We start from the raw sequence: 144,179 nt of genomic DNA on the forward strand, positions 1-144,179 counted from the left end.
TTCTCCTCTATTTAGCTCCAACTTTATGCATCAGTAACCTTAAGAGCTACTAAGTATAAGCTGTATAACATACCCCCAAGTGTGTAGTCTCTTAGTCGACCCCTGGTGAGATGCCAGAGCAGTTAGGGATAAACCATACAGGGATCTGTGCACAAAAACCCATCCATCCACCAAGGAAACAACCCATCCCCTGATTTCTTACTCATCAAAATATTAAAAGGTGACCAAAGGCCTCTGCAATTATGCTTAGCACTGCACCTGCCTCGGGCAAAGTGACCACCCCTCTCAAAGCCTTAAATGGTAGTTTACTTTGAATAAACTGAAAAACAAGACCTGTCTTCTGATGACAACACACAGCTTACCCTTAAGGAGAATGTACACCGGTTCCCACACGGAAGCAGCACGGCCGGGGCATGGGATCGTTATGGCTCCGGATCACGCACCTCTTCCATACAGTATCTGGCCTCGATTGGCCTTTACATTGACCAGGCTAAGGTCAACCAAACACAAGAGAGCTCTGTTCAACCACCGTTGTTGTCACACACACACACACACACACACACACACACACACACACACACACACACACACACACACACACACACACACACACACACACACACACACACACACACACACACACACACACACACACACCAAGAGTGCCCTCTGCTGGGGACAGACAAGTCCACCACCCAATCCACTCAGGTTTAGCAGGAATAGCCTGAGGGCTTTACATCAGAAAACAAGAACCTAACCTTCATTAACAGAATAACTAATTTAAAGTTGAACTGTCCTCTTACCTGGAACTTCTTTGCATCAAACTCAGAGAGAGCAAACTCTTTGAAGTAGGCCATGGCATTCATCAAGACATCTAGAAGCGATTGGAATTATACAAAAAGATACAAATATAAGAAATTCGGTTTTTCATTTTGAGGTGCGGTCACATGGATAAGTGAAGAACATAAACAGCTAGGGCCCCATAGCAGGAATAGTGGCACCGTCATCCCCAATTGATCTGTCTCTCAAATATATGAATCAGTCTCGGTTCGGTCATGAACCGAGCTTACAGGAAGGAAGACTTTGATTTGTTAGTTGGACATAACTATAGTTTGATGAGCCATCATAAGTTATGTTATGAAGGAATCATGAGGAAGCATTTCGACAGTTGGTGCCAGCTAAGCAAAAACATCCACACATCCTTTCCCACACACACCCACAACCACCCACACACACACACCTTTAATCTTAATCGGGGGGCAACCTGAGGGGCTTGGAAGTGATGCAAATATTCACGCCGCTACCCCCCATGAATTTGAGATAGTCTTGCATTATGCAATGGCATGGCTACTGCTTCATCTAGTCACCTCCCTGGCAGCGACAGTACTGAGTGATTGTGTGCGTGGCTAATAAATATTGTAGAAGGCTACATTTTTGACCATCTACCCTATTGCATAAATCACGAATCTTTCCCGACCCACATGATCAAGGTTTCAATTGCTACTGACTGCATGGCTGCCTGCCGGATGTATAATAAGAACTGTCCCCTCTTGACTCCTGCAACTTTTAATGTGGTCTGAAGGACAAATGTCTGTTTTTCCTGCCTTGCTCTCAAGAGACCAAAGAGGGAGGAATGTGTTTCAAATGTGTCACTTCAACCTTGATAGTCGATATGACGCATTTTAAGGAAGTAATGGTCTAGGACTAGGTTAATGTGAGGCAGGTTAAAGTTTGTCATCTTCAAATAAAAGGAATGACGCATAGCCTACTTTAGGAAAAAAGCAGACAACCAAAATGTCTTATTTTTTTAACAAAGTACTGACCAGAGTACAAAAGTTGAAGTTATATCATACAAGGTAGGCTATGGTTTGTTAAATACTGAAACATGGATTTCGGACGTTAGGACTACCTTTTAACGGCCCCTTCACGGTGGGCATGTTTCCATCCTTTTTCACTATGCATATTTTTGCACTTTTTTTCAAGTTGTGATCGCCGACTATCTCGTTCAAGTGTGCACCTCATCCTTAACAGATGCCTGTACATCTTGGCATGTGGGCGAGATTTATACAAGAAAATATGAGTCTTCCACCCCCGCAAAACGATGACCGCGACGCCGCGAAGCAACATGTCACAGTTTATACCGTTTTAGCTTTCTACGGTCTTCCCGCCCTTTTAATCACACTGATCATTACCCATCCGTGTAAACCGATCCGTCGACGGTACGGTGAGGAACAGGTCTTGTTTGCTCCAAGGTTTATTTCCACGTAAGGGATAAATCACCCAAGGGAAATGTGGACGTAGGCTCTTCGAAACGTAATCATCCATGCTGAGGGTAGAACTTTTCTGCCATCAGCGATGGGGGAATCTCGGGTCATTGTGGGAGAACTTCTGGCCTTGTGCCTCGAGAGGTTTACTATGGATAATGCATTGGTCACAGAGCTCGGTAAGACACGATCTGAGGGGGAGGACATGGGGGTTAGCTTAGTTCCTCCGTGGCATAAATTATCGGTAAAAGGGCCAAGTGCCTTAGGATTAATAAAGGCATAAAGGTCCCAGTGCACATTCGTGAATTTTGAAAGTCTCGTGGTTGATGAGTTCTCGTTAAATCAACCCATTGATTATAATCGTGTGCGTAGTACAGAGGGAATGGTTTTAGAAACCCTAGTCGGATGAAGGGCCTGCAATATCATGAAGCGTATTCCTGTCGCCTTTTTTTAATTTCAGGGATTTCCTTCTTCCGTTAGGTCTGTGTTTCCTCATGGGTGACCGTAGCGTGTATATTGGCGTCAATGCATTGATGATTGAATCGTGTCGACGATTGATAAACATGTTTCATGATCGACACCAGAGTGAACATCACACACCTATGGTTTTCTCTACCCTCACCCCTGTCCAGAGTTTGTTGAAGTTGTCAAAAACTTCGAGTCAACCAGAAAGAAATGGCTTCACACGGAGCTAGAGATGAAGAAGTATAAGGAACTCCTCGTCAAATCAGATGTCGCCAAGGCGGCTCTGGAGGTCAAATTGAAACACGCGAGAAACCAGGTGGACGTGGAGATAAAGAAGCGGTATAAGATTGAGGCAGACTACCAGTATTTGGTGAGTTGGTTGCAGAGATCAATGGATTTCAGCCTCCAAACGTTCAGCTCTGTTGCAATAATAGTGATAAAAGATCAATAATGCTTAGCAAAACCACATCTCAGAACCGTAGGCCTGTTTAACCATCTTGGGATTTATGTTTGGGTTTTGGTTTTGCTATTGCGGTTAATGAAAACAAAATAACTATTGCATTCAAAAAGGGTCAGGATTTCCTTCTTATGAGATGTCAACTAAAGTAGGGTGTTTGGTGCTCAGGGCCGCAGCTGTTGTGGAGTAGGCCCTGCAGCAATGCACAAGGACACTTCTGCCTTTTTGTATTCATTGTCATTGCAGCGTTAAATTATTAGCTTTGTTATTTTTACATGCATCATTCATGTTTGGGAGAGAAATGGGTTTATTTATGTGGTCTGTGTGTGTGTATTTTTTCTTGAACGCCACTACATGACATGCTGTTGTTATTGCTGTTGTTTCTGTCAAGGAGCGAAAGATGCAGCTAATGTGTGACATCCTTGTCCATGACGGCAAGTCCAGCGCATGTCTGAACGATGAGCAGAAATCACTACTGGCCACTTTTGACCACAAGGGAAAGGGATCCAATATCACCCAGCTCCGGAGTGGTAAACGGTAAACCACTTCTGTTTTTAGTTATTGTCTTCTGTTCAAAAACAGAACAGAAACTTCTGATTTGAAATTGATTGCTTAAATGCTCTGTCCTTGTTTTCCTAAAGGTTTTCCATCATCGACGAGTCGTCTTTCCTGTCACACTCCGACATCAGCTACGATAGAACAGACGACGACTTGGTTTGTTCACTGCACTGTTGTGTACATATACCTTATTGTCTTTTTAAGAGATCCGCTTTTTCTAGAATGTAACTCTTGCCACCTGACTCTGGATCCATCTGCAGGACCTGGACACAACTGTGATCAAGCCCTTGAGGTCCAGAGCCCGGGAAAAGAGGGTAGGCACTGCAGGAATGCACTGTAGGCCAACGCTGGGTTAAACTTAATGACGACATAAGGTCACACAATTGCACCGTTATGTTTGTAAATCACAGTTAAACAATAGGTTAATTTGAGGAAGAACTTGCCTGTTGGTGTAAAATTGCGATTGCTTAAGTGTCTCCCAACCAATCGTAAAGGGGCGCAGCTTGATTGGTGGCTGGATAGTCATATAGTTCCCAAAGCCTTGACTGTAAAACTTGGCCTACACAGTTCTGTGAACCAACTGCTCATCCCTTTTGTATTCCAGACCTGTCGTTGATCTAGTTGGTAAGAGAAAGAAGTTTTCCCGCGTTTTTTTTTCTTTTTATTAAGTGACTGAAGGTAGTCAATTGAAGCTGATAGTACAAAAGTTGAAAAACAGAACAACATAAACCAACCGACTAAAACATAAAGTTTATGTCTTGTAAAGTGGTTTCCCCTCTTTCTTTCGCTCACCTGGCCGACGCCTAGTCACACATCAACATAAAACGACCTGGCTACCTGACTTCATATCAGGTAGCCAGTCACACTATGGCCGGTGGTTAAAAAGATTTCCATTTTTTAATTTGTTCCGACATGTGTTTTAGAGGTCATCCATGGGACCGATGGCAATAGCAGCGTCTATAGGTCATCGAGGGAGACTGGGAAACATCTCTGAGAATGTTCCGGAAAGAAAAGCTTTGGAAAAGGTAAATGGAAATATGCATGCTTGGAAAATTTGTATTTTTTCCAGCGTTGCTTGGATTTCCTTGGATTTCATTATGATTATCATATTTTTGTCATTTTGTCCACCTTGTTTCATTATTTTGAGACTGGGCATATTTTCTTTATTTTTCATGTTTTCCAGTATTTTTGCTCATGGTGGTTGACCATATGGAAAAAAACTAATTCATGTGGTTCACTCTTGGGATTTTGCTGGAAGGAGTGCAAACAAAATTCAATTTCAGCAAAACTGTTCAGTGAAGGTAGATTTATACACACTTTTGCTGTAGTTTTATTTTCCGAAAAGAGGTGGTAGACAAGAGGACCATAGGCTATAAAAGAACAAGGAAGACATTGCCTACACACCTAGATGGCCGACACCAACTCACACGCGTGTCTAATATTTCACTGTGGTTAACAAAAGATTAGCATGTCCCTGGTGTGACAAGACCTCACAGTGATTTAAGAAATGTTATTCCGCCCCCAATGAATTCGTGCACAGCGAGTTGTCTGTTCCTATTCCGTGGCTCATCCATCACATCTTGGTCCACTGTTGGTGACACCCTCCCTCTCTGTGCAGGCGTGCACACCTGTGTGCTTGGACAGAAATCCATCTGGACCACAGCCAAAATGCTGGTCTCCCGCCATTGGCAGATTGCCTGTGTACATTCATACACGCGCCTACGGTCCCTGTTATTTAACCATGACCACTCTGTTTAATTTTTAAAGTGTCTCCCTGACATTCCCGAGTTCACCTGCCCGGCTTCCACGCACGCTAGCTCCAGCCGCCTGGCCCCCTGTCAGTCTGTTGTCATCCAGGAGGCGGAGACCCTTGTGAAGGCGTCGCTCACGACCCCGGAAAACGGAGGTCGGGTTCGGATGGAGATCGCCATCACCCAGAAGACCCCGGAGAACGGCTCCAGGACCCTGTCCCAGGAACGCCTGAGCGGTGACGGAGGTGAGGGTGAAGTTTGGCTGCCGACCGCACCAATTAATTTTACGAACCGCCGTTGTCGTGCCGTAGATGAGACCGCTTTCCCTGGATGTACACCAGAATGGCCTTCACAGTTTATTGTTGTTCCTCCACTTCACCTCAGAGCAAACCTCTGTGTGGGGGCCTAACGATGAGACGGTAGTGGAGCCTGAAACACTCGCAGAGACTAGGGTGAACCAGGCCAACGTTTACCAAGGGCCCATCTACACGCCCACGCTGGAGAGAACCCTGAAGCATGTTTTCCTCTCCAAAACGGTATCAACACACTTGCATGCTACACACACAGAAATAGATTAGAAATAATTATCTTTCCTGATACCGAATGTCTACAGGTTACTGCAAAATCTCGGTGGTGGTAATTGTATTTTGGATTCATTTTGACAGAAAGAAGAACGGCAGTGTTTCTAAACGTCTTTGCATTTCATTTTGAATCACAATGTTGCGTTTCATTACAAATGTTGTTTTTTTTTGTTTTGTTTTTTAAGAACAAACCCACGTACAATTGGCAGCTCAGTCTCTGAAACGGGTCTGTGATAGCCGGTCGAAGCTGAAAAACAACAACTGTTCTTCCAGGTGATCCGACCAGAGACGTGCGTGCCGTGCGGCAAGAGGATCCGCTTTGGGAAGATGGCGCTGAAGTGTCGGGAATGCCGCGTGGTGGCCCATCCGGAATGCAAGCTGAAATGCACGGAGGGCTGCTCACCGTCCACCACGCCGCGCAAGCAAGCGGTACTGCTGTCTGTTAAACCCCTGGGCCCATGCAACACTGAAGCATTATAGGGTTTATTATGGGATACAAATGGGGGGGGGGGGGGGGGGGGCGGGCGCGATAACATCCAGGACCAATATCAAATCCCCTAATCCCACTGTATCAGAGGATTACGAGATGACTCAACCAAATCAGATACCAGTTTTAGTTCTCATTCTTTATCTGATCTTCGTGTCTGTCATTTATTCTTGGTAATCTGAAAACTATTCAATGAGTTGTCTCCATCTAAAACAATTCTGACGCAAGATTAAAAATGTTGGGTATTGTTTCCCAGAACAACATGTTCCAATATTCACTGATACATATTTTCGGGTTGGATACTGTTGGTGTTGGCATCCTACATCACGGCCTTTTCAATATAGGACCTCAGGTGGGCTTGGATTCATGGACTTCTTATTTTTTTTATTCATCCTTTTATCTTTAAGGACACTTTGGACAGCTTTGCGCCGGCGACTCACCCGAGGATCCCGCTCTTGGTCATACAGTGTGTGAATGAAATCGAGAGAAGGGGGCTAGAAGAAGTAAGTTAATTTCATCACTCAATCTCAACGAATGGTACTTCTAAGAAGTACTTGTATTTGTAGTACATGTTGGAACGCTTTTGAGTTTGCTGCCACATACAGGCTTCAAAACGACCACTTTAATAACGCAGCCTTATCAGGTTTGATGTGCTACTTTAAGGCTCACCTGCCTAATCCCAGATTTGAGTAACATTTCCTCATCCACGACCATCCAATCCAACCAGGATGCACCTGCGCTAACACGAACGTTCTCAAGCTATCACAGCTGCAACGTGGCTCATCCTTCTTTCTTTTTCTTTTTTAAAGAAAAGGAGACTGTGTTCCATTCCTTTGATACCTCCCCCTGTCTCGCTCCACAGAGAGGCATCTACCGTGTCCCAGGGGGCGACCGGCTGGTGAAGGAGCTCAGGGAGAAGTACATCCAGGGGAAAGGCTCCCTGATGCTGCATAAGGTGGGCGAGATCCACGTCGTGTGCGGCCTCCTCAAGGACTTCTTCCGGAAGCTGAAGGAGCCGCTAGTCACCCACAAGCTCCACCGGAACTTCATGCAGGCGGCAGGTAGGTTCTGGTAGGTCCTCGGGCTGGATCATGGCTGCAGGTCACGGTTTAAAAACGCCCGGGAAAGAGTGGAAATACGTCTGTGAAAGCGTCCAAACATCCAGCCAGGCTCTGATTGTTGTATTAATGTCATCATTACCCATGACCAAGCGGAGATGGGAGGAGCCTCACGATTTTGTCTCGGTTGAATTTGTACACCAATAGATAAATGTCAGGAGCTGAGAAAATGTATCACGGCTCCATAATCAGCCCTGCAGTTAGTCATCTTCACGATTGCAGGCTTATCGTATTATCACCAGCCTATTTTCCTGTGATTGTGGTGTCATTTCAAATAATTGATGCAAGCTTTCTAGCGTTCAAGTTCCCAAGATGACACTCGGTCGACATTATGTTAAGCACTGAAATTGTTTAGATACACATGAACAGAAGAACGCTTGACTAGAAGTGTTTCGGTGTTTATATTCTAAATGCATTGTATTTGATGAGCCGTGCCTGTGCCCAAGGCCTGGGTATAAAGTTAGTTCTTTAGCTCTTAATTTCCTTAACCGAAAATGGTCAATGACTGCAATACATAGCTCATTACATTGCCACCCTACCCCCCTGCTGTCCTAGCAGCGTATTAATTTAATGAACGCCTATTTGTGCAGTTTTATTTTATTTTTTTCCACCAATACATGCTTTGTGTGGTGACACTCCCATAGTTTACTAAACTGAAGTAAAAACTGCCAAGCAGGCTAGCTGTGCGAGCGGGAGACCATACTTCCTTGTCTACTTGAGGCATTCATCACACAGTAGTGGTTGGTGCCTTCTCATATGCCGGGGTTACATTTGGCTGGGTCGATCCGGGCGACAAATACACTCTGCCCCAGCATGCAAAGTGGTGACATAAACAAAACACAGGAGCGGACCTATCATCTATGGTAGTATCACTTAGATTACCAGAATAAGCACACCCTGCTCTTGGGTGCATTTTCCTATCTAGACATGACAGGACCCAACCCGGTCCTCGTGTATAATGCTCCTGCAGCATATTTGTGATGGATGTGTGAACGGAGCGTGTGCAAGATGCTTTGGCACGCAGGGCAAGTTCGAACGCTGGCAAAGAGAGGGAAGATCTTGGTCTCCTGTATTACGATGAAACTTGCATTGAAGCATCATTCATACTACTTTTTTTAACAATACAAATACTTTATTCAAAAATGCTTTTTTTGTAATGTGTGACGTCCTTTTTGTGTGATATTTTTGTGCTATTATTGGAGCTATTCCTTGAATAATGTATGACTTGCATTCACGGTGTGGGATGCAGGGCTGGTCTTTATAATGCTCCGTTTATCTGGTGCTGTACTTGTCATCATGCCAGTCTCTTGTGCTGTCAGAATAATGCATACCCCTTGGGTACCCTGGTAAATCATGGGCCCCACAATGCACCACATCCTAATTGAACCCATGGTGTCCGCACCAGAGATTCCTGATGAAGACAACGCTGCGGCCATCATGTACCAGGTCATCGGAGAGCTGCCCAGGGCTAATCGAGACACCATGGCGTTCCTCATGCTCCACTTGCAGAGGTTCGACCTTGTTTATGGCTCGCACCGATTCTCCCCTCGTCTGAAAAAACTAAGCGTTTATAACCATAAATATTTAATGTACGGGTATCCAGGGAAGTCAATGTACTTTATCGTATAGCATTTGTTGGACTTTGCTTCATTTACTCTTGGACAATAAAATTGCAACTATGATGCTGTAGTGTCTTTTAGACTGGATCCTTGAACACGTGACTGGAGTCGTTTGTTGAAGGTGTTGATATTTGATATATTTCTGACTCTTTTTATACAGGGTCATGAGGAGTCCACACTGTCAAATGGACAAGACCAACCTGGCACGGGTGTTTGGACCGACTATAGTGGGCCACGGTATGGCCGAGCCCCCTCCGAGAATAATCCTGAAGGACACCACAACACAACCCAGGGTCAGTTTCCTTCACCGAGGTCTTGCCAACTTGAGGTATTTGCTAGACTTTTTCTAAATGCACTATCGTGTTTTCAATGCGTGTGTGGAACTGAGGAAAGTATGCATTATTCATTTGTTATGGAACAAATTGAATGTAATGAGGTTATTTGAATGTTTAATAAGTGTCACCAATGGGAGAAATCGAAGGCTAACTAAATGCAAAAATTCCCTTTTCATTCATTATTTTCTCTATCTAGTAAAGTCAGTACGAGCAACATTGTTTATGAAATGTGGTGCGCATCGTGGCATTATACTGCCAGTGTAATAGTGCTATAAGCGCTCCGTCTGATCAACACATCCACCAACGGAGGCTTTAGCGTACACTCTGGGCCGCTGTCACAGAAAGTACTGGGTAGAGCGTTCACATAACGGTTGGTGTGGGACATTCAAAAACATGGGATTTTGCATCCATTTGATTCTAAATTACATCTTAGAAACTGACAATTACCATCTTCTTTGATCAAGATCCCCATCCTTTAAAACGAAAAGATACTGGCACTTTAAAGGTTGCATGATTGTAACTGATGCTGTACATTGGCTGACGGGCTTGATTTGGTTATTCCAGGTGGTTTGCTGCATGTTGTCCCTCTCTGAAGAGTACTGGAAACATTTACTGCAGAAGGACCAGGATTTCTCCATGACGGACAACGCCAACAACAACACCCCCAGTAACGTCGGTATGCATATGCCGTCAGAAGCCTTTTGGTGATGTGCGAATCATTGAGTATGGATTTAATGCCACTTTGTTTGTTTTGGAGACGTTTACAATGACTGGTTGAAGGATAAAGCTTTGCTTTTATTTACAGTATGAATAAAAAGTGAGCAAGGGAATCCTGTACAGATTTCCTGCAATTTGACAAATGCAGCAATTTGTCTAACACAAAGCATAGTCTCGAATATCCTACTTTGCCAATGCAATTCAGACTGGCTCTCAGAGTAGAGCAGCCTGCAGGATTTTGGAGGATTCTGCAAACGACTGGCGTTTCATATCGCCAGCTATCCCATCTGGTATTAATAAGTAGATCTTGTCATGTTTTTATTTAGCTCACAATATAAAATGTTTAAATTAATCACTCAAAGTCTTGTCTGTGATTGTTGCAATGTAGACGCATTCTGACTCATAAACCCGAGCTACTGTTATGTGTACAATGTTCATCCTTGTTTCAGCGCTTTCGACTCGGCTGTTCATGCCGCTGACGTCCCCTGAGATGGCCCTCCAGGCCTACAAGCCAGCCAGTAGGGCCTCCCTCCGCGGTCGCATGAGGAACTTTGGCCACGCATTCAACAAGTGAGACCAGTCGTTATGTGTTCGGCGTCACCGCTGTATTGCTATTACAATGGCAGAGTAATCCGCAATTCATTTGAATGTTTTAACCAACTTCTCTGCACATCAGTGGCAAGGTGAAGGCAGACCAAGAAAGGAAGTTCTTCTCAGCTCCTCAACTGCCAGGGAAATCGCATTGAAGAATATGTGTATATATTAAGACGGAAGAACTACAAGCACTTTTGTTCACAAGTAATGTCTCTAACAGTTGTATAAAGTGGAGAGGGCGGGGGGAGAAACTGAGGTAATGAATTCTGTATTGCCGCTGATCTGCGAAGTATTATGGTTGTGGTCCAGTAGGACTCTAATTGGGTCCTAATGGTGCAATAATGAAAGCAATTTGATTTGTATGAAACTGACTTAATTTATTTTTAACCACTTAAGAGATGTGCATCCTTGAAAAGCCCTGACTCTTTAAAGAGTTTCTGTAATAATAAAATATAATTGTTTGTAATAAATATTTCTAACTATCTTCAGCAAAAAAATAATGACTTGAAATACGACCTTGTCTACCGACACCAGTTCGACTTGAAATTGGAAACGTTCTCTAAACGGTGTCCCCAAGAGATAATTATGCTCTTAAGATATTTTGCAACATAAGGCTAACTAGATGTTAGACAAAGGCCCAATATTTTCATCTTGTACAACCGCTATAACCGGATCACTTTCCTCTGATTGCAACGACCTCTGTTGTAATGGAATCAAACGCCCCTTACTTGAGCTGCCGCAGGATACCCAAGCACCCAATCCCAGCCCCCCTAGTGAGTTTACATCTAAGGAAGGCAGGCGGCCTTGATTAGCTTTGGAATGCTAACGTCTCCTATTTATCTTCTGGGGGGTGGGACTAACCGTTAAAAGGCCTAAAGGCCAAATGAACTTGTAATGACACAAGTTACCAACAATATACTTTGCTTTTTTATTTAATTATTACAAAAGGCTTTGAATTTGGCAAGTTCCCAAACCGTCGTCAAGTCACCCTTGCTTGTCCAATGTCTCAATTCCATCTATCATCCAGTCAAATATATTACATGGCTGTGTGCTGTTATTTTAACGGACTAAGAAACGTCATCCTAATATAAAGTTCTGGCATCACTTCAAGGTGAATAACTATGCATGATTTCACTGCTGTACTCTAGCTTTGCTGACACTTGAGGCTTCACAAATATATATATCTATAAAAATCTATCATACGACCCACTTAAATGTCCCATACCTCTACCGTTGTGACATGCTATATACAGTAACTCAGCGTTCAGGGCCGGCACGTTCTTTATCCTTCATCGTGACACTCGGTGGATGCGGCAGGCGGAAGATGAACTAGAGAATGATTTGATTCTTGAAGCTGCGGTTCAGGTCTTTGTGCGGGAGGACAATGGAGTTCAGGATGATCACTTCTGACGGTATAGTCACGTTGCAGCCTAGGAGCACAGGACACGATGGTGAGTTACAGTTCAGCTGGTTTTGTAGTAAATCTGTAAACTGAGGACTGCTCTATGTACAAACCGTTACTATTATAGTGGCACAGATGTTTTTTCTTCTAGAACATTAAACCTCTAGACTTCATTGAGCTTCAAGGTTAAATTGAAACAAGTGCAACTGCAATTCAGCTAACATGTTCTGAATTGATTTCGGAATAAAAGTGAAAATATATTTTGTGTACTTTATAAATTTGCTAGCTGGGTCAACATTCATTTCACAAGCTTTAAGCAGACGTTTCCGATATTGTACGCTTGCAAAATCATCAGGAGCGAGATCCAAAGTTGCATAGACATGCAGTCTCCTGCTCACTTGTGCCATCCAGTGGCACAGTCTTGCAGAGCACTCGCAACAAATTTGAACTGGCTGAGGGTTAGGTCGTTCTCAGAGCATATCTTGTGTTCTTTGTACCGGATAAAACGATCAAACTGGCTTTTTTAGGCCTTATTTAAGCAAGGCAAACATTTGATTATTGGTTGGCATTTAAAATAGAAATCGTCACTCCGAACATTAGAAAATTGATGATTTTAAATGATTGAACAATTACGATCCGAATGTTTAACTATAGTAAACCGAATGTCCTTTTTTTGGAATAGGTGAGCAGTAATGACAATTTTGCTCTTCTAGTTACCCAGGATGGTGATGGATGGCGTTAGCTTGCTGTCTCTGAAGAGCGTCTCGCTGTCTATCTTTGCGTAGGGGTCATTTGGGTTGGGGTCACTCGGGGTTCCCTCCACTCTCGCCCACTTTCCAATGGTGCTGTCCCATCCAACGATGCAGTTCAAAACACAGCAATGATCCTGAGGAGTGTGGACAGGTTATTGACACAACCGAACAAACCTGTCCTCTCACACACGATCAATATGAGAAACAAGAAATGATCTCTAGCTAATGTAGAGCTAGTATTGTGTACCCTTCCTCTGGATATCGACTTCAGCGGTTCCCAACCTTTGGCGGACCATCTCCAGATGCAAGTGTTAAATTGTTTAATTCAGGCACATGCATTGGCTGAGCAAAGAGGGTCAGTGACCCATTTATACAATATAGTTTCTGCAAGAAATTAAAACAAATTAACTATTTTCTATAATTGTTAAATTGTCAATGGTTTACAAACACTGCTCTACATTTCAGCCCTTATGTCACTTTAGACAAATGTTTTATCAATCTCACCACTGTTTTCAAATCCCGATGTAAAATTCTAAACGCTTGCGTGAACGGGGCCAGCGTGTCCCTGTGTGGCGGCAGTAGGCCCTAGCTTCTCCGCGTCAGGTCAAGTGCATTAAGCTGGTCTCTAAGCATGTCTCCGGGGAGCTGTACCTGTAGTGAGGCTCCGTGCAGGATGATGGACTCTCTAACCCTCACTCCGGCACCGATGGTCACCCCCGTCCCGATGGACACGTTGGGACCAAGCTGAGGACACAGAGAAGTTGGTATTGCAATAAGAGGGGGTTGTTGTACATGAAACCTTTATTAATCCCTCTATGCATCTATAAAGGGATTTATTTTTACTCCCTTGTCTCCTTAAACCTGCACTTCAGGTTTCACATGAGCAGCCTTTATTTATTTCTAGATTCAGTTGTATAGCGTTAATATCTATGCTGATACTTTGCATTAATTGTGACCATAAAAATGTAATAAAGATGCCACCTGGTAAAGGGGCCAGCCAGTGAGTCAGGCCAAGGCTCATTGTTTGACGTTAAAATTATGCATCATTATGTGTGTGTGTGTGTGTGTGTGTGTGTGTGTGTGTGTGTGTGTGTGTGTGTGTGTGTGTGTGTGTGTGTGTGTGTGTGTGTGTGTGTGTGTGTGTGTGTGTGTGTGTGTGTGTGTGTTGACTGAAGCATGACACAGCCCATTACAGGCACAGTCAGTATAAAATATCTGGGCCCCTTACCACAGCAGAAGGGTCAATATTGGCCGTTGGATGAATGTAGACGGTACCTGAACACAAACACAGAAATGTAATGTCGTCACACATCAGCAGACGTACCGTTATTTAGGTGAGGAAAGGATTAAAGAGATTTAAAGACTGAAAGGGCCGCCTATGTACCGCTTATTTTGGGCCCTCCATCCTGGTTGCAGGCCAGTCTCTCTGGGTGGGTTATGTGGTAGCGGTTGAGGTAGAGCCGGCTGGCATAGATGGCGGACCTGTCGGGAGAGACAAGCAGATATGCTGTTCTCAATGTTGGGGGTAACGCGTTACAGTAACGATATTACTGTTTTGGGTAACGAAGTAAAGTAACCCATTACATTAAAAATATCGGTAACTACACTTTACTTTACTAAACTAAAGTAACGCGCTTTCCTGCGTTACCCAAGCCGTATTTGCCTGCGTGTAAAGTTCTGATCTGTTGTGGTGCGTGCATGCGTGCTGCCTCTGTGCCTGCAGCGCCTGCTTGCCTCGGCACGTTGCCATAGCGATCGGCAACGTGCCAATCGCACGTTGCCGACATCCGACAGGAAGACATTTTCCCATTACCTGTGTTATAAGTGTTATACCGACATGGAATCGAAGCTCAAAATAATTTTCGAGTCCTCCCTGGATCATGTGTCCACCACCGCAGACATTTGGTCCGCCAACAACAAAAGTTACTTCGAAATGACGGTGCACTGGATAGACAGCATTACTTTAAAACTTGAAAAGGCTGCTCTTGCAGGCAAGGGGGTGAGAGGAAGACTTGTTACACTTACGATGTCATAGCTTGCGAAATAGATCCGGTTCATTCAGCCTTTGGACCACATAAAGTAACAGCTTGTGTCAGCGCCGCTTAAGTGCATTTCTGTTTTAATTGTATGGGATAAAGTGACCTTTTTATATTTTTCATTGACCACTTAATTTTTGTTCTCATGTTTCCCAAAGCCTGTGTTTTGAAACTTGTGTGTTGCTACTGATTAGGGCTGGGCGATATGACGATATCATACCGTGGACGATATGAAAGTGTCTACCGGGAGAGATTTGGCCATATCGTTTATACCGAGAAAAAAAAAATATATATATATATTATATTGCACTGCACTGACTGAAGCAAGGCAGGTGTGAGACTCACCTGTTAACTTGAAAAAAAATCTCATCTGTATTGAAGAAACTGTTCTATTTTTACCACCAGCTATTTGCACAGCACATAACTTTATTTTATGTATGTAGTATGCAGTGTATAATTAGTATTTAAAATATTTGTGTGATGCTGTGATTTTTATTTTATATTACACTGCACTGACTGACAGCCAGGCAGGTGTGAAGCACACCGTTAAAAAAAAATGTTATGTTATTTGTATTGAAAAAACAGTTCAATGTTTACAAGATGTTTGCACTATATGACCCTGCAGTTAATGACAGATTGTTCGCTACTTACTCCTTTGGAAGCATGGGAATTCAAGTTCAAAATAAAAGAAAAAACTGATCAAATGTGAAGTATGGTTATTTTAAGCCATTTATTATTTTAATTTACTTCAAAAATACCATATTGTGATATATATCCATATCGTGATATAAAATTACTCATATCGTGATATAAGATTTTGTCCATATCGCCCAGCCCTACTACTGATTGACCTCACCATAGCCTACTTTATCCTGTTGTTTGTGGATTTTACAGTGAGGCATTTCTTTGTGCATACAGGGATATCGTTCTTTCATCTTTTCTATTAATTAATTTTTAAATAATTGTATTGTATGAGAATGTTTATATGTGAAGCACTTTGAGTCTGCCTTGTGTATGAAAAGTGCTATATAAATAAAGTTGCCTTGCCTTGCCTTTCATATGGTTTCATATGCTATTTTGTATAGATTTATACAATAAACACTAAGTGATGATAGGGCTATGATGTTTGTCCAGGTATCTACAGTAAATTAAGTAACGGGAAAGTAAAGTAATAAGTAGTGAAGTTACTTTTCAAATGCAGTAACTAGTGAAGTAATCTCATTACAATTTACAGAAGTAACTACTAATAAGTAACAAATTACTTTTTTTGAGTTACTACCCCAACACTGGCTGTTCTATACCACCTTAACCTGAATGTGCAGAAAAACATCTAAAATCCAGGACCGCACGTTAAATATCCGTATGTTACCAACAACAGACTTGTATCACGGCAGATCCTATCCGTATCAGGCCAACACCCAAAGTAAACACCCTATGAAGTGACGTGAAGGCTACGGCCTTAATTCTGAGAGGTGTGGTGGTGGTGGTGGAGTTGGTGGTAGAAGTACTCACCCGGCTGACTTGATCTGGCTCCAGAAGCTGAGGGTTTTGTACACGTACAGCTTGCCCTGCCCGGCCAGAGCTGTGAAGATGTCCTGCTCCAGGCGGATGGCGGCGGCCCGGTGCCAGCCGTTGGCCGGCTCCTCTCTGGATGAGGAAGAGCAGCGTTAGGCACACAGTGGCACTCCCGCCCTGCCGCCATCCAAACCCAGCCGGGCGGCCGGGCTCGTGTTTCCCGACCAATAACCCGCTGCTATGATATTTGGCAAAAAAAACGTGTCAGAGTTGTGCATTCGATTTCCCGTTTTCCACAACACTGCATGAGTCCAGGCAAGCATTGCCACCGCAATAATCGTTTTGTCGTTTATCTTTTGGGTTTTCACGACGACAAGGTACAACGAAACAGCTCAATGGTTAAACCGTATTCATTCATTCGTTCATGCGTTCCAGTACCAAATTCACTGTTTGGAAAACAAATCTAAACAGGTAATTGCTAAAAGAGGATAGACAAGGCTAGAGACAACAAACCCCAAACGTCCTAACCCCCCCTAGAAAACAACTGCAAACAAACAGGTTTTTCTGGATAGTGTTGTGTTTGGTTGCAATTTAACAATGACACGCCCAGGTCATGTGTCCACTGGTAGTTTAACTCCCCCTTATATGACCAGGGGCCTCCATTGCATCCCAATAAGCAATTCAAAACAAAGGTGTTGGAAGGCACAAGAGGCTGACCTGGTCTTGTGTCAACGTAGAACAACTCAACGTTCACCAGTCGGATTACTAGTGCATACATGTATCTGAATGTGTCATGGCCGTCTTGCAGTTCAAAGAAAATTCTCCACTGACTGAATCTGTGGAGAAGATCTCAAATAAAAACCAGAGTAGAAGAGTCTCCATACTCCATAGTCATCACATTGAGCACGCCCGCTCGTGGGTGTTAAGAGAGCCCCAAAAGATGAAAGGGAGTGTTAAAATATGGATGAAAGGAATATGATTAAAAATGGGCCGTCAAACTTCCACAATGGAAGTTTGTCCATAGGGATAGCGGCCGAAGGGTGGAGCAGAGGGGGTATGGACGAAGCCTGGCTACTTCCAAAAGGGTTTGAATTAAGCACTATTTTATTACTTTGTTCCTTAAAGTTGATTTTTTGTTTTATCGACCTCAGGGCGAACCCATCATGGGGGGACTTGTGAAGCTACACCAGGTAATAATTGACTGATTTAAATGAGACACACTTCCACTCGGTTTAATAAGATCATCTTATTGATGATCTGATTGTTGATGATTGTTGATGTTCACTCTGCGAGTGAGGTGCAAGCTTCTACTTGTAAACCAAACGGCACACCACGGCTAACACTATGCACACTGCAAAACACGCCGAGCATCGCAGCGTCTCATTACTCACCCATCATACGGATACCTGATGATTGTATGGAATGGGGTGAGAATGGGGGGATGGGGAAGGGGGTGGGGGGCGGTCGAGGGGAAGGGAGGTAAACCAATGTAGAGCAGACGAGAAGGAGGAAGAAAAAAGACAAATGAAGTGAATCAAAATAAGGACAAATATGAAACTGTGGGAAGAGCCGTGTCATGATGGGACACTGGACTGGAGAACAGGCCAGAGAGGAGGAGGAGGAGGAGGAGGAGGAGGAGGAGGAGGAGGAGGAGGAGGAGCGAGAAGACGGGACTCACAACAGAATGTCCTGCTGGTTCTTCTGGAAGACGCCGGCGATGTGCTGGAAGATATCGGGCGTGAACAGGTAGATGCCGCAGTTGATGATGTCGCTCACAAACGTGCCGGGCTTCTCCACATAGTGCAGGACCTGAAGCGGCCCCGACGACAAGGAAGGCCAGATTAAACTAGGCGCCTACTTAACGAGAGAATTAATCTAAATGAATTTGCCAATTATAGATTATTATGATATATGATGTATACAGCATCTATGATGCCCATGATGTATTAAGTAAAGTGTTTAGACAGACATGACTTTAATTACATTCAGATCCATCTTTATGAAATGGCCTTGAAAGTGTAGGAGAGATCTTGTAGGATGACAAAGAGAGGCAGCATCAGTACCTCATTGGTTTCCTCGTTTTCAACAATACAGCCGTAGTTGAGCGACTGCGTCCTGTTTGCCTAGCAAAGACACACAAAAAAAAAAAGGTTCAGGATCAATCGATCCCTTACAGGGTTACATCGTCTAAAGATAACAAGAATTATGCTCCGACACCGACAGTTTGCTGCATTGCTGCTAGCGGAGCGCAACTGGTGTTCCCCCGAGAGTGGGCAGGTTGCTCTGATACTGGCAAAGCATCTCAGACTCGGATCCTCTTTCATTCCAGCAGCATAAGTGCCTGCGGCTTAACCTGCTCTACTAAAGGTAAAGGTTTACGGTTGGACTGTTATTATATTTATGGTTAGGGTTAGCTTGTTCTTGCTTGTTCTTGGGGCATTTTCCCTTCAGTTTTGTCTTCAGCAAGTGAAATGCATGCTCAATCGGATTCAGGTCAGGTGATTCACTTGGCCATTGCATGACATTCCACTTCTTTGCCTTAAAAACTCTTTGGTTGCTTTCGGGTCTTTTTTTTTTTGGTTGCTTCGGGTCATTGTCCATCTGCACTTCGAAATGCCATCCAATGAGTTCTGAAACATTTGGCAGATAATATTGCCCGAAACACTTCAGAATTCATCCTGCTGATTTTGTCAGCAGTCACATCATCAATAAATACAAGGGAAGCAGTTCCATTGGCAGCCATACATGCCCACGCCATGACACTACCACCACAATGCATCACTGATGAGGTGGTATACTTTGGATCATGAGCAGTTCCTTTCCTTCTCCATACTCTTCTCATCCCATCAAACTCTAATCTGGCCTCCCTGTTTTTGAGGCTCACCAATGGTTTACATCTCGTGGTGAACCCTCTGTATTCACTCTGGTGAAGTCTTCTCTCGATTGTTGACTTTGACACACAGACACCTATCTCCTGGAGAGTGGTCTTGATCTGGCCAACTGTTGTGAAGGGTGTTTTATTCACCAGGGAAAGAATTCTTCGGTCATCCACCACAGTTGTTTTCTGTGGTCTTCCGGGTCTTTTGCTGTTGCTGAGCTCACCGGTGCGTTCTTTCTTTTTAACAATGTTCTGAACAGTTGATTTGGCCACACCTAATGTTTTTGCTATCTCTCTGATGGGTTTGTTTGATGATGGCTTGCTTCACTGATAGTGATGACTCTTTGGATCTCATATTGAGAGTTGACAGCAACAGATTCCAAATGCAAATAGAACACTTGAGATGATCTCTAGACCTTTTATCTGCTCCTTGTAAATGGGATAATGAGGCAATAACACACACCAAGCCATGGAACAGCTGAGCAGCCAATTGTCCGATTACTTTGGGTCCATTAAAAAGTGGGAGGCACATATACAAACTGTTGTAATTCCTACACCGTTCACCTGATTTGGAAGTAAACACCCTCAAATTAAAGCTGAAAGTCTGCAGTTATAGGACATCTTGTTCGTTTAAATTCAAATCCATTGTGGTGGTGTATAGAGCCAAAAAGATATATATATATATATATATATATATATATATATATATATATATATATATATATACACATTCAACATCTATCTATCGAGAGATAGATAGATAGATAGACAGATTCGTGTTTTTGTAAATAAATATTTTTCTAACCACCTACAATGCGGCTGGTGTATTTATCTCCTGCGTCATTATGTTTCCTTTTCATCGTCTGCCCAACCCACAACCACCACGTTACTCAGGCTTCAGAAGACCTGGGGCTGTTTGTAGGGGCTCACCGTCGTTCCCAGGATGACCAGGCTGCTGGGGTCTCCGTGCTCCTGGTGGAAGGCCAGCATCTCGGGCAGGGGGAACTCCGAGCACACGTCCGCGTTCAAGACGAAGAAGGCCTGGGGGCCGCCCGACAGGATCTGGTCTCTGAAGTGGTACAGGCCCCCGCCGGTGCCCAGCGCGGCGTACTCCTGCAGGTACCTGACACCCAGCGGGGAGACAACACGTCCGGAGTTGGGTAAAACAGTACCTCAGTTTGTGGTGAACTGGCCGGACTTCCCTTACTATTATATACGATGCAACGTCTTATTTTGTTATTATTGTATCGTTTTTATTAAATATAAATGTGGCTGTAATGTAATTACAGGTTTTTTCTATGAATTTGTAAATAACAAACATCGAACATCTGGTGACGTTTAATAGTGATTAAAGGATGAAATACTTTTACATTATTCTTTAGATTTTAACCCTTTATATTTTCTCTGTATTGTTGTAGTGGATACTTGAAGACATGTGTATTGATCCAGCACAAGATCAGTTGTACTGTTTCCATTCTGTTACTCCATTTACCTTATGGTGATTTTGAATTCCTGCTGGGAAGTGAACAAGAACCTCGTCAGCTCTTCGTTTGGCTGATAAAAGCCAATGAGCAGGATCTCCTTCATATTTGGTACCTTAAATCAAAACAAAAAAAATAACACAAATGTCAGCTTGATGAAATGCAGTTGACCATGTGTCTCTTCAATTACTGCATCCAGCAGTTCTACCCGTGTACATTTAAGACCAGATTGGACCTATACAAATTGATGATGACAATAATCGGATTATTTACATTGTATGTTCAACTTTTCAACTTGTGTATACAATTAATATGAGTTCCTGCTTGTCAAGACAGGACAAGACATTCGAAGAACATTTTTGTATTTGGCTGCCTGTGAATAGAGTACAGAGTAAGTGAGACACCCACCTTGGCGCATGCTTCAATGTGATGCTGCAGCATAGGCACCCCGGCCACTGGAAACAAAGGCTTAGGAACCTCAAATGAAAGCGGCCTGAACCGTGTCCCTGCAGAACATAACAGGTTAAGTGGTTGAATACTGGAGCTATTTGTTATTCCTAAAGATAAAACACATGTAGGCCTGTAGAGTAAAAGGCTAAAGACGATCCACAAGTGGGTCGGTTGAGACATTAGATGAGTCATGAGTAAGAATTGAGACACAGTAGGACAATCGTGTATTTTATTCTAACCTTTATATTATTTACCAGCTGGTCGTACATGTCCTACCATTGTCGTTGTTTTCAGGTAAATTATATAAGGCTACGTTATAAATATAAACACGATCAGCTGTTTCTCGATGACATCTACAATGTAACCACCAAGTACTACCAATACCAAAAACTGCCGGTGGCTCGTAGAATCGTTTAACGAAAGTAGGTCATCCTCACCTTTTTGGGGACCTCCAATTAAAATAACCGCCTTCAACATCTTTGATAAAATAACACAGTGGCAGTCCCTGTCAGGCAGAATAGTGCAGCTTCGGTAGAAAGTGCATATCCACGTCACACTGTCCACTTCCTTGTTCCGGTTTGAAGGAAAGAAACGAACTGGATTTGGAATTATTTAAATATTGATCGTTAAAGGAGTATGGTTTAAATCTACATGCATAAAGATGAATTACAAACGTCATGGTTTGATTATTTGAATGATAGGAATATAAGTACTTCGAGTGAACTCGTTCTAGTGAGTTCCACCTGGCTTATTTTCGCTGCCACGATCCAGATCCATTATTTGGATCGTGGCACGTTTTATATTTTACCACCAGGCCACCTCCCCCAGAGCAGCGGAACAAGGTACCCACATGGATGTATTAATGGGACGTGCTTTACCAGAGCCATCCAGGCGGTGGCGATATTCCCGTCAACCGAGTACTGCAAGCACCGCTCAATTTTTTATTCATAGGCTTTCTTTCTTTCTTTCTTTCTTTCTTTCTTTCTTTCTTTCTTTCTTTCTTTCTTTCTTTCTTTCTTTCTTTCTTTCTTTCTTTCTTTCTTTCTTTCTTTCTTTCTTTCTTTCTTTCTTTCTTTCTTTCTTTCTTTCTTTCTTTCTTTCTTTCTTTCTTTCTTTCTTTCTTTCTTTCTTTCTTTTTTGGGTTCACCCATTCTCAATGACTTCAGACTTTGAATCATCGTCAATTTAGTCGTTAATAGTTAATCTTTGTTCAAACATTTAACAGATCAACACACTTTGATAGTGAATTATATCAAAACAGATTTTCGATATAATTTATTCCTTTTTCAGAATTAACAGTGTTAAACCCACTTTGTATACTTCCAGTTGGTCTCATGACTTCTGTTGAGGCGAGAGCGTGAAGATTCCAAAATACAAACCATAATACACCTGTAGACAAAGGAAGGAATTTACATTTTTAACTAGCCTATGCTATGTGTATGTCAACAAATTACCTAACCATCTTAATGAGAGAATATATCTTTCTCTTGAAAAACAATAAACACATACTTCCACCCTGAGTTTAACCCAACCAACACATGTCGTGCAGGGAATGAAACAGATCTGCCAAATACTTAGTAGCCGCAAGGAAATTACTATGTGGACTATTTCTGTAGGATGTTGAGATTACGGCCGGATATTGATACCTTGGTTAAAGCAAAGTGTGGGGAAAAAAGTCTGGGCTTACAATAATTTTATGACACATAGATTGGAACCACCACTTTGGCCCATGAGTGGAGGTGTATTCTACAATGGGGAGCTCTGGATTTAAATCCGATTTTCTTGGGGCCTTCACTGGCCTGGTCCAGGAAGTACAGGTTGGCGTACTCCAGCATTAGATCGACGGCCGTCAGCAGGAGGGTGTCTGTGTTGCTGTCCAGCTCACTGGAGTAGTTCTTCACCGGCATGATGGAGGAGGTGGAAATACCAAGCATCTCCCCTGCCTTGGACATCTACACACACAATATACATCCATACACACACACACACATTATACACACTATATATTACCTTTAACTCTGTATTTTCCTCTCTCTCTCTCTCTCTCTCTCTCTCTCTCTCTCTCTCTCTCTCTCTCTCTCTCTCTCTCTCTCTCTCTCTCTCTCTCTCTCTCTCTCTCTCTCTCTCAATTGGTATTATGCACGGTGTATACAACAACAACAACAACAGGATGATCACAGGCCATTGCATCCTGTATGAAGTCTATTCCAGGCTCCCTCCGAGATCAGCTTTGAGACCGGATCAAGAACTCGAACAAAATCAAACATACGCTGCTGTGGCTTCTACTTTGATGGAAACAACGCAAAAAAAGTTTTTCATTGTTAAAACCATAAGAAATGTAGGTAATGATTCATACCAATATCTTCTCCAATATGGACACAATAAGTGGATTTGAACTGTAATTTTCATGTCATGTGGAAAGTAATACTAAGACATGAGCTAAAATACATTTTCCTTGTTGAAGAAATTCGCAAAATATATATTTTTTAGCCTCAAATAGCGAAAAGAAAATAGATTTTTCTGGCCATTCAGATCGCTCGAAAAGAATAAGAAATTTACCTCGGACGATTATTATTTCCAATCAGATCACTCGATTTATTTTTTGATTATATAAAAATAAAATCGATTTTAGATATAATACTAAAGGAATAAAGCAAACTAATGAATAAATAATTTATGAATACTACAATAATACTATAATGCACTACTATATAATATATGATAGTTATTATAAACTACAATACTCAATAAATACAAAATGCTAGGTCTGCATGACTTGGATGATGAAATAATGAATATGGAATGATAGCATTGATTGAAATAACATTGGAATGTTAGTATTGTTACAATTATATTTCATAGGAATATATCCACAAATCGATATTAATGTTATTATTAATACTATTATTATTAATAATATTCATAACGATTCATAATTCTTCTTCTGATTATCATGCATTGTTATATTCATCAGAAAATACAAGTAAGAAGAACTGATTCAGTCACTTTCCTGTTAAAACTAAATTACAACTTAGTCATTACAAGTTATCAAAATAGGCAAACGTGTAGGCCTATTTGTGTTTCAAGGGACCATTGCTTTGAATGTCATCTTATTCTAAAAGAAGAAGGTGTGACAAGTTGTCCGGATGTATTTGAGGGTGTGCGCGTCCAGGCATCAGTATAATCATCCCCTTTATTAAGATCAATTTCCATAGAGATGCCACCGTGTGTTCACATCCCAAAATAGCAGCAGGCCAAGGCAGCGTGGCATGTGGCAGTCATGGTGCAGTAATACTCAGGCTGGTTTTAGACTATGAGGACAGTGGCGTCGTCATAACAGTCTCACACACACTGAGCCTTGGGAATGCTGCTCTGGAACCTTCCGGGAGCGTATATAAAGGCAGGTGGTCTCAGAGGAAGGGACACACAGCAATCCCAACAAGAAGTGAACACGGGACCCTAACGTCTGCAAAGGATTTTCCAACAACGCGTCTTCTTTTTCGATTTCTTAACCCTGAAACTCGCACAGGATGCTCTGCCCCAGCGTGTTCCAGCCCTCCCAGGTCAACATGGGCCTCATGCCCATCATGGACCTGCACTGGCCCATCCGCAGCCTGTGGCCCGAGACCAGGCCCATCTTCTACCAGATGGAGCAGGAGATGTTCCGCCACATGCAGGAGATGAGGCACAACATGGAGTTTATGGATCGCCTTCACCAGAAGATCTTCGAGGAGATCGAGCAGTCTCACTCTTCCTTGAGCTCCTCCTCGTCCTCGCCCGTCTACAAGCCCATCGCCTTCCAGGTGGGAAAGGACAGCGGCAACTTTGCCCTCAGCCTGGACACCAAGGACTTCTCCCCGGAGGAGTTGTCTGTCAAGCAGGTGGGCCGCAAGCTGCGGGTCAGCGGCAAGACGGAGCGGAAGCAGGACGACGGAAAGGGCTCCTTCTCCTACCGTTGCCAGGAGTTCAGGCAGGAGTTTGACGTGCCAGAGGGGGTGGACCCCGACAACATCACCTGCTCCCTGGCGGCGGGACAGCTGCAGATCCACGCCCCCCGCGAGAGTATCGGCGATGGGAAGGAGAGAGTGGTGCCCATCCAGTTCACCCCGGCCATCACGTCCTCACAGAAGGACGAGGGAGCCGCCAGCCCCAGCCCAGCCTCCACAGAGACCTCAGCCAAGGCGGACTGAAAACGGACCCTGAACACCTTTTTTTTGTCGATTGTCATTGTTTAAGTTTGTTGTCATCATAACCTAGCTGGCTCTGGAAATGATTCCACTCCATAAACCCCCTGGTATGGTTTGGTAATAAATAGACATTGAAACCGCGCCCATATCACTGTTTAATGGTGTGTTTTTCCTTATGTAGAGGCCAAAATAAGTTCGGACCTATTGCCTCTAACTCTGTCAAACCAATTCTAGCAAAGGCAGGATTAGGTGGTAAATACCTTTTGGGTCCACAGATACTATCCTTTACTATGATATTATGTATTTACAAACTAAATGAAAACTGAACTAAAGTGTAAACTGAACGGTATTATGAAGTTAGGAAGCATTTCCTTACACATTTATTTTGGAGAATAAACCTTTTTTTGTAAATTACTTTTTACCTTGTTTACAATGTGTTATAGTCCTGTTCGGTTCTGTCCTGTTCTGGACACACAGTTGTTTCACTATAACTGTTGGTACTGCATTGGATATAATAAGTAACTTATTTATCAACATCAGATGCCACGTTCAGAGGCTAAGCGTCTATACGCGACTATTGCTGTTGTCTGATCAACATTCAATGATAACAGCAACACCCATGCTATCATTATTGTTTGACCTCATTCTGAGTTTATGTACACGACACTGAAGGTCTAAAATATCGTGAAGGTGCTGAAAGGCAGAGGCAGAAGGGCTAATATATTTATGCGCATTGGCACCATCTAGCGGTTACCAAGATAACTTCACCCATGACATCAAACCTGAAACAGTTTCATACACCTCCAGCAGATTGAGCCTCAAAATGCATGCTTCAGTGTTTGAAGTGGATAAAACAGTGGTCCAAACCACAGGGGTCGATCAGTGGTTCTTTTCCACTGCAATTATTGTAGGCTAACTAATAGTTGTCCTTGCCTCAGCCTGACCGCATAGATTGGCTAGGGATTATAGCCTATAATATTGGCCTACCCCCTGATTGTCCGAGTCGAAGCAAGCAACAGACTTTACGTAATATCCAATGCAGCTGGATTTCATTGCTGCAAAGCATTACAGCACAGCAGAGGAAACACGGGAAAATCCAATTTTATCACCAAGAAAATCCAGTTATTTCATTTAATTTACAGAACACCTGGCACGGCTCTCTGGCGCCATGGATCCAAGGAGGGCAACCCGGGACAGATTAAAACCTAGTCGTAAAACCTTCATCTTCTTCTGCGTGAGATCGGCTGATGTGTTTGGCCTGGGAGGGATTGTTTCCGCACCCGTCTCTCTGTCTGCCTCACCCAGAACCTCTGCCAGCAGGATGGAGCATCCCCATGGCAACCCACGGTGAACTCATCCAGACTTATTGATCCAACGACAGCAAGCAACGGTCGGCCAGGGAGCGCCCTGGCTGAACCCGTGTAGACCCAGCAAACACACATCTTGTGTAACGTATCTAAAGTAATAAATGGTTGACAGTTGTCCTACAGGGGGAGATGTTGTGCCAAAGTCAACCTTGAGGGGTCGCTGGTGGGGAGGAAAAAAGGTTGAGAATCCCTGTGAGAGACTACAGTCCTACTAAGTCAAAGTTGGAGCTATATGTGTTTAAAAGTCTGCCACTCAAGGGTCCTTTTTAAGTTTTAAAGATCAGTGAGTGAGCACTGGTGTAAGATGAGCACTGTTGGCATCGTGCTTGATCAGGGGGCGTTGAAGCTCGGCTGCTGGCAGTCTGCCTACTTCCCGTCCTCCTTCACCTTCCGGTTCACCTTCAGTACCGAGGGGCTCGGGGTGCAGTGGTGCGCACCTCCTTGGGAGATATATACGTCAACGTCACGGCCCACCGCACCCGATAGCGATTATACATTGAGCCGTGGAGGATTTGACAGCTTGTTGGAAACGACTTGGGTCTAACCGCCCTCATAAATCCAATTAATGGTCCATTTAATAAATAAGAGGTCCGTCTAGCAGAAGTGCACGACAGTGTAGATCTTGAAGGCCATATCTATACTCCATCTAACATCTCGACATGCTTCGACAGTGATGAAAAACGCGTTCGCCACAATTGGCAAGCCAAGTGTTTGGACTCAAACTCGACCTACTTGCTCAACTTTGTTACTGAATGTTCAATGTCAACTCTATTAGAAGGATAGTAGTAATTACTAAGCACTCAAAGTGTAGGCTGTGTGGCACTGGCAACCCACGGAGGTCACCGTGGGTTGCAGACCAGGCAGATCCTCTGAAATCAACTCGCTCCCCCACTAAAAGCAGGGTCTGCTTTTATCAAAGCAGATAACTAACCTGTCAAGTAGAGTCATTCCTGTCAACATTTTATCCCATTCAATCAGCTTGAAAGAGATGAGCAATGTTTAGGCTACTTTGGGTCAAATAGAGTCAAATTGATTTGACACAAATTTTATCTCATGGCATACTGTGCACGTCCATTTTCATGGTTCCCCTTGGTTCCACTAATCACCACGACAAGCTTAGAGGTCTGTATTGTGGGGGGAGGGCCTCTATGTAATCCGCTGGCCTTACCTATTTGGATGATGATATATATAAATGACGTTATATTTTAAGCTCACTAGGTGGCGCCAAAGACTGCCCACTATCACGAGGGGGGCCGAACGTGCCTATAAAACGCGTCATAATTCTGACCCCCATGCAATAAGCTCCTCTAAACCAGATAGTTACCCAACGCAAATGCAGGGTTTTGCTCTTCAACCCCCGCGTTGTGTAGGCCTATCGAGTACATTAGGATAGATTAACATAATTCATAGCATGATTCCCCTAATTCGGAAACGATGCGATAGACCACAAAGCCTTTGGTAGACTCCAATGGCTGAATCTCCACGGAGAGTTCGGGGCTCCTCCCTTGATTCCCATCCGGCGAAGTGGTGGGAACCGAGTACGGGACAGACCAGGCAGCGCTATTTTTACAGCGCCGTGCTCCATCTGTATAGAGTGCTGCTCCCCCGGGACTGGCCGCCGGCAGCCACCCCTATGCCGCGGAATTTAACCCGGGACAGCTCCCCCAAGATGTGATGGAAAACATCTGGACAGCTGTTGTGTTCTAGGCCTACAACAAGGCCCAAGTATTCATCTGCACCGGTGGTAGCCACCCTGTCCAAGAGCTCTCCCACTACCAGCTAACTGCTAGTACCATTGAGTAACCCAACAGCTCCATAATCCCATAACAATAAACTCATTACACATTGTGCAGGCGTAATAAAAAACACTCAGTCAGTTATTAATTATCTTTGCTTATTTAATTTAAAAAAAGATTAATAGTAAATGTGATACATTGAGTTCCATTGAAACATGTCCATGTTGATCTCAGCGCAGGTAATTAGGCACACAACATGAATGAATACATCCTTTCTATCCATCCTTCCGTCATACAGTAAACACACCAGTGAGCGAGAGGAGAAACAACCTCAGCGAAGACACAATGGAGACTGCCGTCCACTACAACCCATCCTGTCCCGAGAAGGAAGACCAGCAACAGGATCCCCACTCCCCTCCTTCCCAGCTTGTGTTTTCTGAGGCATTACAAAAACCACGTAAAAACATATATATTTATACTTTAACCATCATCGTTTAAGAGAGGGTATCCCGATAGACACTGGTGGGTAGTGCTTTCCCCGCCCCCCAGCAGGCACCTTATAGGAAAAAAATATGGTCCGTACATTACCCTCCGCCGAAAACGTCCGCGTGAAGATCATCATATTAAATATACTTCAAAACTATAAACGCACTTACTCGCTGTTCATCGGTACGAAACAAAATAGGTAGCAACACCACGTTTGTACCAGGCTATAAGCATCGGCTAGTCACACTCAATATCCTGACTTTTGTTTCTTCCGTTTGCCAGGAAACACATTGCATTTATAAGGCCCATTAGCCAAGAGTGGGTCATGCACTACAATGGAAAAAATAACCCCCAATTGCAATGGCAACAACAATAGCAACTCCACCAGCACAGCAATAAGAAACTAGGACGCTCTAGTGCAGAGTGTCCTCCCATGCCATGGCTGCAGCTAAAAGAGCTATGTACAGGTTATGGTACAGCCAGGGACAGAACTATGTACACAGCACGATTCAATTCTACTGACGATTTCAGGTGTTTTTTTGGCTTTTCCCTCAAAGTTTTGGCTTGTTTTTCCATGCTGTGTCACTGTGTAAGCACAATACTTCAGAATGTCATCTTTTTTTCCCTTGGGTGGGAGTCTTTTTTTGTGGTTCCACAAAAGAACCCCAACAATGTTTTGGGATCTTAGGAAATGTGATTTCACCTGCAAGATTCTTGTTACTTTATACATTGATTTGGATTTGGGATGGGACAGATGTTGACTGAGTTGTGTTGTACTGGTCTATGATGGCACCTGCCATGACAAAGCACCCCATTTAATTAGATGGGAGCATTGGATGAGATTTTTACAACTGCACAAAACTGTATGGATCCTGGCATTGGTCATTGTGCTGTAAAGCAAATCAAAAAGAAAACCAATGTACGTGCAGCATATAATTATGCCCCCTTCATCTATTCTAACTTTTTGGCATCATTATTAACATAAACACTAACTCAATGCCTATATTGGACTCTAGGTCAGCGCTAGAGAAATGTCCACCGGATAAAAACAGATCAATTGAATGGCACATAGGAGTTAAGGAATACAAACGTTTTTTTTTTTTGCTTGGCAAATCAAATTTGTCGATAATTGGCTTTTAAGGGGAATGGACAATATAAATTATCTGGAAAAACAATCAAAACCCTATCCAAATCGTCTTAATTTCTCTTTTCTTTTCCCATTCAAACCATAAAGAATATAAGTGCAAACAATAAGTCTATCAGAAAACCAATCTTAAATCCCAGTTTGAAAAGCTCTTTGTAAATCTCTAATTTCTTCTTATTTTTGACTCGGTCAGATCACAGATTAGCCAAAGCCAGTCAGGGCTGTAGCGCTTCGCTCGAATCGTCACACGCACGTCAACAACCCCAGAGACATCTAAAGAAAGGTACAACTTACAGGCAAAATAATCAAAAGTGATCATCTACATCGTTGAATCACACCACCGTCGCCACATCAGACAGTAAAGTTTGTCTTTTCGACGAAACACAACACTACGATCATACAATATTTCCCCGTTAACACCTTTTCTTGGCATGCAACCCAGCAGAAGAGGGCTCTCCTCACCAGAAAAGCGGTGTCTTGATGAACATGATCAGGTGCCGAATAATAACGACGACGGCTATGAAAGAAACAAATAAAAAAAACAATAATCACAATCAGTTGAATAATTGCACAGTCATTTGGGAGTCGGGAGTAGAGAGGGGGGGGGGGGGGGGGGGGGGGGGGAGGGGTGCTTGAGAACAGGGGCTCCGGGGAGAGGGCTTGGTCGTCTGGTTTGATTAGCCAGCCTCAAGAGCAACTCCGTGGAACTCTGAGAGGAAGGCTGGGTGCGGGGGGAGGGGGATTTGAGGGGGGGGGGGGGGGGGGGGGGGGGGTGTGGCAGCGTGGTTACGCCGTCGAGGGAACAGACACCTCCAGCAGACGGTTGTTCTTGCGCTTGCAGGACGCGCCATTGCCGTTCTTCGGCGCTCCCTGCACAAATTTGACACACACCTTGTCCTGCTTGAACTGCACCAGGAACCTGCCGGGGGAAACACATGATCGGGCCCAATGGTTAACAGACAGCTTCGCCGGAACCAATCACTGGAAGACAAAGACAGCTACTTCTTTCTGGCCCTAAATAGGCAGTTTAGTACAAGTGAAGACGCAATTAGAACGAAATAGATCCACAAGAAGACATGTCCCTGGACACTAAATTTCGTACCAAATGTCTCAATTGGAATTTGGTACAAGCATACAAATATGTGCAATTGACGGACCCTTTTTTGGGGCTGTTCATGATGAATTTGGGCATGTATATAGTGCGTTTGTGTGTTAGGTATGCATGTGTGCATGCGTGTGTGTGTGTGTGTGTATATATTTTCAGGAGCCCTTACTCATCTGAGATGTCTATGTCCAGGTGATTGTGGTTCACGGCCGTGGCGCCCGTGCGACGCAGCTTGGTGATGATCTCAATCAGGTGCTCGCTGCTCAGTAGGAAGTCCCCTTTGGTCGCCCCGGCAGAACCCTGAATGGAAAAATAAATACTTAAACACAGCCTTGCATCTCTTGTTTGTAAATGTCAATTGCAAACGACATCTTTGGTGACATTTGGCCCAAAGAAATGGATCACTTAGTGTTTCAATTTGGTGTAGGGTTAATTATTCTCTCCACAGGATAATGACCAGCATGTTGATCGGCAGCCACAGCCAATAAGAATCTCTCTCGTCGTACACGGGGTCCCGCCCACCTCTTTGAGTTTGAGCGCGAAGAAGCCGTCGTTCTGCGTGCTGACGGAGATGCTGGCGAGGTCGGGCAGCGGCACGCTGGCCTTCACCTGGCCCGTCTTCTGGTCCGCCAGCACAAAGTTGTTCTTGGTAAGCAGGAAGATGCGAGCGGTGCCCTGTGCGACGACGACGACAGAAAACACGATTTCATTCTGCATTAAAGCCAGCAAAAGCTCTTCTCAGATCCTGGGATTTCAGTTAACAGTAAACCTAAGGAGACCGAGTGATTTGTTACAAGGTGATTATGCTTCTCTTTCATCAATAATTCATGAACTAGTCCAGTGTTAATTCTGCTTGAACCAAGACCACCTGTGACGATGGGTCAGCAGACTTTTAAATAAACCTCACAAAATGTTAAAAACTGTCCGAAACTAAATGGTTTCAGGTGAGGTATTTTCTCCTTTGTCTCCACTGTATTCCGGAGGAATTCCGTGCTCGTGTGATAGTGGTGCTGGGATTACCTTGCCGTTGGCCCGGTTTATCTTGTTGACCATGTCGGCCAGCAGGACCTTCTCGTCCATGGCGCTGCTCAGCTTCTGGTACTTGGGGTTCTTGCTGATCTCCAGGTAGTCCCCTCTGAAAGGCTGCCCCACGCTGAGGGGAAGATGCAACACCGTTCAGCACTCAGTAGGCACCAGTACAGCGGGAACCATGGAGGTTCTGTGATGAGCTAGGGATTTCAAATACTCTGAAATACTGATAAGGGTTATAAAGGAGAGACATAGCCGAACAAAAAGTACTATTTTTAAATAGGCAACCGCAAAAAGCATTCCCTCCAGCTCTACTACCTCCCTACTTTTCACCGCCATTGCTCGGAGATGCATTCACGCATCTGTGATTCACTGACAAGATGAATTTCCCAAACCAATCAGTAAGAAGCCCTGGTCCGAAATGAGCCGGGAACAGTCTTAATTAAACAGGGTTATGCTCGGAAAACCAGAACAGATATTCTCACAGCGTATTTCCTTCACTAATAGCTGACAGATGGCTAGGACATTTCTAATAAGTTAGACTCAAATTATAGCTCTTAAATCTGACTACAGCAGCTAAACCTTGTATTTCAGAATGAAAAACAGCCTTATTATAATTATGATAAAATGACTTCTGATAAAAAAACAAAACAAGATAGTAACAGTAACTAGATGATAGCTGCTTTTGAACGACTGTTTACAGAGTCTCCTGTTCTGATACTTTGTCTCTAACGATCTAGGGGATAGCGGGTGAGGCTGAGGGGAGCTTGGCGGGGGGGGCTGTACCTGCTCGGGTACAGAGCCTTCTTATCCTTGAAGATCTCGCTGGCCTGCAGCTTCTCCTCGAACACCGCCTTTCTCTCGTCCGTGAACCGGCTCCTATACTTCTTGCACTACACACACAAACCATACACACAAACACAGAAACCCTTTAGAACAGACTTGTCATTCAATAGGTCGTCTCAGCTGCTTTCTATTCATATACATACAGTACCTCGCCCTGATCATCTGATGCATAGAGCAAGCTAAGCCTCGCAGTCGCAGCATCTTGAGCCCTCAAGACCAGATTCTCATTGACTGGCAGCATTGTCACTCACAGAAATGTAGATCCAGGTAAGATATGACTCTGGTCAATAGGGTTTATTCGTATATTTACTTCCATGTATTTATGCAGCCGTTCATATATAGACATTTTTGGTAGAGAGCTGGGCAATTGTATTAAATCCCATTTGACACACGTTTCTTCCACCATCTGTGGCATCTGTTTCTCCCAATGTACAGTTTCCACTAGCGTAAGGGCTTTGATTGGTCAGGCTTGCATGTCAGTCAAGACACAGTTAACCAACCCTGTGTCCAAGATTCTCTGTGTGGACGGGCTTGCTTCGTGAGACTATGTGACGCCCGACCAAAGTAGGAGAGTGTGTTTGCGAGCACTCCACCTACCCTCCAGTGGTGGAAGATGCTGCGGAGCTCCGTGTGAGCCGTGTCCAGGAAGCGGTAGGGCCGGGTGGGCCAGCTCCCGCCGATGGGGGACATGGAGGGCAGATCACGCTTCAGGCCCAGGAAGTACTTCTGCATCTGGAAGCACGACGGGGGTGGGGGCGGGCATCGTGAGCAGGCTTATGATCCGATCCTCAAACGACCTCAAAGTGGAGAAGCCTGGTTCTGGTTCTTCGTAGTTATTATTTTGTTTATACACCACCAACATCCCCACACCTTACACAACAACACACAAAGTTTTATCAAGGCCTGCTACGTACGAGTCTCTGCATGATGAAGCTGTAAATCTTTCTGCCCGCGTTGGCTCTGAAGAACTTCCTGTACTCCCGACGGACCTGGTGCAAAGATACAAAACACAGCTGTCAATTACCTCCTCGGAAACGGAGAGAGAAACAAGGCACTGTACCACAGAGTGACGGGTTGACAGTCGAGTATGACAGCAAAATACACACACACACACACACACACACACACACACACACACACACACACACACACACACACAGTTTGGTTAGACACATACGGGGAGTGAATGGGGGTTAAAACAGTGAACACATCAAAGGTGACAATAAAAATGAGACAAATGGACAACATTGAGCATAATAAAATGTTAATCCACATTTAAAATGCAGGCTGCATTCCAAAATAACGAGAGCCGGATCCGACAGACGGACAGAAAGACGGACAGACATAGTTAACACCTCTGAGCTGTGAAGGATGTGGACTAGAAAGTGATGGGGTGGGAAATATATTGTTAAAAATGTGTTATGTACAAAAATAAAATTGACAAGAGTAAATAGGTAGCAACACCACATTTGTGCCAGGCAGTTAGTCACATTCAAAATCCTGACTTTGTTCCTCCGTTTGTCTCCTCCTGAACACCCGTCACTCGCTGATGAGGTCAGCCTGACCAGAGGAGAAGGGGTGGTGTGTGTGTTGGTGTGCATGCATGAGAGTGAGTACATCTGTGCGCCCATACGATTTGACAACATGTCTAGTTGGTCAAACCTGGGAATATGCCCGATATATTTAGCAGCAAACCGCCTATGCCGACTTTTGAAATGCAAAGTTAAGAAGATGATTCTATTCGTGGTGAGGTGGACCTCCATGACACATGCAGAGAATGGAAACACTATTAGGGGTTAGTGGGTGGGAGGGTTGTGGAAGGGTTATGGTCTGGTGGCAGCCCCAGGCTGGCCCTGCCTGGGGGGGCCGGCGGGTACCTTGAGTCCCAGCCAGTAGGCCCAGATGACGGCCACGGCGTGCCTACGCCTCGCTTCCTTCTTTAGCCTCTTCAGCTCCCTACGCGCCTGTGGGAGGACGGTCGGGAGACACAGAGAGAGAGGGAGAGAGAGGTCGAGATACATGAAGCAGCACTCTGGATTGGGAGAGGGGCGGAGGAGGCTGAGGCGTTGTCTTGTTGGATCACTTCACACGTCAAAACACTGCGCACACACACACACACACACACTGCACACAGCACACAGGGACACTCGGACACACACGCCACACGACAGCCTTGCTGCGATCCGACCGGCGACAGGAAAAGCTCTGTGGCAGAATGTAAAGAGGTTAGTGCTCCGTCATCTGATGTCGACGAGTGTAACACATGGGAGCGCGAGACGTGGATGACCTTTTTTCCAGGGACGGTGGGGGACACAGGAAAAAAGGGCAGGTGTTAACAGGTGTCAGGCTGCGGGGATCCCAACGTCACGCTAAAAGAGGAAATTAAAACAGGCACCCCTGACACTTCAATTCAGCGGGAAAAAAAAAAATTCAGCATGCCGTGTCTTGCCAAGATGTCGTGCAGAGATGGAGCGGCGGGTGAGAGATAAGAGAGAGGAAGGGAGAGAGCGAAGGAGAGCATGCACAGGACAGCAGATGATTGAGAAACACACACAACTCCCCCCCCCCCCCCCCCCCCCCCCCACGCACGTACACAACAATAGTGTCCGCGGTTTATGTCCTTTCATGGGTGCACGCGTGTTGTGTCTGACTCTGGCGGGCCGCACGTACGCGGTGAGCGTGTCTTCAGCACCCCCCCACCCCCCGTGCAGCCCCGGCCAGCCACCCGCCTCCGAGCCTCGGCCCCACAGAGCCTCTAATCCACCGGCTGCATGGCAAAGAGGCTTAAGGTCTTTCCTGCGCCCCAGACCTCCGCTGGCTGATCACCATGCCTCCCTTCCATTAGCCCGTCAAAACTAACAGTGTCTGGGAGGACTGGGACGACTGGCTTGGAGGTAAGGGTGGTGCTGGGGGGCTTGGGGTTAAGCAGAAGAGCTTTGTGAGGGTCGCCACTGTAATCATGCGATGAGCACAGTGGCCTTGTGTGTGCGTGTGTGTGTGTGTGTGTGTGTGTGTGTATGTGTGTGTGTGTTGCACGGAGAACACCCGTCCCTGTACATTACGGATAGAAAACGTTCAAAGTGGATTGAAGCAGAAAAGACGTGCGACGATGGGATTGGTGGGTAGACAGGCGGCCCCCCGGGATGGGGGGGGGGGGGGGTTTTATGGGTTCCATGTCTCAACGGATGGGTGGGTTAAGAGGGATGGTACCGGCGTGACAAACAGACAAAACAATTAAAAAAGGCGGGCAAAACCAAAGTCAGACGGGGTGGGGGGGGACGGGGGACAGGGGTCAAGCCTAGGTGAAATACCTTGGTGCCCTGCCAGCCGGCCCAAATGACCGACACGGCGTGCTTATTCCTGGCCTCCTCCTTCAGCCGACGCAGCTCTCGTCGGGCCTGGTGGTGGGGGTTAGGGGGGGGGGGGTGATGGTGATGGAGCAGGAGGAGGTTACATTTTGGTAGCATGGTCATTGGGTGGCAGGAGTCGTTATGGCGGGGGGGATGTTAGTAGTGAGTCACAGGGCAGTGGATACTGAGGGGACTTGGGCGAGGGGGGGGGGGGGGAGTCTTTTAGGGTCTGACAGGATCTTTAATGGCGGTTGTTATCGTGCAGAATTGGAAGACAATGAAAGCGATGTAGGTGGATACACCTTGACCATTGTATTGGCATTCAGCTGCCCTGGTTCTGCATTGGGAGAAGCGTGAGGAATCGTGATGGCTTCCTGGATTCAAACCATATTGGGCCGTTGGGAAGATGGCGTGTTTAGTTTGCAGCGAGGGGTGGAGTGAAGTTCACGGCTCATTACGACTGCGCTCTGATTCGCCGGCGCGGTTGGAGTCCCATGCTTCGGAGGCTTTGGACGTGCGAGGGCAGAACAAATGGGCTTACGAGTCATCCGCAACGAACCACTGCGAGCATTCTGCTCTTTATCCTAATTCCTTAAGATTACCCGTCGATAAAGAGGCATGGGCCGGGTATCGTTAATGCAGCCGCATGGTAGAAAATGGTGGCCAAGAGACACTGAAGAAGACATTAGTCAATGGCAATGGGGGGAGTGGGGTTTAAACTTGAGGAGATTAAACAGATTATATGTGGCTGGAAGGTTTACGAAGTGCGACCATATGTGTCATGATGGGACCATCTCCCCCCCCCGTTAATGAACAGGCTCTGGACATGATGCGATGAACCATATTGAGACTGCAGGGATGAACGTGGGACCTACAGTACTTTACACTATAGCCACACACAGCCATCGTGGGACTGTGAAAGGCCCGCGGGGGTTGAGACCCACAACACTTTAGCACCGCGGTAACTGGGAACCTCGGAGCAAAATGAAGCCAACAATAAATTCCGTTGAGAATGGTTAGTAGATTATCTTCCGAAAAATGTAACATGGACTCGACCAACTGTGGGAAAGAGGGGGGGTGGCGTTGACTCACAAGTGACGGGCATTAGGAGCCAGATCCTTGAGGTCGCAGAGGGTTGTTGCTGGTTAAGAGGACGGTTGGGGTTAGGGCTGGGGTTAGGGATTGGGGTGTCCAGTGTAACTAGTACAGTAACTACTCAAACCCGAGCGTTCAAATACCTTGGTGCCCTGCCAGTACGCCCAAATGAGCGCCACAGCCCGCGTACTCGCCGCGACATACTTCAGCCGTCTCAGCTCCACGCGAGCCTTCACCACGGCGGTGGGGTTTGGGTGGGGGGGAGATGATCAAAGAGAGAGAAGGGAGGAGAGGAGAGGAAATAAAGAGTGATGGAGGACGGGGGGGGGGGGGGGGGGGGGGGGGAAGAAGAGGAAGAAGCAGAAACATTTGATTTGAAAAAAAAAAAAAAAAAAGAACGGTGCGATCAGCCGACAGAAGCAGAATCAAGAGGACAGAGCAGTGATCACGCTCAGAAAGGGCCTGCTCAGAGAAATGAGAACGCTTGAGCGCTGCCACTCGCCAGCAGAGATCCATTCTGGGGGGGGGGGGGGGTTTCAGCAGAGTTAGCAAATGCTCGCACAGGGGGATGCGTCGCTCAGCTGAATTCACAGCGGCGCAGCGCTGAGGAACTGGGCGACGATTAGCCGAGCTTGCATTAAAACAGGACGTTATTAAAGAGGCGGCAGGAGGGAGTGTCCGTCCCCGGCGTTGTGGTTCCTCCCTGATCGAGGGGGTGCTGCTGAGTCAGTACCTGGGTGCCGTGCCAGTAGGCGGCGATGGTCGTGGCCGCCTCCTCGCACCGCTTCTGGTGCTTCAGCTCCCGCAGGATCTTGCGCGCCTGGTCAAGGAACACAATGAACGCGTTTTAATTTGTATTTAATTATAGTACTTAGTTATGTCTTAGTTATATCTTATCCTAGCTATCTTTGTTGTATACAGGGAATCGGATAACCTGGCGAATTGCAAGTGCTTTGCACTTGGTTCTATGAACATCCTTATTGTACAATACCTACAGTGATATATCGTTTCACTTTCTTATGACAAATGTACTTATAGGAAGTCTTTTTGGATAAAAACGTCTGCTAAATGCCCTAAATGCATGTATGTGCTGTACTTTCTAGCTCACAGTTTTCTTTGGATTTCGCTGTGATTGACGTGCGGAGGGCGGCGGCCTACCTTCCATCCCCTGGAGTACGACTGCACCATGATGGTGGCGCTCTTGATCTGCGTGTACTTCTTCTGTTGCTGTAGGTCGGGAGAAAAAAGAGGAACAGAGAAAGAAGTCAGAGACCACCTTGAATCCATTTGGACAGACACGCTAGGCAAGATTGTGTAGTGTGTAGTTGTGTATGTAGTACTAGTTGTACGTAGTCGTGTGTGTGTGTGTGTGTGTGTGTGTGTGTGTGTGTGTGTGTGTGTGTGTGTGTGTGTGTGTGTGTGTGTGTGTGTGTGTGTGTGTGTGTGTGTGTGTGTGTGTCCCCTACCGCGTATCGGCGGTACCACGCGGCCACAACCACCTGGCTGCGCTTGAGGAGCAGGAAGTGCGTGCGGCACTTCCAGCCGCGGTAGATCTTCTGGATGAGGGCGGCCAGGTTCTCCAGGCAGCCGCGGCGCTTCTCCTCCAGGGAGAAGAGCTGCAGACACACGAGACACACAGGGCTCCGTCAAGGACCCTCTCATTAGCCGGATCCATGTGCCGAGCGACCCCACTGTTGTGGTGGTAAACGTGTCCAGATGTTATCACCGCGTATCAGAACAGTACTTTATCGTCCACTGATGTGTCATTAGTCTGCGTTTGACACAAAGGGACGCCCTTTGGGTCACTGGTAGTATAACCTCGGACCCAGCAGTCCGTTTACCGGCATGTCCAAGCAGAACTGCTGGGGGGGGGGGGGGGGGAGATGGCACAGAGCCTGGGCCGGAAACAAAAACAGCAAGGGGCGGAATTAAGCCTTGTTTGCCGTTTCATTAGGAAGGTATTCTACCGCAGAACCCTCATTTGTGCGAGTGGATGAATATTTCCGGATTTAAAAAGTGTATTTCTGCAGTGGCAGCTCCACACAGTGCTGCACTTTAAACCTTCACAGACTTCTACAGTTAACGTCTGCTGGCTGGGTTTGCGTTGGCCAATTACACGCTCAAAGATCGCCACTGCCAGCCACACGATTGGCCAACACTAATACGAAGTGAAAGAAAGTGAAATTCCCTGTTTACTCCGATTTGAGCTCATCTGCTGCCATACTTGAGAAAATCTAACGTCTGAATTCGGAGACTACGGTTATTACAAACGAAAGCAACCAGCCTGTTCATAAAACCCCCCACAAAAGAAGTCTGTGAGAAGCAATACCAATGAAAAGTCCCCGATGGCAGAGAATCGAAAGCAGAGGCTCGGGAGACGAAACCTCCTCTCCCCAGAGCCAACTGCTACACAGGGAGAAAGGAGGCTCTCGGATTGTGTAAACCTGGCTGAACCAGACAGACTTAATGGAGGCAGGATCTCTTGTGAAACTGCCACCGGCCGGGAGATGCAGGGCCGAGATGGAGTCACGCAAGGGAGATGAAAATCGGGGAATCGAAATCCCGCCGGGCAATAGAGCGTGTTCTATGCTCCGGATTGTTCGTCGAGCCCGCTGAGAGAAAGACACTTTCTCCAATGCAGGTTATAGAAACCAAAAAGGCTAGCGTTGAGTATAAGAAAACATTGAAAAAAACATTTGTTTCCCATGGTGAGTATGTAAGTGATACCATGTGCTCCCAGAATGTTGGTTGTGTTGCTAATTGCTGTGGTGGTGGTGGTGGTGGTGGTGGGGGCAGTTGGGAGCTGTTTGGACCCTCCTAATTTGAGAACACAGAGCTCCAGAGCCGGATAATTTCGGCCACTTGAAGCCAGCCCGACCTTATCCAGCGCATGTTCTACGTGCACGGGAACCTAAAGAGTGCTCGGTTGTTGTTCATGGGCCTTTTGCGTTGCTTTACCGTTCTGGGGTTCCTGATGAATATCTTTGAGTTGCCGTAGGCAAATTCTTCCGTTGAGACCTGGAGATCTGCCATGAGCACCTCCACACCCTCCCTACGGAACACCGGAGAGGTCAAAAAGGGTCAGATGTGCCTTACTTTACACAGCAGTTAAAAACAACAGAAAGCAGAAGTGGGAAGCTTTACTACAACAGAGAAAGCGGTGAGGAACATGAAAACATCCCCCCTCCCCCAACCAGAGGAGAGGGAGGGAGGTAGATGTAGAATATATCTTGCACAATGCGTGGGAGAGGAGGACTCCGTGACCCCCCCGGAGCTGGGCGCAAGGAGGCCAAGGGTTTGTTTACTAGAGTTTAACAACAAGACACCAAATGTTTGGTATCAAAACTGGCAATCAGATAGGACCCCAGCACACACGCACAGAGGAGGTGGCTCCAGTGAATACTAAACAGCCATGCGAGACCAATAGGAGATAGAGAGTAAGCAGTGGACAATGTTTTTTATGTAGACTCCCCCTCCCCCCCCCCCAGAACGCCTTACGACGGTAAATCTGTTGCTAGTAATGTTCGTTGCTATGTAGAGCAGACACTACTGGAAAATCACACATTTAAATGGTTCAGTATGTCCGTCATTAGAGGCATACTTCAGGAACATTTAATATTCTGATCATTTTTGGACCACTTTATTCAGATTAATGAACCACTAGTAGGCAAAAAAAACCATGTCTCAATAAGGCCCAATCAGATCATGCTTAAGATGGCCAAAGAAGACACGGTTTCAAAAGCACAACTGGCCTCAAAGCCAACTCAAAGCCAAGGCACTTAGGCTAAGAAACCCAAGCTAGTACCACAAGGTGTACGGGCAACACACACAAAAGTCCCCAATTGCAGAGGGCTCAGCTCCTACCTTGTGGGGCCCTTCCAGTGGGGCCAGGTCTGCTTGCAGAGCATCTTGTAGCGCTCCAGGCAGGGCTCGTAGGCCTGGCGGTAGGCGTAGCCGGCCCGCCTCACGCGCACGTTCTCCATCAGGCCCAGGTAGGCCACCTGGTGGCGCACCAGGGAGTCCGTGAAGATACGGGGCGCCTTCTTGTCGTTGGGCTTAACGCACCTGTGGGCCGAGAAGAGAAGATATCAAGAGTAAGGGATTGGGATGAAATTAAAAAAAGTTCACAATACACTAAATAAAAAATAAACCGTAGTGAGGTTCTTTCGTTACCCTTCAGTCTCTCTAAAGTCAAGTGATGAGAAAAAAGCGCAATTATGTTGGGTTCAGTTGACCGTTAAGCTCAGTTGTATACTACGTCATATGCGAAGGAGACGCATGTTAGCACAACGAGAGACGGGGAGGGGGATCTCTGACCTGATGTAGTTGGGGTTCTTGGTCTGCAGGTTCCTCATCAGGGTGCCCACCGAGTGCTTGAACTGGAAGCCGGCGGTGGGGGGCCTCTTCAGGTTGACCTTGGCGGGGTTGCCCTCGGGGAAGAGCTGCTTGATGAGTTTGTGGTTTGCCTTGTACATGGCCTGGGACAGATCGCGGTACAGCAGGTCGTTGTTCTTGTCCATGAAGCCCTCCACGCGGTACAGAACCTGTGGAGCAGACGAGTTGAAACGTGGCCTCCGTTACACAGCGTTTGGTTTTAGCTCAACTACGCGGTTTTGGAATCAAATAGCTGTGCAAAGAGCGTCCTTTCGCACTGCTCTCGTGACGACAAAATACACAAGAGCTCAAGCGAGCAGACGGAAACATATCTCGGTACACGGCGGGATATTAACATGGATTAGAACGAGGTTGTCATTTGTAAAATTTGAATGTTCTGAGGATGAAAACGTTGCCTCTGCTAGGGTTTCATTAGTGTGAACAGCACGAGAGAAGATCCATTATAATGTCACATCCACTTCAGTCACGTAAGAAAGACTACTGTGGCACGATTCTTTCTTCAGCCCCTAATTTCTTTCTGTGGTATGTGATGAGAAAATAACATTGGCATGGAAATCACAGTGATGGGACATTTGCCCGATAAAGGAGAACACGCATTAACGCGGAACTGCTTAAACCATGACAATATTCATGATAATATATGGGGTCTTACTAAAAGTCTGATACATACAGACACATATCGGAGACATTCCCGGAGAAAAGTCAGACACTTTTCGGAGACATTTCTGGAGACATTTCGGAGAATTCCCGGAGACATTTCGACCCAGCTACGCTGAGCAGGGCAGCGTACGCCACCGTGTGTCTTGGAGTGTGTTCCCCGGCCCGTGGGGTCCCCCGTACCTTGCCGGCGTAGTGCTGGATACGGAAGCAGCTGTGGGGCAGACTGTGGTCCGTCAGGAACTTGGAGTTCTTGCTGAGGCGGCTTTCAAAGTGCTGGTGCTCTGCGCACACCGTGTTCAGCTTGTCCAGGAAGGTGATGTCCGTGACGGTCCCGGGGCGCAGGCACTCCTCGTCCAGCATGGCCAGGATGCCGTTCTGGTTCTGCTCGTCGGTCGAGGAGGACAAACCCAACCCCCCCCCCCCGGTCAGAAACATCCACTCTTTAACAGACGAGGCCGCTTTAAGTTCTGTCGCGTGTTTCATAGAGGCTTTTCAAAAGGGCTTAGCAAAGTCAGGTAAAGACGATAAAGAAACAAGTTTAAGGGTAATAAGTGCCAGAAATACATCGTTTAAAGATACAGAACATACAAACGTGTGAAAAAAAAGTGTCTAAAAGATCAAAGCCGGCATGTTTTTCACATGAAGGTCATTAATGTCATGTTCATGTTCCGATGTACACCCCATCTTGGTGCCCCGCACCCTTCGTACCTTTACACCGTTAATATGTCCAGGAAGGCGCTAACCCTATGAAACTGCAATGTGCACACACACCAAGAAACCGGGAAGTACCTCCAGCAGTTGACTTACGTTTTCAATGAGGTCGCAGATGACGGCGTTGTTGAAGTACTCGATGTTGGTCCACTCGATGTCCTGTTTTCAGAAGGAGTGGAGAAAGGCAACTCCCCGAGGTCAACGCCAGGTTGTCTTGGGTTTCACTTCTACTTGAGCTCCTAATAAAGCCACTTAGCACTTCTCACCAACTAAACACCCACTTACACAACTAAGGAGATTAACGGACATTGATCCTAAGTGGCTGGCTCGTTTCGCAGCTATCTCATATAAATTTAAAAAGAAGGAAGGGAAAGCAGCCCGTATCAGCGCATTTAGATATTTTGAGCCATTAAAGCTTCTGGGCACACATCTTTCAAAAGGAACAAGCTGAGGTATAGTACAGCTGAGGTAATGTGATTCAGGCACAGGTTCTGAGGAGATACTAAACACCACAATTACACCACAGAGACAGCCCTGAATCAGTTCAATCCAATGGACCGCTTCAAATAAGTCAAACAAACAATGCGTGTTTAGTTTCAGTGTTTGGCTTGATATGGACTAATGAATTCGAACATTTTTGAAAATGATTGCAGATGTCTATTGGCCTGTTGCTCTGCTTTTTTTGTACCCAAACAGGATATCCTGGTATGACTCTTACAATAGATATAGAGAGGTAGAGAGATAGATAGAGAGATAGAGAGATAGAGAGACAAGAAAGCCCAAGACTTCAAGAGTAGGGGGCCCTTGAGGAAGGCGTGACCTAAAGTACAGTGTGTGTGACTTCAGCTTCAGACTTCTGATTGGTCGCCCTCGTTTCTTTTTTAAAGCTGCCCTTTGTCCCGATCCCTGGAATTTTCCCATGCAGTCACACTGGATGGAGGCCAGGGAGTGGAATATCATGGTGGTGGTGGTGGTGGTGGTGGTGTTGGTGGTGGGGGGGGGGGTGGCACGGTGGGGACTTGGAGGAAGAGGAGGAAGGAGGAAGAGGAGGGGGATGGGGATGGGGAGGGGGTCAAGGGAACAGCACTCACATACTTGGAGCTTTGAAAGCAAACAGAGCCCTGAAGCCTCTTGGGGGCAGGAGAGGGTGGGGGTGGGGATGGGGGGTTACTTTTGCTGGAGTGAGGGATCACATCCGTCCCCTAGTCCACACAGAGACCAAGGGAGAGAGTGATAGAGAGATGTTTAGAAGAGAGGGAGGGAGCGAGAGCAGGCAAGGCGAGCCCAGAGCGTTTTTTTTTGGGGGGGGGGAGTGATGGATGCAGGTGTGGCGGTAGTGGGGGCTACATGAGGTAGAGGAAGCAGACGGTATCTCAGGGTAATAAATGGGAACCCTGGGGGGGGGGGACAAGGCTGGCAGTCAGACAGCCAAAGGAATCCAGGGGTTTAGCCCTGACCAGTGATGGGGAGAGGGAGCTCAGAGGACGGGGCGAGGCGACCATCAACAGGCACAGGACATGTGAGCGGTGAGGAGAACACTGCCATGGACGTGTGCACGCTCGTGTCTGCGTGTGGGTGTGTGCGTGTTGGAGGGGGTCCCACCTCGCGGATGTACTCCTCCTGCTCCTCGCGCAGGGTCAGCTCGATGAAGATCTGCTGCAGCTTCTCGTTGCAGTAGTTGATGATGAACTGCTCAAAGCTGTTGTCCTGCGAGAGGGCAAAACACCAATTAGTTTCAACCCAGCTTACAGAGGTATAACGCGCGCGCACGCACGCACGCACGCACGCACCTCATTAAGTTTTTTATGCTTTTATGCTTTTATGCTCATTATGCTTCTAGAGATGAGACGTGCTTCTTTGTCTGCAGTTTCTCACTCAGTTTTTCCAAATTCCTACCCTTTTTAGGTTTGTGGAAAAAACACTGAATTTGTTACCTTCTTCATGGTCTGTTCTTACTGGGGACCTAGTGTGAGCCTGCCCCATTGTCTACCATAAACTCTCACTAGTCAACCTAAAATGGCCCAATACAAAGTAGCTGTGTGAGGGAAAAGTCAACCTGTATCAAATTAAAACAACTAAACAAGTATACCAGCATAACATTGAATAATTAGATACACTGCGAAACCATTGTGAATCCATTTCCTTATGACCAATTACAACCAATCACAACTCTTGGTTAGTTGGGTTAGTTGATGTTCAGTCAAACCAAAAAAGACCACTCTCAGGCGGGGGTGTTAGCGGCGTCTAGTCTAGGAGGTAAGCGGGCCGAAGGACGACGCGCTGCTTTCCCCGGTGCAGCCCGCATGCCTGAAGGACGCCGCGACACGGCTAGCGTCGCGCCGCAGCGCGTCGTCCTTCCTGCCAGGCTTCCGGGGAAATCAATACACCGCCTCGAGCTGTCTTCACATCAAAACACACAACGGCAAACGAAAGCGCGTCTACAGGCGTCCGAGCGGCAGTGTGTGCGAGGGCGGAGACGAGACGGGCTCGTTCTGCTACTCAGACTCCCTGAGCTAGGAGGCTACGTCGCCTAGGGGGGGGACTTCTTAAAGCTAACATAATACACCACCAGGTGTGAGCGTGATCAACCACTGCAAGCCGAAAATCAGCCTCTTCTGACATCACAAGTGGGCGTGTCCACCTAGATGTGTGCTGGATAGATCTACCAGCATGCCAAGTTGACTGTAGCAAACGTCTATCTATCCGTCATACATCTAGGTGGACAAGCCCACCTATGATGTCAGAAGAGGCATATTTTCAAAATGGCTTGTAACGGCTAATCACACTCACCTGGTGGTATCATATGTCCCCTTTAAGGCATTCTAGGGAGTGAATATACATGCTGGTGTTTGTAGTCTAAAGTGAAACAAAACTTGCTTCTGCTCTTGGCTTTTTAAATTGACTATTTTTCAGATTTCCGACCAGCTTAATATTGTTACAATATGCGCAGTATATGCAAATGACCAATGGTTAGCGGGCAGATCTGCCTGAAGTCAACATGGAGGTAGTTAAGCATTGTACATTTGCATACACTTACCACATTGTTATGATGCAACGCCGGTTGAAAAATGGGAAAAAATATGCTCCAAAGGCTCATTGGAATGATTAGAGAAAACTACAGTCCCCCACATTCATCTTCAATTCTAAAAAGCCAACAATGAGTCGCGTTCTGCACTGAGCCCTCGTCTTTTCACCCGCAGCGCAACACTTTGGCCTGGTTTCTTTTCGTTATTTATTTTATATTATAATCTTTTTTTTGTTGTTGTTAGCACTACAGAATGGCCTTGGGATCACAGCATGCAGACTGGGCAGAGCGAACGCCCCCCTTTCCCCAGGACAGATGGTACTTACTCCGTCCTGGTCCCCCAAGACACAACACAACATGACACAACATTCAGGGAGAGGGAGAGGGAGAGAGAGGGCGAGAGAGAGGAGAGCTTGGCGGTGAGTGGGGTGACACAAAGGAGTATGAGAGCTTGCACTTGTGAGACATGCCACTTGAACAAATAAACAGATGGGAAAAATAAAATATGTAAAAAAGTGTGAAGAGTGATTTGGACAGTATTTCCCAACCCTAGAAGTCCAAGAGATGAGCTCTTGGACGTTTTATCACAACATGCAAACGGTGGCTCATCCGAAGCAGCTGGAACGCCGTCTCCGAGACAGCGTTTACAAAAGGTTTCCGCTCGGCGGCATCTGCTTTGTCACTCGGAAACTATGAGAGTCAATTGTAAATGGTAAAAAAAATAATAAACACCACACGTTTGGGCAAATCTCTACTCACCTCGAATATCTCGAAGCCGTAGATGTCGAGAACGCCCATCACCTTGTGGCGGGTTTTGGATTGGGCCTTGGGAGAAAGGTCAGAGGTCAAGGCGGGGAGATCCTGGAAGACCCTTGGCCCATCCACACAGACCCCAGGGAGCCTTCCCCGTGCGTCGGTATACAAACCTTAATGCTCTCGTTGATCCGGGTGACCAGCCAGCTGAACAGGCGGCTGTACAGGTTCTTGGCGAGCGCGTCGCGGGCGTAGTAGGCCTGCGGGAGAAACGATCCAAACGATTGTAAGTGGACTGCATTTATATAGCGGTTTCATCGAAAGCGCTTTACGATATTACCGAACATTCACCCATTCATGCACACATTCACACACCGACGGCAGCGTCAGCCATGCAAGACGACAGCCAGCTCGTCGGGAGCAGTTAAGGTTAGGTGACTTGCTCAGGGACACCTCGACACTAGGAGGAGCCGGGAGGAGCCGGGGATCGAACCAGCAACAGCCAACCGGCTCCACGTCCTGAGCTACTGCCGCCCACTTTTTGTACGATTGCACGGCTTAAAACAAAACAAATCCCAGCTTTTTGTGACACATTGCAAGCTCATCTCAGCACAAAACAGACGGCGGATGTTAAAAATGCGACGGACTGGGAGTCAGGGAGACGAGAACCAGGGGCCTGTGATCTCGAACATCGGACGAGAAGGGAGCGCACGGCCCACCGTGACACCCATTACTCTGCTCGCTCTCAAGGGCTTCAAGGGTTCAATAGACCGAGGAAATACTTTGAGACGGTCGTATCAACATTATCGCTCCGAGCCCCCCCTGAGCATGCTCATAGAGGTCCTGTTGTTGTTCTGCGTCTGCCGGTCTTTGTTGACTTTGTTTTTATTAAAACAAAGCCTGTTAAAACCGGATTAACCTTCCCCACTGAGCAATCGATGGCGGGGATCAATAACAACGTCTTTTTAGTACCCTTCATATAACATCAAGATAAAGCTTCAAGTCGGAGCATGCAATGCATTCATAACGAGCCGCAAAAAGAGTCAAACTATTTCCTCTCCACTTCAACAATCAGCGGTGGAGTGGAGTCAAGGAGGGGGCAACACCACACCCACGGTTGCTCGCTTCCCCCACCCTGAGGCCGGCGCGACAGCGGCGTCGTGTTCTGCGCCTCTAAACCTAAAGCACCAATCTGCATCATCTCACTGCAGCCGCCGCCTCCCCCGGAGATGGGAATGAACTCCCCCCGACCGCCGAGATCTGACCTACATTCGCTCCCGCGTCGCCGCTCATCTTTAATGGAGGACTCTCTCGCGACGGCCCCGCCGGTATGTGGGTCGACGGCCGCGGGAGTGATTCAGCGGGACGTAATGTGCCTAGGACATTTCCTGCACGGCCGCGAGTGTGTGCATGTCTGCATGTGTGTGCGCACACACACACACACACACACACACACACACACACACACACACACACACACACACACACACACACACACACACACACACACACACACACACACACACACACACACACACTCTCCGGGACAGGGACGGACAGGAGGGGGAAGGGAGGTGTGGGGGGCGAATAGGGGGAAGATTGCGTCCTCGCCTGACCGAGGGAGGGGGACCGACCTGGGACACGTTGAGGGTGGTGGAGACCTTCTCCAGCTTAGCCTCCACGGTGCGGTAGCTGAAGGCGCGCTCCAGCACCGACTGCTCGATCCCCAGCAGCTCACACATCTCCTTCAGGTCTGCGGAACAAGACACAGACACACAGTATGAGAGAGTTTTTGTTTAGCATAAGCAATAACAGGCTCTGTGGGGGGGAGATGGGGGATAAAAGGAAGATAACAAATTGAAGCTTTGTTTGCATTCATCTCAAATAGTCATCTGCGATCAATGCTTTCCAATTCAATCAGGGTATCTGTGAATGCATCTCTTAGTTCATGTTGATGGGACAGATATGATTTCATGCTGAAGCTCTTCCTGTAAATAAATGTGGAGCTGATGTCTCGGTAAATATTGTTCTGCTAGTCTGCTTCTAATCGGATCCAAGGTTTTAGGAAGAGAAAAGCCATAAACCATCCCCAAAACCCAAACACCAGTCTGTTTCGTGTCGTCCCGTGAGAGCCTGGGTTAACGGCATGCGTCGATCGCTCTGGTAACGGTAATCTCATTAGTCACCCCTCGTAGGAGTGAAGCTAGGCTTTCGGTACTGACCCCGTTGAACTTTTAACCAAATAGCCAGTTGTTGTGGCAGAGCAAATAAATACGCTGGAATTTTCCTGCAACAAGCGACATGTAAGGCTGTGCCGGGGAGGGAAATGCAAAATACCCAATTTACCTAATGGCAAGCAGGTGTGTGACTAAGGACAACACGAGGGAGCCACCGGCTAAAAGAGAGGCTCGTAACTAGAGAGCTGCACGGCAGAATGAGCCTGGGACCGGGACACAGAGCCACCCATAGGGGGCAGCGTCTCAACAGAAAGCCGACGCGTGAGGGAGACAAGGAGAGGACTGCTGGGGGTGGAGGGAGACTGAACAGGTACGTCTACGCAGCAACAAGAGACGTTCTGGCATGGAGTCATCTGTGTGGGATCGTCACGAAAGTGTTGTGGAAACATGCAATGTGTACTGTAGACAAATTTGCCGGGTTTTTTCCCAACGTTTTGAGGATACCTGGCTTTCACAAATAACCAAACTAATAGTTTGAAAACATTATATTCCCAGACGCCGGTCTATCCGTGGTTTGGCCAGGGTGGAAATGAATTTAACATACACCTACAACCGTCGACACAACTCCTCCGTGAACCTTTGGCCCTCACCGTTCTTGTCTTTGACGCGGCTCTCGTCGTAGCCGTTGCTGCGGGACTCCGGTTTGAACTCAATGTTCCCCAGCTTCAGCACGGCCGCCACCAGCTCCAGCACCGACTGCACCTCGTCCTCCATGAACCCCACGATCTGCATGGCATTCTGGGATGGGAGAGTGCCACGGCGGGCGGAACAGCAGTGTCAGAGTCGTGGATATTTACCCTCACGTAACCTAATGGAAACCTGGAGGCGTCCTCGTTTTGAGTTTGTGATTTTGTTTGACTTTTGTGTGTTTCTGTTGGACTTCTTCAAAGTAAAGAGGAGCCGTCTTTGTACGTTCGTCAGCCACACACACACACACACACACACACACACACACACACACACACACACACACACACACACACACACACACACACACACACACACACACACACACACACACACACAAAGGGGGATGCCTTCATACCCTGACTGTGCGGAAGTTGGCTGCGTCATCCAGGCCGTTGACGTTGGCCGAGTCCAGACTCAGGTAGTTGTACTTGCTGAAGTCTCGGTCGAGCTTCAGCTTTCCTGGGGAGACGATTCAAAACACTTGGTTTACATTTCGAAAACCAAATTAAGGTTAGGTCACAACACGAAATAGAGCATATCAGAAGAGCGCATTGGAGCGCACGCACACGCACGCACGCACGCACGCACGCACGCACGCACGCACAAGCACACACGAGTTGCTGGAGTGGCTGCTGAGCTGCACCACTGGACAAAGAAACCGACTTAACTAGTGAGCCAAGGCTTTTTTAAGTTGCTGATGCTCCTGAATCGATATCTCCTTATGCAGCGTATCGCAGAGCTGTTTGGCGGAGCGGTGCACGCATTACTCAACATAGATTAAATGGATCTCTTTGAAAGAGAGAGGGGAGTGGGGGGAAGGAAAAGGAACACTGTATCTGGTATCAAGGGAATCTCTTCCTCTCCCCCGCTGTTCACTAGCGTTTGATTTGGAGTGATTTGAAGGGCGGTTAGACCTGAGCCCCTCTGATGTGAGGACCGCCTTGAGTCGACGAGTGTCATGTTGTTTGTGCTGTCGGCCGGGGCGTCAAACAATGCCTTTCCATTTCACAGGAAAGCAAATAGAGGGAACAGGTTCTGGAGTCCTTTGTTCTCGTCCCCGCGTGTTTGGTTCCTTTTCATTCTCTGGTTTGGCAGGAAGATGCTAACGTGTTAAGCACATGTTCCTGAGCACAAAGCGTGCTTTAAGGGGGGGGGGGGGGGGGGGGAACTCGAGTTAAATAAAATAAAAGTGCGTTCATGATGAAGTGTTCCTAAGGCTCTGTAACACGGCTATGTCAGCGTTGTGGCTGCTCGCTGACTCATAGGGACACCACAGGCGTGACTCACTCATACTATCGGCATCCTTTCCAGGTCTCGCAATATATCGTCCGCTCGACTTTCCGGTAAAACTACAAGTCTTCATGTCCGCGTTGCAACTCACTGAGTGTGTCGTCGGAGGCTCCAGACAGGAGCTGGTAGAAGATGTGGAAGTTCCTCTCCCCTCTCGGCTGCTTCACCACCCGTGACTTCTCCAGCAGATCTAAATAGGGGAGGTGGAAATAATGAGAGAGAGAGAGAGAGGAAGAGGGACATAGAGACACAGAGGGAGAGAGAGAGAAGGAGAGATCTCAACAAAAACAATGGTGCTCCCAGAATAACTTCTTAGGATATGATACATCTGGAGGTTCCTCAAGTGGTTACGTTATGAGGCTATTGTTCAAACCACATCTGCCCAGATCCGAGTTCACATGCACTTGCAACCAAATACTGCAAGTTACCAGGGAAACCAGGCTTTGTGTATTGGTTTGGCCTAATATCTGTGTGCATGTGTATGTGTGTGCACATGCACGTGCGTTTGCATGAATGAGTAAAGTCCCGCCGTTGCGGGGACAGGACGTCCCAGAGGAAGAAACAATAAACATGGGTTCCTCCTCAGCTGCTGAATAGAGAGCAGCGCTACCTGATCCAAGCGACCTACTGCGTGGCTGCCATCTACCCAGCGAGCCCTAAGCCTCTCCTCTGATCCAGAAAACAGGACTTGGACGGAGCGTTCCAACGGTGCAGCAACACGCCAGCTGTGTATTCAAGAGGCTGACAAGACGTGAGGTGTGCCAGTGTGGGGGGGGGGGGGGGGGGGGGGGGGGGAAACGACCATCCGTGCCACAATTCACCAGACAGACATTAAGTGCGGGAGAGCGAGAGAGCCAGAGAGAGACAAAGAACAAACGACACAGAAGCACACACACGACGAGACCAACAGAAAGTCCCTGCCTCTGGTGCCTCCCCGGCCCGATCCAGGTTGGCACGCTACTCTGCTTGGGCAGCGGCTGGGATCAAGCAGGGCCAGACCGCTGGGGGGGGGGTGGGGGGGGGGGGGGGGGGGCCTTAGTCTCCAGACACGCAGCCGGAGAAGGGGGTGGTGGAGGTGGAGGGGGGCGCCCACGGGCCCTGGGAGCCAGGCTCCTGTCGGGTCCGGGTTCAGACGCACCGGAGCTGCCAGCTTAGCAACTTGGGGCAGCCCAAGTGCAGAGCTTTTATCAAAGACTTCCAAAAACCTGGAGGACCTCTTACTGTCCCTTGCACTTCGTGAAGTTATTTCATGCCGGCTTTAAAAGTTGCCAACCGCGTGGGGTAGGCATCGTTTCGATTTTGATCGTTTCCATTCGCAGACGGACTCCCGCGGGCGTCCTAACTAAAGCGCTGCAGCAAGGCGGGAGACACCGGATAAACTTTAAAAGACATCCCGACTCCTCCCCGTAGGGGGCTCCGCCGCGACCCTTCACCTTTTGTCCACTCCTCGTGTTATTGCTTTCCGGAACAGAACAGCCACACACGCTACAGCAGATCCAGACGAGATTGCCGGGAGAGCATTTTGAGCCGCTCAGTTTCACAGAATTCTCACTGAAAAGAGAAGCAGGCAGAAGTAAAGCTCTATAGGATAGTGGCTACTATAGGGATATTGCAGTAATCAAATGTGTTAAGCACAGGGATTCTGCAACACAACTTCCGGTCATGAAATAATAAACAAAAAAAATAATAATAAACAATTAAAAAAAAGGGTTGGTGTGTAAAATCACAGAATGCTTCTCCCAGCGTTCTTCTTTCCAGTCTGAAAGCTGTTCAAACGATAAATCAGATAAGCAGAAATGCGACGGTTCACTGCAAAACCACCAGGCACCATTGCCTTCCAGCTTCATTCAAAACAATCTGTCTGCACCTCACCAGCCGTCTGGGGCGACCAAAAGTATATGAGTTTACAAAGCTGTTGGGTGTCACGTGACTTCAGCTCCCAGACGGACGGACAACCTGACACACACACACACACACACACACACACACACACACACACACACACACACACACACACACACACACACACACACACACACACACACACACACACACACACACACACTTGTGGTACAGACATCGGCAGGTCTGTATTTCCATGACCTCAGGCAGAGAAGTGAACACAGACAAAACAAAGTGAACAGAGGAGAGATGGAAGCAGGGAGAAATGATAGAGCGAGAGAAGAGGGGGGTCAAAAGTAATTCTTCGTCATTCTTCGTAACAGCTGGAGTTTCATTGTTGAAGAGAAAAAGACCCGACAAAATGACGAGGAGATGCAGCACAGGTCTATGTTATGGACATTCTTTGGGTTGTTTGTTTATTCTTTTTTTCGATTTTCAATTTGGGGTTCAACTGCTCCAGACAAACCTGGCAATAACGTCTGTCATTACCAACTCGCTTACCTACTTCTCCCCCCTCCATCCACTGTGATTGGCCATTGAAAACCTTGACCAAGCGGTGTCACCACTCTTTCTCAACTCTGCCGCGGTTATGTGCATTAGGAGTTTCTAATGTCTGACCCCACGTCCCAGTGAGTGAGTGAGTGAACGAGTGCTGTTGACCCCATGACAGCTCTATAGAATATCAAGACAATTAAATAAGGTACTCACAGTTACTAATAACTCCTCCCACGGGATCTCCTTTGAAGTCAAACTCGATGTCCATGTATTTCCCCTTTGGAGAGAAAAAGTGCAGTTAAAAACCAACCACCATTATCATACTGAATGTAAATTAAAGAAAAAACATTTAAAAACACAATGAGACAAAATTAGAAAATAAGGACCGATGGGACTGAACCGGTTGAAGCACACTCAGTAAGGACGGTGCTTTCAAGGCCTTTAATGTCATAAGTCTACGACTTCACCAGCAAGAAAACATAGCAAACACACCTCGGCCACACACAGGCCTTCGAAGTCCCAATTAAACGGCCACTTGTACACCAAAAAAGCAGATAAGAGTTGATCTCGAGGAGATGGCGGCATAGTCACGAAACAGCAGCCACTCACATGGTTTCTCCAGAAGTAATTGGCTTCTGTGGAGGAAATTAGTGTTTTTTCTATCTAGTTCTTTTCAAAAAGCTGTAAGATACTATTGGAGGGATTGTCGGCCTTTTCGATGCGAGACTTGGGAGCCCAAACAGTGAGTCCAGTGTCTCAAACACTAGCTATTTTTTATACCACCCTCTTTTTTCCCCCTTTACTGTGGTATTTATAAACAGACAGCTGCCGATTGCTGCTGTGGCCAACGGCTTCCTTTGGCCAAAAAAAACAAAACACAGAAAAAAACATTCATATCCAATTCATGACAGAGGAAGGGACATCCTACAAAGAATCTTCCGGCCCTTTCTTTCTGAACATTGAAGAGGCCGTAGTGACATCTGAAAGCATCTGGTGCGGCATGAGGTGCCCATCTGCCCTTCCGGTCAAGGTTACCCATATATAAGCTGATGAAGGACCCTAATCCGTAATGCTCCCTGTTATGGCTGCATGTAAGCCCCGGGCTATGACGACACACAGAGCTCTCGGTGCCATTTCAGAAGGACATCGGTGCTTCTCATTTTTAAGGATGTCAAAAAAAAGATAAAAAAACACGGATGTGGCGGAGAAGTAATATTATTGGCACTTTAGCCGGTGCTTGCTTAATGACGCTCCATTATATAAATTATTAAAACAGCATTGGAGCTTCGGTTGTAGTTAGGGCCTTTTATAGCCTGGGTAAAAGTTAAAAAGTGTCATTTTTGTGACACATTAAAAACCCGCCAGCCTTTCGAAAAAAAGTGTTTTCGTTTTGTGTGGCCGCATCACGCGCTAGGTTTCAGTTTGACATGCTGTGAAACGTGGTTGACCTGACAGACTTGTGCGTTGTTGTTCGGCACCGGACGCCTGCCCCAGTCGGCAGTGGATGAGCAACAACAGGGGTCAAAGGCCGTGAAAGGACTAGAGGTCGCAGTTAAATCCCCCATGACATCCCCCCCCCCCCCCCCCCCCCCCCTCCCCCCTTCAACCAACTAGCTGCCAAGATTGCCGGCCTGCTAGCAAAGACGCTGGCCAGCTTGTGCACAAACGCCAATATTATGAAGGCCCGTAGCAGAAGGAGACAGTAGCTGCTCTGTGCAGAGGACAGAGGCTGGAGTCATACCGTGTTGGAAATCCGAGATGAGCATAAAACGAACAGAAAATGAAAACAGGAGACCAAGAATAGCTCCCCGAATCGCTGTAATGCGCTGCCAATGAAGTGATTGGGTTGCCAAGGCACTAAACGCCTGTCGTTTTATCACTGTTGCATGGAGATGAGGCCTAGCGCTGCCGTGGGACTGTTTGACGGGACTTGCACACAACCAATAGGTCCACGAGTCGTTATTGTTGTAGAATAATGTTTAAAAATTAACATGCCAATAGTCCCAGAGTCCTCTTCTAGCTCAAAAAGCAGATAGAGAGAAGCAGCAACAGAGTAGTAACAGAGTAAACAGTTCAACTGTGGTCGGTCCGGATCAGAAACGTCAGAGCCCTGCTTCAATCCTCCACAAATGCAGCCTAATTTGAAAAGGGTGCAGACACTAAATTGAATGGAACCACACACACAGTCACACACACACACGTCAGACACACACATATACTCACAAATCTGGAGGAGTTGTCGTTCCTCACAGTTTTCGCATTTCCAAAGGCTGAAAATGAAGGGGGGGCAGAGGATTAACTGCAATGTTAAGCAAACAAACCAGTCAGACTAATTTAACCGCAATGCAAAATCCATTCCAGAGCCAGAGCCCAAGACCTAATAATACTTGATCCCGAACCATGAGGCACATCACCCCAAATAGCCTTCAATCCCATGCAGGCTTGATCGTAAAGCCATTTGTATTGATGAAGCCTCATAATTCGGTTTGGATTAAGCAAAGTGCTTTGGTTTACCGGCTTAGGGAAAGGACATGCGCTGATGCGGCCACATGAAGGCCAAATTGTTGCATTCACACAACAATAGAAAACGTGCTGTCATGGTGTAACAAAGACTTTTCCAATGTCTGTGTTGAACTAGACCAAAGTTTTCCCATGCAGGCTCACTCTCATGTTCTCAAGCAGGGAATGTTCTCTTGTTATGCCTTTTCTTCACTCCCCTATCTAGCCCGTGTCTTTAACATGGAAACTTTGTTAGCGCACTGCAATATGAACTACTGCTGATACTAGTTGCGAATTAAAGCTGCTATTCAGCCCAAAGAGTAGAACACAATACTAGCTACGTTTCCTAAAAGTCTGACGACCTTTAAATGTTAGTTTGCAAGACCTTGATAATAGTCAAGTCAAGTTTACTTGTATAGCCCTTCATCTCATTGACAGTCTCAAATGGCTTTACAGGCCAATTATGTATGACACCCTGCTTACCCTGGCACCCTAAGGGCTAGTAAAAACTCCCTTAATTAACAAGGAAGAAATCTGCAGAAGGAACGCACAGTTGGTGATCCCTCCTTCCAGGAATGCCAAGAGTGCAATGGGGGTCATCATTAACATAACATACATAGACGTGATATAAGCACACTTTTAAAGAAATAATTAAGGGAAGGTTATTGTGCACGGTGTTGGGGCTCTGTATAATAATAATCACGTTAAATAGCGAAGAGAATAGTTAGGGAGGCTAAAAAGGGGACGGCATTAACCCTCGTGAAACAAAAATCATAAAGATAAGACACCAACTTGGAGCGGACTGATTTTGCGCTCGCTAAGACAAAGCGGCGTTGGCCGGTACACTCCATTCTGTGAGCGGAGATGATCACCGGGCTCTCCCGTTCCCCGGTTTACGAGCCATTACAGAGGCGAGGGCTAAACTCTTGCAGATGTGCTGCAAGAGTTTCTGCCTGTGGCTCGGCCCTTGGCACACAGCTCTGTCGTTCATGGGCATTTCCTGTCTGCTCGCCCCCCCCCCCCCCCCCCCCCCCCCCCACCCACCCCCGCAATTAAAACACAGCTGTCCCTGTGCCAGCACTGGGCTGAGTGGGGCTGCAGGCCAGGGTCCCCTACATGTGTGGCCGAGCATGTTGTTGGGGAAAGATGTACCACGGTGGGATCAAAGGGGCTGGTGTTCAGGACAGGATGAAGACGTTGCATAAACGTTTTTTTCCCATAAAGAATGAAACATTTTCAGGTCTGTGTTATCAATAGGGTGTGATAATTGTGTATTTAATGAGTATATCCCATAGACTAAAACACTTTGGTGGAATTAACTCCGCAAATCCAACAACAGCCTGGGAGCGTTTGACTTTATTTTGTTTTAACTCAACCTTGTTTCCGACTTGCTACCCACCACCGAGCTCTGTCGCGGTGACGCGGGCCGTGGCGTCACAACAGAGCCGTTACTCGGGGAAGTTTTGCTTCTTCCCCAGACCCTGTGGTGTGGTACCGTGCCAGCCGACACGGAACGCGCCAGACGGATCATCACTCACCCTCCAGCACGGGGTTGGACTGCAGCAGCTGTTCTTTAACCTTGTTCACCTCCTGGCCCTTCCCACACACCGCCGCCACGTAGGACATCACCAGCTTACTGGCCTCTGGGAAGCAACACACACACATACAGACACGTTTACATTAGCACAACCGTCTCCCCGAAAGTCCCCCTGACATCATCACCCCAGAGCCCCATTTGGTGCAGGGTGGGGCGCACTGGACTTGTCTGGGAGTGCAGAACGAGGGGGGAAGAGGCCCCGCACTTTCACACGGCCCACCGACACCCTGCCTGTTTGCTTAGATGGGGATCATTATTGCATCAGATCTTCATCATCGTCATTGTTAATATGATGAAAGTTCGATGGGAACCAACATAATTCTAAACAGATGCGATTACCGGGTCGGGTTGACCTCAAGGCAATTTGATTTGCAGACGTTAAGTAAACACATTAGCTGCATCGTTATATCTCTAATTTAATGAAGATTTGATTAGATGTTATAATGAAATCTCAAGTCAAGCACAATGAGCAAAAAAAAATTTGACTCCATACATACACTGTAAATGTTTTAAAAAAATATACATGACATCACTGCCAAGCTTTACAGTTTAATCTGTGCATCAAAATGCATTTATAGACCACCATTTACTTCGCCTGGCTCAAAGTAAAAACCGAAGAGTGAGCCAGGGCCAAAATCACAGGCCACCGACGTCAGAGTCAGGAGATTTTGAGAGTTTTTGATTTGCAAGATGACATAGGGTCGCCGGGACATCTCGCGCTGTCTGGAGCAAACGTACATGACTCATAAGAGGCGCCTGCCAACATCTGGGGTTATCAGTCCGTTGCACGCGTCACCGTCGACCCAGACGCATGACACTGGTGACAGGCCGAGCGGGGCGCAGGGACTTGGCCCCGACGAGCGGAGACCACGGATGGGCATCGACAGCCAGACGCGTCCAGACACACTTCACATTCTTCACAGCGCGGAAGACGATAAGCCAAACAAAACGACCGCGATAAAAGACGGATCAGATGTCGGGTCTTACAGAAAGGGTAAAGAAGAAAATAGACATTGTTCCTCGTTTTTCCAGGCAAGAATTCATCATATCAGGCAGGACTTTGAAAAGTAAAAAAAAATAAAGATTTATCTCGCTTTACCATCAGTCTGAGGCGAGCGGCTTTTACAACACTTGCCCAAGGCTATGCGGGCATCTGCGAACATCTCCTGATAACATTTTTGTCCAAACTCCAGCACCCTAATCAGTGGAATCTTAAACCTCACGCAGAGAGAACGCTGCCCAACCCGTACGGCGATGACGGTGACCTACAGAGAACTAGGCAGGCCATCTTTGGCTGTCCCGCATGATGGGGAAGATTACCCTAAATCCAAACTGGTCTACTTTATGGAGCAAAGTTATTAAAGCTTTAATGAAAACTGAAATGTTCTGCACCGCTTTTAATCCAAACTAATGTTGGGTCACTTGTAATATTTGTTGTTAATTTCGTAGAAATGCGATGATGTGCTTGGTAAAAGGTTTTCACAACATCTCGCCGACTGGATCAGCAAAGGCGGCTCATCTGACCTGCATGTTCATTCTGCCGCCACTCCCTGCCCCGCATCAACAGCATCAACTGTCTCAGAGATAAACAGGTTCCCCGAGTCATCCTCCATGTTGTGCTTAATCCTTTATTTTGGAATACCAACTCTGGTGATATAAAGGCCAGCCCCCGATGACATTTTACACAGGGCCATATGGGAGTGTCACAGAACCAAATGGTGATTGTTTTTATTCTGCTTTGGGGAAAAGGTCTGCACAGTGTTGAAAAAGTTTCGGTCTGACTCTCTTGTCTAGACAAGCAGAGGGTATAAGTTTAATACAGCATGATCGTGGGAACTGTTTCAAGATGCATAGATACACATAATTCCTCCAATCTCAAAGGGAAAAATACATTGGGTTCTTTAGTCTTCCCTTGCTCTTGCTCCTGTAAAAACTATTATAGTTTAATCATGAAAATTGTCAAAATGTAAGAGGACATTCTGCTGCAGTCCAATAGTCTTGGAGTGTAAAATAAACTTAATCTTGCTTTAACTTGGAAAGGCCTCACCTACTGGAAGAGTGATCTTGTCCAGATAAGAAACTGGTAAAGTGAGTCACCGAGTGTCATTCAGTAGGAACCACGCCCTTGAGTCATATGTTTGGAAGTGATACAAATAGACACAACAGTGTCTATAAATGGTGGTGTCATATAGAGCAGACACTGTATACCAAGTTCCTTGAAGTTCAATCGTTTCATCCACTTAGAGAGAAACCCTTGTGCATTTTTTTTTTTTAATCATGATTCAAATAAGGCATGATGTTCAAGTTTCCCCAAGACCTAATTCGCCTTACTAATAACCATAATGAACAAACAAATACACCAATACAAACAATAAACTAAGTGTACAGACTGTATGTCGGTACGCATAAGTCCTTTGCAATCCAGATTGCTTCCTTCTTCGAACCATGTTTATAGTTGTTTTGCAATGGGGGAGGGAAGAAACAAACCTGTTTTAGTTGTGAAAGTGTCGCTTTGGGTAAAAACACAAACCTTGGTGTGCCGAAAACTAAACCGTTATCTTGGTGACCTCAAGGCAAAATCATGGCCTAATCTCAGTCCTTGCAGTGACCTATTTCCTTATCAAACGGTGGTGTGGAAGACACGCTCTTGGCAGGCCTTAAGACGCTTTGAGCAGGTGGCTGTTGTTTGCAGGCAGCAGATAACAAAGGGGCCAGCGGCAAATTCAAGGCCTTCGGGGAGCCATTAGCTAGGTGGTTGGTTCATCTCCTTGGGTCCGTCATTGTAAACCACAGCCATTTCAACCAAAGGACGAGGGAACATTTTATGGGTGAACAGCAGTGTGTGGTGTTACGGGCGGGGTGTGCTCCGGCGGGTGACTTACCAGTCTTCCCAGCACCACTCTCCCCGGTGATGAGGATGCACTGGTCCTTATCCTGGTCCCTAAGCGAGCGGTAGGCCTCATCTGCCAGAGCGTAGCTGCAACCCACAAGAGCATTCTGTAAGTATACACACTGTTACTAGAGTCTCTAGGCAACAGGGGCCAAACAATCAGTTATGTCATATTGATGAACAAGGCTGGAGCAAAAGCTAATTATTAATTATCTAATTATTAATTATGTTGTATCATCATGCCACTGCATCAGGAAGCTTTAATGAGCTCTATTAGATAAGCGTTTTACATAATAGTTTCTCCTATTGATAGAGTGTGTGTGTGTGTGTGTGTGTGTGTGTGTGTGTGTGTGTGTGTGTGTGTGTGTGTGTGTGTGTGTGTGTGTGTGTGTGTGTGTGTGTGTGTGTGTGTGTGTGTGTTGTCATGTCATCCATTGTCACACACATTCCAGCAAAGGCACACAATGGGAAATTGGGACAATTGGACCACCCGCTAAACATGAACCATTGGTTATTGTGTTGCCCTTCATGGGAACCGTGCATGCTGATTGTTGGGAACCTGGGTCTCCGGTGTCACATCCCTATAGCAATATCCTCATACAATCATCCCGGGTACCAGCTAGTATGATGCTACGAGATGACGCTACGAGATTATGCTAAGAGATGATGCAATTGTACAACTCCCCTTTGGCAGGCAGATAATATGCTTCAGAAGCTTCTGAAACCGTGTTCCAGCTTTCTTTGCCGGGAGCCCACAAGACTTCAAAATTGGGCTGTGAGGTCTGCCTTTTTTCCCCCCATCGTCTTTTTTGCGACTTCATTTCTCAGGAATTCTTTCCAAAGCCACGACTAATAATAGCCGTGATTGTTGGGAAATGTAGCATGTCGTTTTCGACTTTGCCCTCAAGAATCCTGACAGAACTCAAATCCTGTCCTCGGTTGAGGAGCCGGTGATGGTTGGAGACAGGGATAAGGGGTATTTGGCTTCTCCCAAAGGACCCTCTGTCAGTAGGTCATTGTCAATTCTGGCCTGAGCTGTCCATACTGGCAGAGCAATCCCACAGCAGTGTGGTTTCAGGGAGAAGTGGGTCGAGTGCTCAGAGGAAAAACTTCTATCACACAAAAAAGTCCCCCTGAATGTGTCCTAGACTCCTTGGGCATAATCAAATAAAATGCTACAAGGAAATGGGAAAAATTAGCAAGGTAAGCAGTGAGGTCTTATCTAGGACTACAGTTTAATCTTAAGGACTAATAAGTCGGGGAGGTTATAACGTATAATAGCATCGAAACTTGCACCCCTTGGTATCTTTCACTGAGACAATGCTTCATGCTTTTCGACCAAGAGAGGGCCTTTCAATCATAATTACATGAGCTCCAGTTGACAAGATGAACTGATTGAGGTGGAGGTTTAGAGCATCTTTGGAAAAGTGAAACCAAAACCAAGAGCGGCCGGTGTTACTGGGACCGATAAGTAGCAAGGTCTCGGGATGGAGAGCCTTCCAAAGTGTGAGGTATGGCTAGAGGGACGGATGAAGCATGTAATGCATCAAAAGAAGGCTGAATGTTCATTGACCCCCGTTGAAAAGTTGCTGATTGTTGCCGAGCAATTTTAAGGACACGGGAAAGCCTGGTGAATGCCTTCCAGACCTCAGCACCGTATTAGCCTGGCTAATTGAGCTTTTGGTTCTGCAACATCACACAGCGTTCTAGGCCCCGGACCACCAGCACCGGTCTCATACATCTTACCCTTTCTACTTTCAACCCCTTTACATCCGCACCCCAACCGTAATGTCCCACACACACACATCTCATCAAGCAAGCCCAGGCAGAACTGCGGAAATCAGGCCCCAATGTTATCCCCTTTTAACCAAATGTACCGAGCCCAATCACACACAGCCACCAAACGAGGCCAGCTTTAGCCCCTTCTCTAAGCAAGCTTTTACCCTCGTCCCTCTAACCCCTGCTTTTGTGTTTCACTGACAGGCTGAGGGGGTTGGGGTGGAGGGGGGGGGGGGGGGGGAGGTACAATCACGTAATCACTGAAAAGTGCCGGGCAGCAGAGCAGATGTCTGCTTTGTGGGACAGCCTTGTCGTCACAATGAGCAAACATCACGCAGACACATTATCCTGCCCTCAGAGAGCGGCTGGGGCCTGCGTGGATAAGGCAGGGCGAATGGGGTAAGGGGGAGGGGTTTGTAGGGGTGGGCGGTCCCCCCCTTCTCCATCGGTGAGCCTCTATTGGCCGCACGGCTCTTGGCATGTCACAGCCAGAAGGCCGTCCTCCGTCCTCCCTCCGCCCCCAGAAAAAAAAGATCATGCATAAACAACAGCGGAGAGCAGGTCTTATGAATATGAATGGGCTACATTAGAATGAGAATCGACCAGCAAGCTGCTGGTCTGTGCATTGGGAGGTCCCAGGGCAGGCAGGGGGTGTCCAATCAGCAGCCAAACCTTGGCAAGACGAAATGCAATTAAAAAAAAAAGGGGTAACTAAGCATAAAGGGAGCGTTTTGTGTGCGTGCAGTATGGCACGCACCGGGCGTGACCGGAGGGAGCAGGGGAGGGAGGGACACCGCGCCGTAGACCTTGAAAACCCAGTGGGCTGAACAGCAATTTGTACGTTAAAATAATGACAAAGCGCGGAGCCGATCGGGAGCAACAAAGAGGTACACCTTACCGCCGGCCTTTCATTGAGAAGACCTACATGTGCTTGGGATAGCAGTGGGGGGGGGGGGGGTAGAGTAGGGTGAAACCTGGGGCCTTCGGGCTGTGGAGTGGCGCCTAGCAGCCGCCCTTCATGCCAACCAACGGGCTGTAATTTGGCTCGCTCGTGGCAAGCGGTCGGGGCAAAGCCACACACGCCGGGGCCACGCGGTAGGCGGCGGAAAACCAGCGAACCTCGTCTGGCCCCGGGGCCCCCAGCTGGGGCTCGGCGTAGGGCCACGCTAGGGCGGAGTCACCACCACCACAGCTTGAAGGCTTGATTTATAGGCCTTAATGAAGTAATAACGCACGGAGGGAACGGAGCCTGGCTATTAGGGGCTGCTGAGTCAGGCGGGGGACGCGGAGATCGTCCTCACGGCTCCCTGAGAGCAGAACCGTGACCGACAACACTTTTTGCCAACTTGCATGAAAAAAAAGTGTAAGGCTCTTTTTCTTTTTTTTTTTTTTAACTAAACATGTATCTAACCGGTCGGCTGGTGTACAGTGGGGCGACAGGGGGAGCTGTCCTTTGTACAGTAGCTGGTGATCTCATTGTTAAGAGGTCGCTTCTCCGGAGGCTTCAGGAAGTCCGTCTGGAACGCAGATCCTGCCGACCAGGAAGGCCCTCCAGACTCTTTCCTGAGTCTGGAGGGCCAGGTGGCAAGGGGAGGCGGAGCTCAGCACTCGCTAGACACCACACAGTCGCCCCGTCACACAGAGTGTTTGCAAAGACATTACTTTAAAGGGATAACACTCTCGTCTTTCAATCGTGTTGGAGGTGGATTTGTGGAGTCAAACTGTATTGTCAATATCGGTCAGCCCATCAGCCTACAGCAGCAGAGTACTTAAAAACACATTTGATTTACATGTGCACGTCAAGACCCACCCCCACACACACACACACACACACACACACACACACACACACACACAGACAGACAGACAGACAGACAGACAGACAGACAGACAGACAGACAGACAGACAGACAGACAGACAGACAGACAGACAGACAGACAGACAGACAGACAGACAGACAGACAGACAGACAGACAGACAGACAGACAGACAGACAGACAGACAGACAGACAGACACACACACACACACACGAGAAGAATAGGAGAATATGGTTTGGACAGACGGCGTCCATCTGTGGCAGTCCTGCTATAAAAACTCAGGGAGGGGAAGCCTAGTCAGCAAACGGGACAGGAAAACTATAAATAATCAGGCAGCACAGCATCACATAAACCATTACAGTCACAGACGTGGACTCCCAACAAAACACAGGGAAGCTTTTGTTTGTCTTTCAGCAAAACAGACAGGGCAAAGAACCTCTGGCCCGTAAGCCACCTCATATAAAGATTGCTGCTTAAAGTGCTTATTTAGCGCCCCACACTGCGTCTCCACTCTCTTCAGCTGACCCCCGTATGACTCAGAGGGGGTTCAGGACTTTAGCCTAGCTCAGTGCTCAGTAATTTTGTTTTCTGTGGCCGGGGTGAGCACACTACTTAGAAGTTTTTGGGACTGCTTCTTGAAAAGAAAGAAGGAGAGAAACAGGGAGAGGGGGGGGGGACTGAGGAATCCCGTCTCTTGAGCGAAACAGAGTTTTGACCAGTAGACAAAGCAGGGTTTATTCTACGAACGTGCATACGTGTGCGTCTGACACTTGATTGTTTACTGAAGACGAAATAAAACCTCGGGGCACATTAAACAGCAGAGCTGCAGATATAACAAGGCGATTCGCCCAACCACCCACCTCTCCGCTTAGAGCTGATCACAGCCCCTTTAAAAACTAAAGAAGAGCTTGAAATCTAAGAGAGTTGGTTGAACGGCGCAATCATTTGTCTGCCGGGGTCTACCACCGAGCCACCGAACCCCACTGCCAAGCTTCTCCCCGAGTGCAGGAATCCAAACAACTGCCCCAAAACGACAGAGAACTGATGTTCTTCACAGCACAATTGCCCCAGGGCTAGGGGATGGCGTGACAAGCCCCCCTGGGAGCCTTCAGTCCCATGGATGCACAGCATACCGCAGTAAAAGATCTTGAACGCAGAGCTTGGGGATTCAACATGCACTTGCCTCCTTTTGGTCTCCTTAACCTTCAGTCTCCAATACTAGGCTACAAAGTGAAGCGGAAAATGGCACAATTCACAAGTGCCAGATCCATGTATATGCCTTGTGTAATAAAGACTTGCATGCACTTTATATAACCTACTAAAGGATTAAATGAATGTCCGAATCCAGCACACAAGAAGGAAAAGAATCTGAAAATAATGGATCCGCGGAAATATTCTGGTAATACTAGTCCCTAGGGACCTGGTATTTTAGCTATATGGGAATGTTTCAGCTGAGTGGAGAAGTGACCAAATATATCCATTCGTTTTTAGCCCCCAAATTGAGGGCTTAGAGATAGGGAATACTCACATCTTTCCTAAAACGCAATCTCCTTACTGTTGGAAGTATACAGTAGATTAAATAAATAGAATACGAGGTCAATTGAATATACAATAGTGGATTATATTGCTCAGACAGGACGTCACTCCATATTTGAGTACTTTAGCCTTAGTTAGTCAGAAGGATGTCTACAGCTACAGCTAGACACTCAGCCATTAAGAGGGCCTTTGTAGGACAGAGTCTCTGGACATCTTGGGAGGAAGCAGTGGCCTCGGGACGACCCGGCCCCAATTACTACACAGTCCAGATCAACAACAAGAGGCTCTGTCAGTCTAGATGCTAGAGCCATTATGGGTACGACAGGCAATACCGGATTGCCTGTTGTACTATTAACGGATGTGGGTCTTCCTCTCACACCCAGTTTCACTTGTAGCATTTCCCGAAATCCAATGGTAAGGTAAAGCAAGCAATAACCAGGCACATTGTTTCCTTCACCTGAAGGGTGACATGAAACAACGAGAATCCGTCGGGAAAAAACAATCTGTGGTGAGAAAACAAATTGCAATCCCGATTTCGGATTTGCTCAAATTGGTTTTGCTCGAGTTGATTGGAGGCATGTGACCCAACAAAATGTGTTCCAATGTTTGCTATATGCACTTGGCCGCATCAACAACCAAAGATTAGACAAAGTAACAGGATTTTTTGTGTGCTTCCAAAACTACCACATATGTAATTTACAGTCCAAGTCATGGTAAATATATTAAGGAATGTTATGACAAAGAAAACACAGCACAGCATTCATGATAAGGGAAATAACTGTATAAATAGACTCATGGGCAACAGCAGTTTTTTTCCGCAGCCCGTGTCGAATCAAAAATCAGATTATCGTCCGAAGACTGGATTTAAACCCTTTGTACCCGTCATGTAATATATAGTACACAATTAACGATCCATTTCACCTTTACACCCAAAACAAAATTAATCTTTGGCTTCAACATTTTACTGTCCCTTCTTGGTAGATTGCAAACAGTTAAGACCTTGGTTCTGGCGTTTGATATTGGCTTGGTTAATGATTTACCCAATTTATAATAATTTTGTCAATATCTTCCCGTTAGGGCCAAGTCACATGGTTATATAAGCTGTGTATACAGATAGTGGCTGCCAGCTTTTGTTCAGGCAATGAATGGAGGAGGTTTTACATAGATGCCAGGCGATCCTGGCAACAATAGAGAATCCATAAACCATCCCCTTAAGATCACAAATATCAACCGAACAATGGAGGCCAGGCCCAAGGGTAATTACCATGCTGTATTTAACAACGGGGCGACACACAGTATGGCGAAAACAACTGTGTATTTGTATCCCTACTTTAATTTAATATTTGTCCATTGCCTTGGCCCGGCCAACCGAATAAGTTTACAAGTGGTAAAATCACAAATGGCCCTCCTAGATTTCAGTTGCCACCCAAAGCTGTGCTCACAGTTTTTCAATCATTGAGGAGTCGATTAACAAATATTAAAACTGTGGAGAGGGAAAAGCGTCACTGTTCAGGTCCGTACTTTGAATATACATAACAAGGCTTTGTCTACAAACTGATGTTCTTTTCATGTAAAATAGATATTTGCATTTTCTTATCACACTTCAGAGATAAGGAAAACTGTTGGAGAGAAGATGCACACACACTCACACACACACAGCTAGGACATCTAACATCCCGCCATCATATCTCATCTATTATGCAATTCTCTCTCTGGCTCTCTCACCCACTGTTCCCATCTGATGGCAACATGGCCTTTCACAAGAGCCCAATTCAAACCACCTACTTGCAGCCAGGTCTCACTGTAAGCACAGAGAAGATAATGCACTGTGTGGGCAGTCTCAAAGTCAAAAGCAAATGGTTGTTATAAAACACCAAAACACAATCACACCTCACAGCAGGACTGTTGCAGAACATCCACATAGGTGAGGTGGCTTAAATGACTCACAAACTAAGGAAAAATATTAATCAAATGAGGACAAACAAAAGAAACAGTAGGCAGAGAAACATTGCATCATCTTGACCTTGCACCCGGCCAAAACAGGGTGTGAAACCAAGGAAGCAGATTATATTTTCCATCAGTGTGGTGATTACAAGATAATAAAAACAATGACGAGAGGTTAGCACCTTTCCCTTGATGCCAGATCAGAATAAGAAGAGAATGACAATAAAAAAGGATAACCAACAGGCAATAAAAACAGCATTTCATAACGATTGCATAAATGGCATCCTTGTTCCCTTGGCTGCACTTTGTTGTGTCCCAACACTGGCGTGCAAACAGAGGTGTGAGGCTGCGACTCCATAAACAGGTCCAAAGTTCATAGTAAGTTAATGTGGCCGGCCCCCAGGCGCCAATGATCACGGGCACATAATGCCTCACCGCCGTTTGAAAACCCTCAACATCATCAGACAGATCTGGGGATCGCCCGATGAAATAAGGCTGTAGAAATATCTGGCTGTAGAAATATCTGCAGCTCATCAACTGAACAAAGATGCCAGGAGATTGCAGCTGCAATATGGCCAAACATCTTGCAAAGACTCCTAGATAAGAGAAGGAAAGGCCATCCTCCACTGTGTGGCACATGCGTGCCATGATCACGTTAAAAAGGGCTGCGTTTCTAAAGGACCAAATCAGGGTCTGATGCGGACATTGAAAGGATTTACTTGAAATGGCAGCCCCCCCCCCCCCCCCTCATAATTTGTTAAGCTTGTTAAATAGCATTTTTCCATCTTTGAGGTCCGAGAGCAATTTTACCAGGATGTTAATAATTCACACCACTCTCTCTCTCTCCCTCTCTCACACACACATAACCACCCACATGCACACACTAGAGTGAAAAGTACGCTTTCTCAGTGTGATGTCGGCCTCACAAGCAGCCCTTACAATTAGCGTACTCCCCCGTGCAGTCTGGTTTTAATCAGGGCTTATACCACACAGATCTGCAGGCCCTTCCATGGCACCCTCCTGAAATTATCCATACACAGGAGGGAGAGAACGAATGAATGGATGTATTCGGTCAAAGGGCACGAGGGCTGCACCCTCTGAGTGCATCTCGACAGATGCCGTAAACAACAGACACACGCCAGCCTTTTATATTGAGTTGGGAAAATTAATGAAGAAATTCCATTATGAACCATCATGCAGATGAAAGATAGCCGTTTCTTATGTAGGTTTATCTTGGTTTTCCAGAAAAATAAACAAATATAAATCAACGACAAAAAGATTAAAAAAAAAGGTAGATTTCTCTTTTAGAATAGGCATATTTGCACTAGTCTAATAATGACACCTGGCCTGTGGCCACAATGCAAGGCAAAACAATGATCCTGCGATTCAGAAGGACTAGCACATCACCCCTTTGTGTGGGTGCACTGGATGAGTGGGATCTACAAAGGGCTATTAAAAATCACCCACACAGCGACACGCAGTCAAGTTCAGAACAAGAGTGCCCCCGCCGTGTGATCACAGCTCCCAAGAACCGGCAGAGCAGGTGAAGGAGAGGAGCATTCGCTGAGGGCTGTTCAGTGTTTATGTAAGACATTTACAAAGCCCTGGCTTTGGGTTTTCTACCCACTGAATTATATTTGTAAACACTAGAATTTTTAAATTCTTTGACATTTTTCATCTCAGTTGGATGAGATAAAGTATGAGGTGGGGAGGGGGGTGATGCAAATTGAAAATTAGCATATTGAGATTTTTGGTCATATAAGCATAATGCATTATGCAGATAACTTCTCTATCCTCTCTACAGTTGCATTAGAATGTAGATAGTGAACATCTAATTGCTCAGGATATTTCATTAGCAATAATTAATTGAATAATTCATCCGTGTTTCACAACAGAAGGCTTCATTCAATTCTGAACGGTACAAATTAATTTTTGAACAGAGAACCAACGCAAATCTCAATCCCGGAGGTGCTTCCACCTGGGAGCCTGACCGTGGGGGGGGGGGGGGGGGGGGGGTTCAACGCTCATCACACATGGAGAAACGAGATCCCACCCTGGAGACACAACACACACACACACACACACACACACACACACACACACACACACACACACACACACCAACCCCCCCCCCCCGGCTGCTGCAGGCCATCTGCACGCGCAGCATTAATGAGAGGCCTCGTGTGCACAGGGGGGCGTTTGCCTCAATCGAGCAGAGGATGTTCAAGGGGTTGAAAGGGAGTGACTGACGGACGATACAATGCTGGAGCAGTTAAAGGCAACAGAACAGAGACATCGGACCCATCAAGCGCTCCGCATACTGACTACTGCAGGCTCTTTGAGGCCACCGCTGGCCCAGCAGTGGCCTCTGATCCAACGAATAAGGGGAACTAGTCCATTAACAACCTGGGAGGCCATCTGCACACACACACACACACACACACACACACACACACACACACACACACACACACGGAAGTGTCGCTCAAGGAGAGAAAAACAAATGACTAACTCAGAAATAAGTACCAAGGGCGATACACAAGATACCAAATATAAACCATTTTTGGAATCTATACAACGCTTCCTAGAAACATTGTTGATTAAATTACTGACACACACACACACAGACGTGCATTTTTTGAGGCTAACAAATTAAATCAAAACCATTTTGTTGTTGGAAAAAGTGCTGGTTCTGCGACCCCTGATTTGAACGGTTGGTAACAAATTCAAAAAGAGAGCCATTCTATTTAGACGTCTAGTAAAGTCATGTTCGTGCCTCTCAAAAGGGCTTTTCCCAAATTCTATTCCACACAGCAAATGAACACTTTCAATTGACACAGCCTTGTCATTTACCCAGGCTGGGTGCGTCTGTGTTTGTAGTGTGTGAGGGCTGCTAGTCGAAACGAGGCTCTTAGTATTTGTCCTCTATAAAACGCTCAGCCACACGCACACACACTCCAACCCTTTTAACATCATATTTGTGGGTCAACAAGTGACAAACATCTTTTTGAGGCGGTCACAAAATTGAGGTCCCCATTGTGAATGAAGAAAAAACACTAAACAACTGAAACCCAATAGAATCCTCCCCGGAGATGACTTTTGGATAATGCAGTTTTCCCATTCATGTACTGACTTTAAATAAAACCGGCCTGGGTACGATTCATAACCCTGGGTTAACTCCTGCGTACAGCCCATTCAGCCGGGTGGTCCGCCTCTTCCCCCCCACACACCCTGTTTCACCATGGGCTGCTCAGAGCTTACAACCCCAAGGCTGCAGCAAGTACAGAGTAACGTTGCGTGAAGGTGCTTTAATTAATACGTGCATGTCATCCTCCATTCACGTGGTAATGGTTTATTTTTAACTGAGAGCTTTGAACTTTCTGGCGATGGCAGCCCCGGTAAATTCCCTAAACTGTTCAAGGCCCCTGGTTCTCTCCTTATAAGACACGGCAGAGAAAGAAAAAGCACACTCATTAAGTTTTGCATGAGGAATAAATGGTAAAAAAAAATGTTTTGGTTAAACACAATTAAAAATGAATGCCAAAACCAAGTTTGGTTGAAGTGTCTCTAGAAAGAAATGAGAACATTTGGTGGACAGGCCCACCTCCCCCACACACACTGCATCGGTGGGACTTTAATTAGTGTCTCCTCTGACACTTGCCAGAACATCTCTGGCCGACCCCCCCTCCTGTGGAAACTCTGCACCGCTCAGCCACTTCATGGGATCCCGCGAAAAAAAATGGAGAACATTTAAAAAGCAGGAGCTACTTGGGAACACAAAGGAAAATCCTCTCTGACCCTTATAACCAGAACAAGAGTGCCCCCATAACAATGGTGATGTCATCCAAAGTTAGCACTGTCACAACTAGAAAATATTTCCATTACATTTGCTTACATTCTACTTTCTATGTCCTGATTTGAATAACTTGTAGTCACTAGTCAAATAGTGAAAATCCCACAAATGTTCAGGCGGGCAATATTTGGGCACCATCGCATTGATAAAATAAATGGATTTAAAGAAAACACTGGAATAACTAACAAAGTAGAACACTACCGTACTTTGATAAATGGCAACCTTCATTTAATTGATGAAAGGCCTACAAATGTCATCTTTAGTTTAATAATGGCTAGAATATAATAAAAACAATAGGCATGTAGATCATATTCAAACTGGGAAGGAAACTATCCAAGTTCAGTAGGGTTGATAGCACGTTTTAGCCTTGGTTTTGTGAGGCATGGCTGTCAGAATGTCTGGACAGGAAGGCAGGTTTAGTGTTACAAGGGGCCTAATGATGACACCAGACAAGCCTGGTGCAGATGGTGTGAAAGGAGGGTCAAGATCAATGCATGGACCATCTCTCAAAACAATTGCCCTCTTGCCGGGAATTCAGTGCCATTTCTTGGGCCTGAACAGTTAAAGAAGCCTCAAATCTTCCCCTTTCAAAGAATACTGTCATAAAGCTGAGCAAACTGGATCCATATCTCAGAGATGGATCTTGGGCCGACTGCTGAATCACCATTATGTCGGGACAATGTGTAAATCTGAGATTGAACAGGGAATTGGAAACGGTATCACCTTTGTAAAATCATCACATAGTTGTCGAGTAAGGAAGGACACACGTCAAGCTCAGAAACTGCCCAGCGCTGGGTCAGCGTCAGAACTAAACCTTGGGGCGGCGCCACCCCGGGCGCTGACACACTTCAAGATCCAAGAGCGGCATGCTGGGGGGAGCCCATGTTCAAATCCCCCAGTTATTAAATAGTTTCAAGTTTCTCACTGACCTATGGGCGACGATCGCCACTAATCAATCACATTTGAATTCTGACTGTGGCCATCACATCATTTAATTATTCATATACGTTTTTATGGAATAATAATTCATTTTATACCACTACACTGTCAGACAGCTATGAAAAATAAATTGGTAGAAAAATGTACGGATAGTTTGCGTTTCTAAACATCTGAGTGTTTTACTTGAGATTGGGTCAGGTGCTCTCCATCTGGTGATGAGCTGCCGTCAGCACCAGTCTAAACCAGCCTAGCACGTACCCAGGCAGCCTCGCACCCCCAACCTAGCACAGGGGCTGGCCGCACGCTTAGTGCACGTTTCTGGTTGTCTCAGGAATCCTATAATACCATTCATGACAGACCTCTCCCCTCGACTCCCTTCACCTCTGACCCTGCACCGCGGCCCAAGCCGATAACGATCTCAGACGTGGGCCGAGAGATGACTTGTAGGGTCTCGGTTCTTGTAGGTTGACCAACATGGTATAAGAGAAAAGTAAAATGTTTTTCGACTAAAACAAATATGCTCCATGTTGTTGCCCTTGTAGAAAGTATTGGAAAACCAAAACACCAATTGCATTATTTGAGTTGGTTTGAGACATGGAGAGGAGATTGAGGTCAATAAAGGTGGGAGCGAATAGATATCTGCATAAGCCAACAAGGAATCGAGACACAGGCAGAAGAAGAACTTTCCTCTCTCAGGGTCAGGTAACGTACGAGCTCCAGGCGCCATGAATCAATAGCGGAGAGGATACGGCAGACTCCAGCCGTTTGGGTAAAGACAGTTCTTCAACCAACACCGCCCGCCTGCCGCTTCCCCCTGTAGAACCAGTCCGGGCTGTGGACCAGCCTACATCCCCGGGTTGCAGAGAGTCAGTGAGGGCTAATTGCTTGTCTTTTGTTTTAGCTCGGCAGCACGGCACCGGAGCTTGCCAAGCGTGCTGACGGACAGACGGCCGCCCGCCGTGTGTGACATGGACTCCTGAATGGCCCCACTGTCACTCTCACCGCCCCGCGCGTACAACGCGGCCCGGTGTAGCTTAGCACTAACTCTGGGTGTGTAATTAATAACAACGTCCAACCGATTAGCAAGCCGTCTACAGCGCACAGCAAACCAGGAAGCTGGAGCCAAGCGGTGCTGCCAAGACCCTTTGTCCTTTAGTTGTACTACATGAACGAAGGGGTTGTGTTGTCGTGGACATGGTTTGAATGTCCAACCCTTCTAAAAAAAGGAGGCTATTAACATGCCCGTAAATTAAATTAAATTATGTAGTCTTTATTGTACAACTAGGCGTTGTTTTTCCATCTATTCATCAAAGAATGATTTTATTTATAAGGCCAAATATGGCATCGTTAAATCAAAACCGCGAGTCACGTCCAACAAGCAGGACTTGCTCCTCCTGTTCTGCTCAGAGGAAACTGGATGAAATCTCTAACAAGCACCACGGGGAATCAAAACAAAGTACATACTAAAACAGAATTAGGACGTCCACTTCGGATCCCAGAGGGCAACAGAGGGGAAGGAGGGAGGCCGGGCGCGGGACTCACATGTGTGGACTGAGCTCGTAAAAGTTCCTGTTGCGGTACTCCTCCACCTTCTCCGGTGTGAAGATGGGCAGGGACCGGTAGGGGTTCATAGAGATCACCACGCTGCCGATGTACGTCTGCAGGAAGATGGGGAGAAACACAACAATCAGGTTGAAACCATTAACTATTCATTATTAGGAATTCAGCGATATAGATGATGACCTGTGTTTTCGTCCATCCAAGATGGATAATTTATTAGAATTGATCCATTTGAAGGTAGAAACTGACACCTCAGGACAATGTGGGTGTCAGTTTATTTTTTATTCTGTTCCGCAATGTTCTCTCAATATTTAACTGGACCAAATCCCTACTGTTGAGCGAAAAAAGTTTCACATTGGACTTTTACTATGTATTGGTGGAGACTCAAAACCTTAGTACTCATGGCTTTTGGTGCATTATTAAACGACATGGAATGATGGATACATATAGTGATACAGTGTTCAAATCCAATTTTCTAACCCGACTGAAACACAGTGCCTTAGAGAAACTAACAGTGTATTTGTGATCAAATAAATATTAAATGACTGACAGTTAATTAAATAAGGCACTGACAATCCGCACGCCGCCCCTTCATACTGCATAATATAGCACTCTGATGTAACCAGAGGTGCGAGGAACTTCAGCTTCCGTCAGCTCGCAGCAGCTGGGAATTCCTGATGTTTTGTTCAGGCATGCGCTCCATGGAGCCATGGGATGCGGAGAAACAAACGGGAACACCGTCCGTGGGCTTACTGTACAGGACCACCGGGCGGCCATCGGCGTCAATAAATGGAATGACGCACGGGTCAAAATGCAAGTACTTATCACAAAAGATACAGGGAAAGTAAAACCTAACCCTGAATCCATTTTTGGACTTTAATTAGATGAAGCAATAAAGTCGTCACTTCTGAAGAGCAAATGTGACTCACTCCCTACACATTGATAGGATAGATATTTCCAGCCGATGGGTTAATGGCCGTTGCATAAATCGCTCTCACGCGAGAAGTGCCGGACCCTGTGCACCCCGTGCTCCCACGGCCTGTTCAGAAGCCACTGGCGAACACCACTGAATAAAATCATTAGGTGTGCAGGACAGAGACAACATGGCCATCCGTGAGTGTACACGGACAAACAAATCCATGATGACCACTTTGGCATTAGATTTTATACGATTGAACACCCTTTTTAAAACAACGATGGTTCAGAAGAACCTCTACAGTCTAATTGTCCCCCCCCCCCCCCCCACAAAAGGAACATGGAGACAGAAAAATACTGCAGTAGGCTAATCATTCTTATCTTTGTTTGTATAAGGGCAATAGTCAGTAACCATTATCGGAGTTGTGCAATGTAGCCAAAGGGCAGGAGGATTTCCAGTTAGCTCCTTAAAAAGAGAAAGTTTATTCAGAAAAAAACAACAATGGCTATTGAACAAAAACACCACCTGAAGCTAGTTCATTTCAAACATCTAGCAGGGGTTTGCAAAAACCTCTGTCCCACTGTGAATGAGTCCTGTGTGTTAGCAGCCCTTCCATGCAGAGAAGTGAAGTCAGAGAACATATTGGAAAAAACTACAGAGGGGGGTGGGGTAGGGATATGATCTCCATGCAAGAGTGTGTAATTACCAGCTGCACGGGAAAAGTGAGGGAAAAAAAACCCAGACTACGTCTTCAACCAAAAAATCTACACTTTTAATAGCATGTCGAGGAGCTACATTCAGAACCCATTGAGAGAAATATTGAGCCATAAGGGAAGGTCAGACATACAGAGCAATAAAACTGGTGCTGGGGAAATCTCTTGAGCTTCTATCCAGCTGTGACACCATGTCCCGGGGAGAGAAAAGTAGCCATGTGCCTTCATGCTATGGAAGCATGTCATATGATATGTGTGGCTGCGAGGGGGGAGGAGGGAGTTTGAAATACATTTACAAGGATATGCTCCACAGATCATGAGGATAAGTGTGGGTTTAGGAATGGTTTTGAAGAGACGACTGGTCACCATTTTAGTCGCGAGGCATCTACCTTCTATGAAGCTTAATCAGCGCAACGCAATCAAAGTATTCTTTTTGGGTTTGACAAATATTAGCAAAAGAAAAAAAAATCATTTGCCAAAGCTAAGGTGGATAGAGATAAACGCACACACACACACACACACACACACACACACACACACACACACACACACACACACACACACACACACACACACACACACACACACACACACACACACACACACACACACACACAATACAAAAGAGTATTTACAACCCTGCTATTACATTACCATTGGATCAGAGTCAAACTGGTAATGTTTTCACTTTTAGAAAAAGGAAAACGTGGTATCTACAATGTCAAAGCAGAACCATCCAAGCGCGTAGGCAGGAAGTGGCTACAGCTCGACAGAAAAAAATGGATGGAGCTGGCCGAGCCAATCAGGGTCCTTTGTGGTGACATCATTTCACAGGGCCCCAGGCCCTTCTGGGCAAATGGGATTGAAAAGCAAAGCTGTAATCATGGAGGCTGGTGTCTGGAGCAGCCAACATGCAGAGCAGAGCGCAGATAAACCCATGGTGTAGCATAGCACAAAGCCCGTAGGCAACATGCTGATCTAGGGACCCCAGTTAGCACACACCCGGGCCAGCACTCTGCAGTGGGAAAATGGTCAGGCAACAGAGCCAGCCACACAGCTAGGTCCCTGAGCTGGGGATGTACTGCTTTGTTTAGAAGGGAATCATCTACATTCCATGGTGATAGGATTTATTGAATGGTTGGTTGCTTGGTTAGCGTGGTCGCATCATTCGAAACCAGCGTTGTTTCCTTGTGTATATTTTGTGTCAAAAATGATGATGTGAAAAACAAAATGGAAATTGATGTTTCCGTAAGGGAGGTTTCGAATTGTGCCCGTTTAAACATTCGGGATAGAGGGCAGACTCTGGAAACGTTTACTTTACCGGATGGTAAAGTAAACGTTTCAGTTGAGACGAATTAGAGACACGTTTGCATGCAACGTAGCACGCGGTACACAGGGACTCACATAGATCTCGTTGTGGTCGAAGCGGTTCCTGAGGTTCTCGATGAACGAGTCCTCCGTCAGCGGCTCGAGGAGAACCATGTCGCCGACCCCGATCATGTTATCTAGGAGTGAAGTCTTCACCTCCATGTTGGCAGCTTCGTCTCCCCCCCTAAAAGAGAGAGAATGAATAGAGAAATGATTACATGTATATATGCAGGCGGAGACGATGAGCCTCTTATTCCTACAAGGGGCTGTTATTTGAGTAGTCTATTAAACCTGGTCGAAAAGGCAACACGGAAAGACTTTGTGATCAGATAGAAACAAAACACTAAATATAGCCTGCTCAAATATACTCTAGGGAAGCCATGTTTGTTCAGTGGTGGTCTGAGGGAGTAGCAGTATGATTACTTCATACAGCCTCGGCAAGCTGTGGATCTGAACGGGTCCACCGAGGGAATTGCGTAACAGAACTCTGCTCTTGACCTCCAATCGTCCAGCTCGGTTGGGGTCTGCTGCTGCTGCATTTAGCTCCCGTTTACATCCAAGAACATTCCTCAAAATCCTCGACTACAGTAAACTATCAGCCTATGTATCCATATCCAAACAGTTGTAGGGTTATATTTTGGGGAAGGGTATAGGGTCACGGCCCGAGGGCCACACGGACAAAGACCCTGCTTGGGATGGCAGTTTTCTGGTCCAGTGTTTCCCCCCTGGCCGCTCTGGCGCAGTAATCCTGGAGCTATAGCACTGGAGATAAAAGAGGGGCACGTTCAAGGCCTGGTCCACATAACCCATGCCTGCTGTTGTATCAGTGGGGCCTGAAGCTCATCCATCATTGTTCACCGCGGCCTTCAGCAGAGAAAAGAAAACACGCTCTTTTTTAGTTCGGCAACAGCAGTGATGTTACTTCAATGGAGCCACATAGGAGCTTGTGGCATGACAGCCTCGGTCAAGGGCTATAGAGATAATAAATAAGGGTTGAGGTCTAACAGATCTTTTATTTTATTTGCATGTTAAAGATGCACAATCAATCTGAAATTGCACAATGAACATTTTGATATATTCTGAAGGAATTATAGGCTTTTTAGAAATAGCTTTTCCTCTGGTAAACTTTTTAGATGATGATGAGGATATGATATGACCATCAGAAAGAATATCATTCCTTTCTTAAATGCCAAGAACTAAAATCAATTGTTATCTCTCACTATTAGAGGGTTGACCAAAATTAGGATTTGATAGCTCATTCTGGATGTATTTAGGCCTAATGCATGTACAAATGGGACTAGCCAACTGTCAATTAAGAAAAGATTTATGAGGCAGGGCTGATCCTGGTTATTACATGGTTGGAGGGGAACTCCTGCAAGCTGGCACTGAAGGAGAAAAGGATGAATATCACGGCCCTCATCCCAGTGCCTTATCGCTGTCGACACAGACGTCAACAACTCGGAGATGGGATCTTGGAATGTTGAGATGGCCTTAGTTCATTGTGAGAGCTCTTAAAGTGTAAAGAGTATCTAGTATTGGGTGTTTAGGCCCTGAAAACCATTAACGCTCTACAAGTCCAAGGGCATTTTGGGAGGACTCCAAGGTTTATTTTTGAGTTGTTATTTTGTCCAAGAGTTCTGTCAAAACTAGTCCCTATGACTTCGGTGCTACTGGAGGGCACAATGTTATGAGCCCATAAAGAAGGTTTTCTAGTTCTTAGTAGGGGGGCCAGATTCTACTTTCAGAGACAGACTCATACTCAGCATGGGCACAAGCCCATTTGAAAAAGGGTAGCAAGCTTCTTCTTTTTTACTCTTATGCTAATTTTTCCGCACAAAAAAGCCTAAATCGTTATAGGCCTTATGCATTTCTCAACTGACGGACCCAGACGAGAGGAACAGAATATTCTTCAGTGCTGGTCTCCACCAATTTATCCCTGTTAAGAAACCACACACACACACACACACACACACACACACACACACACACACACACACACACACACACACACACACACACACACACACACACACACACACACACACACACACACACACACACACACACACACACACACACAAAAAGGCTGCTTAACCAAAATGTCAGAAAAAGTGGCACCAATAGAAAAAGTATAAAACATGCATTTATCCTAATTCATTGCTTGGTCATAATTTAACCTTTCAATTTAGCAGCACTGAATGGAAAAGCAGAGGCAGAACGTCCTGGCGTCATGCACACTTATTCATGCTTGTCAATATCCACCTACACAGAATCAGTAAATGTTCCCATGAAACCCTGTTTTTAGCAATCATGGTTCAGTTGGAGAGTTGGAGACCCTATAAATCCCTACCTATAATACAAAGTGATGGACGTTCAGAGGCTTTCCATAAAGGAAGCAACAGAGCTGCACTGAAATTGCCTTGGCACTGCAGCATATATAAGCTTACCACTCCTATATCTGGCACATCAATTACCAGAAGTTGTAGGCCATTTCAATGTAGTTAACAGAAGAAAAAGTTGATTGTAACGGAATGTGCAGTGTTAGGTTTAGTTATTGGGACAGCTGTGTCCAGAGAAACAGCTGTGCTTCCCCATTATCACAACACAGAATAATTTGATGGAAATTATTAAAAAGGGGTTTCAATCTTCCGGGAGCAATATACAGCATTATTCCTAGATTTCAGAGTGACTACATACTTAATAATAGTGCCTCGAGTCTGGACACACCCCTGGTCGTCGTGGGCTCATAACCCACTAGCCCAGATTAGAAGGGAGCTGCCATGCAGCCAGTGACACAATCCCATTAATAAAGAGTGTGTGGCTGCATGAACTTCCTGCCTGTCGTGTCAAATCCTGCAAGAGAGAAAACCTGACAGCAATGATTAAATTCATAAAGGATTACCAAGATGGCTGACTGGTATGGAGTTCACAGCAGACCATCATTGAGGTGCAACGGTTCATATAAGGCTAAATTGAATTTCCATACTGATCAAATATTATGGATTTAGAATATTTCAGATTAAATATGTTTGCTTTTGTGATTTTTGTTAAAAATATTTATACCAAAATTCACAAATGAAAGCATTCAGGCAAATGGATATTAAGGCTGCTCTGCTTCATCATCTCAGTGGTCAGAAGATGCAGTAGGATACAGTTCTGGCCATAAACCCATTTGTGACACGTCATCATGCTGAAAAGATCTATAATTCCTACAGATTAATGTGCTGTGGTTATTGAGGGTGCATTGGCCCCTAAAGAAGATAAAATGCCTGTGTTATTGACAGAAGAGTGAACCGATATTACCAAGTGCGTCATCAATGGATTTAGCAACATGCTTGTCTTCTGTGCCCCGATAATGACCCAGATTATACCACATGGTCATCTTGACCAAAAAATATTAAATGTTCAGATACTGAACCATAGTCATACATGCACCCCCATCCTTGATGTACATGCAGGCACGAAGATGTAAACAACTAATACTTAACTAATAATAATGGCCAGACACATCATAGATATTAGGAAACAAAAATTTGAGCCCGAGAGCAGCTGTCTGAGAACACACACACACACACACACACACACACACACACACACACACACACACACACACACACACACACACACACACACACACACACACACACACACACACACACACACACACACACCCTTTCTGATAGAGATTTGCCAAAGAACACAGCTTTAGAGAGTGGAGAGGGAAAGGCGGCTGCCTGGGATGACTGACCTGCTATCCAAGGGCGCTACGTTTAAGGGGAGTACATGTCTGTGTTACACAGTGGACTCCTTTGGCTGGTGGCGTCTTACCGAGGGAGCTAACCTTTCCAGCTACACGTTTAAAGATAGTGGGGAAAGGGCACTATGGAATTGGTTTTGGGCAAGTCGCCTACTTTAAATATGAACTTTGTCCAAAGTAGGGCTGGTGGAAAATGTTTGAGAGCATCCAGACATGCGTGACAGACATCAAGGATAGTACTATCTCTGCTGCATAAGAAATTTAAATCTGGTGAATGCCTTGTCAGCAACTGATTTGAACTAATCAGAAACAGCAATTACAATATCTTAACTGCTTCTCTTAAAACACAGCAACCCCCACCATTCACTGGACACAAGGGTACGACAGTGGTGGAAATTCCTGGGCATTGGTGAAACTATATCCGGAATGCAAAGTTAATAAAACATAACTTATGAACAAATACTTTTCTGTAACTGGCTTGAAAGCTACTTCCTGCTGATTTCTCATGACTGTCTCACTCCTTGTTCATGTGTTTCAAAGTCTGAGCAATGTTGGGAACACTTGTTGTGAAGTTCCACTCTGGGTAGTGCAATGGGGATGGCTCTGATGTTCCTTTATGGAATATCCTTACATCTGCCTGGAAGTTAAGTCACATGATGCCTCAACCTCAACCATTTAGTGCCTCTGCAAAAGGTGCCTCTGAATTTCTCAGGTTTGTGTGTGGGTGGGTGTGTGTCTGTGTGGGGGTGGGGGTTGATGTACATAAAGCCCCTTTTACTTAGTTGTTCAAAGAAAATAACAGCTCACTACACTAAGACAATCACAAATATAAATGATCATCATAGCAATGGTTGGATGATTCAAGGCAACATCACTTTGGTTTGTCAAACAACTGTGAAACGTTTCTTAGTTAGGAGACGGCGAGAGCGAAAGCTGACTTCATAGACACATCGTGACTTCTTTCCTACAGGCACTAATGAGCACAGAAAGAAATGTTGGCCATTGACAAAATATGCTAAGGAAGCTGGATATTTGATCTACTAGGCATCTGTTATTAATGTCAATATTCTTCTTCATTCTAAATAGAAACCATACCTAATCTTTCAATGATGTTGTTTGTTTGATCCGCAAAAATAAGCTGTCCCAATCTGCTCCACTCTGATGATAAATGAATGCAAAACCGAAAAAGTACTGCTCAAAGAGTTTAATGTGCTGGGGGACATCACAAAAGACATTGATCACTAAGATAAAACAACCAAACAACTGTCTTCAACTCCATTAATTTGATTCTAGAGCTCAAAAAAAGAAGGTGCCATGTAAGCAGTGTTCGTCATTGCCATCATACAACTATTCCATTAGCAGTGGCCACAATTCCCCCCAGGACTAGTCTGAATGATGACATCATGGGTTACTCATAATAATAATCATCCATCAGTCAGTTTTGCAGATTTCTGGTAAAATAAAATACAAATTCTTATTATAAATTTCTAGGATATCCATCAGCCAAAATACAGCATTGAACTTGGGTAAAGGTAATACAGCAGTAGAAAGATTACTTTAGAAAGATTATTTTATAGTCCCAACTTAGTCCTTAACTTAAGTTCCTGCATTTGAGCGTCCTCTCTTTCCATTGTCAGCAAAGGTATAAAGTGAAAAACTAGTTTTTAAACGTAGGGTTGTTCATTTCTTGAATCGTGTTAGATAAGGATAGTCCACTAATTCAAGGATGGGATGCTACAAGTAAGTCAGGGAGTCCATAATGGGGACCATTGAGTCTCGGCCAAAACAGTGAAAAAGTTTTGTTTTTTTTATGCTTCTGAGTGTACATGGGTTTTATACCTACTGCTGGACCTTTTCGATTGCTCCGAACGAACAAACTTTTCAGTTTTAGGCTAATTAATACAACAAAAGCAACATAAAGTGCAATCCTCAAACGCCGATTGTCCTCACACTTTGACCCACATGTTTGTCTAACGTTATCTTAAATCGGTCTTGTACGTGATGTAGCCTACATTTTCCTGCCGACATTACAAACAAGCAACATCACCAGAGTTTTTTCCCCCTTTGTGGAGTTGTACTGGTTGTGCTGGGATCTCTTGGTGTCCTACTGGAGATCAGAGGACGCAGATGTTGACAATTAACGAGCCAGTCGCTCAAACACTTTGATTTGGATGTGCAAACCCCGACCAGAGACCACATTCCACTTTCTTAAGGCTTTTTTGTTGTTGCTGTTGATGAACGCATATCCACAACCTACTTGCACGCAGCCTAGATAGATAAATGAATGAATCAAGGCAATCGTTTTTCTTTGTGAGTTAAAGTTAGGAACACGTTTTGTTGAGAAACTGCAACCAAGTAACAGTGAAGTCGGCAAGCGACTGCCGACAGCCTCCACCCGTTTTCAACGGTGCAACAAAAATATTAAAAAACGTGTCTACTTGCCTTTTTTTGTATCAGAAATGTACGCCTCGTATTAATCCGTAAGAATCCCCGGGGTATATAGTCAGGTCTGTAGTGGAACCCCTTCCCCGCTGTATTGTTTTAAGTTTGACTAGTCTGGATGAGTTTGGACGCGTCTCCCATCCGGCCCTCAAGACTTTGAATGGAGCATAGGGGAGGAGGACTTGAGGTCCAGAGGCACAGGGAGTGGCTCAGGCTGGGGCAGCTTCTAGGATCAACGTCCCTAATCACCTTCTGCATGGGAGGAGGAGGAGGAGGAGGAGGCAGCGGGAGGGATTTACATTTTTCATTGACTCTACATCTATGGCACATGACGGCACAACACCCCCCTCCTGTGTCATATTCGTAGATCGCAACAAAGTTAGTCATTTGCTTGACGTGATTGCTCTGTATGTGGTTCACGGCATGTTTGGCGAGCTAAAAAAGTCTGGTCAGACTGGAAGTTTAACTAGTAGAAAATTAGATAATTGTAGAAAAACTATCCTTGGGTCATATTTTAATCCATAAATTGAGAAAATGGCGAGTAATTTGTATCTATTTATTTTTATTTCATGGATTCAATGTATAAGAAAGTAATACGGATGTTATACAATCTTACTTGTATTCTAAAGCGATATCTTAATAAACAAAACAAAAAAAGTTTATTATAGGAAACATAAGCATCCTAACTCATTTAAAAATATATGTCCAGGTCTACTTCTCCTAAAGTGATTTATGAGTTTATAGATGTGTAACGTGAAAGGCCGTTGCATGACGCATGCGCAGTGTGAACATCCATTTCCTTCTAAATCTGGGTCCGTGCTAGCCATTGTGTTGTCACATTCATTTGTGTTTTCTCGACAGTTTTTGGACATAAATAGGATTTAGGTAAGTTGTACCTTTGTTATCGTGTACCGTAGCAAGTATTCACAATACCTTTAGTTTTGAAATGTGATTGTATGCAATGAAACGTGAGGTGGAGTTGTCTAGACACAGGGCTTGGCCTAGTCTAGCTACTGAATGTAGCCCGGACGCAACCTAGCTAGCTCTTTTATATGCATTAAAATCACCATGGAGTAGGCTGTGGCCGTCATCGACATCCAAAAATGTGTTGTTATCGTGTGTTCTAGACGTGTGTATTGGATGGCCAAACGAAATATAGCGTTTCATCGGGATTCAGGGGTTATACTTAGGAGGAAATGAGTTGGGTGGATACATCCCTAATATCGCGCCGGACACCTAAGCACATGGTTGTCTTTTCATGTTAATATCACTCCTATTTTTTTTATTTGACTAGGTTTATTATTTTATACAAATCTTATATCACAGTGAAGCCTTTTAAATGAAAACACTAGTTTCACTGACTTAAAGGGGCTACTTTTACTTCATAATCACTTCTTATACCCAACCTATACATAAACACATATTTAGTGTCTCTTGTCTTAACAAGTCATGGTGGGACCGATTTTTCTGTATACATTACTACTTGGGTTATAGAAAGTTCTGCTAATGCGCAATGATGTGCCAAAGCCCAAATGAGGCCTATTGTCCAAACGAATCTACGTATGCCCCACGTGTGACGTTTCTCCCCGTTTCTTTCATTTGTCTTCCAGGCCGTCTTTTATGAGTACTCAACGGCAGCAGAAGCCTACGCTTACAGGCCAGCGATTCAAAACGAGAAAAAGAGGTGAGAATACAATTTAACAATTTACACTACAGAAATTGAGGTGTAAATTCATTAGATACTAAATATAAATTGGCTTTATGCCATACGTAGATGAACTCATTTATGTGCATGGACGCGCATGTACTCCCTGCCTCAGTTACACTGAGTTTGAGAATGGGAAGAGGCCATAGCTCATTGGAACAAGGAGAAAAAAGACAACTGACAATGATCGTTGATCCTGTATAATTTGTGGATAAGACCTATTGAAATGGTCAGGATCAAGTCCTCCGAAATTCAACTTCGGTATGCAGAAGGTCTTCTGACAATGCACCACTTCTTGGACTTTGTCTTAAATGGGCTACGACAGCTGAAGTCCATGTCCCAATGTGCCAATGTTGTATGCTCCTAACGCGCCTTAATGACATTGCTTCCTCTCCTTCTGTTGAGCGCGACTCTTGCTAATGACGGTATCAGGTGTTAATTCATTATTTTGGTAATTAATTTTGGCAGTAAATGGAGGCACAGATGGGATGCTGCAGATTCATACTTAAATTAGATGTTAAGCACTTGAACAATCATTTCTCTCAATTATTCGAAAGATGGATATTAATAACCTCCCAGTGAGGTGAAGCTCAACAGAGGCTAGCCCAGAAGTGGGGGACAGACTTTGGTTCACAATATTTTAAAGTGCTGCATTTGTTTGGGTGGATATTGTTGTTGAATTGATACCACTAGCCTTCTGAGACCATCCATATAATCAAGTTTGCGTTTCACAATGAATATCAGTTTGGGTATTAATTGATGTCCACAAATGGGCATGGCGTTATGTACTATAAAAATACTCTAGCCAATCAGAATAAAAGACTTTCAAGAGCGATGCTCTTGGTGGCTCTTACCAAGCCCATCCTGATCCGATAATAATTTCCAAACAGAAACTTGATTATGTGGATGGCCTCCAGAGGCTACCTCTCCATTCTTATGTAGTTTTTTGATCACCTGACTTGGTTCTGGTAGAATTTGAAATTTTGGCTGCTCTGAGAATGCACTTTAACCCAATTTTTCTTTCACAGATGAAAAGGAGAGATTTGACCCTACCCAGTTTCAGGAAAGTATAGTGCAAGGTCTGAATCAAACTGGCTCTGATTTGGAGGCTGTCGCGAAGTTCCTCGACGCCTCTGGCGCCAAGCTTGACTACCGTCGCTATGCTGAGACCCTCTTCGACATCCTGGTGGCCGGCGGAATGTTGGGTAATTATTACCAATGTTGCTTGTGTTTGCTTTTACATTAACAGTGCCATTGAACCTGAGTTAGTTAGTCTCAATTTCAATGGCACTGTCTTACCCATAGTTCTTGTAGGATCTTGGAATTAGTATTTGCCATTATGGCACGGTTACTAAAATAAAACGGGAAAATAGCTGGTTTGAAATGGTATATTTTTGTCGCTCTCCGGCAAATGATTTGTAAAGGCTCTACTCCGCTCCGACCTCGAGCCTTGTTCTTTTTTCGTGAAGTGTCTTTTCGGCGACACTTCAACGTCACTGAGAAAGCACCCCCACACCGAAAGGGTACGCTACTGCTGCCGTCTGCGTGGTACCTCGTTTACAATATCGCTCGTTAAATCACTCCTACTCAGCTACGTGTACTAACGCGGGGGAAAATGAGCCGTAACCATGATGATATCACGTTTCTAGAACTAACGGCCAAAAACACATTTTAAATCCCAGTGTTTGGTTTACAAGCTGGGTTCATTTACGCAATTTTTAAAGGGCACATATTTGAGGATGACTGTAGATTGCTTTTCATGAGCATCATTCCATTTAATGTTCATATATATGCTATTCCTTTTGTGTTCTCAGCCCCGGGTGGTACTTTGTCCGATGATCTGACACGTACCGAGTTCTGCCTCTTCACGGCACAAGAAGACCTGGAGACCATGCAGGCGTATGCACAGGTGAACATGCCTAATGACTTCACTTTGACTCATCTTCGCCTCACTGGTGTGATGTAATTCTGCTAATAAAAATGCCACGGTTTGCACCTCTTAATTCACCAACCCACTCCCTCCTGTCCTTCAGGTCTTTAACAAGCTGATCAGGCGTTACAAATACCTGGAGAAGGGGTTCGAGGAGGAGATTAAGAAGGTTTGTCTGTTTTGTGAGCAACATGAAGGCCTAAAGCACTCCTTCTCCTCCCTTAAAGAACTTATTTGACTGGATTGACAAAAGCATTTCAATGTCTTTTTCTGCCCAAAGAGAAAATGTAATGTTTATGTTGTTTCTACCTCCTGCAGCTGCTGCTGTTCCTCAAGGGATTCACTGAGTCTGAGCGCAACAAGCTGGCCATGCTCACCGGCATCCTGCTGGCCAACGGCAATATCTCCGCCCACATCCTCAGCAGCCTCTTCAATGAGAACCTTGTCAAAGAAGGTAGGCAGTCACTCTGTTGCAGCAGGTGGAATCAGCACATGCAAGATTCACCAAATTATTAATTATAAAGGGACACCCACGCCAATCGAGATATTTTGTTATTTTTTGTCCCTGGCGTGTGTGCATCTCTGGTAACTTATTTACTAAAACCGAGATCTACATTATGTGTATTCATTTTGATTTTACATATAAACTTTGGGTGGAAGGATGCACGAAATTCACGCTTGGGTTCATATCACGGTTTTGGGGGTCACTGTTTATTCTGTTCGGTATGTTTTCGTTAAAGAAGAGGCTGACACAAGTTCCTAATGTAAAATAAATAATCTGTATTTTTTTCTAGTGTTCTCCTAGTATTAAATAAGGTTTGTTTGAGGAAGACAAACGGTCAATTCGAAAAAAAACGTAATCAAATGATCGAAAAACTAAGAAGGTGGTTGTACTGTGTTTTGAAATGCACTATTGTCGATGACTGAAAACCACACAAGAAAAAAGGGTCTTAACTGGAGTATACAGTTAGTAGAAAATTGTTAGTCTTGAGGCCCGACACGACTACATATCATCCGAGACTGAGGAGTTTCACTGGGTACTGCACACACAAGATAACGGAACACGTAGGTTTGCTATTCACAGTTCAGGCGCGAAATGTGGCTAGCGAACTTAACGTTTTTCAAATTCTTTATTTGAACCACGTGATCCCTAATACAAATGCATCTTTTTAGGTTTTTTTGCACATTTTCCTTTTAAGGACGCGGAGGGTTGTGTGTTTTTGAGTATGGTCCAAAGTTGACTTTCTACCAAAGAATCACACTCCCTTAATCTAGTGAAAAATATTAAAACAAGTTGTTTTTATTTTTTTTCTTTTCGCCACATTTCCATGTGGCTGTTGTGCTTTTACTTATTTTTTGGAGCAACAAACACAATAGTGCGTTACTAAGAACCTTGGTGCCTGATCTGGTCCAGCAAGCTTAAGCTCTCTGGGAGTCCTGCGCAGCATCTTGCCTGATAAAGACTCAGTTGTTGAATGGATTTACGAAAAATATATTTTTTAACACAGGACAGGTGCTTGTTACCGCTTGTTTTTTTAATTTTTGGGAAAAGGCGTGAAAGTACATAGTGCTGCTTTGTTTTGATGACTATCAACAAGATAGCCCTGACCTGTTATAATGTGTTTTTGGGGGACAAAAATGATTGCTGTGGCACCAATGGTTAGCTCCAATCTGCTGCTTGCTAGACTGAGAATATTCTACTAGCTGTAGAAATCAGTGCAGCTTTGATTCTTTTTTTTCTCATGGTGGCAATGGGCTATCCAAGATAAGAAAATAAAACATTGAGTACTTCTATGAATGTCCTTTCTCAAAGGAGAGAAACGCTTGTTTTTTTTATAAGGAAGTACTGCTTCACACGCATCTACAATTTGCATTCATCATTGGTCAGATGTGGATGAATGGTCTAACTTTTCTATTTATTTGTTTTACTTCTATCTAGCACTACTCCTCTTATATTAGAAAATATTCCAGTTACGACCGTGTCCTTTTTAAGGATGTGACTCTACAAGCGGTATATATTTTCAACCGGTAGCCTTGGTAATCATTGTTCTGTTGCAAGATGTCCACCTTGAGCAATGACCCACCTTGAGCACTGCCACGTTCCACCACCTCCCACAGCCTCCACATGACATTTACAGCACCCCCTAATCTGTATTGGTCTTTGATCAGACACCACTGGTTATTTCTTTATCACTGTTGATCACTTAACCTGGATAGTGTTCGGCCCTTGAACAATGAAAACCCTTTCCATCAGCCAAACAAGCATGTTGCACAAGTGTCAAGTTAACCCAAAATGGTCTTCTCTTGTCTTTTTTGCAAACTGTTGGTAAGTTACCCAGGGGTTCACTTACACTTTAAGCCGTTATGACGACGCAACAATTTTCAAATTTTACTGACGCACACACTTTAGACGTCAAACAGTTGGAAGAATATTTAGCTTATAGTTCATCCATTATTTTTTTTTTAGCTCAGCGGTTATCCATTAAAGAAATAATTATTTGAATGTTCCTTTCTAGATTGGAACTCTTTCTAGGTCTGCATTCCCATCTCACCGTTTTTGCTTCCAATCACCATGATTTTAATCGGAACGCCGAGACACGCCTTCTCACCGCCCTCTTCCTCTGCCGTCTAGGTGTGTCAGCAGCCTTCGCCGTGAAGCTCTTCAAATCCTGGCTGAACGAGCGGGACATTGGCTCCGTCGCTGGCAGTCTCCGAAAGGTCGGCATGGACAACAGGCTAATGGTGAGCATACAGATGCAAATGGGATGTCCCAAACAATCCTCAACGTGGCATTTGAATGCCGTGTGTCTGCGGCTGCGTGTGCGTGCGCTGTTTGACTTTCCGCAGCAAACAAATAAATCCTCAAACGGCGGCGAGCGAATCCCAGCGATTGGAGTGGCTGCTCCGGAGCCAGGGCGTAATTGTATAGGACAACCCTCGCCTCGTCATTCACGGCGGGTCTTAACCTTCCCCCACCCCCCCGGCCGTCCTCAGGAGCTGTTCCCCGCAAACAAGCGCAGCTGCGAGCACTTCTCCAAGTACTTCAGCGACGCCGGGCTCAAGGAGCTGTCGGACTTCGCTAGGAACCAGGAGTCCATCGGGGCCCGAAAGGAGCTGCAGAAGGAGGTCCAGGAGCTGATGTCACAGGGGGAGCCCATCAAAGACGTGAGCTGACGTGGATTTTCTTTTTCTTTTTCTGCGGTCTCCTCCTTCATTACTTTCTCCTTATCAGACTGCCGTGCAGAGCATTTGAGATTGCTTTTAGTTTATTGTCTTCTGCCCTCCCCCCTATTTGTTCCCAGCATCGTTGAATCGTGGTTGGTGGTTATTGCAATCCACCGTACCTGTTCTGGGTTTTATCAGCTCCGAAAAGGCACTCTGTTCTCTTCGCAAAGCTTCATATTCTCGGCTGTTGTGAATAGAGATGCTGCTTACCACTTTTGTATTGTTCATCTATAATTGGCCTATTTAATCACTTGGTCTATAAACTCTTGAGTAATGGCAATCCCCATTCCAAGTTAACGGAGCCAAAAGTGGCATCTTAAATTTTCATTATTTTTTCTTCTGAAGAGCAGAGTTGCTTCCATTGATGGAAAAGAGTTTATTTGTAAAAACTTTTGAGTTAAAACTATTGAGCAAAACGATAATTGTCCGTCAGTCGACATCATGGCCCTACAAATGAACCTGCAGTATTATTATTTTTTGGCCTTCATTATCTGTTCTATCTTGTGCTCTTTTGCAGATCATTGTGTACAGCAAAGAGGAGATGAAGAAGAACTCCATCTCTGAACAGACCATGATCAGCATGCTGTGGTCCTGTATAATGAGCTCCGTGGAGTGGAACAAGAAAGAGGAGCTGGTAACTGAACAAGCCATCAGACACTTGAAGGTAAGACCTCTTGTTATTATTTATTAAATTATTGTTTTGCGTTCGGCCCTCATATCCTTCCCTCTCACGCTGGGCAAGGCCAATGCTAGTCCTTGCTCTGTCTGGTATGCTGTAGCTGAATCTGTAATGGAACCATAGATTGATTTGCAGGCACATCTCCTGCATGACTCTCTGCATGCATCTCCTGTGACCACTGGAGACTGTCGGCATCTGACTTGTACAAATGCATTTGCAGCTAGCCATGTGCCAGTTGGGCAACTAGGAAGCAAGCATCAGACAGGGTTGTTGATTTGAAGACCTCTACACGCGAGGCTTAAAGGAGGTGGCGAGAAACAAAAGGTTTCAAATAGGGGTGCAACGGATCACAAAGCTCACGGTTCGGATCGGGTCACGGTTTTTGAGTCACGGGTCGGATCATATTCGGATCAACAACAACAATGAAGATAACAAGACAAATGTGACTTTAAATAAAATCTTCAACTGTGTAAAAACAAAATAAAGTGACAAATTAGTTAATAATCCTGCTTCCTTTAAGCATGGTCAATATTTAAAAATTTGCAATCTGAGGCATTATTCCTTCTTCTTTTTAACATGGATAGGATAGTAAATAATCCCTAACCCTGGATTTACAATTCAGGATGTCTGCATTTCCTGGGGAGAGTTTAGAGTCTACACTCTCCCAAGGCAATGCAGACATCCTTATCATCTTTTTTTTTTAGTTTGGTAGCGAAATACAGTTTCTGTGGTGTTTTATTTGGCATTTTGTAAATCCATTGATTTCGGTTGGGAGACTCATTGCAAGGGGGGTTGGTTGTAGTCTTTTCGCTCGGTTCTAGCCCTACTGTTGATACGGCGAACCGAGCGAAAAGACTACAACCAAACCTAAACACGTCCGGTTCCGGTTTACGTTCAATGGGATTTACGGAACGCCAAATAAAACACAACAGAAACTGTATTTCGCTACGATACTTGATGATGTTAATACCGGAATTGTCCTCTAAACATGCGCTGATCACGTCAACGCACAACATTTTTTTTTTATCAGCCGATCCGCGGATCACTTGCGTCCCGAACCGTAATGGTTGATCCGTACGGATCACGGGAAACCCGTGAACCGTTGCACCACTAGTTTCAAATACTAATGGTAACTTAACAGGAAGAGTTGCAAAGTGGGACTGCACGACTTGCTCTCGGTTAGTTTTCCTCTAAAGATCAATTAAGTCTGTAATGATATGTTAAATAATTCACAGGTTTTAAAAGGGCATTATTCATTAACACACACATGTAGCCTATTTAGGAATTGGCCACGTAGGGCGTCTGGTCAACATGATACAGGCCAATGGGCTTGTCTTCTTACAATGGGTCCAGTGCTACCCGCTGCAAAGTCTCCTAACACAATTCAATGGTCTTAGGCGTGCACTGTCCAATATGATTCACTGAAACGGTCACAGGTGGTTCTCCAGACTGCACCCTCAGGGTCCAGACAAACCTATCCTTCATTCTTCTTCCTACAAAGCCAGTGCTGGAGTATTTGAAGGTTTAAAGTTGCACCTTAGCCTGGCTGATGCTTTAAAACGTCTCGGCTTAGCCGAGGTAGAGCAGTTGTCTTATAACCGAAAGGTTGCTAGTTCGATCCCCAGCTCCTCCTAGCTGAGTGTTGATGTGTCCCTGAGCTAGACACTTAACCCTAACTGCTCCTGACGAGCTGGCTGTCACCTTGCATGGTTGACTCTGCCGTCGGTGTGTCAATCTGTGTATTAACTGATGTAAGTCGCTTTGGATAAAAGCGTCTGCTAGAGTGCCCTAAATGGAACCGTTGGGTGGACTTGAATCGATTGTATGACCCGGTTAGGTTTTTAAATTCATCTTGGGTTTTTGAATTCAAAATGTCTTTCTATCGCTCGAGTGTTCGTTTCTCTAATATTTTCTTGTGTTGGTCACGACGTAGGAGGACAATAGAACTCGTGTCCAGAGAAATAGTTCGAAATTTTCCACAGTTTCATTCGTGTGCCTTCATTCCGTTTCAATGCCGGATCATAGTGGGCAACTCCTTCCTTGACTCCATGTGTCATCATTTGGCTTTTTGTTTGTCTCTTTTTGTCCTCAGCAATACAGCCTTCTGTTGAAAGCGTTCACCTCCCAGGGCCTTTCTGAGCTCACCCTGCTGCTGAAGATCCAGGAGTACTGCTACGACAACATCCACTTCATGAAGACCTTCCAGAAGATCGTGGTGCTGCTTTACAAAGGTGAGTCGTCGTCGTCGTTGAGTTCAGCTCCCCGTCACTGAGCGATACTCTGTAATTGTCGTGCGACAAAAGTTAATTTTGCGGGAAGAAAGTCGGTTAGAAGAAGTGAATCGCAGCAGATGGCTCGGGATTATAGTCGAAGTCGCGTCTTGATTGATGCACCGAAGCTGCTGGGCAGCGTTTGTTGTTTTAGTTGTTCAGGCACCTGCACATGCATCTGTGTGTCTGGCGTTGTTGTGAATGGATTATGAAGGGTGGCTGTTTCAAAAAATAGAAGAAAAATAAGCTAACATTTGAATATTTTCTAGCGGACGTGCTGAACGAGGAATCGATCCTGAAGTGGTACAACGAGGAGCACCTGGCCAAAGGAAAGGGCATGTTCCTGGAGCAGATGAAGAAGTTTGTGGAGTGGCTGAAGAGCGCAGAGGAAGGTGAGCGGGCCCACTTTTCATGATTGTGGATATGGTAGGATTTGACTCCCATGTTTTTTCGATATCCTGGCAGAAATGTAGAAGATGCCGTGTCAACGAAATTAAAGATCAAATCAAAGTATATATCGTGGGTTCTTGAAATTGAACGACGGCAATGTTTTTTCCAGAGTCTGAGTCCGAGGAGGAAGCGGAGGACTAAGGACCGCCAAGCCAACCACAACATCCATTCATCTCCAACTTTTCTCTTTTTTCTTTCTCTATAGAGTGTACATAACCGGAAGTGATAGAATGTTTTGTTACAGAAATCCCCGCCCCTCCTTTTAATTAGAATTTTTTTACTATGTAACCTCTGTGTACAAAACCATCATGTGGTCTACTTTATGTAAGGGCTTTTACATCTTCAGTTAGGACAGGCATCCACAATCTTTGGCTTTGTTTACTCCATCGGATCATAACATGGTAGTTTTGGGTTGTCCATTGTTATGATTCGATTGCCATCTTATGACGCGTGTAAGACTACATTTGCCTAGAGGCCATCTTGAAAGTTTTGCTATGCTACTTGGACCTCTGTCAAGGCAAAATGTCTCCTCGCATCAATGTATAATTCTGCAAATAAGGTGACAACAAATTGAGGCCACATGTTTAGCTCCTTTCGTAATTCCTTTTGACTGAACTGTTCCAGTTTTAACTCCAAAGGTGCTTGTGGCAATGCCCCTTATAAAACAAACTAAATGCGTTTTACATCTTCTGTAACATACATTCTACCTTCTAGATATGTTTTTTTTTTCCTTTTACCCCAAAATATGACTTTATAAATTAAAAATAAAATAATGGTTTTCATTGATGGTGTATTGTGGCTGACTTATTCGAGCTGGACACCAATCGGTTTCTGATCACAGGAGTCGTTCTCCATAGAAGGTTGAAAGACGAGGCCCTTCCTTGGTGCTCTCTGGTCGTCCACCTTTAGCGCAGCTGTCTGAGTAACCAAGACATTAGGGCAGGCTATGTGACGACGTGAGCAGCAAAACAACCAGCCTGTCCAAGCAGCACTTTCTAACTCACTTTAAATGGTAATTACCGCTCAGTCAAGCATGCAAACACCCCGGACCAATTTGAGATGTTATGAAAACAAAGGGCACACTCGGACATCCCCCACCTCGCAGTCAAGAGTCCTCGTTTGTAATGTAGACATTAAAGGTATTCTTGATGTAGCTTTTCTGGCTCACACCTTGGGATAATGATAATGCTGCCTTTTCTTAGGACGTTTAAGCAGTTGAGCGTGAGTGACTATTTTAGAAAACGTGGAGCTTGATGTGTTGCCCACTGGGAGTTGCACATCATAAGTGTCTGATAAGGGATTGTCCAGTCTCCTGGTATATATTTGTTACCTTACTTGAGTCTTCGCACGCTTTTAACATGTTCCAACATGAATATGGAACACCCTTGCGATATGAAGGCATTATGTGAAGCTTTTTTATAAATCTTAGTTGTCGTGTCCACAGAGACTGCAAGCACATGAAGAATTTCAAACTCGGGCTAATAATGAAGTTAATTCCACTAGGGATGTTTTGGGTGACAAGGCTCCTTGCATGAGAAGATATGTGGAATATTAAATGTCTTCAGAGGGAAGTTAAAGCGTTCTACACAACACACGTCGTCCCCTTTAGCGGGTACAGAGATAGTGGTCTACACAGTCCCCTTAAGGGTACTAAGATAGTGGTCTATATGCACACTGTCCCCTTTAGAGGGTACAGAGATAGTGGTCTACATGCACACTGTCCCCTTTAGAGGTAACAGAGATAGTGGTCTACATGCAGTCCCTGGACATTCAATGGAGAAGATAATCAGTGCTTGAGCTGGTCCATAGGAGCACTGGGCAGACACAGTTCAGTTCCTGCCTAGGTCCAGACTCCAGGTTTCAAGCCACTGATGTACCCTAAAGCCCCTGCAATGAGTATTGGGCTTGGGTCTATCCAGAAGTGCTGCTTGAAGATTGGCTCCCTATCCATCAGATCCCACCCCAAACAACAAATATGTGCAGATTTGAAGGCACACTGCATCGTGCTCAAATGAAAGGTACTCATCATGGAGTGTTTACTAATACAGATCCTGAGAGAAATGGCCATTCATTTAGCAATTAAGTTAATGTAGAACATGCCTTCAATATATGAATGGGCATGTTTATGCTCGATATTAAATTGTTTGTGTGGCCACAACGAGAGTGCATTTATTTGACCATTGAGATCAGGATACACTTGCTTCGTTCCTTTGTCTGACCTGGTGCGATTCGGAATGATGGCCTAAGCCCATGAAGCGAACATGGGCGAGGGTAGCACAGGTTTTTGCTTCTTGTTTCCCTAAGTACCAATAGATGGCAGTAAATCCTTATAGAGAAATGGACCGATGCAGCCACAACAGCATTCAATTAAAACTTCGAGAGAACGTGGAGAACCTGCCTTTTTCCCTCCCACTCTGTCACTTCCGGGCAAATATTTACTTTTTTCAGTTGTATTTAAATGTTTTCCATACTAGAGAACAGAAACCAATTGTTAAGGGATCGAGGAGATGCAGCAACCAAGTTTTTTTTAAATTACGTAAATGATCCTATAGTGCTGCAGGGTTTATGTTTCCAGCCTTACAAAATAATGTATGGAGTATTTGATGGCTTCTATCAGTAGGGGATAGTTTTATTATAAACATTTATTCTCTTTCACAGAGGCGTCATGGTAGGAATGGTCCTAATGCATGACAAACACAGGCGTCGCTCAACGCTAAATATGGGTCTGCTCCATGATTGTGTCAGGGCTGGGGTATTCATTGGGTACCTACCCACCCAATGTTAATGGTCCGTGCAAACTGCTGCTGTGGCACCCTGCTATGACAACTCTGATGAGGGTCCATGGTCAATGATTGTTATCTTATATAGTTTGTATGGCCTGCTACCCGTGCCCTGCTACATACAAAGCAGCAGCCCCATGATTAGTCTTATGAGCGACACCTGTGTTAGTCCTATGGTTAGAGCTCTGTGAAAGGGGTCCAAAATGCAATTATAGACATGGATATAATTGTCTATAATAATCTATGATTCAGAAATGTGCTTATATTTCAGAATTTGGGGTGAGTCATTATTTATCAAACATAATTTTTTTTAAACTTGGATAAGGATAATTCGGTGTACCTTTTATAGAGATGGCCAACGGTTCGTTAAAATAGGGTTAGAAGTAACAAATGGGTTTGGTTATGTTGGCTATTTACCATTTGCAACAATGCCAAGGTCTTTAAAAGACAGACGGACAGGGGAATGTGTCTGAAGAAAGAACATTGGATTAGATACAAAAATATCTGGCATATGTCATGTCACTCTACCGTGTCAAAGCCAGAAAAGAAGACTGAGAGCAGGGTTCCAATAAAAGCCCAATAGAGGGGTACATGGGGTACAAGGCTTTTACAGGAAGTCAAAGTCACAGGATATCCGAAGCAAGCAGCAGATCCTCACTATGGGCTGTCAACAAGTGAGGCAAGAGTCGTGATATAAGGGAATAGTAGTAAGAAAGGTGCTAAGAGCATGAAAAGAGCAATGGGGCAATTATTGAGACTGATGCACATAATAATGGAAAAAAAACACGTTCACAGATTTAAAGATGTTCCAACCTGCTGTGCAGTCTCATTGGTGGACATCATGGCTGGATACTTGGAAGTGGGAATGCATCAGATTCTAACTCTTCCTCAGACCGCTATTAAAACAAAGGTGAGTCCAGGCCACGAGGTTCTTCTACTTCTATGCAATCATAGTTCCCCACCTGTACCCTACTGGGTAATCTGTTGATAACTCATGTTCTAAAAATAAGGTATTCCTTAAAAACAAAGCATTTTCAACAGGAGAATAATTATCAGCCGACAATCTAGCATTGACCATACATAATCAAGAAGCCTCCTGCGATTTTAATGTTATGCATTGCACTCATTTTTAACCATCTACATTACTCAATGACACACCCTGCAATATGTAAAATACAAATATACAACAAAATTAAATAAAATTTAGATGATGAACCATAGCCATACTTGCATTCTATCCTACTCAGATTACTTGATATTATGCCTACTATTTCTACTCTAATTCAACCTTTCACAAATGAATGCTATAAAATGATTGTGACAAGGCAGGGGTCGACTATGTGATACAAATAGAAAATACTGTTTGTATGTTCAGGTACCGTGAAGTCAAACGTGGAGATTGTTGCATGCACTGTGTAACAGTAGGGCGAATCGGGCAAATATTTGACAGTTCTGGGATATTGTATTATGTCTGAGATGTATATGCTAAAGCCAACCTGGCAACAACGTCATATTGCTTTGTGTCACATATTGAGGTTAGGTTGATATATTAAATTATATTCATAAACAAACAATTCATCTTTTAATCGATTGAACATTTTCCACCCAAAATACAATTGTTAGAATTTTGATCACCAATTGAACAGCCCTGCTATCAGCATACTATACCTCGTTCCCTTGTAAAACTACAATAGCCTTTTCTTCGTCTCGTAAAAAGGGTATCCATCTGTCGTTTTTGAGACCACTTGTTTCAGGTCCATTTTTTGCATCTCCTTCACGTCCAGGTGGATGTCCTCTTGTTTGTGCCTCATGTGGTGTTAGACATAACAGGTCCTCCCGGAACGCTTTGTTCTCTTCTCAAGCTTAAACTACATAAGCCCTAACCTCTAGCATTGTGCACTCAGCGTTGCTTCAGCCAGCGGTGCCAGTATATATTCCCTATTTCAGTCATATTTGCTTCATTCATTTCTTGTCTTGCATCACTCCCTAAAAAAACCCCTGTTCCAAGTTTCGAGAACATCTATTTGCACGTTTTTGGGCTGTGGGTGATTGAGAGCGGTTTGTCGTGTTGTACTGTAAGGTCGTTTTTCGTGGGTAACTCTTACTGAAATGTACATATTTGCTTTGAGAACAAAGCCTTCCGTCTGTCAAGTATATGGGTCACCTCTGAATCTTAAAGTTACAGCTAGTAGGTTCGTGGGGGCTTAGGCTATTAAAAGTTTATGTAGTGGTCTTTTATGAGAAGATGACACTCGTTAAGCTGATGGGATGGAGGTAAAAATGTTATTCAAATAGGCCTCATTCATGTCTTCGCAGGACAAGAGTCGGGAGATGCTTAAGGTGATTAAAACAGGCGGGAGGGAGTAGGCGTCCTGGGCTGCACTGTTTACACGCTCCATGCTGCTGCACTGATTAGTTCTTCATTCATGGCAAGCCATGCGGATGTGGCTCGTCCGCTCTCGCTTCCTTCTGTGACATTGAAATCCGCTGAGTAGCAATGGAACACATAAACAGCCCCAAAACAAAAGAGTCCCCCTGCATTACTTCCACTTATTTCTGGAAATGTCTTTCTCGGCGACGGACTTCCTGCGTGGACGGAGCGTAGCAGCGCAGTGTGCCAGCAGACGCCAGGGGAGTTGAGGGGAGCAATTATGGTGGATTTCACACCGCAGCTTTAGTCAGTAAACATGAATCACACCGCAATGCAGAACTCATCTGAATACCGTTGTCAGGGAATACAGGCAGACGGGGCAAGGGCTCCTTTGAAACGAAACGGAGAAAGAGGCTTGAGACAATTAACACAACAAAAAAAGAGACTACCGCCTCAGGAGGAAGGCTGGTTACAGAGGGGGGGCCCGTGCAAGGAAGGAGGTGTTGCGATTTGTTTTCCAAAAAAAATTGCCGGTAATATCTGTACAATGTGCACTTCAAGCAGCGGGCAAGTCCACCTGCCTTTGCACTTCTCCCGAGCCGTTACAGTAGTTGTTGTTTTCGTTGTATTGTTTTATGGCATTTCAACCTTTTGTCAGGTCTGCAGAGAAAGCAAAGCATGAAAGCAAATATAAATGTGTTTGCTGGCCAAACGCCGGAGGAGGGTCCTTGGCAGCGGCTTGCGTGGAGGGCCTTTAGCCCGGCTCCCTGAAGCAGCGGCGTGACCTCCCGACGTGGGCTTGGATGCTGCACGAACAAACTTAACGCCTCGCTAATGAGCAACTCTGCAAAAAGTCGTCCCAGCCCAATGGGTTGCTGGGAGTTGTAGGACAGCCTTGACGGTGGCCCGTCTCCGCTCCACATTAGGACCCTATCTAGCCCGGAGGTGAGGTCGCGGCAGTCCTCTTCGTCTATAAGCTTTGTCTTTAGGGAGCAGGTTATGCAAGGAGTAAGGCGTTGCAATCCTAGCTGTGGGGTATATACCATTCCAGAAAAAGGCCTTTCCACTTGCCCTACATAGCATTAGCCCAATAATAAAAGATGAAGACAGGCCTTTCTTTTGGCTTGAAGGCCGTCGATGTTCCTAGACGGTGCCAGCTCACATTTGTTTCGCTGGAACCCATTTGTCTGAGCTCTTCACAGTCGCCAAGAAAGGGACATTTGTCACTGCTCGAATTATGTAAATGTTTGAGTTTAGTGTGGTAAATAAATAAATAAGTCTAGGGCTGTCTCTAAAGACCTATTTACAGGCATTGAGTTCCTGCAATAGTTCTCAAAAGATATGCGTCTGCTATCAAATTGAGATAATCTCTGTCGGCGCAGGTAGTGGCAGGAAAATGACTCGGTTGTCACAATGCAGATAGACTGAAAGAAGGCAAGCAGTGTGAATCTCAGGGGACCTGCACACTGTGTTGTAAGAGGAGAATTAATTGGTTGATGTGGGGTTTGGTGGGGTGTGTGTGTATAGAGGGAGCATCAAGTGTGTACAATGTGCAAAGTGGGTTCAGAGAGCCAAACAGTCATAGATAACTTCCGTACTTTAAGTCTTTCTGCCGTCAGGAGACCGTGAGCGTGCGTGCGTGCGTTACGCGTGTGTGTGTTCACGTGCATGTGCATTTCTGAAGCCCTGGCTGGTGAGAGTCTAGGGGATGGAGATAGGGAGGGAGAGAGGAACCCTGAGTCAACACTGCAGCTCGTCACAAACATCATTACTTTTTCTCAGCTTGTCGCCACTTCTCTTCACCTTCAGCGGCCCAGAGCGGCTGTCTCCTGTGTCAAGGTGGCGCTGGTGGGGGGAGCGGTGTGGTTTGAAGGGCCGATGGCCGGGTTTGTTAAAGAACCTCGAAATGAGGACTCAAGGAGCTTCTGCTTTACTCTGGATGTGCCAAGGGCCCCTGGGCCACCACGGTGCCTCGAAGTCCAAGCAAACAGCAGTCTCCCAGGTTCCTATACAGGGGCCAGTGTGTTTGTGCCTGTGTGTTGGACGGAGTGACTGCATCATTAGCGCACCCTCCTGTTTTCGCTCGGTTTCAGGAGGGACATTCTGAAAGGCCCCGCTGACGCCCTCTGTGACTTTCTCGAAAAATGAAATAAGAAAAAGTAGAAAAAGGAACACAGCAGGACAGATGATACCTTTCAGTGTAGCAACATAGCTGAGTATGTGGTATCAGCGTCGGTGTTCTAGTCAGTGGAGTAATGCGTGCATGCCCAGTTGTGGAGTGAACGAGTGGAATGGAATTTGAAAAGGAGAGGGATAGGCAGGGAGGCCCCCACCCTCCAGCTATAACCAAACATTTGGCTGTGACAAACCGCACAGATAACTCCCAAAGGGAACGAAAGTTTAGATCCCTGCGATGTTTCTTTAATGAGTCTCCCCAGAGAGCTGCCTAATGAGTGACCCCAGTATGGAGAAGGGGGAGCGGGTGAGCTGTGTGGAGAAAAAGTGCAGAGTACCATGGCCGCGTTTAGCGTAATTTCTTCTCCTGCAATTTTTGTTTTTGTCATCAGTAGCTGGGGCAGGGTAGGGAAGCGGGAGGGCAGTTTCCCACAGAAACGACTTCCAGAATAAGGGAAGCAAGGACCCCATCCGTGCTAGATAAAACGATGCAAGCCCCAATCCACGAGAGGTAAAAGACTCGATGAAATGGCCACGGAGGCGACGGCAAAGCCTGAGGTCTGCTGAGCCACCATCCAAACCCAGCCTTGCCAGATAGAACAAAGCATCGCTTGAACAAAGGAGATCTGTCATGATGGCACCAATGTGAATTACAGTGTTCTTCTGACTGCATGCATTATATAGCAAACAATATATGAAGTATACGTGAGATGTCTCTCATAGCAATCTAGTTGAATATTGAACGTTGTTTATTCATCATCGCGGATATAATTGTGCGTGTTCTGTCTGAAAAAACAATATATGAAGTTTCCTACAAACCAAAATATGCTGTAATATCGGCATAAGCGGAGTTGTCAATGCATGGTTCGTTATTTGTTCCATCATATAATTACATAATTAAAAAGTTTCATGTTTGGCCATTGTTTTCATATCCTACCTTACTCCTAGACAATGACGGTCTTTCCTTGTGTAACCCCTCAAACGAAAAACCCTACCGCCGTTCTTTCATTGGAATAATATCAACTAAACTTTCTGTCGTTCCTGCCGTTCTGTCATGTGGCATAATATCTACTAAACCTGGTAGGCCTAGTGTCTTTTAGTTCTGATCACAACTTATAGGATCTGTATAAATACATACGACTTCTGTAAGCAAGACAGCAGCTTGAGATTAAACAAATGACTGTGAGTCTAATGTCTTAGTTAGAAATGTATTCTCAAAATAAAAAAGAAAATGAGCCAGCAATCACAAATATTACAGCACCCAACTTGCAAATGAAATAAAACGATATATATATATATAGATATATATATATAGATAGATAGATAGATAGATAGATAGATAGATAGATAGATAGATAGATAGATAGATAGATAGATATAGATAGATATATAGGCACACCACATGGTGAGCCGTCATGGTCCGATCATAGGCCCTCACACAGGGATTGGGTAAATTGGTCGCACATATAAGACCAATCACAACGCTCTGTTGTTGGGAGTAAAAAAAGGATGATGGATGATTTGCAGAATGTTGATAAGCCCAACCCGCTTCCCTGTCACTACACAGTTCCTTCAGTAGAAGTGGGGCCCAGAGGGGTCATCCATATCCAGACAAGCCTCCTGTATGGAATCAGCAGCTGGAGAAGAATTATGAGGCATGACATGACTGTAAAATAAAAAGTATGAAAAGATTAACTGCTATGTAGCGTTAAAAGAATACCAGACGTATTCCTGAACACTTTAATGTGACCGGTTTCTCCCTTTAGACCAATACAGTGACGTTTTCGTAAGGATCAAGTCTTATTCTCAAAAGCAGTCTCAAACTCAAATTTAAAAGGTTCAAACCAAAAAGGTAAACACTTAATCTTTAAAAGACAATTACAGGAACAAACGCGACAAGCAGGAGAAACCGGCAGATTAAGCAAACATAAAGGTAATCAAACTAAGAGGGCTAATAATAGACTGACTAGGCTGGGCTTCAGCAACAAGGCTACAATCAGACAAAGGGCAAAGGAAACTGGTGGGCTTCTTAAATGCACACGAGAAACAATTAGCAAATCGACACAGGTGGAGCACAATTAAGGATAATGAGGGGGAAGAAAAGAGCCGAGGACATCTGGAGAAAGAAACAAAAACTGCATGGATAAGGCAAACGGGCAGAACAATCAAACAGTGACAGTCTTTCTCCCTTTCCTTCCACCTCTATTATTGAATAACCCATATCAGACAGAGGGCTTTATCTGAATGTCAGGTAGCCACTCTACTTCATTTTGTTTTTCGAAAGGGAGAATGAATCTATTTCCTCATAATTTGCAGAATATCCAAAGGCTAGCCAGAAACCCAACGGATATGCATGCAAAGATTCGATCGGGGAGATGAGGGAGGATCAGCAACCACCCACCCGCATTTGTTTGATCCTTGTCTCCTTCTTTCATCTTAAATGATAGATGGATATAAATGTATATTATGTATGGTGGGCTTTGGTGAGTGTTTCAAAGTAGTTTCAAATCACTACATTCAATAAACTTTATTTGGGCAAAATGTATTTGAACTATTTCAACTGACTGTGAACTTTGTGCCAATTTATTGCCACAATTGCCTCACTTCAGGCACAAAATAAAGCCTAGTTATTTGTAATGGAACATCTAACACACACCGACACATGTTTAATCTGTCCGCCTGACTGTTGAAGAGGCGTAGCACCTGAGAGCAAGGCACCGCTAGTTGTTTAAGTGTGGATGTGGCAAATCTGTGGCCCAAACTGAGATGCTGCATTTGAGTAGTTCCTTCCATTTATGAGCCAGGCTTCTTGCTCATAAATGTGCTGCTATTTGAATGCAACGAGCTCCAGTTATGTTCTTCTTTTTGCATACATAGATTTTTCTGTGTATTGTTACTTTCTGTATTGTTACAGATGGCTGGGCAGGCAGTTAATAGAAAAGGTATTCCTATCTAGACCACATAATGTTACAGTTGTCTCTGTGGTAATGGGGGAAAATGTTCTCAGTTATTTTAGCTCTCATAAAGCAGTCAAAGGTGTGTTCAGTATGGATACACAATTTTTTTTTGGTATTTCAGGTCAGAGAATCCTCAAGTGAAACTGTTTTTTATTTGAGTGTTTCAGAGTAGTTTAAAAATCGCTACATTCAATAAAGTTAATTTGGTCCAAATGTATTTGAATTATTTCAAGTGAATGGGAACTTTGTGCCAGTTTGTTGCCTCGACCAACAGATACATTCTTTTGTCCCATATACCTGTGCACACGATCCAGGACAACTATAAGACTCGTGCTCCAAAGAGGTTTTTGGAACACATTATACTCTTTTTGTGACAAAGGATTCGTCTCATTCATCCCTAGTCACAAACCTTGCATGTGTTAACACGGCTACTCTCAACAACAACGACGACGACGACAACAAAAGGCCCTTAAAATGTGTTCATTGTCGTATCAAGTCATAAGCCCGAGCCGCGCGGCTCCTCCCAAGCAGATCTGCCTGCCGGCGGAGCGCCGCTGCCCAAACAAACCACGTCTACACCGTGTGTGTTTTCCTTCACCGTGGGGATGGCGATGGAGGTGGTGGTTTGGAATTAGAATAACCGCTGTAGCTTGTAAGCTGGGTAAAATGTGTCGGGAATGAGAACAACCCGCGCGGTCGGCGTCTCGGCTGGCCGACACAAGGCCTGATTTATCCCCGCTGGCGGGTCCAAGTCATGCAGAATATGTGCATTAAAAGCAGGCGCACCTTGACTTCATAAACCATGTCTACTGAAAAATACAAACAATATATAGACAGACATGCTGGGCTGCTTCCAAATTTGTTGCCCCGAAATCTGTGGTATGCGTAGCTGGGTGCACAACCACACCCATGTACACACGCGCAAACAAACACGCATGCACAGGCACACACTAACACGCATACGCTGGCACAGTTAGGTCGACATCAGTGAAGTCATTTGTCGGTGGTGATTGCTCAGAAAAAACAATTTGGAGCCGTTTTGAATACGTATATATGATGTATTTAGAAGTATGTGTATATTTGGAACACACACACACACACACACACACACACACACACACACACACACACACACACACACACACACACACACACACACACACACACACACACACGCACACACATTAATGCATGAATAAGCCAGAGTGGATGTGCTCTGTGAAAGGGTTTGTGAGGACTCCCACCTCATTCCGACGGCTGAAAAAGGTTTCACGACCCTTCATGGCCCTTAACTGACAAATGTTGCCCAGAGCTGGAAATTCCAAATATGAGAGTTAATTATGTTGCCTTGGTTACTGATTGGAATACCTTTTCAATAATGCACAGGCTTAGTGTTGCATGGCCTAGTGTTGAAGTCCTAAAGAAAGCCCTGTATCGGTCAAAAGATGTGCAACATGCCGGGGTCTGCGGATCTCTGTTATGAGAGAGGGTAACATTGTTAACCTCCAATTGGAATGTTATCATTACAGAGGCTGTGAAAGATCACAGCGTCCTTCTTCAAGTGCACTTGGAACACCATGAACAGAATAGCAGATCTTTCAGTTCCACAGCACATGCAGGAAGAGATAGAAAGTGGGAGAGAGAAAGAGTGGCTAGCAGGATCAGCCCTGGGTTGGGCCTGATCTTGGTTAGCAACAAAATAATCATTAGAATAGCTTCTGTGACTATGGCAAGATGACCCCCTCCCCACCCAACCCTTTGAATAAAACATTTTTTTGCTAAAGATGGTTATTGGTCTGGCATCTGTCAATTTATCAGGCCTGGACAGAGGCTTAAAAAATGTATTCAGCCGACTCGTCCTAGCTCCCCTGTGTCGTGTTGATGGTTGACGCCCATCAGATAGGATATGGAAAAAATCATGGAATATATGTGTGCCTTTTAATGTCTGAGATGAAATGAAGATGGAGTCTGCAGGAGTCATACTGTGGCCCCAATCCAAACCCTTATCTAATATAGATAAATTTATCTACAGTATATAATACAATCCATACTGAATTTGTGCTATTTTCCACGACTTCCAATATTCGCTACGAAACGATTCCATATTGAAAATCCTCCAAATAAAAAAAAGAAAACACAAATCAAAGAAAATTGCAAATCAGCAGAACAAAGTCAAATTGAACACTTTGATTATCCTGATTGTTTCATCAGATAACATTCTCTGTGCTTTGAAAGCCAACCAAACGGCAACATTTACCCAGGCTTCGTAACAGGTAGCTCACTCTAGACCGACCCAGTACTGAGTGCTGCTCCGAGGACTGAGAGATGTTCACAGCAGAGGGCCATTACAGGGAGGCTGCTGTGCTCCTGTTCATATTGGATCTCATTTCATGCAGTAGAAACTTTCAAGCCCGCATGAGGCTTTTCACTGGGAGCACAAGTACATAGGAAGTGGATAACTAGTCAAACATAACACCATTAGAAATTCAGGTATCACATGATATTTGAGACACCACTAAGCTTCCAGATCTGTGTTGGTTGGTACCTTCTTTTCTTATTCTTTCTTGGCCAGACAGCCATAACAGAGTTATGTTTAAGTCGGTGGCCATTCAAGGCTTGCCTTATTAATTATTTAATATCATATCCTTTATGTCTATTCCTAGCTTCAAAACTTTGTTAAGCTTTGCCTTACCCCTTCACCCGTTGTGAGACTAAATGTGCCTTTGTTTTTGATTTTCTTTCTTCCTTGGAAGAATTTCCGAAACATATCCATGGTTGAAGTGTTTGACTGAACACATCAAAAGTCCCATGCTTCTGAAACCTTTTTTTAATGTTCCATGCTTTGAGATACTTTGGCTTTGCATGTCAACGCCACGAATCCTCCTGAAGAAAGTAGGCGGCTAAAAGATGAACAATTTAGATGCCAGAAAACTCCCAGCTCTTTTTTCATATCTGGCAAACAGGGCAGAAGGAGAGCGCAAACAATAGCCTACGGTTCTCGAATTCCAATATCTTTCTTTGTATCTCAATATTCAAAAGACTCAAAAGCCATTACATTGACTGACATGATACCACAAGACAACAAACAACACCAGTTGTAATAATACAACACATCTGGTGCAAAGTCACAACGTTTGTTGGCGGGTTCAAAATGGAACAATAATGCATCCTAAACACATGCTACCGACACAAGACCTAGTGTCGGTAGCATAGGCCAATTTGATTGGCGGTGTTACTTTAGAAGTGGTACCTCAAGGCTACACTGCCAGCTAGCTAATGTAATAGACTGTCCTTGGTGCATGGCAAAGAGGGTTACTACTCCAAGAAGCACTCCATTAAGTTTCCATTGTTTTCCCTTTTACAAGGGACACAGACGCAGCCGTAAATGCAAACATTGGTTTTGTAGTTAACGCGGGACACTGGAGGTCTAGTGTTCGTGTCTGAATAATAATCTGTAGGATAGCCCATGATTTGATTTGAAACTGTGGGAGTTGGTACACAGAGGATCCCAATGATGGCAAATCCTCAATTTGCCTATGATCATGTAGCATTATCCAAATTGAGATTAATTTAAAAAATCATATCATACACTTATTTTCACAGACTCTTTGCACACTAATCTTATGCGCAGTGGGTCGGTCCCTAGTTGTCTGCTCAGCAAGAGTTCTCCAATATTAACCCCGATCCCTCTCTTGAAATCAGACCCATCGGTTCATAGAAAGGTGTTTTCTGTCGATGTAAGATGGAACACACTATTTACCCGTTAGCGGTCGTCTTGGCGTTGAACTCATGTTCTCAAAAGCAAAGGGTGGTTGAATGGATGTGGGCCGCTGCAGCAAAACATCCGTCCTCCGCAATACAAGTAATGATGCCACCACCCCTTGCTGGAGAACTTCATCCCCATATGCTGGAGCAGATGCTTTTGGAGCAACTTGCCAAGCGACTCGCACAGAGCGCTCACGCCTCAGAGTTTCCATGCTTACATCACACACGGCATGTGCACAGGCTTATTTATGAGCGCCCCTGCCCTTCTAATGAATATAACTGTTGATAAATGCCTGTGCCCTGTGCCACTTCGCATCCACAGCAGAGGAGAACGTACGGTCCCACGCCGAAGTCCCGTGTAAAGATGGGAAGATAAAAAAACAACAAGGTATTTCCAATTTCAGCACAAACAAAAATACCAATACAGGTTATGCGTGTGATTGACCTATATACAGTAAGCGTTGTGATAATTCTAGCCCATAACATCAATTTGGGGACTTGTTTGTGTAAGTGGCGGAAATGCACTGTAAAGCACTATCCTGCTGGATCCTAATTGGCTGAAAGGCTTTAATTACACTCGGCGTCTCCACTTGACTAATAGCCCTGTCCCATAGTACCCGCCCCTTCTCAACGATCCTCGCCTGACTTTTCGGAGAAGTCAGCATTCCCTTTACAAAGGAATTCAGTTCAAAAGAGAGCACTTAACACAACCACTGTACACAGACTGCATGCCAACGATACAGAGAAAGCCACAGACAAATCCAGGTCAAGGTTATTCATGAAGCCTCTCTAATAACGACGCAGCTCAATGTAAGCGAACATTGGGTCAACATTTTTTGAAGGTAAAGTGTCTATGCTGTCATTACACTTTTTCCCCAAAATTATGAATGTATTGAACATTATATTGGGTATTCTATTTTCCTACCATTTATTTTTTAGGTAACAAATACTTTACTATCCACCATGAAGACAGTTTTAAATAATAAAAAGGAAAGGACCCTGCACTGTTCATAACTATAATTTGTTATCTTCCAAGGTGCCCACAACTTACTGGTGTGCAAGCTTTTTATGTTCTGTGCTAGTGAGTCAAATAATAGTATTCTTCCTGCTGCCAGAAAAGACACTTTAAGTGAATGCTATGATTTTGGAGGTCTGGGCATTAATGCCTTGCCCATATATTTAGTAAACTTTAAAATTATGACATCCTTGTGAACACTCTCTTCAAAAATGCATCCAGTCTCTGGTAACCTTTCGAAAATTGCAAACTATGAGCCGAAATGGTTTACATAGCGGGCATCTGGTATTGGATAATTCACTCCTCACACAAGAACAGTTATCCTTCTTACTGTCTGGCACTTGAAGAAAAGCAAGCCTGCGCATGAAGATTCTATCATTATAATGTCATTACTTCACTCTATATATATATATATATATATATATATATATATATATATATCTAGCTAGCTAGCAAGGCTGACTGCACTCTCCACCTTCTCTCCATGCTGTAAAAAGTATATCAGGATGAATCTGTGGGAGACATTGCGCTGTTAACTTTTAAAGGGATGGTGGAAACTTCAAGGTATCACGATGGCGGGGTCCAATAAGCGTCTTGTCCCCCGTGTAGGGCTCCATGAAGCTGTGTAATCCCCTGATGTACTGTATACGAGTTCCTATAAACCCTCTACTCTTCTGGATACTATCCGTCTTGTTAGTTGTAACTTATAACTGTGTCATATTTTGGAATGATTACACATTTTGCGTGTTTTTTTTCCCCATCCCGAACCCAAACGCACATTGTCCATAGCAAATGTGCTGTTCTTTTTTTTCAAGAACATTACGGGATATTGAATCGGCGCTTATCGGAACTCAAAACAACTAAAGCACTGAAGCTGCTTTACTTGTGTAGGCTACAAAAGCAGGGAGGAACATAACGTAGAACGTGGAAACATTTAATAATGTTTCAAACTGTACTTTCAGTTTTTCTTAGCAGCTAAACTCAGTCTAGTCTCACAATTCACACGTTAGATTAATATTCTTAAATGTCATGGCATGCCAGATAAATCTGGGTGAACGGGGTGTTCACTTTCTTTCTCTTCATATCTGTAAGCACATCATTGGAAACAGAAACTCCATCAGAAGTCAACTTCAAACTATTAATCAGCACCATGTAGACCAGCCACTGTAGAAAAGTACCCTGATCAAACCACCTTTTAAAAAACGTAATCCACCCTCTAGAAATAGTGAGGAAGAACATCTCTGTAGCGAAACGGTAAACAAGGCCTAACACGGCCCCTGGCGGTTCTTGATTTCCGGACCAGGCTACGTCTCATCTCCCCAGAAGTTCTGTTTGAACATCGTAGGATGGCTAGATCCAAGATTAAGTAGTGGCCCCTTTGGTCCCTGTTTTAAGCAGATGCTTTGACATGTAGTGACTTTAGAGAAAGGAAGCTTATATTATTGCAATATCTGGTCATGTGCATACAAACTTAAATGAACATTGCACTTAATCATGTTTCAGTTATGCTCTCTAGTGCGTTTTAATGAAATATGTTTGAAACAATACGTTTTAGCTTTGGGGGTTTGCAATTTCTGCTGGTAGAATGGTAGGTTTCAACATCATACAATAATTGTATGATGTGGCTGTATGGCCATAAACCTTCTAATCTACTGCTCACAGCACTTAACAAACACTGTGAGATTTTGTGTACTTTTGGTGCTGAATAGTTATTAGTCCAAGGTAAAGGATATCTACGCTTTTCACCTTAGACATTTGCTGTTTGGGTTCTTCTCTGTCTCTGTCTCTGTCTCTCTCTCTCTCAGACATTGGCTGTGTGGGTTATACACTCCCTGACTACATTATCTCTCTCTTCCCCCCTCCCCCCCATACATATTTGTGAGTTTTCCTGACCAGTTATTATTTGCTGGCCGGGGGCAGACGCTCCTCATCTGTTGATGTACATCCACGCCGTGCGTCGTAGCGATCCCTGTGTATCAACAGAGACACAGGGTGTATCAACAGATACACAGGGATTACTGCAAGCTTACTCTAAGCCATGCTCTCCATACGCCAGGGTCAGGTGTGATACACTTGCTCTGTCGCTTTTATTTATTTCCAATATATACCCCTTCGCTGAATAAAATGGAGACGGGTCTGCCCCCAGTGGGTTTGGAGGCTGAGGAGGGATGATTAGCCTGGCTCCGCCCGCCTAAGTACTTCCGCTCAATTTGAATTTCCCTTCAGTACTAGGTCTGGACCTGCTGTATGTAATTTGGTTTTCTGGTGCCGCCACAGCAGCCACCAATCAGCGAACAGAGGGCGTGTCTGAGAACAATGACGATAAAGTCGTACGCCAGTTTGAGTTGTTGTTGTAGGTCGGTAGTTGATTTACAATGAGCAATTTTTCCCTGATAAATTAAATTTGACGAACAAAACCTGCAGCTGTCGTTGACGGACATTTTCGTGCAGACGCGCAAGGTGTTTGGTTTGTGTACAACCTGCGCGTGATTCCCGGCGCATGACATACGTCACAACCAAACGTTAGCGATTGGTTATGGCAGATCCAGAGTGGCACTGGGCAGATCCAATCATTTTACACTTCAACTGACACCCGCCTTCAAGTGAGTTAACGTTTGTCAATTGATTAGGTCCAGACTCTCTGTACAAATGAAATGAAATGAAGTGAAGTACGAGAGTCTGGTAGAACCAGGCTAAGGGATGATGGGGAAGGGGTTAAAAATGAAGAAGGTGCAAGTCCATTTACCCAACCATCGATTGCTCCACACGTCGAATGTGGAGCTGGAGTTTAACGTTTAACATTTTGCGCTTTTGCCCATAGGAGATTGCTGATTGTGAATAACTTCTTGTTCCAAACATTACAAATTAGAATATAGCAACCACGCTTGAGAAATGTTCTGCTATTGATTTCCTTGCATTTTCTCATGACACACTCTTTTGCAATGCTTTGACTACATTCCATGCATTTTTTTATTTATTCATTTATTTCATTATTACACCACAATTTGGTCAACCTTGGGAAGGAGTATGCCGTGATGTTAAGTGACATCTGCTCATCATCTGCTCAGTGGAAGAGCTTGTGCAGCTCATTTTAAGGGAAAAGTAGAAACGTAATCCAGAGATTGTACATTTACATTAAGCAGTCATTAAGCTGACGCTTTTATCCAAAGTAACTTAGAAGTCAGGCCTATTTGGCCAGAGAACGGCTTTTAAGCACAGGACGAATTGAGGTGCTAAAGGAACATTTAAAATATCATTGATGTGCTTTCTGCCGGGAAAGGCAGAGCGTGGGACAGACTTCATTAAGGTGTGACTTCACATGCCTTTATCACTATTAAGCTTGATTACTGCAATGGTCTCCTTACAGGTCTCCCAAAAAAAACTCTAAGGAAACCTCAGCTTGTTCAGAATGCTGCTGCTGGAGTTCTAACAAAGACAAAAAAATGTGAACACATTAAACCAATTCTTAAATCGTTACATTGGTTTCCTGTAGATCAGAGAAATGATTTTAAAATCATGTTGCTAACCTATAAATCCCTACATGGTTTAGGGGCCAAAATATTTAACCAATATGCTTCCACTACATAAGCCTTCTAGACCACTCAGATCTTCTGAGACTAATCGGTTAATTATCCCCAGAGTAAACACGAAACATGGGAAAGCAGGATTTAGTTACTATGCAACAAATGGCTGGAATAAACTCCCTGAGGATTTAAGATTTGACCCAACTCTGACCACCTTTAAAAAACAAGACTGAAGACTTTTTTGTTTGCTTTAGCTTTGTGCTAAATCTTAAATACATTGCTAAAATGCTTTTATAACCTTGCCTTTATTTTATTTTATTACTAAAATGCCTTTTTAACTTTGCCTTTATTTTCTATTTTTACCAGAAAGATACATGATCTGATACCAGAGAGAATGGAGAAGGGTTTGAGACCCAAGTTCCTTCAGGTCGGGTTGGACACCCAGAGAAGGGACCAAATTCCTTTAGGTTGGGTTGGAGTCCTGATGTGGGTAACTTTGAAGGGTTTGAGACCCGAGCTCTTTCTGGGTTAGAGTCCTAGAATCCGGGTTAGAGTCCCAGAGAAAGGACCAAATTCCTTTAGGTTGGGTTGGAGTCCTGATGTGGGTAACTTTGAAGGGTTTGAGACCCGAGCTCTGTCTGGGTTTTGCATATGTTTTCTTTTACTTATCTATTATTTTATTTTAATGTATGACAATGTTTATACGTTAAGCACTTTGAGTCTGTCTTGTGTATGAAAAGAGCTATATAAATAAAGTTGCCTTGTGTGTCTTTGGGGCTGAAAGGAAACAATAGGGGGCAAGGCATAGGAACCACATCGTCATCGATCCAGTGATGTAACATGGACGGCCATGCTGTCGCTGACGCGCGCACACACACACACACACACACACACACACACACACACACACACACACACACACACACACACACACACACACACACACACACACACACACACACACACACACACACACACACACACAGGTTCACACTAATGGAGTGTGAAAGTGGAGAAGATGAAGAGTAACAGAAGAGGAAAAATGAAGCTGAACGGGTTCAAGACTTGAGATCCATTTTAACGATTCCATCGTGCCAATATGTATTGCTGTGGACCCTAGTATCCAGCCCGCCTCGTTAATATGGAGACAGCGGCCCGCGGCGACCTTCACAATTACCTAGTTTCCTTTCAGGTGCTTTCTGCCTCATAAATATATCCCATTTAAAGACGATCGAACACAGAAAAGAGCAAAACAATAGACAAACAAAAAGACTGCAACCTTTCTTTTTTTTGTTCTGATTTCCCGGGCAGACGGACCTAAAGATGCCAGCGTTAATCTTCGATGATCCTTCTGTGGCCGATCAATCAATTCACAGATTTGAGCGCATCTGCTACGTATGGGGGGGGGGGATGTGTGTGTGTTTGTGTGTTCGGGGTGTGGGGGGGGAGGCGGGGCGCTGAGAGAAGGGTGGCAAAGCTGTTGACATGAATCGCGTCATGATTTGTGCTTCTCTCAGTGTCACAACATAACGAGAGCAGGGGACGTGACGACGGCGGCACCCTCCACTCTCATCAAACCGTCGCTGAGGACCTCCACCAGCCCGGAGCCACCTCCGAATCAGTCAGGCTAAGGGTTCAATCAGAGGGACTTGTTCGATGATTTATCAGCGACTCTGAGCGATGGCGGAGAGCAAGGTGGAGTGGAAATGAAGCGACGTATCCTCACCAGCACGGACAGTTTAAGATGGTGCCATTGTCGTCCAATCATGGGCCCCCTTTTCCTTTTGTTTTGGGTGCATGGTGTCTGTGTACGCGTGCATGCGTGTTTGTGTGAGGGTGTGCACGTGTTCAAACGTGTATGAGTGCGTGTGTATATGCTGGGGTGTGTGTGTGTGTATGTGTCGGGGCTGTCTGATGGGTTCAACATAAGTCTAATCAGAGCTGCACCCTGTAGGAGGAGAGGATGAGGAGAAACAAAGAGAGTGGGGAGAAAGAAGAGACGAGACAGTAGGAAAAGACAATGGAGAGGTGAGAGGAGAGAAGAGGCCACGTGGGAAGCTTATCCACGCTCGTCCCGAATCCCCAAAAGTTTGCCGTCTCCCCCCATCCTGCCCATCTAAATGGAAATGGCCCGATTGTGCTTGCAGCAACGCTTGCAAATCTGCAGCTGAAGGATTGGATGCACATGGGCCATATTTCCGCTGGGATCACCTTTCAATTCAACGTCTCCAGAGACCGGCAGAAGCAGTGGAGGCTCGAGTAGAAGAAGGAGGAAAAAAATAAACCTTTCTCATCAAATCTGAGCCTTATTCTGCGATCATGTTCATTGTCAGCAGGACAGCTAAGCGACAGTGACACACAGATAGAGTTTCTAAGTGGTATCAATAGTACAAAGCCCCTTCTGGCATTGTTGTCGCCAAGCCAGGGAGAAGTGTTGGGAGTGCATTTTTGAATAGTTGATGAGTGAGAGCCCCGAGGCCTTAAGTCAGTCAGCGTCTCGGCGGCCAGATGGCAGGAGTCAAACCAGGAGATGTTAATTAATGATGACTCGGTCTGCCTGCTCGTGGCTGGAGAGACAGGTGAGGATGCCGCGCCACAGCGCCTCGCAACGCAGCGCTGAAGCCCCGCGGGGGGAAGGGACAGATAACACGTCCACAGATCTCGGTTCTACTACGTTTGATCTGCCGGGATCCTTCTCATCTATGGCTCGGTTTCATTTTCCCGCCACGTGGCTGGGATAAAAGGGCAAACCGCCTCTGACGTGGGCTCCACTGCTGGCATCCGGGGGGGAAAAGCCGGCGTTCGGACTGTGCCTTACCCCTTTCATACTGGGAGACCAAAAGACCTGAAAAACGAAGGGTAACGTCTATGTCAGGATTCAAGTGGGGTTGGAAAACGGATCTCGGGGAGCACCTCCCGTTGGACAGTGTCGGTCCGCAATCTGAATGCAAAACTATGTCCTTAAAGACGTCTTCTTCATGGATGGGCTCCGCGGTAGAGGGTCAATAGCGTAGAATAGCGACCATGGCCGTCTGCGGCATAGCGTTTTGTGAGACGGCCGATCCACGCATCGACAAGTTTGAATCCTTCCAATGCCTTGGTTGGGGAGAGCTCAATAAGTAATAAGGTAACTCCACAATTAGCCCTTCCTAAAGCCCAGAGGAAATATAAATGATGCAAAGAGCTGATCACAGGAAGGTTACAGGAATCTCTCGCTTGGTCTGTGATAAAAAGCTCCCAGGCATAGAGAAAGCGCCAACCGGAGAGGTCTCAGACATGCTGACCTTTCTTTTCCCCGCCAGCAATATTTTCAAGGGCTCTTAAAAGGGGTGAATGCAAACGCCCTGGAGATTAATAGAAATCAGCTCTTAATGAAAGCATTCCTCAGACGGCATTCGTCCGCTCCCACAGAGCGATAATAGTGATCGTGAGATGCGTTGTTTCAAACCTCTATGACTATTACTTTACAATTAATCAACGCTTAATTAAGGTATTTCTATTTTGCCAAGGTCATTTTCAGGACGTGTATACAGAAAAAATAGCATTAAAAGTCTAATATTGAACCTTGAACCTATTAAGCCTTGAACCATTCTACGGCGATCATCTGAGGAAAGAATACTTCTATACCCTCCCTCACTAATTCCAGTAATCTAAACAGGGCGAAACTGAAATGTCAGCAGAAGAGCACATTGTTTGAGGACACTCCGCCAAGGCATGGGCCTTTTGTGAGTGCAAATGACTTATGGCTCATGCATACGCATATAACCTATTTTAACTCGGAACATGGACTTCAATGCGTCTGTACTTGTTAGCGTTGCCTCTTGAATTCACTTGCTAAATCATCCTGACAATGACAACGGATCTCTGTGCTAATGGGCATGCAAGTTCATGATGATTCTTAACACTCAGCTCTTGGGAAAGTATCATTTTATCATAGGGCCTAGGCAGGGAAGTCGTCATTTGTGCACTGGGTGATTGTTTCATTGGTGAGGAAGAGGGTCTTTCTGCACATATTGCTGCCACCCGCTGCTCCACAAACTGTTAATTCTGCCGACCAAGGGCATAGCTGCATAATGCGACAGGATTTAGCCAGGATACAGAGGTATGAACGTTATTGCGGATGCATAAGACAATGCAATGAAAAGCCAGAACAGGAGCATCATTATAACACATACCGTTGAAGCAAACAGCCTAGCCGCGTATGCTTCGAAGCAATTCTTGCGGCCATTCCATTACAAACAAAATCAGTCGAATAGGCTGCAAGACATCAAAGGTTAAACAGGCAAACATATCTCCCTAAAGCACAGTGGGTTTTGAGTGACCTTTTAAAGCTTTTGGGGCAATGAGGAAAGATTACATTTGATTTAATATTTGCTTTTCATTATAGTCTGAAGTCTGAAGCATTACCTTTTTATCTTTATACTGAGGTCTAGTTTACCAGTCATTTCCTCATTAACATTCTGCGGTATGAATGGGTGAATATGGTAGATGTACACCCAACCTGTGCATACCAGGACGACAACAAAGCAAGCCCACAATCTGGGAGTGCCGGGAAAACACACCAACTCCTCAACTGCGTTCATTACGAGGGAAAAGTTGGTTCTCGCATTTCCCCAAACAATTCCAGATGGCATCACAAACACGAGAGAGGCATAATTCATGCAAAATGATATGCATCCCCGCCTCCCTGACAATCCCTCTGTTCCTCCTATACACTTTGTGGATCCCTGCATGGCTTGTTTGCTTACCTAGAATAGCAGGCATAAGGAACGGCATAATCCGGCTCTATACAAGCAGTAGCTTCATGTGCTGTTTGCATTGTTTTGAGGTTTTTTTTATCTGAGTCAAACATTTGAAAGGTTGCAGAGAAAGCAAGGGGAAAAAAACAAAACATCGACAGGCACAAAAAAAAAACATCGCCAGCCGCACGCAGAAAGTGCCAATGAAACTAATGGCGGCAGGCCTGTGTTAAACCATTGAGTTGTCAGATTGCTGCCTGATATAACATTTTTGGCTGAAGACGAACGGGAAAAACGCTCATAAAGCAAAACGCAGCAGTCTATCATCACAGGGAGACGAGGGAGGGAGATGCGTTGCATGCAAGGTCACAGCGAAGAAAATGTGACATTAAAAACAGCTCAGACTTTAATTCATTCTAAATGTGCCATTTATATGCCAGGGGGAGCTTACCTGGCAGTATATGCCTTGCGAGGCTTTGTGTAAAAAGAGGTCATTCTGAAGTTTCTCCGGTGCCATTTCAGTGGCCAACTTTTAGAGGTGTTACTCTGTGGAAAAAGCGTTGACATGGGACATCATCGGAATAACGTCTCAAGGCACGCCACAAACTCGCTTCTGGACAGTTAGCGGTGCTTAAGAGGAAGTGCAGCGACTTTTTGAACGGGGTTGGTAAAGAGGGTTTGAGTTTAATTATTGTAGTTATTTCACCGTCATTTTTTGGTCTGCTCCTGGGTTTTGTGATATTGATTCCCATTTTGTAATGTGTCCTTGCCTTGTGCTTGGTTATTTGTTTCTCTCTTAATTATCTTCATATTTATTATTAAAATGTATACAATAAATGTAATTAAAATATTTAATTACAGATTTATTTTTTATATTTTTGAGTTGAAATGTTTATTTTAATGTCTGTATTCAGAAAAACTATCTGGCTGTGTGCCAGTTGGCACAGCTAATTGTGATCCAAATAGTCAACGAATAGTACAAACAAATAATAGTTATTTTAGAATTTCATTATCCGCTCAAACACCTTACTAATTAGAAATGTCGTTTGTTGTCTCAACTCCAACCCACACCTTCAATGTTGTGTAACATTATGCCAGTAAGGATTTATAATGCAGTAACATAATATATAAGACGTATAAGATATTCTTGAAGACATCTCCCCTCATGATAGTAAAACTGCAATATGTATGGCTCTATTGGTAAAATCCCAATGTATCGGTGTACATGGTATGTTAAAATCTTTCACTTTGAAATCGGTTGTCATCCCAACAGTAGTTCTACGAAGCCAAATCAAAACTGCTTGCTGTTGATTGATGCCTACGACAACGGTGGTAGAGTCTCTGCACGGTTCTTAGAGGAACACCTACCCTGTGAAGCCCCCTCCTTGTAATTTGTTAACGGTCAGCAAACGTTACAAACTACCTTCGTGAGCCTGAATAAACACCCAGCCCCATAGTGATTGGTCCCAACCGAGCACCACCACTGATGGCCGGACCCCCCTTCTTGATCCCACTGAGAGTGTGTGTCCCATGGGGGTGCACTGAGAAGCAGGGGGGGATGAGGTGTGTGTGTGTGTGTGTGTGTGTGTGTGTGTGTGTGTGTGTGTGTGTGTGTGTGTGTGTGTGTGTGTGTGTGTGTGTGTGTGTGTGTGTGTGTGTGTGTGTGTGTGTGTGTGTGTGTGTGCATGGTACGTTGAATGTCTGCCTCTTTGTCCATGTACGGGCATGAGCATGAGCGTATACGTTTGTGTGTGTGTGTTCGTTTGTAGGTGTGTTTGTATCCTTGTACGTGTGTGGGGTACAGGTCGAGGAAGCAGGGCTGTGAACGCTGCTGGACGTGTATGAGCTAGACAACTCCTGACCCCCCCCCCCACCCCATCCCCCATCCTGAGCGAGCTTGGTGAAGGGGCGCCATCCTCTTGTGAATAACAATGAAGGAGTGCACAAGTGGCAAAGGCAGGAAATGAAGCAGATGACTCCTGGTGTAACGTTGAGTCACCGCGCGCCCCGGTCCTCTTCTGCTGTACTCTGGGCCTGCTTTTGTGTTTGGTCGCTGTTTTTTGTGCCCCGTTTCCTGCATTAGCTCTCCCAATCACAATGAATGGATCCCAATAAGTGGACAAGTGATGGCAGAGTGAGCCTCATCAGGATCAGATTCAAGCACTGGCAGCCTTGTTGAATGATCAAAAATGGCTTTTTTGGGAATGTTTCTGAGCGGCTGGGGAGTCGGGGGTGCCATTGAGGAGAATTGGCTCTTGGTTTGAGGTTATTCATCACCCAAGTTCTGCTGTTCAGCCTTTGAGCAGGAATTGATCTTGCTATAGTACCTAAGGCACTTATAAAGTCCAAACTTTGTTTTAGGGCTTATAATGCAATAGTTGTAGTCACAGCAATACTACACTATTTTGATGTTAACCTGGTAGGTAAATGTAATGACTAATTAATAATTCAGCAGGCTGTGGAAAATCAAGAACTCACTGGGGGTCACTGTTTGAATTCTTAAAGCATTTTGAGGTGAAAACTATTTCATATGCAGGGTTTTATTAAACATCGGAAGAATCCATATCAAAAATGTGTACACTGTTTTCAATGGAGCAATGCATGCATGCCTTCGGGAATGGCAAGTTGCATTTACATAGTATAGGAATGACAACCGCAACGTGGCAAACCTACAATTCAGGCTTCGGAAATAAATTCCAAAAACTCCTCTTAGCTTTACATTACAAATGCAGCTTCCTACCCCATGATGCCCAGGAGGAGCCGAACAGCAGTGGGGGAAACACATGATCCTGTTTATGTGCAGCACAGATTTGCTTTAGCCTTTCATAGGAGAGACCCAATCCGCTGTGTTTTATTCTGATTGTGGGGATAAGCAGTACTCTGGGCTATAGCACCAGTGTCACAGATTGGGCCGGGGATGGTTTTAAAAACAAAAATCTGAATGGCTGGAGATGGGGACGATTTGCAATCATTTCCGAGTGCATGAATTTCCCTCACCTTCTTGAACATTGCCGCTAAATGATTTTAATATTACATGGACCTTCGGCAGGCTCGGGGAGATGAGCTATGCATTTTTGCTGGCTCGATTATGGACGCAGCGGCTTGTGAAAAGTACCCAAGCAAGTTTCCCTATTTGTAATTAAAGTGCTTGAACCCTTGTACTTCGGGGACATTTTCAATGCATCTGCTCTCGCTGTCAATTTGCAGAATGCTTGAGTCACCATGAAGTGACACCGAGGGAGCGTCTCGCAGGGAAATAACCAGCGTGCTCCACCCCGCTGACGCCACATTCATAACATGTTTCCATGATGCGCTCATAATCGATGCCCCCCCCGTCTGCTTCTTTACACATCAGTCTTGTTCAAATGCAAACACAATTGAAAACACGATCCCTCCTTCCTGCTGTAGGTAGCGCAGGCTTATATGTTGTTGTTGTTGGGGTTGGGTACCTTTTCATCAAACCAATGTGTATTTCTGTGCTTTGTAAAGCGTTAGTTCACCAAAAATCAATGCACTTTCTATACAATTACGTCCTGTTATGGTTGTATTTTCTTTTAAGGTATACCGCTTATATATGTGACACCATTGAGTTACTGTATATTGACTATTAAAGTGAAATCTGAGCATGCAAAATGTAGTCTTTATTCCATCAAAACTTTACAGACCTTAAATGTTGATAATTGTATATGCATAACATTATTAACAGATACATTGTACCTGTGCCCTGAATCCTATTTTGAAGCATGAAGTTATGAAAATCGAATGTGTTAAACACACCATCAGAAAAATCACATTAACATGGCCCAGTATTTCCCATGGGGTACTTAAATATTTAAAGAGAGACGGTTCAGGGTTAGAGGTCAGGCTGAGAAATGAGGCTCTACCACCAACTGGTCTCAAAGGAGTGCAAAATAGGCAGCAGTCAAGTTAAAGATAAATACCCCTTTTCCGAAGTCATTTTGGACTGTCATTCAGTCTTGGCTCTCTCCTGCGGGAAACGTTCATTATGCCAGGGAGGATCACTGCTAGGCTCAGCCTCTATTTTTAGAGGTCATGGATATCGATGGAATCAAGGGAGATGACACACATCTTCATAGCTGAGTGGGGTGTTTTTTGTGGTGGGTACATCAGATGAAATATGGAATGGGTGCTGCAGAAGACCACCATATTTCATCCTGGCTGCCTTCAGTAGCATCTTCCCTGCTCTGAACAGTTTTTGTTCTGTCTGTCAGTCCGTCTGTGTCTCTCGTTTTCTTTCTTTCTTTCTTTCTTTCTTTCTTTCTTTCTTTCTTTCTTTCTTTCTTTCTTTCTTCTGTGCAATAAGTAATGAGGCCACCGGCGGACATTTTGTCCCTGCCATTTTCCCCGCGTTGCCCGCAATTTGAAGGAAACGGAACGCGTTAATTTGCCAACGAACAGCCAATGTTAAAAAGACATGTGTAATTGAACACGCTGCGCTAATTTCACAATCAAGTCAAATCTTGGAGGCGGCAGAGAGTCGCTTAACAAGATTTAGACAAGATAGGATGGCAGCTACTTCAATGTTGTGGTTTGGGGAGCATTAACAGCATGACAAAGGGGTCAGAAACTGAAGCACTTATGATGTGATTACAATGGAACCATGCACTGTTGGTTAAATGTTCAACGTGGTTACGTTGAACATTTAGTAATGACACAGGAAAAGAAAAATGGCTTTTTATTATTTATGTTCTGATCCATGGTTCCAATGTTCATTCCGGCTCAGCTAATAAGGTTCACTTTGTTCTGCTTTTTCTTCGGCTCAGCCAAACAGAGCCAGTGAGACCTCTATTCCTTCAAGAAAACCAAGCTGCAGTTTGCTTGAAATTCTAACAACATCAAGTGTGGAGCACAATGCAACAGTTTTTTTGTATGCTCGAAAATGACATTCACGGGCAGCTTGTGTGTTGGAGTGCTACGACACACACACACACACACACACACACACACACACACACACACACACACACACACACACACACACACACACACACACACACACACACACACACACACTGCAGGGTGTCCAGTCTTCACAATGGCCAAGGTTGGAACCACTTTAAAGAAACAGAAGGACACATTTTTACACACACACACACACACACACACACACACACACACACACACACACACACACACACACACACACACACACACACACACACACACACACACACACACAAAGACCGATCGAGCCTTTCCTTTTCACTGCCGTTCTTTGGTTTCTTTATAAGCATAGGCGTCAATTACGGGGGGGACATGTCCCCACCACTATTTAAAATACAAATTTTGTCTCCACCAATGGAGTAGACCGGTGGCTTTCGCTTCAAGGGACCTCACAGAGAGTCACGCTACGCTCAGATTGAGAAAGAGCTCCTGGCCCTTGTCTATGCTTGCACAAAATTCCATAACTACATATATGGACGGGCTGTGACTGTCGAGACTGACCATCAGCCGCTCATTACCATACAAAAAAAGCCACTTCACACAGCCTCTGCGCGCCTACAAAGGATGATGCTCCGCCTGCAGCGTTACAACCTCGACGTCATCTACATGAGGGGCAGGGAGCTCTATGTCGCTGATGCTCTCTCCCTTGCACATTTGCCCTCCACTGACCAAGCTGAGGAAATGGAGGAGTACGAGGTTATGGTGGTGGACGTCCTCTCCTCACACAGGGTTGAGGAACTAAAGCGTGAGACGTTGGCTGATCCTCTCTGCCGGCGTCTCGCTGAGGTCATTTCTGCAGGCTAGCCCGATGCATTTAGGGTGGTGCCACGTGACCTGAGACCGTTCTACGCCATGAGAGAGGAACTCACGAGTGACAGTGGTTTGCTCCTCCGTGGACGGCGGTTCGTCATTCCACACTCCCTCCAGCGTTACTACATGCAACAGCTGCACCAGGGCCAGCCTGGTCTCGAGGCCACAGGCGCAGGGCCAGGGAGACAATGTTCTGGCCGACCATCTACACTGACTTTGAAAGAGAAGTTTCCAGGTGTGCCCCCTGCAATGCTCTCAAGCCACACCAGCCTAAGGAGCCCCTTCAACTGCATGACATCCCTGACCTACCGTGGTCCCTCACCGCAGCAGATGTTTTTGAGTGGGAGGGGAAGGAGCATCTTGTGCTTGTTGACTCTTACTCTGGCTGGTTCGAGATAGACCGGCTCCCGGGTGCCACATTGGTGGCCAAGTTTAAACGTCACTTTGCTACTCACGGAGTACCACAGCAACTCATGACAGACAATGCTGCTTACTTCACAAGTAGGGAGTTCCGGGAATTTGCTCGCAAGTGGGACTTCTGTCACGTCACCAGCAGTCCAATGGGCTTGCTCAGAGGGCTGTGCGCTCGGCCACGCACCTGCTGGAGAAATGTGCACGAGATGGAACGGACATAGATGCAGCTCTCCTCAGCCTACGCAACATGGGACGGGTTGACGTCGCCAGCTCAATGCCTGCTCTCTCGGCGCACCAGGGCTTTCATTCCCATGACCAAAGCCATGTACTCACCCGAGGTGGAGACACAGGTCCAGATGGCCCTGACACAGGCTAGACAGAGTGGAAAGGCCTACTACGACAAATCAGCTAGGCCACTGGCTCCACTGCGAGCTGGGCAGACGGTGAGAATGCAGACAAAGAGAGGACACGACAGACTGGCAACAGTGCTAGGAACAGCACCACAACCAAATAGTTACCAGGTCAAGGTAACTATTTGGACAACAGATATATGTTACATGTTCTGTATTAGATGCTTGGGGTTTCATTATATGCAAGTCTGCTATTTTCTATTACCTGCTTTTTCCTATTATGTGCCTCGTTAGCATATAAATTAAGAAGGAGGATGTAGACTATGTTGACAGTCTCAGGTTACTGCTACGGCGTGCTGACGTCACGGGGACGCACGGCATGCTGGGGCGAGTTGGTTGTTGTTGTGGTTGAACTGGGCTAATAAAGCTAGTGGGTGTAACACCGTTCGCTGTCTACACTCTCCTCATTCCTGCACATCTACAAAAACAATACATTAACTTATCATTCATATTATTCCTTTTTATTTGTATTATTCATTGTATCATTTTAAATGGCAGCAAAAAACAAAAGCGTGGAAAATGTTGGCTTGAAGTCATGAATAAAGACGTACAAAAAGGTAAAGGGGCTTGTGGCCCTACTGTTGTTGTTATTGGTGATGAGAATACAGAGAGCAGGAGGGGGGCAGTAGGGGGGCGGTGGGGGAGGGAGACAAGGCTGGCTTCCTCTCAGTCTGAGAATCTCCTCCTCGTGTACCTATTCCCTCCAGCTGTCAGAGGAGAATGATGGAGTGCCATGCACTTTCAAGAATAGAAAGAGACATTACAAGATAAAAAACACATAAGACACGCACACACACATACAAGCACACTCATACACATGCACGCACACTTACACGTACACACATACAACATTGTGAGGACAAAACTGCCTTGTGGAGATTTACCCATGCAGACGATCCAGCACTCTACAAAAACCTCCTCCTTCCCAGGCATACTCTAATGGTGCTGTTATAGATTATTTTCAAGTTTTTCATTATTAATTATAGATCCGCCCATCCAGTGTACTTCTAATTCCACCTCTTCACTAACTCCACCGGTTTATTTTTCCGTATTCAGGACTCCTTCCTGTTCCCCTTGTGTTTATTATTAGAGGGCTGAAGGACCCTTCACGTCTTGAGTGCATCTCTGTTCACATTGTCACATTGTGACAAAGAGTTGTATGAATAAAGTTCTTCTGGATTCAAAGTATTCGATATAACGGAAATATCAAATGGCGTTACTGAACTGTATACCGCTGACTGTACATAATGTTCATAATGTTGTGTTCAAGCAACTTAAGAAATACATTGTACAGAGTACTGTGTATTGGCAAGAATGTCTTTATATTACTTTATAATGATTGGCAAAGCCAAGCTACCTTTATTTAATTTAGATGAGCAGTAACATTGGATTATATAGTATAATACGTTTAGCACAATAGTATATTATGAAACTTTCAGAGGGTAGTATAATATACCAGTTAAATAGAGTATAGGAGACTATACTTTCATTGGATTCTACGTTTTTAAAAAGTGAAAATATATGTATATATTTAAAATATATATATAATTTTTTTCTCTCACTTCCAGTGTGTTTGCCAGGCCCCTGGCTGAGTAAATGGATCCACTATAAACATCATTATTTTTCCAAGTATTTACTCAACCCTAATTAGAGCGCGAACCTGGATGAGGCTTTCTATTCATAGGAGCATTGCCATGTTAAAAAATTTCCTCTGACATCACACACCTAGCCTCGCTGCAAATCCGCTTCAACTCTAATTGGACATTCATATCCGGAATTAACAATAGTGTTATTTTGCTGAAGCGCAAGGTCAACAGAGAAGGGCCGCTCAGCTCTTAAATAAAGTGTTTATTTCTGTATATTCCTTATTCCAGTTTTTATCCTCTCAAATTTAACTGGCCCGTCACTCTCACATTTATTTCTACTATCAACAAATATATAGAGATCTCGATACTGCAAACAGTGTGCATTTATAGAAACAAAACATGCATTTTTATACATAGTACAATTTCCTAGTCGACCAAATGATGATGGGTCAGCATAAACATGGCGGTCACCACAGCCCTGGCCTCGTATCGACCAACCTGTCCCGGGTGGCGGGCCTACGGGCGCACAGTGACACACACGCGGCAGGCTGGTGCTGTGCCTTTAAGGTACAAGTCACAGCGCACTCTGCTGTGACACACTCTAAATTCCATGCAAGTTTTTCCATTGGAGGAAAGGACTGAGAACATGAAAGCCAATCCGCGGCGGTTCCCTGATCTACCTACTCCGACAACCTCCTTTGTGGAAGGCATTTGCGACTTTTGCTAGTTTTTTTAAAGGTGGAGGACTTTTGGTGTGCGTCTAGTGTGTCCCCCCCCCCACACACACACACCCCCACACCCTCCCAGCTTAGATTTGCCTTGAGCGAGCTGGGGCTTCACGCAGCATGTAATAAGGTGCAGATGAATGGGTCTGATCAGACATGAAGAGGTTGTACAGGGGCTTCTTTATGATGGATGATGTCTGGAGACGACACAGAGCTCCCGTGTAAACAGTGGAAAATAATCCTCATGTCAAAGGCGCCGTTTCTGGCAGGTTTTTGTTTGGGTTTGTTTTTTTCTCCTTTTTGTTTTTTTGGTCGTGCCCATCCCTGGTTTGCTCTGAAAAAGTACATCTCAAATCTTTCCTGTCAAAGGGATTCATATCCAGTCAGTGGTATCAGAAGAAGATGTAAGTCTTGTTACAGGCTTTTTGAATAATGCTAATGGTGATTAATGATTAATGAGGGCCAATGCCATTGAAGGAGCTATTCATAAAAACAAAAGTAGATGCTAATCTGAAGGTGCCTGCCCAAGTTTAATTAAAACTATTCTTTGGAATTTATGCGCTGTCAGAACGACTACTCCAACTGTAATTAATACTTTTAATTATCTCTTAATTATTTATGAAAGACGTTATTATAACTTTATTCATCTTAAATGTAATAAAGTTATCATCAAAAAGATAACCAATGCTAAAGCCCAGCCAACAACAGTCTCTGTGTGTGTGTGTGTGTGTGTGTGTGTGTGTGTGTGTGTGTGTGTGTGTGTGTGTGTGTGTGTGTGTGTGTGTGTGTGTGTGTTTAAGGTGTAATATGATGTGTGTGTTACACAACACATGATCATCTATAATGAGCCGAACTGAGCCCCCCCTGCCGTCACCCCCTAATTGATTGCCACGAAGCAGACATCTCTTGCGGGCGTGGGAAGATGCCAGATGTCGAGGCAGTCAGAAAGTCAGAGAAAGTAAATATTGTGACAGGAAACAAAACAGGTCAACAAGTTCCCAAATCTAGTCTCACCAAATTAGAAGATTGACTCTGTTTTCTTATTTAATATAATATAATCACACACGATGCCATGGGCCTTGTTTATACAAGAGAAATATCTTCTTCTTTTTTTTTTATTTAAGTTTTTTTGTAGAATCTTGATATCCCAAGAAATACAAAAAGCCCATCTGTTTACATAAAGGGCATAACGCACTCCCAGACTTCTCAGGCTGTTCATACACAGGGCCGTTTACGAGATATCCCCGCTTGATATGCGCACACACAAAACAGCCTTCAGGTTTGCACCACATCTGTTTCAGGTTGGATTGAGTCCACGGTTCGCACAATCTCCGAGATTGAGCAGGGACGTAGCGACGCCGTGCACCAGTTGACATGGCTTTGGATAGTGTTGTGACTCACGATCCATAATTGAATTGCAAGGACTAGAAATTGTCGACAGAAAAGTAGGCACAGCACGCCGATGGTTTGAAGAAAACGTGCACATGACCCTCACCTCAACATCATTGGTTGATGACAGGCCACGTTTAAAGGTGACATATTATACCACCAGGTGTGTGTGTTTGATTTGCCATTACAAGCTGTCTATTCTGACATCACAAGTGGGCGTGTCCACCTAGATGTATGCTGGATAGATCAGTCTACCAGCCTACCCATTGGACCGTAGCAAACGTTGCTCATCTATCCGTCATATATCTAGGAGGACACGCCCACTTGTGATGTCAGAAGAGGCCGTTTTTAAAATGGCTTGTAACGGCTAATAACACTCACACCTGCTGAAATAATACGTCACCTTTAAGATAACATATTGCTAGTCGATCTAGATTCACTGTGGCATACACTGTCTCCGGAGGCGGCAGTAAAACCCTTCCCGCCTGTTCAAACGGAGAGAGAACATCTCCCTTTGAATCGCGTTCTCACAACCACTTTCAAATCAAGCTTTTAAGAGAGATCGATGAGGCTGACACATGGTGACGTCCCTCTGTTCTGAGACTGGTACCAGGGCTTTGGCCAAGCAGTCGTAAAATAATGTAGCTTGTTAGAACAACTGAGAACAATCAATGGGAGATGGAAAAGTTTTTCTCAAATAGATGAAGAAGCAGGGTGAGTGGGGGCTGAGAGGGAGGCTCCAGAAAGCCCATTGCGTCCAACTCACTGACAATAATGGAGAGCTCAATATAACCTGTCATGTGTTTTAAAGAGAGAGAGAGAGAGAGAGAGAGAGAGAGAGAGAGAGAGAGAGAGAGAGAGAGAGAGAGAGAGAGAGAGAGAGAGAGAGAGAGAGAGAGAGAGACATTATAGTCTAAAGGGGGCAATTCAACTTTCTCTGCAAGCATGCTGGGCAAATCAGGACATATTGAATTTACTATTTCGATTAAAATTGGGAGTTCGGATAACATTAGAAGAACGTTATAATGGGGTCATTATAAGGACCTAGGTTTTTTCTCTGGCCTTCCCATGCTATGTTGGATGTGCTGCCGACATCTGAAAGACATCTGTTAGAATAACATATTTGACAAGAGCTTTGCGGTCAATTCATCAACCATGCACCTCGCGCAAGGTGTAGCAGGGCTTCAAACTAGCAACCCATGAGTTGTCGTCCAAACGTGGATGGAGCTGTACAGATCAGATTTATTTTTAAGCATTTAAGCGTATAACATGCAGAGATTTAATGAGCTAATGATTGGGTATTAACGCCGTACCAACTGCTCCTCTAACTGCGTAAGTGTCTTTAATGATGCCACATGTTTGTGATTCTCCGGCATGCTCAAGTTCAGGCGCTACGCCGGCACTTACTAACCCGTTTCGCTCCACATTGCCAGCGAAGCCCACGAAATTGAAACATTATCCCGTACGCAATTTCTTACAACCGAGCAGACGGGTAGGAAGGTGGATCGGCGAGTAGAGCGCTGGTGACACCGCCTTAATCCCAAAATAGACAATTTTATTACCAAATAAGACCGGTACACATGCAGAAGAGCGGGAGAGACGGAGAGAGATGAAGACCATAGGGGTTACCGCATGTCAAACAGATGTTGGTGCAGACGTGATCCTAATTGGTTCCAATGATGATGTATTTTAATGGCCGCTGGATTTATTTTGGAGAACATAGGGAAGTGTGCGTTGTGTTGTTGTTAGGGTATGGAGCGGACGTGTAATTCCTGTTTGGGTCTACAGTTTTGACGTGCAGCGTTGGGATGAAGGCCTACTTTGCATCTCCGAAGTATCGGGAGAAAAGGTGCGGGAGTGAACGTTATCACACATCATAAATTGTGGAAATCAAAAAAAAAAGAAGTGCCTGTATAAACAGCACTTTCACTGACAAGCAGGGTTTTAGCACTCCCTCAAGGTTTGGCTCTAGCTTGTCTGAGACTGATTAGTTTTTCAAATAAAGTTGAGGAACGAGTAGTAGTTTCTTTTTACTCACAACCCCCCCCGTTTTGTGAGTCATAGTCACAATCCGGATTGACGGTGGTTTATATCTGTCCGTTGGATCGTTGTGAAAAGGTAGCCCCTCCTTTTCACGTACATATGACACTACCCGCAACACGTAAACTGATCAACACACACACACACGCATTCACACATCTGTTTATGTTAAGTATGACGCACGGTGCCGGCAACCGCGTCTCGTCATTAGACATATTGATCACAAACAACACAACCTTTCAGTTACTTGCATGTAGACATCCTCGCAATCGGTTAGGTACCAGCCGATATGCTCCATAACCCATTCTTTGCCGTTAACCCATACATTTTACATGACACAAACAGACACTGACAGGCAGCCACACCCACTTCCTGGGTCCCCAAACATTTTGAACCCCGGGAACATGAGCACCTGGAATGCAATCATTGCCTGATTGGGATGCAGTAACATGACTGTTTGTAAAGGGGGGGGGGGGGGGGGGAAACGTTGTTTAATTATTATGCCATTTTGCATTTTTGCAACAGTGAACTTTATCATCAAGATTCAAACTGTTAAGATATGGAATGAAGTGTGTGGTTGAATATGATTGCATTATAAAATATAAATGTATTATGGTACTTGGGTCGGTGAACCCCCATGGTAGTTGGTATCTACCATTTTGGGTAATTGGTTGGCTTTATTTAAGCCCGGTATTTTCTGCTTGCAAGGGTTGGTGGAGGCATAGAGAGACGGCTTGCTGTGAGGCTGGTACATGATCATGTTAATGGAACTTTGCACGAGAGCAACCCTCTGGTTGATTTTTGGTTTTGTTTATCAAAGTATTTTGTTTGGCTTTGCCATTTCACTTTTTCAAACAAATCCGTTTTTCACCTAATTTATGCTGCTGGCTGAATTTTTGTGGCCTACTCAAAGATCTTCATTGCGTCCTAAACCACTACATCTCCAAGTGGAAGTGAGTCGGGAGGCTCATTTCCACATGTGGCTCATTTCCACATGTGCAGAATCGAGTGAAAGTCTATTCTTAGCGTTCAGAGGGCTGCTGGACATTTTAGAGAATGTGATTAGAATCTCTCACACACACACAGATTTTCTTACTCATTGTCCCGCTGCATAAGAAACTTGATGTCATCACTCTGTCTCTCATCTCTCCATCTATCATCACTCCACCCCACGGTCGGCAGGCTGGCCCCGTCGGCGCTCTGATGGGCCCCCAAAAACACCAAACTGCCACCAATTTCACCTAAGTGCCCCATTTAGGGCCCTTGACCGAGGCACCGGCCGCAGGCCAGGAGTCGGCCCTGAGGGGACTCAGAGTGGGGAGCCACAATCCTTGACACGGGAACGAAACGCGGGCGGGCAGCCATCTGACTAGCTAACAGCAGCTCATTTTCCTAAGGAGAAGCAAATGGAAAGTTTTCTGCATTTGTTCATGCGTGTGTGTGTGAGTGTGCACGTGTATCTGCGCATGTGTGTTGCATTCGCCTTGCTCAACCAACCAGGCTGCCAATTTATCCCATATGTGTCCACTGAGTGAGTGGCATTTCACAGGCTAACAAGATCACTTGTCAGCGAGCGACACTGCCACCATTCTGCTCCCCCCTCCCCCCTCCCCCCGTGCTTTGCTTCATCATGCAACTAGGGAACAGGGGGGTGTGACCCCAACATTTTGCCCGGCCCTTTTATCCTGTCTGAGGATGTCATTGCACTTTAGTGTGCGGCAAAGAGTTCCTGGATGGGGAGGAGGTCTTACCCTCGCAGTATACAGCCTCGGACATCACAAGTCAGCCTTTAAAGGCAACCTCCTCTGCCCTCCCTCCCACTCCCCCCCCACCCCCCCAACCCTGCCACCGAGCGTCCCGGGGTCCCAGAGGGGGTCATTATGACCGGGACGAGCGGCCAGCGTCCCGCAGCGAGACGGACGGCCGGGTGACAGAGGAGGAGGAGGAAGAGGAGGAGGAAGAGGAGCCGGACAGGACACAATAGGGGAGACAAATATAAATTGGAATGTGGTGGACTGAAATAGATCAGCGGGGCGTTCGGTGTCGACGAGAGCAAACTTTTGACAGTTTGGATCTTGCTCGTGTCAGCAATCCTCTTGGCTGAATAAATATGGACATTTTCTTTTCTTTCCTCTCTCTCTCTCTCTCTCTCTCTCTCTCTCTCTCTCTCTCTCTCTCTCTCTCTCTCTCTCTCTCTCTCTCTCTCTCTCTCTCTCTCTATCGCACACACTTAAAAAATCCCAGTGCTGTTTAAATGTTGGATGTCAACAGAGCGCTCAGAACTTGACACCGGCGCAGCGATCTTAGATTCCGTTTGATTTCCTGGACCTGCGTTTTGAAACAGAACATCCCGCTGAGAGCCAGCGTTGTCATAACAAGCTCGGCTCGGCTTTCAGGGAGCCTCAGCACAGAGAGCGAAACATGCAATGTGCTGTTTATATGCAAATCGGCGGAATGCCTTGATTAAAACATCCCCCTCCTCAAAACCCCGTCACTTTTGCAGCGCAGCCATCAGTTTTGCGGATCAAAATGTGATTTTCCTTTTTCCTTTTCCGTTCTCTGGCTCCTTTTTATGGCTCCGCATGGGGCCGTTCTGCTTGGACGAGAGGCTTGATTGAGTCGTGGGTGTAGGGGTGTTCATTCTTTAGACGCATGTTATTTAAAAAACTGTCAAACAAAAGATATACCTCCGGGTAAAAAGGTTAGCAGTAGTGTGCAGGTTTACGTTTATTAAATTGAAGGTTTACTACAACTCACTCATATAAAGCTTAGAGTGGAAAACCTAGAGTCTCAAAACAAGTCGGGTCATCCATTTGCTTGTGGTTGTATGCTTGTATATTGTTTACAGCTGTTACATGGCAACAGAAATATATCATTGGAAAGAGATTTTTAAAGTAGACTCAAACCGGGAAACGTAAATTCCTCACAATGGCTTCACCAAATGTTTGGCACTCATATTGGTTAAAACCACAAGGCTCCAAATGTTTAAGGTTGTGGTCAATTTTAATGCAGGGCGTAAAACACCCATGCTCAATAACGGTGTGCCGGGATTTTACTTTGTCAGTGACCCCTGTGTTCTGTTCCTCTGAGCTGTTTATGGACTGAAATGAATGGCTGAGATGTGCGGGGCCGTAAAAAATTAGTTTTTTATCTCCATAATTAACAAGCATGCATTATTCTCGTCTGAGGAAAGGTCGCAGGGAGCCACCGACCGAGTGTGTTTTAGCTTTACGAGGGCCACGGCGAGGTCCAACACGCAGATGGGATCGTCAGACACGGTCACCCCCCGCCCCCCCCACGCCAGGACGACTCCTGGAGCTGGCCTGGGGGGGGGGGGGGGGATGTGGTCATTACCATTTCGTAAGCAACGCGATTGCTCCTCTACTTTCCCTTTCGGGCGAAGGCGAGGGAAAATGAAAAGGCCTCAGAGCCGTCCCTTCTGGCATGGAGAGCAGACCATTAATTTGCCAGTCCTCCTTCTTACAAAGATGACATCAGCTCAGAAATGCGTGGTTGGATTGCAGGGGCTCGGTAGGGGCGTGCTGTGTGAGGATCCATTTGTCCGAGTGCAACTCAGTGCATCGGTTTATCCAACCATAACACCCAGGTGTTTAATAAACAAACAAATATATTAATAAGAAAATACATATGTGAGCAAATATCAAAGTAAAGGTAGCTTTAATCTCAATCAATACTTTTTTGGCCTGTAGAACAACTTCAACAGCAGAACAGCTGTCTGGTCCTAAGCAAAGTTATGCTGACTTAATTAAAACTTCTATCCATAGCCCGAGGCTGTATCAGAATATTTATGATCCTTTGGTGCCATTACATTTTCAGATCTTTTTTTTTTTTTTTTTTGTTATCAAGGCAAAAAAAATTAATGATCTACGACACCGATTATTCCCTGGAAAAACTGGACTATGAAGAACCGAGATCCGACTCTATCTCATACCTTTCATCCATACAGGTTCCAAGCCCCGACTGCATGTGATGTATTTCATTATGTATACTTATTTTCTCTGCATTACAAACCTGTGGTAGATGGGAGATTAGGAGCGAGGCATCACGCTGGGATGTGGAATTGAACCGTGCTGCAGGGGATCTCCACAGGGCGATGTCTGGAATAAAGATTTGACTGCCACGAGTGACCTCGCCTCTCATCCCCAGATCGTCCCAATGCCAACACATTTCTTATTAACCCTTTATACACCGTATTTGTTGGCCACTTATAATGTGATAAGTTGCTGGGAAACCGGGTTTCTTTATGGGTAGAAAAGTATTCATGATTGGGGTTATAGCTCATTCACGAGGTTTGTATGAATAATTGAGGAACATGTGAGTGAGGTCCTAGGCTACTCGTTGGTTTTAGGTGCACTGTGATGCTTCACGTTCATATTCATTCCCCTCCTTAACAAACAATTTGTTAATGGTGCTCGCATTACAAAATAATTACGAAGCATTAACCACACATGAGGTGGGCCAAACAAGGAGGTTGTAATGAGGAGTTTTGTGGAGGTGTAATGGAAGACGGCACAATACACTTGTCTAGTTGACAGGTTTAGTTTGTAGCTTGTCAACCTTCATCAGGAAACAGAATAACATGAATATAGAAGGCTTTTTTTTTCAAGCACAGACACTACATGCCTACACGATCAGGCTATCGTTTGTGAAAGAAAGTCTTCTCCTTCTTTATGTTTGAAAGACTTGTGAGAGTTGAGGCATTCCATCCCAGCTGTCCTTGGCCTACCCTGTCCTTGAACGTTCGGTTGAAAATGGTAACACTCACGCACAATGTCTCTTTCCAGACGGTGTCCATGGATTTGAATCCGAGTACACATCTAAAACAAAGTTTGCAATTCATGCATTTAAAATACGTCGAAAAATCAATGCCACAGCACATTTTGTAAAAGGAACAAAAGGGTGGATTTCTTTACCTACTTCATATGCGACTGCAGTGTATATTAGAGGGAAATTAATAAAACTTGAATTTTGAAGTTTGCAAAGATGTATTTTACAGTTAAGGTCAGAACGTGATGCGCATTCAGTGTTGGCGTTGCCGACGTGGCCGGCATTACCGGAACTGCCAATGTATTCCTATGGAGCTGAGTTTTTAACCTAGTGTTGATGCTAACCCAGACTGCTCGGATTCTCCACTCTGAAGCTGTGCTCAAAGATCAGACAATTTCAACTTTGGTTGTTTTCCTCATCCATCCTTATCCAAGCGATTTGATTTTTATAAAGCTTAAAACATGTTTCCATGGTTTTATGAGTTAAAGCATTAACTGGGGGCATCCCGGTGGCTCATCGGGTAGAGCACGTATCATTAAGGCACAGTTCTAACCGCCGCTACCCAGGTTTGATTCCTGCCTGTGGTCCTTTGCTGAATGTCCTCCCCTCTATCTCCCATACCTTCATGTCTTTCTCACTATCATAAAGCATAAAAATGCAAAATAGATCTTTAGAAAAGCGTTGAACTCCCATCTGTCGGCTGGCATCATGTGTTTGCTGGTGTCTTCATTCATATTATAAAGTGTTAAAATCGTTGTTATGACACTATTTTAGATAGTGTTACTAGACGTTAAGAATGATTAAAGTTATTAGACAAAGAGTTGTTTTTCTCCATCATCCATCCATCCATCCATCGACACGTTGTCTCTCAAGGTCCTCTAATCCATAACATACCTTCTTCTAATTATTCATGCCATAAAATTGTCAAGTAATTACTATGGGGTATCAAGGCAAAACTATATTCTACAACAATGATATGCCTCGGATACACCAGAGTATGAAGGACAAAAAGCCTCATTATCTGTTACCACTCATCCATACCGCTTCGGCTCGGAGTTTGGCGGTACGTAATGCATTTTCATAATATATACTTATATTCTCTACCTTTTTTAATCTTTGATAGATGTGAGATCAGGAAGGGGGTATCATGCAGTGATCTGGAATTGAACTGTGCTGCGGGGATTTCAAGCGAAAAGGAGCTTACCCCGAATCACACTGATAGGCACTGGCAAATATTTTCAAATCACTCTGCATGAGATAGGTAGATATATAAGCATTCTATACATGTAGATAGATTAATAAATGCATTAAAATGTGTGTCTATGTGGTAAACTCAATGCGAAGTGGAGAGGGGAACTCTGAGCAGAACACAACACAGATGATTCAATAGCAAGGTCGATTTGGTTAACTTTAATTCTAACTAATAAATTGCTCGCAAAACGTGTGGTTGTGTGTGTGTGTTTCTGTGCAAGTGTGTGCACCCGAGGTGCCAAGGCCCTCCACATTAGCTGGGGAGAGACTTCAGCACCGAGGACAGCAACATAAACTGGATGAGATCATCAATGATGAAATTATCAGCCACACCTGCAACCACTCCCTAATTGTGCCAGAGAGAGAGAGAGAGAGAGAGAGAGAGAGAGAGAGAGAGAGAGAGAGAGAGAGAGAGAGAGAGAGAGAGAGAGAGAGAGAGAGAGAGAGAGAGAGAGAGAGAGAGAGAGAGAGAGAGAGAGAGAGAGAGAGAGAGAGAGAGAGAGAGAGAGAGAGAGAGAGAGAGCATTCCAATTACCACAGCAGAGCGCAGCTGGGGGAAGCTGACAACGGCCACAACAAATGTGTGTTTTGGATTATTGAGTTCCTGTTGAAAAGGACACAAGAGGAAATACCTTTTGAAATCCTGGGCTCCTAGACATCTTGCAGGGCTATTGTTAAAGGACTAGGAAAATATGATGTTCATCTCCTCTTACCCTGCTGATACCCGTCTTCTGCTGTGTTTCCCGGGACCCCAAGAGACTAACCCTTCCGAGTGGATGCTGCCCTGAGGGACCATCTTCAGCGTGCTATAATCCTTGACCCCACCAAACCCTACTTTTAAATAATACAAATAATTTACTAACCCTTAGATTGGTCTGAAAAGTTTGTTTCCAAGGTTAAGCGTGACCTCCCTGAGCACTGTACAAAAACTCTGATCAGACAAAGCCTTTTTCAGACCAATGACAGTAAGCCAGTAAGCCAGGATACTCACACTTGTTGTATGGGGATTGTTGGCTACTTTTTCATTGAATGATTACTTTTTCTGTGATTAGTTTGCATAAACACAAACACAACTTTCCCCCAAATAACCTATTCTAATATCACAAAATCAAATAAATACTGTGCTTCCTGGACAGGGCAAATAACTGGCTCTTCTCATGTGCCTTTCAGATGAAGTCATGATCATTTGAAATTCTCAAAAGAGAGTTGAAATGTATTTTGGGGCGAATTGTGATAATGGAATGACTTTCTTTTTTTTTAACTCCACCGCTTTTCCGAGGAAAACCAACAGGCTTGTTTATATAAAGTTTCCTGTGGGATTCTATCTGGACCTCGTTTAGCTTGCGAAAAGCACACAATGAATTTAATGACAGAGTATAACTTACCACCATGTTTACATTTGAAACAAATGGTTGGGAATAAGCCCATTTTGCACAAGGCTAATGCAGCCTTCTTGCCAGGCGGCACTTTCGTCAGGGTTTTCTAAAATGGAGTTGTCTGTGTCATCCCATGTCATCCGTTACAGAAATAGGTTTCGACTGTCAGAGCAAATTATATTGAATGGGGGAAATGTGAGACCCAGTGAATGTCAATGAGCTATGATTGCTGCATCGGGGCATCAGAATGATGGGCCCGGAGTAATGGGGTTCGAATAATTCTCATGGCAGGTGTTCAGGGCCTTTTAAGTTCTGCTTGACTTGAATATGTTTCATTTTTAAGCCGCTGCAAAGACTGTCTGTCCGTTCGTCTGTGTGTCAGTCTTTCTGGCCCTCTCTCTTTTTTCAATTCCAAATAGCTTTGCTGGCAAACTAAGCATCAAATTGCCAAAGCAGTTGTAAAGAAACAAACAAAGAAAGGATATCAATGTATCAATATATTATAAAAATCGTAATCTAAAAATACACACAGATTGAACTCAATTGAAATCGCTTCCTCGAAAGACAACTAAATTGTGACATTTTCTAACCAAATCTAGTTCACTTAGAATGTGACTCTACCAAACGTGGCAAATAATGTCAATAAAGTAAAAAGAAAAAATAATATATTAATCCATGTGCGGTACAGGACTACCACATTGATTGTTAAACAGCTTTGTATCTTTACAATGTTGTTCGAAACATGCAAATGAGTATGCTCTGCACCCAGTTACTTTTGTCCACCCAATGAAGGGAAAGTGCCGGAAGATCTTGGCTCAGGCAACATGGATTCAAGTTAACTGTTGTTCATTTGCATATACTTCAAATTGTTTGGATAACAAGCCGGTTGAAAATCGGCGCAGTAGTCCTTTAAGCCCATTTAACTATATATGCCCATTTATCACTCATGTTTTTGCACCACATAACCTGTAAAGACACTGAGTTTGGGAGTCAAGTGTGTCTGGGCAGATCTGCATTCCGGTGATCAGGAAGGGAGGCAAAAACCAAACAGTGGCAGGGGTAGTACACAAGTACACAAAGGAAGGCAGGTGTTTTTGCTCTGGTGTCTGGGTTTCCATGAAAACAGTCAACCAGTGTTGGAACAGCTTTGTTTAGGCCAACACCAAACCTGGCCATTGTGTAAAGTAGAGAAAGTTTTTTGTTGATGTGACAGTCCTCCAGTAGAGATTAGGGATAGCGTCTGTTTGGAGCAATGACTCACCCACATGATGCAACCCACACTGGCTGTCTCAGACGGGCCTAGGCTCCTCTCCGCCCGCTGAGATCTTTCCTTTTGGATTGCATTTCATTCTGACTTATTACAAATACTTTTCCTTTTTATTCTGTGTGCATTTTAAAGGTGTCATGTGTCGTTTCTGCCACAGAGGACTCTCAATCAAAACACTCACAAAATAGGCGGTTTGATGACGTCCGAAGGTAGCGTGGGATCTGGTAGAAATGGTGTTCACGGACGAGGCGATGTGTCAAAGTTTTATTCATGTTGCTTTTATTCACATTTATTCTCGTTATATAGTGTCATTCTAACAAAATAGCCGCAAGTAAAATAATTTAACTTTAGCTTGCTGACTCACCATTAGATGAGTCGTTTACCCACACAGCTGTAGCTATAGTTACATGCTGAATTAGATGGTGAGATAGCCCAGCAATATTATCCTCGGTCAATCATACCAAAAATAACTACGAGTGCATTGTTTGACGTTATTGTACCATATAAGCTTTGTGAATGGGCATTAGCAATTTAGTAAGATATTAGTAAGCTAGAACGCTATTGAAATATAATACAAATGCATTTCTCAAGTTGATTACTTTTTCCTGTGTTTCCCCGTGATTGAGGAGGTCAAGGCCAAATAAAACACACCATGACCTTGAATACAATTATTCCATATATATATATATATTATAAATATTATATTGCTTGAAAAACTTGGGATGATTACCATTCTTTAGGGGTTTTGCTTCTTGGACATGGACTGATCTTTACCTGCTTTTTCGTGCTTTAAGGAAACTGATAGTTGCCTTTGTTTTGAGCTGCTGAATCAACAGCCATTGGCTGATCTTTGTTGTTTGTTTTTTATATAAAGCTGATATAACCACGCCAGAATAATGGGGAAAACCATAGGGCTTTAAATAATTGTATATACGTTTTAAATATACCAATACTGTCACTGCTTTAAATGTCTTAAAATAATTGGTCCAACCATCAGAAGATTTGCTCACTTTCCATCACAATGATGCTTAAAAAGAAAAAAAGAAAAGTGTTAGGCGTAGATAATCCCTCCTTCTGGAAACATGCTGCTTTATTTCCACTGCATTGCGTTGGCTCTCCAAAAGGTAGCTTAATGACCAATCAGCCCAAGTCAGCACCGTTTCTGCCACTGCAGATACAATGGCAAGGTCTATAATAATGATGATACTAATAATATCATCCCCGTCCTCTGGATGTTTCACACCCACAAACTCCTTAATCCCAGCTAGTTAGAGACCAGATGGTGGGACACACGCATGAGAGAGACTCTCTTCATGAAGACGATCTCACCTAAGGATCAGCAACCACATGGAGGTAGGAGAGACTAGCCACCCAAAAGGGCTATCCATCTTCCACCACCTATACACTCCATCACTGCTCACACACCACAGGCTGTTGTCTGGGGGTCTTCAGCCACACACACACACACACACACACACACACACACACACACACACACACACACACACACACACACACACACACACACACACACACACACACACACACACACACACACACTCTTACACACTCACTCTTACACAAACTGTACTCCCACAGGAGGACAATCATGCTCCAGATCCAGAGTGATGGCCATGGAGGATGCCTGAATGTAATTAAAGTAAAGGCCAAACAGTCATAAGATAGAGATGAGGCTTTTCGGAAAATGCCTTTTTCGGACAAATTCTGATCTTTAAAGGATGACCAGCAGATAGATAGGTCTTACCTGAAGAGTAAAAAGATTCATAGAGTCTAGTCTAGAGTCCATGATTCAACCACAGATTATGAGTGTCTTTGGCCTGTTTCGATGGACTGTCCTCACTTTCGCTGTCCTAGGGTGACTCTGTCCTGGCTGACTCTGTCCTATACTGACACTATGCTAACCTTCGCTGTCCTAACACTTGCGACAAATGCAGTGCTTCGCGCACAGGGCACGGTTTGAAGGCTTACAACAGCACCCACACATTTCAGTTTTTATTTATGTATTGCAGCTGGCAGGGTCGTCCAACCCCCAAAAGTGTTACAAGGGAAGAGGAAACAGCGCTTGACTAAAGCAATATTTGCTAGGGTTGGCAGATTTCACTTAGCCCCCCCCCCCCGAGCACATAAACGTCTGTCACCCCATAAATGTCATATTTCACACAACACTGACACATGCCGCAAACGTGTTTAAGCACACATACGCACTGTTGCAGATAAGCAATGACTAACACTGTGAGATATGAAATTAACACTGTCATATACTTTAATATTTTTGCTTCTTGGAAAGACCGACAGAATGGGTGCACTTTTTTTTGCAGCCCACAGTCCTTGTTGACAACATCAGACAGCACAGCATGCATTTTCAAAAGTTATCATTTGCTACCGAAAATTGCAGCGACGCTACATTTATTTACGCTGAGACATCACTTATGATGTATGCGTATATCTAGAGGTAGCTACAGTCATAACTGCTGTTATTATATGGAAATAAATAGAAAAGTTGATTCTTAAAGAGCATGTCATGAACATCTTGGTAATTGGAAATTAACTACTTTGTAATTTGAAATCCTAGACTGGATTGCAAGAAGTTCAAACACGATAATATGAATTGCCAATGATTCTATCTTTGTATGTAATAAATGTAATCTTATATGCAAGAAAGAAGATATGGTTTATATGGAAAATATGCATTTTAATACATCAAATAAGACTTAGACCTCTGGCCTAGAAGAAACGTTGGTCAGTTTAGACCCAAGCACAAGCAATTCTAAATATTACTATGCAAATTTTTCCTAACTCCGAAAAAAAACGTAGGCAAAAAGTGCTTATTCTACAGGCTCTCTATCAAACCTGAAGGTAGGTTTTTTTTGCTCATTGTGTGAATTTCGATTAACTGTCCAAGTTGCGCCCATTGCACATCTGAGTACCTGTTGGAGTCTTACAGGCCTCAGATGGGGCTGTGTGCATTCCAGACAGTGTGAATGTGAGCATGCATTTTTAATAATGCCACGTCTTTCAAAAAGCTTAGCTTTGATTTAAGGCCATTTGCTGGAATGGCTAGGGGGAGGTCACAAGCCTAAAGTCCCCTTGTTTTGATTTTCAGATACTCATGTTCAAAATATTCTTATCTGTTGCAATCTCCTCCTAAACCTATGTATATGGGAAAAGATGCCGCTTCTATCAACCACTTCAGTACAATAAATATGGCTGATTTGTAGGGCTGCACCTCACTGTTTATTTGGCAATTCATCTTCCGTGCTTCAATCATCTAGTTCTGAAAATCATAGATCATAAATAATTGCAATTTTCAATCTCAAGTTACCAGAGCCTAAAGAGATAAATAGAACAATCAGAGTTGTCATTTTTGTAATTATCTGAACGCCCCCCAAAAAACAAGAAAACATTTATTTGCATCTTTGAAGCCATAAGCAGCACATGGTTGCTACTTTGACTTTAAACTACTAAACTGATGAATGTCTTATCAAATTATAACCAATCCATTTTCTGTTGAACAGCTTCAGCTTGGGGGCGTATCCCAAGTGACGTCATTGCATCGAAGCCCTGTCCCCTCACTGCTTCTCTTCCCCTCTACAAAGGGCAATTCCGTGTGACCTGCGAATACACATTTTCTACTTCAGCGTTCGGCCGTTGATGGCTCTGCCTCAGGGTCTGCTGCGGTTCAGATCGGATCTCGTTCACCGGGGAAATGTGTCCTCACCTCCGAGCACAACAACCCCCCCCCCCCTTACCCCCGCCCCCACCAAACCAGCCCCCCCCCCCGCCACCGTCCCCTCAGAGCCACAAAGAGTAACAGGCCTGGGGGTCACTACACCGCAGGAGCCCCTGAGACACGTGCACTGCCATTCAACAGGACGTATATTGTAGCGTACAGGTTCTGGCTCCGAGCGCTCGTCGGCCGAGTCAGGCGTGGTAGCAGGGTGAGGGGGTCGATTTTCGTGAAGTGCGTTAACACAGTTATTTTGAGGACGGTGTTGTCGCAGGGATGTTGAATTGTCCAAAGGATTTTTGTGGCGCGAGTGAGTGCGCTATAAACACATCGCACCGGCACATGATTCATTATCTGGATGGTCATTACAACAGTACTTACCAGGCTATCTTGATAATGGAACAAGGGTCTCTTCATCACAAAGGGAAACCGACACAACTCGAGACAGACATGAGGGATCCCTTTTCTTTTACGCCATTAAAGTGATGACTGGTGAGAATGTACTTATTTTTTCTTTCACAGCACAGTAAGCTATAGAGCACATTTTAAAAATTGTTTATGTGTGTCTATAGTAGATACAGTAGAAGGTTACAGTCTCAAAGGGCTTTGTAGGCCCACATTATACAACACTCCCTATATCTAAGCCCTTAGAGGGCCAAGCGAAAAAAAGACTACTAAAACCAAGAGGGAAAAGTAAGAAACCTCGAGAAAGAGCACATAGAAAGCATCCCCTCGTCCCGTAATGGCTACGGATGCAATACACGCAGATGGAACATGCATATAAAAAGTAGCAAAAAACACCAAGTTTCACATGCAGGTCTGTACACTGCTCCATCTTAAATGAGCCAAGGTACACGGATCCCGTTTTAAATGTTCCAGTTTGGAGTATGTAGCTTAGAAGTGCTATTGTTTGAGGATATAATTATGTGAGGAAACAACGTGCTGCCGCGGCCGTGATGAATGGGAGTACGTTTTTTTTCATTGAGCTCCATTGTGACAGAGGCAGCCCGTGCTGACCCACTTAGGACTCCACGGGAAGGTGATGGAGGAGGTGGGAGGAAAGGAAGGAGGTGGAGAGAAAATGGAAGAGAGAGGAAGGGAGAGGTAGAAAGAGAAATGTAGACGGAAAGAAGGAGATAGAAAGACAAAAAAAGACACAAAGGAAGATACAAATAAAGAAAGTAAGCACAATCGCAAGAAAGAAGAGAAGGAGAAGAGGAGACTATTGAGTGGAAGAAAGAAAAGGGGAGTTAGATAGAAAGAGATAATGTAGGGGTTTTCCTCACACGTTTTTCTGTTTCCCTCCCATGCTTTTATTTTGTAAACAGAGGAACATCTATGTGCCAATCTTCCTCGATCTAGAATGGAATGCTCATCTTCACCACAAAGGATTCAATTTTACTCAAAAAACTTTGTTTGGAACTATTTGTTCAGTCGACCGCAAGGACAAAACAGGCCAGGAGAGTAAACTGCAATAAAATGAATTCATGTCAAGCAATTCCCCGACGTGAACGCAATAGAAAAAGAAATATTCAAATAAGTACATAGATCAAGGTTCCCATTGTTCTTCCTACAGAAAGAACCCGCCAACAATTTTTACGGTGATTTTTATGGAAATCTCAATCAGAGAAATATAAATGCTTCCTTGTACTTTGAAAAAAGGTCTTTGCAAAACTATGAGTCCGAATAATGGCTTGGAAATGAAAAATCAATAGCTAACAACACTGCATCATAAGTTGCCTGCAGGGGCTTGACAATGACCCTGCAAACAACAAACCACAGCTTATGTGTTAATTGTACATTTTCAACGGCTGTCAATGACTCGTTTTTAGTTGGTGTTTTTGCTTTGGTGCCAGTTGATTTTTGATGTTGCTCATTTGGTGCTAGGTTGACATATGAAATATGAAGTCCTATTCGGGGGGGGGGGGGGGGGGGGGAGGGGATTATGTTAAGCCTATTCTGGATCAGCTGGGATCTGTGGGGTCCAAAGATGGTCACTGGGAGTCAATGATATATGATGCCTATAAGGATGTGGGGTAATTGTGGAGATGTGGGCCAGCTACATAGCCATCATGACAAATTGCCTCCACCATTGTTCAGTCCCCCAAGTGAGACGCAGAACTCTTAGGGTCAGACTCCCGTGGTGGGGCGTGATTGGCTGGTGACCTTGACTGCATGCTCGTAATTTGCCGCTCATAGCGAGCGGTTTGTCATGGGAAATGGCAAACTTGAGCACCTTGCCTTCTACTG

The 144,179-nt window shown here is 44.9% G+C and overlaps 5 protein-coding genes across 14 annotated transcripts; 3 read left to right on the forward strand and 2 right to left on the reverse strand.

The window, feature by feature from the left end:
- Nucleotides 1–2,191: 2,191 nt before the first annotated feature.
- On the forward strand, nt 2,192–11,430 carry si:ch1073-416j23.1 (rac GTPase-activating protein 1). 2 transcript variants are annotated; one of them, XM_030343842.1, is made up of 16 exons: nt 2,192–2,443; nt 2,897–3,099; nt 3,578–3,723; nt 3,828–3,900; nt 4,005–4,058; nt 4,668–4,769; nt 5,512–5,740; nt 5,880–6,031; nt 6,350–6,505; nt 6,971–7,066; nt 7,426–7,624; nt 9,087–9,192; nt 9,461–9,593; nt 10,200–10,311; nt 10,802–10,922; nt 11,029–11,137. In XM_030343842.1, the coding sequence occupies exons 1-16, from the start codon at nt 2,356–2,358 to the stop codon at nt 11,096–11,098; spliced, it is 2,040 nt and encodes a 679-aa protein (XP_030199702.1). In that variant the 5' UTR covers nt 2,192–2,355; the 3' UTR covers nt 11,099–11,137. The 2 variants fall into 2 exon arrangements, with proteins under 2 accessions (XP_030199702.1, XP_030199703.1); XM_030343843.1 differs by having other exon boundaries at nt 10,802–11,430.
- Nucleotides 11,431–11,850: 420 nt separating this feature from the next.
- Nucleotides 11,851–22,142, reverse strand: gmppaa (GDP-mannose pyrophosphorylase Aa). 2 transcript variants are annotated; one of them, XM_030343844.1, is made up of 13 exons: nt 21,898–22,142; nt 21,419–21,516; nt 21,022–21,125; nt 20,460–20,652; nt 18,715–18,774; nt 18,330–18,460; nt 18,043–18,057; nt 16,649–16,783; nt 14,485–14,582; nt 14,329–14,375; nt 13,752–13,844; nt 13,066–13,234; nt 11,851–12,376 (listed from the first exon to the last, which is right to left on the reverse strand). In XM_030343844.1, exons 1-13 carry the CDS (start codon nt 21,935–21,937, stop codon nt 12,276–12,278), a joined length of 1,284 nt encoding a protein of 427 aa, XP_030199704.1. In that variant the 5' UTR covers nt 21,938–22,142; the 3' UTR covers nt 11,851–12,275. The 2 variants fall into 2 exon arrangements, with proteins under 2 accessions (XP_030199704.1, XP_030199705.1); XM_030343845.1 differs by lacking the exon at nt 18,043–18,057.
- A 2,726-nt stretch (nt 22,143–24,868) lies between these two features.
- hspb9l (heat shock protein, alpha-crystallin-related, b9-like) lies at nt 24,869–26,061 on the forward strand. Its single transcript, XM_030344321.1, has one exon. The coding sequence runs from the start codon at nt 24,991–24,993 to the stop codon at nt 25,648–25,650; it is 660 nt and encodes a 219-aa protein (XP_030200181.1). The 5' UTR covers nt 24,869–24,990; the 3' UTR covers nt 25,651–26,061.
- A 4,945-nt stretch (nt 26,062–31,006) lies between these two features.
- On the reverse strand, nt 31,007–83,797 carry myo1b (myosin IB). 8 transcript variants are annotated; one of them, XM_030342739.1, is made up of 33 exons: nt 83,577–83,792; nt 77,413–77,562; nt 74,362–74,477; nt 60,942–61,036; nt 58,001–58,105; nt 56,187–56,233; nt 54,177–54,240; nt 51,658–51,756; nt 50,632–50,735; nt 50,177–50,324; nt 48,984–49,102; nt 47,523–47,609; nt 47,356–47,421; nt 46,923–46,928; nt 45,174–45,278; nt 43,668–43,730; nt 43,041–43,241; nt 42,123–42,349; nt 41,670–41,870; nt 40,764–40,857; nt 39,272–39,421; nt 38,964–39,032; nt 38,539–38,625; nt 37,949–38,035; nt 36,672–36,758; nt 35,238–35,324; nt 34,275–34,349; nt 33,958–34,092; nt 33,301–33,407; nt 32,506–32,638; nt 32,008–32,160; nt 31,655–31,785; nt 31,007–31,299 (listed from the first exon to the last, which is right to left on the reverse strand). In XM_030342739.1, the coding sequence occupies exons 2-33, from the start codon at nt 77,536–77,538 to the stop codon at nt 31,167–31,169; spliced, it is 3,507 nt and encodes a 1,168-aa protein (XP_030198599.1). In that variant the 5' UTR covers nt 77,539–77,562; nt 83,577–83,792; the 3' UTR covers nt 31,007–31,166. The 8 variants fall into 8 exon arrangements, with proteins under 8 accessions (XP_030198599.1, XP_030198600.1, XP_030198601.1 ...); XM_030342740.1 differs by lacking the exon at nt 46,923–46,928 and having other exon boundaries at nt 31,008–31,299; nt 77,413–77,560; nt 83,576–83,797; XM_030342741.1 differs by lacking the exon at nt 37,949–38,035 and having other exon boundaries at nt 31,008–31,299; nt 77,413–77,560; nt 83,576–83,797.
- A 153-nt stretch (nt 83,798–83,950) lies between these two features.
- LOC115533261 (basic leucine zipper and W2 domain-containing protein 1-A) lies at nt 83,951–94,612 on the forward strand. The gene is made up of 12 exons (XM_030343679.1): nt 83,951–84,460; nt 85,186–85,259; nt 86,309–86,485; nt 87,095–87,189; nt 87,314–87,379; nt 87,529–87,664; nt 89,843–89,952; nt 90,205–90,375; nt 90,953–91,099; nt 93,207–93,345; nt 93,654–93,776; nt 93,944–94,612. Exons 2-12 carry the CDS (start codon nt 85,196–85,198, stop codon nt 93,973–93,975), a joined length of 1,260 nt encoding a protein of 419 aa, XP_030199539.1. The 5' UTR covers nt 83,951–84,460; nt 85,186–85,195; the 3' UTR covers nt 93,976–94,612.
- The last annotated feature ends 49,567 nt before the right edge of the window (nt 94,613–144,179 follow it).

Source organism: Gadus morhua, chromosome 20 (genome assembly GCF_902167405.1).
Source record: "Gadus morhua chromosome 20, gadMor3.0, whole genome shotgun sequence".
Taxonomy (NCBI): domain Eukaryota; kingdom Metazoa; phylum Chordata; class Actinopteri; order Gadiformes; family Gadidae; genus Gadus; species Gadus morhua.

Bases quoted from the DNA above. Each gene is read 5' to 3' on its own strand.
- si:ch1073-416j23.1 (XM_030343842.1), top strand. From the start codon at position 2,356: ATGGGGGAATCTCGGGTCATTGTGGGAGAACTTCTGGCCTTGTGCCTC. The intron at 5,741-5,879 runs GTGAGGGTGAAG...ACTTCACCTCAG, and splicing joins ACGCCTGAGCGGTGACGGAG to AGCAAACCTCTGTGTGGGGG. The intron at 6,032-6,349 runs GTATCAACACAC...CTGTTCTTCCAG, and splicing joins ATGTTTTCCTCTCCAAAACG to GTGATCCGACCAGAGACGTG.
- myo1b (XM_030342739.1), bottom strand. From the start codon at position 77,538: ATGGAGGTGAAGACTTCACTCCTAGATAACATGATCGGGGTCGGCGAC. The intron at 58,106-60,941 runs GTAAGTCACCCG...GTTGCTTCCCAG, and splicing joins GAGTGGTGCTGGGAAGACTG to AGGCCAGTAAGCTGGTGATG. The intron at 34,350-35,237 runs GTACCCGCCGGC...TCTTTGCACCAG, and splicing joins CCTACTGGCTGGGACTCAAG to GTCCGTCGGGAGTACAGGAA.
- hspb9l (XM_030344321.1), top strand. From the start codon at position 24,991: ATGCTCTGCCCCAGCGTGTTCCAGCCCTCCCAGGTCAACATGGGCCTC.
- LOC115533261 (XM_030343679.1), top strand. From the start codon at position 85,196: ATGAGTACTCAACGGCAGCAGAAGCCTACGCTTACAGGCCAGCGATTC. The intron at 87,190-87,313 runs GTGAACATGCCT...CCTGTCCTTCAG, and splicing joins CCATGCAGGCGTATGCACAG to GTCTTTAACAAGCTGATCAG. The intron at 87,665-89,842 runs GTAGGCAGTCAC...TCTGCCGTCTAG, and splicing joins TGAGAACCTTGTCAAAGAAG to GTGTGTCAGCAGCCTTCGCC.
- gmppaa (XM_030343844.1), bottom strand. From the start codon at position 21,937: ATGTTGAAGGCGGTTATTTTAATTGGAGGTCCCCAAAAAG. The intron at 20,653-21,021 runs GTAAATGGAGTA...GCTGGGTGTCAG, and splicing joins GAATTCAAAATCACCATAAG to GTACCTGCAGGAGTACGCCG. The intron at 12,377-13,065 runs GTAACTAGAAGA...CTGTGCTCCTAG, and splicing joins GCCATCCATCACCATCCTGG to GCTGCAACGTGACTATACCG.